The sequence below is a fragment of the Physcomitrium patens genome, chromosome 2 (genome assembly GCF_059467195.1).
Source record: "Physcomitrium patens ecotype Gransden chromosome 2, ASM5946719v1, whole genome shotgun sequence".
NCBI lineage: Eukaryota > Viridiplantae > Streptophyta > Bryopsida > Funariales > Funariaceae > Physcomitrium > Physcomitrium patens.
This window is the reverse complement of record NC_143411.1, coordinates 5,393,772-5,537,950: the sequence shown is the minus strand read 5'-3', so window position 1 is coordinate 5,537,950 and position 144,179 is coordinate 5,393,772. Positions and strand designations below refer to the sequence as shown.

Below are 144,179 nucleotides of genomic sequence, written 5' to 3'. Positions count from 1 at the left end.
TCTTTACGCCGTTATTTTTGTTTATCTTAAATGATCTGTTAATGTTGTTGTTGGGGCATTCGCTCTTCCAATGTCCCCTCTTTGTACATTTTCGGCACTTGGTTTTCTTCTTAAGTTCTGCAATCCTAACAAATAGGCTTTTGCTCTCTACTGCGCTTAGAGAGGAAAAATTGAAAGTATAATCAATTCCACCATTTCTTGATCATACCAAGTGGTTTACAACTTCCTTGGTTTATAACTTCCTTGGTTTGCCATCTTGAGGTTGAAAATAGAGGGGTGTGTAATTTGGAGTCCCAACTTTTGCATTGTGGATAAAGGCGTAGATAAAGGCATGATATTGACATTGCTACCATCATCTACAATAATACCCTATATGAATTTATCTGCAATCTCTACTTCTATTTCAAATACATCATAATTTTCTTCTAAATTAAGCAATTCTAGATTTTCTTCTTTAATCCTTCGAGACTCTCTAAACTTCTTAGATTGCCTTAGCACTATGGCATCTTCTTTCAATTGTTTCTGCAATGAAGGCATTAATTGGATGAACTATCCAAAAGATATATTTGTCTTTGCACAAGCTAGGTCTTTCCATAAATCAAAAGGATTTGCTCGATTGTTCACCTTAGATTTTTTTTATTTTAGTCTTTGATTTGAGGGGTACTTAGAAATCATTGTTATTCACAAATTAAAATTTATCATCATTGGATAGTTCCATCCCATATGCATCTCCTAATTGCACATCCTTAGCTATTTCTTTTGTAGTCTTATTGAATTCTTAGAAGTGATTCTTTTGATGAAAATGGAGATTCTAGGTTTTTCACTTCTTCATTTGATTCTAAGGGAGTAGTTCTAGTACCTCCTTGTATAACCACCAAAGTTGGTAAGTGCAATTTTGATAATAAATTCTCAATTTGCACTGCAATTACTAAATTGGCACCTTGTATTGGCAATTTTTGTGGCTCCATAGAACAATTATCTAGAGAGTTTTATCCATGTGACAAAGGAACCACACCTTGCAAAGTTTGCACAACTATTGGTGGATGATATATTTGTCTATTATTCTCTCTATCATAATATTGATTAGACAGCCTTTTTGGTTGCAATTCAGGCCTTAATTACCTTATATCGTGCAAATTTTTTGCCGCTTGCCTTACAAAATCTCTCCTTGGTAGTTGTAATGGAATGACCTTATTAGGTCTTGTATACCGGTCTAATGGATGAATTCCTCCACTATTAGAGCACTTAATCCCATTTTCTATCCAACATGTACTAAGAATATGGAATTTTTCATATATTCTACATAGTGGATATCTCTGTTTTTGTAGCTAAGAAGCCCTTTTGCCTTGGTGAAGATGTGGACGCCTACAAGGTTGTACTAATTAACTAACTTGCCTTACATCTTGAGATTGCCAAGCATAAGGACAATTTTGCATTGAATGACCTTATTGATTGCAACTTGGATATTATAATCCTATTATATGACCTCCCGATTCATATTGAAAAAGGTAGAGGGCTTCTTCCATCCTTCATCAAGTATGAAATCTACTTTCTTAGATTTTCTATGGCCTTAAGTATTCTATCTTCTCGTGCTTCCTTAGCCTTTTCAATATCTCATCTCTTTGAAATTACTATAAGATTGTAAGGAATAGACACTGAAAGAGGAGGTTCTTTTGAAGCCAAAGTTTGTACATAATTAAGTTGTGGCACCTGTGGATATGCATATTGGCCATATCTTGAATCTCTCATGGCATTTTGTGCATGGACTGGATGAGGATCATATCTTATTAGAAGGTAGCTAGAAATTGGATCTTTCCTTCGACCTTTAACCCTTTCATTTTTTTAATTTAATTTCTTCAATTAATAGGACAACTTGTATTACATGATCCAATGTTTGTGGCCTATGAATTCAAATCTCTTCAAATACTGAAGACCGATCTAATCCTTTGACAAAGTAATATCTTATGATAGTATTATGGAGCAAATTATCAATAATTCTACTACAAATTTCTTTAAAATACCTCACATATGCCAAAATCTCCTCTGTGGAATGCTGGCATGTCCTCGTTAGAGTAACAATTGCTTGTTGTTGTATCTTTTGAGGCTAAAATTAATCTAAAAATGAAATCAACAACTCATTCTACATCTTGAATATTTGTGCATTGTAAGACCTATACCATGCATCTGTACCTTCTTCCAATGTGGTAGAAAACCAAATCAAATAATAGCCATTATTGAATACCATGTAAGAGGTTATCATCTCTAAAAATCTTTCTATATGGGCTGTAGGATCTTCATCTCTAGAGCCTATGAATTGTGGTAAATTGAGAGGCATTGTCCTTTCAAGAGGTCTTCGAGGCACCACTATAGGTAGTCCTCAAGGTAGCATCATTGGTTGAGAAAGGTGAGATGGTATAGTAGTTGATATAGTGGGTAGAATAACTGAAGCTTGCTCCAAGTTAATTACCACATTCACTAGTAGAATTATAGATGTGTGTGATGGTTCAGCTTGTTGCATAAAAATTAGGATATGTAGTTGAGTACATATATGAGGCTGTACTTCTCTACTTGCCATTCTCGATGAATCTACTTTAAGTCCTTATTTCTAATTCCATTAAGTCTTGATTCTTTTATTGTAGAGTTACTATTCATCTAGTAAGTCTTCATATTGATCTTATTGCCGAAGTAGTTAGATTTATCTTTGGCATCTAAGGCCTTTAAGTTCATCAAGGTTGTACTTGGATGTATTGAAGTAAAATAGAAGATGGTAAAGATTAAGGCCTTGCTTAATCCTTAATGATAAACTACTTCAGAGGAAAAAGAAGGTCCAACCTTGTTCCATACGTAGTCACCTAAGCATTCTCCATTGCTTACTAGATAATGTCTAAAGAATAAAAGAAGATTGCCAAGGGATTTATATTAGCCCACTTGATGATGGAATAAATCACACTTTTTTTGATATATCCACTTTCATAGGCATAATAAAATGAAAAATTAACTTGGTAAGTTTTTTTTTAAAATTAATATAAAATAAAATCAAACAACTATAAAGGAATTAAACAAGAAGGGTTATTTGAAATGTACCCTCACAAAGATCAAAGACCACCATTTACTCCACTTCAATGCAACCTTGACAACACCAAGAATGCAACATAAGACATTCAATAGAAGTAGAATAAGAATAATTAAAACAACCATATAAGCTAATGTATATCACTCACAATAAGTCAAAACCAACAAATATCCACTTAAAGACAACTTTATACATAAAAATCAATCAACATCAAACAAATAAGATAAAAACAAACAATAATTGCCACCTCCCAGTAAATGCACCAAAATATGAGCCTAAAATCCACCACTCTATGGAATTAGTACTACACAACGAACTCAAGAGATAGAATGGAAGAACTCTCAATTATGAAATTGTTAAGTTAATTTAAATGACGGTGTTTGTAGTTCAATTAAAATTAATGCCTTTCAAGAAATGGTTACCAATATTAAATAAAAATAATAAATAAAATTCTCTATGAAAAAATGATAAAAATAATTCATTTATTTATTACTATTAATTTATAATAAGAATAAAAACTTAAGTTTAAGTTGAAATTAAAAGTTAAAAGTTAAATTAAAGAATTAAAGGTGAAAATTAAATTTAAAATTTCAAGTTAAAATTTCAAGTTAAAAGTTAAATTTTAAAAGTTAAAGTTAAAAATTAAATTTAAAAGTTTAAAATAAAGTTAAAAGTTAAAATTAAATATTAAAATTAAATGTTAAAATTAAATGTTAAAGTGAGAATATTAAAGGTTAAAACTTAAAACTTAAAATTTATTAGCCAAAAGTTGAAATGTGGAGATTACAAGTCATTGTGAAGATAAAAGTAAAAATAAAATAAGAGAGGTATAAGCAAAGGTACATTGACAACATCCAATGATTGAGGGCAGCAACCCTCTTCTACTCCAAAATTTACCAAAAATTTTAACTAGCTCCAAATTAAATGATATATAGTTTGTTGCAAGGTTAACTCAAAGACACTCTTGTTCCAACAAATTTCGTTGCAATCTAATAATCCAATCGTGAGAATTGCTCCTTTGAGATTGAGTGATCCAAACTGCTGTGGCGACCAACCCCCTTCACTTAGAAATTCGCTAAGAATCCAAATTGTCTTTAAATCTAGCAAAACTTATGCCTTTCAAAGCTTAGCTTATGAAGCTCAATGCTCCCAAAATTTCAATTGATTTCAATTATAAGGCACTGAGAAATGCCTTTCCAAACTTGATTAATCCAAACTGCAAAAAGTCGACTCCCTTGCACTCAAAATTTCACCAAAAATTCAATTCAACTCCAAATTGAGTGAGTCTTATCTTATTGGAAAGCTAATAGAAAAATATTCAATTAAAAAGAATTTTACATTGAAAAATAAAAAAATTAATGATTGATTGAGGAAAATCTTAGGCTCTTGAAACCCTCAAAATACTTACGAGGCCAAAGGAGCTATCTACCACAATGAAGCATGTTTTAAAATCCAATGACTATAATTCACAACTAAAAATCCATGCACACCCATCAAAAAAGTTCATAATGAGATTTTAAAATCTTAATGAAATTAAGATTAGGGTTTTTGGCCAAATTTTGGTATGGCTTTGCCCTTCACCAAAAGAGGAGAGAAAGAGGGCTTGGAAAACCAAGCCTATCTTATATAATTAAGTAGAAACTCATGGAAGGGTAGTTGCATCTCCACCTTTGATTTTTAAGATCTTTAATCTAGATCTACGGCCTTCATTCATCTAAAAGCTAATTTTGTTATCAAGGCTGATAGCTATTGTAAGTGGTCAAAAAAATAATTTTTAATAAATCTAACTTTTCATTGTATTCAAAATACCTTTTTATGCTAAGATTGACTACTTAGATGCCTCTATATATGTTTATTTGAAATTTTTATGAAAGTTTTTACTTCTAAAAATTTTAGAAATTATTGTAAAATCCTTCAAAAATAAAAGTTTCATTGCTCCACTTGTATGTTAGAGGAAAAGGTGCTGATCTTGTTTTTTTTTACTCCATGGGGTGATTCCAATGCCATTGTTGCATTTAAAAGCATCCAATAATTGAAAAAAACTACTTTTCTACTTGGATTTATTGAAATTGAAGAAAAAGCTTCAAAACCATCATCGACAAACTTCACTAAATCTTTGAGAAAGTTCTAATTTTAATTCACTCTAAATCATATGAAATGATTGTAGGTGAACTCATAGGCTTTCAATCAACCTTTAAAGCAATGACTAACGACCTCTAAATTATTAAAATTAATCAAATTCTTGTTTTAATTTTCTAATCTTTATCATTTTGGTCTTAATTAATCTAATTTAAGGAATCATGTTAGGATTTATACCATCAAAAGTTATAATCCTAATAATTTGATAAAACCAAATTCTACTTATATAAATTGTAATCTAGATGCTTAATTATCATAAAATAAGAAGAAATTAAAAAATAAAATTTTAGAGCATAAATAAGAGCTCACATGTGGTGCACCATCTATGGGTTATTTGCCACACAAATAGAACGGATCTATGATTTTCTTGCTAATGAGAATAGTGTCTTGTCCAAAGACACTCGATTAATATAAAATCTTAAAGAGAAGGCTCTTATAACAATAAAGTCATATTAAAGAACTCTTATATTAAATTCTAACTATTCTAATAGGAGTTGGTTGTTATTATAATTAAGAAGTATTGAAACCATCCTCCTTTTTCAATTGGTATTGGTTTAGAGTACTTATAAAAATAATTAGAATTTAAAAAATAAAGAATAAAAATAACCATGTCTTTTCTTGTTAGAGCTAGTTTTGACTTGTAGATAATAAATTATTTCAATTGTCCTTCCTCTTCTTTTAGAGTGGATTTGGATTAAAAGAGAGAAAGTAAAAACAAAAAAAGAATAATAGAATAAAAAGACATTAATTATTATATGAAAAGCAATGCCCTTTTCTTAGAGATTTGAACCTAACTTATCTAAAACCATCTAATATAAGTTAAGGAAGTGATATAAGATTGAATAGTGAAAGCAAAAGATGAAAATTACTCACTCAATGCTCTCTACACTTTGTCTGGGACCTAACACATGGAAGAATACTCATATTATATTTTATTTTTATGTACTTTTAATAAATATATGAATACCATATAAATCATACTATCATACTTAACTTTATAATATTAACATCCTTGTTTAAAAATAAGAAGAAAAAGAGAGGAAGAAAAGAAGAAGAAAATTTTGAGATATAACAAGAATATTATAAAGAGAGGTATTTAGTTGGTATTTCAACTTTGTGATTGCTATTAAATCTTCAATGAACCATCCTTGAGGGTTGATTAATGTTGACCTTCATAGCTCCCCTTTTTCTCTCCAATATACTATTTGACATTGATAAGATATGATCTATAGAAGAATTTTTTTTCAATGGTTATACTTTATATTTGTTACAACGTTTTCTTATTATTCATGTAGGAAATAATGAGACATCTAAGGTCTTCAATTTTAGAGAGTTTTTGGTGGAGACATCCACCACAATATAAAAGCCAATCCATAAGGCATCAAATTTTTTTGAGAATTCCATTTTTCTTGCATCTTGAAGCATGATCCACATATCAGGCTCCAATGCCTTCTTTATAATCTTTTTGTCAAAAGTTGCTTTCTTCTGCCATTGAATGGCCTCAACATTTTGGGTTGCCATTCTTCTAAATTTATCTAAAGCTTCCATTTGCTCTAATCTAACATTTACTAATCTAGAATAATTCAACCTCTCTTGGACTACACTTGAAATTTTCTTTAAGTGTAAAAAAGGTTGAATGTCTTCATCTTGTATTAGAGCTTACAACTCTTTCAATTCTTTACAATATATTTTAAATCGAAAGGCTTTTTTTTCTTCCACGTCCTCAATCAATATAGCCATATCTCAAAAAAAAAAAAAAAAAAAAAAAAAAAAAAAAAATCTGAAGGCTCTTCCATGATTGATATTGTTTCTAAAAAGTGTACATGTTGTTCATCTTCTAAATAGGGATTTTTTGCTAACCACTGTGCAAAAGTTCCATCATCCTTATAAGCATATAAGCTTAGTCCAATATACTTAATAAGTCCCAAGTTTGTGGAAGATCCCACTAACAAAGATTTAGAACTTTTTTGTATTACTATCTTTTTTTGGCATCATTTTACAAGCAATGTTGGCTTAATTAATATACTTATTTTATTTTCTTGAGGTCCATAAATGAAGTAAGGTATTTTTGATAACTAATTTATAATACCCCCACATTTCTTCAAAAACCTTTGGCCTAATAAGAGTAAATAATTGCCTTCTTCTTCTTTCAGCTTCACCACTTCAAAATTTAGAATATAATTAATTCTACTAGTCTTAATTCCTAAGTTCTTGATCATACCCAGTGATTTATAACTTCTATAAATGTTATCAATTCCAAAACAACCATGGTTTCCATTTCTATGGATTTTATCATGGAACTTCTAGTCTCAAGTTCATATGATTTCATATTTGTAATCGTAGATCATTTCACCAAATTGGCATATTTTTTACCATGTACAAAATCTATTTTAAGTGAAAAAATAGCTAAGCTTTTCATTGACAATATCTATTGCTATCATGGATTGCTAAAGGATATTTTATTAAATATGAGGACTAAATTTGTATCAAGATTTTAAAGAATCCTATTCAAGATTCCAAAGGTGGATATAAAGCTCTCTTCATCTTTTCATCCTCAAACTGATAAGCAAATGGAACGGATAAATCAAATTTTGGAGCAGTATTTGAGGTGTACCATTAACTATCATCAAGATAATTGGACAACTCTTTTGTAACTGGCAGAGTTTGCATACAATAATTTGGTACATTCTTCTACTTAATAAACACCTTTTTTTTCCAATTATGGTTATCATCCATGACTTGATACTTTTGACTTTTTAAAATTTGATAATCTTACTACAAAAGATTTAGCAAATCATTTATCAAAACTATATGCAACAATGAAGATACAATTAAAAGAAGCTCAAGGATGGCAAAAAACCAACAGAGATCCCTATCGCAAAGACCAACCAAAATTTAACATAGGTGATAAGATATGGCTACTTTGTCATAATATCAAGATTACTTGTCCTTGTGAAAAGTTGGACTATTGTAGGCTGGGACCTTTTTCTATTTGTAAACAAATCAATCATGTTGATTATCAATTACATCTATTAGAATCTATGAAGATCCACCATATTTTTCATGTTGTTATAATACATGAAGTCTTGCTTAAGAATGCTCCAAGCACCAGGCTGTGGAAGGAAGAATAGAAATTGCAATAAAAAACTCCTAATTCTAATAGAATACTAACAATGCTCTAATTAGACCATAATAATGCTAAGCAAGCTTAATCAAATTCAAAAAAACCTCAAAGAAATTTCAAACAAACAATAAGAAGTCTTAAAAAAATATTAGAAGGATCACAAATATCACTCAAATACATCTCAATTCAATCATAATTTAATTCTAGTTAAAATCCTATTGAACTTCATTCAAACTTTAGGCCAAAATTAATTAAATCTTAAATCCTAATAAAATCTTAAATCCTAAATCAAACCCTAAACAAATCTTAAATCAAATCCCAACCAAATCCTAAACCAAATCCTAACCAAACTCTAATCCAAATCCTAATCCAAATCCTAAATCCTAAATCAAATCCTAATCACATCCTAAACCCTAAATAAAATCCTAATTAAACCCTAAACCCTAAACCAAATTCTAATCCAAATCCTAAACCCTAAACTAAACCCTATCCAAATCCTAAATCCTAAATAAAATTCTAACCAAATCCTAAATCAAATCCTAGATCCTAAACCCTAAACCAAACCCTAATCCAAACCCTAAATCAAACTCTAAACCCTAAATAAATCCTAACCAAATCCTAAATTCTAATCCAAATCCTAAATCAAAATCTAACCGTAAACCAAATCCTAATCCTAAATCAAATCCTAAATAAATCCTAAACCCTAAACCAAACCCTAATCAAATCCTAAACCAAATCTTAATCCTAAACCAATTCCTATCCAAATCCTAGTAATTCCTACAACAGATTTAAACCTCAATAACTAAGAATTAAACCATTGATCTTAACTCAAATTTTGCATACTTCTTAAAAATTAAGTTAAAAACAATCACAAAAAATTTGAAGAGGATCGAAATTACAAAATAGACGATAACCTTAAAAACGTGCTCAGGTATTGGTCGACCTCCTTCTCCAACCTTGATGCTAATCTTCCAGAGCCAATTTCACTTCTTTGCACCATTCGATTGATCTCAAAATTTTCATATACATAGAAAAACAAGTCTAATATTCTCTCACATAAGTTTCATTCCAATACAACTAGCAGATTGCAAGAAATCTTAAAAACCCTCACTAGACCTAAAATTCTACTTTCTAAGACTTTGACCCACTTAAACCTCAATATTCCTCAATTCAACCATTAGATCAAGGTCAAATTCATAATAAATTTTAAACCCAACTATAACCATAAATCCACAAATTTTTACTTGTAGATCTATTACAAAACTCTTGAAATCACTCAAAATGTAAACCCTATTTTATTTCATAAAATCCAAGTCATCCAAAACAAACCTTGACTTTGCAAAGCTCTTACAAAGTCATAACAACTTCAAATCACCCAAAATCAATGCCTATAGAAACCTTATTCAATCTGCTATCAAATCCTATTCTTCAATTTGCCAAAGAGTCTTGGAGTCATCGTCAAGACTTGGTTTTGTGCCTTAGGGTCTGATTTCAACCCTAGTTCATAACCAGCCCTCTTTAGATATTAACATCTAGTTTTTTTTAAGTAATTTTTAATAGAATTTACTCTTAACTTCCTTGTAAAGATTTCTATATTATTTATATTTCCAATCTACCATATTTTGTCTTATTTTTGGCTCTACAAAGTAAGTAGAAGCTATTTTTTCTAAAACAGTAGCATTACTACTAAAAGTTATACTACCATCCTATCTTTTATCCATATTTTTCTACTTTTTCTTTTAACTTGGCTCTTCTATAATAAGATCCATATTATCATCTTTTACCTTATAGTTGTATTACAACACGACAATGTATTTGTTCTTAAGCTGTATTATATAATGAATATTTTGAGAAGAAGACAAATGCCACCTCCTCCTATAGAAGTAGATAATAATCAAGAATTCGAAGTGGAAGAAGTCTTAGACTATAGGCGGCGCTAAAATAAGTTGGAATATCTTGTTCATTGACATAGATATGATATTAATGAATGCATATAGGAGCCATCAAAGAATCTTACAAATGTAATATAGAAGATTGAGGCCTTTCATCAACAACATCTATTAAAATCAAGATGAAGAATTATAAAGATTCATGAAAGATGATGACTACTCCTCATGAAACTTATCCGTAGAAGGAAAGGTAATGTCATGGTTTCGGGATAGAAAGAATTTGCCTCAAGAAAGCACTGGGCTCTTTGTTGTCACTAATTACTCAATCAAGTCTTGAAATAAGAAAGATCAATTTTATATATAAAATTTCCCTTTTTGAGCAATTACACCAAATACATAAGCCTCAAGTAACCAACAACATCCAAAATATGATAAAATCCTCTAAAACCTTATATATCCTTATGTAGAAAATTTTCTAAACTTCAACACCTCATATTTTCTAATCTGTCCATCCAAACAAACTCAAATTTTACATGAGATACTAATATATTCTTATTAATTTTTTAATAAACTTTAACCATAAATTCATTGCAGATCTTGATATAACTTGAAAATTCTAATAGTTACTTTAAACCCTTTATTTTATACACTTGCGTGTAATTTTTTTTATATCTCACAAAATATAAGTTCAAATACCACGAATTTTATATATATAGCTTTTTAATACAAAATTTTACATTCTTCAAAAAGTTTGAGTCAAAAATTTGTCTAAAAACTCAATTTATGGCTCCATATATAACTAAAAATGAAACCATTCACTTACTACCTTTGATTTGGAAGTGTTGTATTCAACTCCCTATAATACCTTCATATGAACTCCAAAAGCAATAATTCTTTCATGAGAGATGTAGGCCTTGAAATTTTTGTTCTAGCCGTACCTTCTGATCTTCAAAAGTTGCCATAAAACTCCTCATATCTTCAAAAGAGTAATAATATGTCTTAAATTAATACCTTAACTTCAAATGGTTATATCTTCTTCACCTTAATTCCAAATCTTCTAATTTTTGTACAAAAATTATATTTCAAATCCTAAAATTTACAATCATGGCTTCTAATTCCCAAATGCCTTCTTTGAAGTTGCCGAAATCCTTATTAAGCCTCCTCAAAGCCCATTGGGTATGATATTTGACCAATAGGGATGAAGTTCTCCATTCCTTGCCTTCATCTGACCATGCCTTACTTTCATCCCTCCCAATTAGTCTCCTACTAGTTTAGATTTTCATCCTAAAGCTTCCACCTTCTCTCAAGGCTTCATACTAAACATTTAGATTTTATATTTTTTTTAATGCCAAAATCAAAAATAATAAAAAAAACAAAGTAAAGTTTCTTATACCAACTCCTTTTAATTTAATCTACTAACTACTCTAACACACATCTAGATTTATTATCATATAATATTTTTTAATTAATTTTTACATATTATAAGTATTTATAATATGATAACGATTATATACATTTATTCCAATATTTACTTATATGATAAAGTAGAAGTAAGTAAATATAGATTAATTTTATAAAGTCTTTTAGTAAAACTTCCTAGAGGCTTCATAGATGCGGTTTTGATTTTAGATGTATTTATAAGATAGCAATTTGGTTAACAAGTTAATCATATGTTAGTAGCTTGTGGAACAAGTTAACTACATGGCATATACATAGATAACTTACCTTATAAGTTTAGACATGTGGCTAGTAAAATCAATACATGTTAGAGGTCATATAGAATAGTGCTATGTAGCTCTTATTTAAAGAGTATATATGGAGGCAACAATGAAGCCTTCTTCACTCTTGTCGATGTCTTTTTAGTCCTTAGTCTTGTTCTAAGACTTTCTAATCTTCTTGTTTTTGGCAATAGCAATTCTAGTTTAATATCATATCATCTTTGAATGACTTTTTACTTCTTTTCAGTGGCACAAGAGTGTATTGAGGATTTCCTTTCTTCAAGATTCATATCCTTGATAGTTTTCCTACTCTATGAAGGATTTGAAATTTACCATATCAATTTGCATTGGTTTTGGCCTTGATCAAGAGATATGAATTTTTTAACTTTAGGATAAAAATATCTTTTGTAGGAAGAAAAAATTTTGAAAGGTTTTATTATATTTTGAACTTTTGTGCAAATAAAGGGATTTTTGGAAGCTAAAACATCATATAGAAGCCAAAGTTAAACTCTCTATGGCTAAATATCCTATATATTCTCAAATTATAAATCATGCCACATGACACTATGATATTTACCATAAAGATAAGAGCTTGGTCTTTGCTACTCTTTTTTTATCACTTTTCCAAATGTGAGCGTATACACTTTTAAGAATGAATTCAAATCATAAAAGAGTCATGAATCTTTTTCTATTAAAGATGCAAATCAAGAGAAATGACTTCTTGATAGAAGTGCACCTATGAATCCAACTTGAGTAAATCCATCGAGGAATTAGAAGCGATGCAACCTTAGATAGAGCTTGACTTGTTGAAGAAATCCTTGAAATTTTGATCTTATTCCATCAAACTTCTCAAGCACACTAATTCTTGTTCGCATCATACTTATAGAAGAAAAATTCTCTCGATTTGGTTGTGAGGTCAATCTACTTGCTTCCTTCAACTACACAATTTTTTGTTGTAGACTCTGAACTTCTTCCATAAGTGTAGGCATAATATCTCTATAATTCATGTTGGAAATATATGAAATTTTTATTCTTATAATATTGATAAGATCATGAAGATCTGTAATACTTGTAAATCTATTCTCAGCTCTTCTGAGTGTAGCATCCATAATCTTTCCTTTTTATAAATAACTTAAATAAATTTAAAATTTAAATTAAAAGAAGATAATTTACAACTTCTAATAATAAATAAAAATTTCTACAAGGATAATCTATTCTCTTCAAGAAAAATATTAGTATTAAAAAATAATATTTTTTATTTAAAGATGGATGATCTATAATCTTTAAAATACAACAATAGAAAAGGAGTAATCCATTTACTTCTAAAATTAGAAAAAAATAATAAGTTAGTAATTTTGTCAAATTATCAAGAATATAAATCTCACAGAAAGAAAATCCTTACTACGCTCTTGTGTTACTAAAGAGAACTAGAAAGTCATTCAAAGATGATATAATATTAAACTATAATGGCTATTGCCAAAAATAAGAAATTTAAAAAGTCTTGAAATCAGACTAAGGATTAGAAAGATATTGACAAAAATGAAGAAAGCTTCACTCTTATCTCCATATATAATCTTAACTAGGAACTATGTGGCAATGTCCTATAGGACTTCTAAAACGTATTGATTTTGGAAGACATGTATCTTAACTTGAAAGGCAAGTTTTCTAAATGTGCACCATATAATTAGCTTATTTTTCAAGCTACCAATACATAGTTAACTTGTTGACCAAGTTTGTAATGTATCAATCAACCTAATTTTATCTATTTTTACCTACTTCTATCTAATCATATAGGTATTTATTAGAATACCTATGTATATTTATGATAGATAAATAATAAAAAAGTAATATAAATTTTAATCTTAATACTACTTTTTGTAGAACAGAATTTTTTTTTGTTGAAGCATAAAAAATCCAAATCAAAGTAAATGAAATAAGAAGTTGATATAAGTATGTTTAAAAACTATTAATAATAAATTAAAATAAAAAATATATTTCAAATTACCAAAAATTGATATATAAAGAGGACCAATTATTAACTTGCGTCAAAATCATATCCCAAGGTACAAAACCATGCACCTATAATGACTGTAGGATTCTTTTATAAATTAGAGAATAGAATTTGAGATAAAATTTAAGGAAATATTTTAAAGAATTAATTTCATGCCATTTGGGTAAATATTGAGATTTTCAAAGATTTTCAAATTTAATAATATACTTGGTGGGTTTGGATTTTGAGAAATAAAAACAAGTTTATAAATTTCAAGATTTTGTGATTTTTGTAGTATGATTATAAGTAAAAATTAGGTAATTTTTTGTTGTATTTATTATAAATCTGTGAAAAATTTGAAGTCAATCAATTAGTTAGATTGAAGCGTATGAAGGTTTTTGAGGGTTATGGTCTCAAAAATTAGGATTTTAAAGACTGGTGAGGATTTCTAAGATATTTGTCAATCCATTAATTGGATAAAATACAATTTTTCTTTAAGAAAGCTAGCTTGATTTTCAAGAAAAATAAAAAGTTTAGAATGAATTGAATGGTGAAAGTAAGAGATCATAGCTTAAGAATATCAACATCAAGATTGGAAAAGGAGGCCAACTAACTCCCAAGCGAAGTTTTTGGATTATTATCTATTTGGTATATGTGATCTTCTTCAAATTTTTTCTACTTGTTTTTGATTTAGTTGTTGCAAGGTATACAAATTTTCATTCAAAATTAATAGTTCAATCATTAGTTATTGAATTTTTAATCTGCTATAGGATTTTTTAAGAATTTGTTTAAGATTTAAGATTTGATTGAAGATTTATTAGAATTGATTTAAGATCTAAGGTTTGATTAGAGAATATTTAGGATTTAATTAGAATTTAGGATTTTTCTAGGTTTGATAAAAATTTGACTAAGATTTGATAAAAATTTGACTAAGATTTGATAAAAATTTGACTAAGATTTGATAAAAAAAAATTTAGAATTTTATTAGGATTTCACTAAAATTTTATTAAAGTTGGTCTAAAGTTTAGGATTTCATTAGAATTTGATCTAAGATTTGATTGAAGTTTATTATAATTTTAATTAGAATTTTAAATAAAATTTGATCTAAGATTTGATTAAGATTTATTAAGATTTCAATTAGGACTAAATCAAGGTTTTATTAGGATTTATTTAAGATTTATTTAGAATTTTTTTAATATTTTAAAAGATTTTTTTTAAAAAAAAGTTTCAATTTTTTATGTTTTTTTAAGATTATTCATATTTCTTCAAAGATTTATTTTTATATTTCTTTAAAATTTCTTTGTTATTTTAAATATATATAGATATATATATATATATATATAAAATTTCTTTGTGTTTCTTTTATAACTTCTTTTAAATTTATTTTGGATTCATTAAAGTTTGATTAGGATTATTAAGGATTGCTTAAAGTATATTTAAAGCTCTATTAGACTTGATAGAATTATTATTGGATTTCTACTTATCTTCCACAAATAGATGCCCAAAGCATTTTCAAGCAAAAATACACATAATACAACACCACTATGCTTTCCGAGACCAATATCAAATTATCTTTTAAACCTACTTTTTTTATTATTCTATATATAGCTTTTACATTTGAAAGTAAATCCATATTTTTTGAAGTTTTTTTTATTTATTTATTTCTTCATCCTTCTTTTATCTATTAAATTTAAATCTTAATTTTTTTTAAATTCATAAAATCACTATCATTCAAATCCAAAAACCTATTATTCAAAATATTTATATTGGAATTGGCATAATTTTATTTTCATTCTTATGTCATTTAAAAAATTAAAAAAAAAATACTCTCTAAAAATCTAAAAATCTATTTTTGGATACTAAAAGAACTTTCTAGAATTGGTCTCAATGCTTCTTATGAATAGGCTTAATTATACAAAATTGTACTACCTTCTTTCTATCACAACTATAAATCTTACTATAATAACTACCATCATCTAAAACTTCAATTTTTATTCTTATAGCAATGATATAAGATTAATCCAATATTACTAAATATATAGCTAAATTTTCCATAAAAAAATTTTGCTCTACCTCTATATCTTTAATCATCAACTTTACTATTAGGCAAGCTTAAAAAAGATTTTTTTGTTGATTATTTGCTACTATAATTATCTATTCATGGTTCATGTCAATTGGCCACTTATCTTTTTCATATATCTTCTGCAACATGATGTTAATTTTCAACCTTTGATCAACCAAAGCAAATACTCAATTATTTAAATCACAAAGTTTCATTTGTGTCTCTGTAATTCCTCTAGTTCAATAAAAAATTTAATAGATCACTCATTTTTCATGATCATCATACTTGATATAAATTACAACTAAAACTTCTTGTGCTTGATGTACTTTCATAAGAATATTATTATTGATCAAAGTCTTGTCTTTCAAGTTTTCTTCCCTCTCCGCTCTTAATATTGCAAATTAGGCAAATACATGTCATATCACTTCTTTTTCATTTTAACTCATCTAAGTATCTAATACCTTAATCATAATAGCCTTGGTTGTCATTTACTTCTTTCTTTTTATTATATCAATAATAAATTCATGAAAATCTCTCTTTTTTATATCAAGAGCTTCTCTGAAGGTAAATTCAATTTTGGCATCCAAAATTTTTTCTTCCAAAATAATCTTTATACTAGTAGACATTTTGATATCAAATTAAAATTTATAGATCGAATTTTTACCTTTGCCTTCTTTAATGAATCTTTCTCATTCTCTTTTTTCTTTTTTAATACTCTCTTCTTGTTGAGAAGTTTAGTAGAATCTTCTTATTTATAAGCTCTACTTTGTTTTTTTTAAACCACAATACCACATGAATTAGCAACTTATTGATCTTTACTTAAGAAAGCTTTAATATTCATGGCATCAATTAGATTTTTCTATCTAATTATTTTTTTAATAGCCTTAGCTCCTCTCTTTTTGGCATCAATTTTTGATGAATCAAAAAATTTCACTTTTCTTTGCCCTACTTTAATGGCATGAGACCATGTTTCTCTTTCAGATATATTACTACTCTTATTGACTTATTCTTCTATCAATTTCTTTATACTTTCTTTTCCAAATTTGTTTCTTAAAGACTCATCAGAGCTTAAAAGTCTTATCTTTCCTTCTCTAAAATAAATAATACCATTTATAATTTTTGCTTTATAATTATCACATTTACCATACTTATGGCCTAAATTATTATATTATATATATCTTTTCACATATCTTTTAGATCCTTTTGAAACATCTGATACACTAGGCTTTTAAGATCTTTTCAATTTTGTTATTTCTACCTTCAAATTTTTTATGCTTTGGAATAATTCTTCTAATACTTCATCATGAATAATCTTATTCACTTTTTGAATTAATGATGATATTTGAATAATGGACATTAGATCTGATTGTGTCGGATAACCATGAGACTTGAGATTTTTTTTTCTTAGCTAAAAATCTAATTGCCTCTTTTATCTTGTTTTAATCATTAATGAAGTCATTTTTAGATGTCCTATCTATCAAATAAGAAAAATTACATATCATGCTACTACTAAAAGATATTCCTTGCTTTTGTCCATAGGCAATAAATGCCTTTGTCATCCGACATAATTCTCTAATGCAAATATTATAGAGTCAATTCTCTAGATATCTTCTATAAATAAATTAAATGTTTTTGAAAAAAATATATATATATATTTTTCTTTTCTTTTCTTTTCTTTTCTTTATATGCTACCATGGAATTTGAACCTAGAACCCCTTAGATACCATCCAAGTATCTTATCATCCATCTCTCTCTATAAGCCCTAAATTGTTGTTTAATTTCCTAAGCCTCAATTCTTCTTTCTATAAACTCATAATCTAATAACTTTATTTTATTTTTTAAATCTCAATTTCTTAAAAACTAAAAATTATTTTTCTACAAAAAAATTTACACCTATCTTTAAACCTATTAAAAATATATGCATCAAATTTCAAATTAAATAAATACTCTAATATTTAGTTATCCTAAATCATATAAACTTTCATCTATAAACTTATTTTTTTTAACAACTATGACATTTCTTACTAATAAGAATTACACAACCATATTTTTTTATATTCTAAATATATTATTATTAATCTTTATTCTAATCTATGATTAAATTAATTAGTTATTTATAATATCTAATTATTTTTTAAAATATTTTATTTAATTAAAAAATACAAACTAAATATTAATTTATTTCATAGTTATTATCTAGTTTTTATATATTGTGTATAAATATAATATGACAACATCTCTATATAGATCTAATAGCCATATTTAATAAATAAGTGGCTTTGGTGGCCAATGATATAAAAAGCTCAAACGTCAAGAATGTGCTATCATCAAAAATTGTATTTGCTTTCATATCAAGTTCTACTTGCAATTTAGCCATTACTTCCAAATTTTTATCCACAAATGGTTTGGCCATTGTTTGGTCTACATTAAAAGAAGATAAATCTATCTTATCTTTTAAACTTTCATCATTTTGAAAGTGAATGAAATTAATTTTAATGTAAAAAAAATATATGTTTACAATATCTAATAAGTTGATATATGTGTGGCATCTTTAAAAATTATACTTCTACCTGCTAAACTCAAAATTGAAGTATAATTTATAACAACCTCATTCAAATTAAAAAACAAATTTGGCTAATTTGACTTCGCTTGCATACAATTTACTTGTTCATCCACAATCAAATTTACCAATGTCCTATTATTGGCTCACATTTTTATATAAATAATAACTATTTTTATTAATTATTTATATTTATCATAAATATAAATATATAAAATTAAAATACTAATTTAATAACTAAAATATAATATAAATTAAATTTAGACTCTAAATATAGTAATTTAGTTAAATATATCATAATCTTAAATTTTTCTTAAAGAACAATCATCTTCGCTTTTAAAGACTTTTTTTCCTTAAGAGAGATGGCTTCTTTATTTGGAATTGAAAGTAATATTATTCATTATAGCTAAATTTTCTAAAATTTAATCATTATAGATGCTTCTTTTTAGCCATATATTCTTATATGTTTGATTTTTTTTTTAATCTTTCTTATTGGAATTATCAACATTTTATCTTTTTTCTTCATCTCTAAGTAATAAAATTTATTTTTTATATGACCTTTCCTATTATTATTACAACATACTACTAGTATTTTTTTTATGTCTTCATTAAGCTACTTGTAGCCATAGTAGTAGTTTTTTTAGACTTAGAAGCCACTACCATAAAGTCAATCATATTTGTGGCATCATATTTCTAAATAACTTTGTTACATCATTCTATTACTTTCAATACTCTCAATAGTATTATTATTCTATGATGGTTCAAAATAATGTGTGGAATAGACAACTTCAATAATTATTGGTAAAACTTAGATAGAAATAAACTTTACCAATTGACTATGAATAAAAAGTTTGCCAAACTTTAAAGCAAATTGTGCCAACTATGTATACATGGTATACAATGTTTTATTTTTTTGGAGCAAAAAATAATGAATATGTTTTATTTAATTATGTCTAATTCTCCCATATTTGGTATTCAAATAAAGTATGAGTGCTTGAAATTGATCAAATTAAAAAGGTAGATTTAAAGGTATCAATGCCACTTATATAGCTTACATTAATTGCAACAAAGGAAGAAACTAACCAACTATTGAAGAAAATCCAAGCATTCTTTCTATTAATTTTTTATTAGTAATGACTTCTTTTGGCTTATTATCTTATATCAAGGTTACTAAAGAAGTAATTGTCTATTTTTTAGAATAGAATCAAGTTCAATATAGATATTTTAATAATATTTTATATTATGAAGGCCATTACAATAGACTTCTATCTACTATTTATAGATTTAAAACATCTTATGTTCAAAATATCTTTCAAGGATAAGTATTACAAAAAACAATATATGTATATGTTTTTTTATTATATAAAAAAGTAGCATATACATCAAAGAAAAAAATTATATATATATATATATATATATATATATATATATAAGAAGAAATTAGAATAGTTGTTGCCAAAGATAAGAAGAGTAAAGACTCTTAAAACTAATTGCTTATAGTGATTAGTTTTAAGACCTATTTCACTCTAATCAATAAAACTAATTGATTAGAGTGAAATAGGTCTTACTCTTGTTTTTGTATATACTATCTAACTAAAGAGTTATATGACAATACTTTATAGGCAATATGTCACATGTCCAACTTGCAAGACATGTATCTAATTCATAGAACAAGTTTCCAACTTGTGCACCACATATTTGGTGCATATACAAGGATCTCACTAGCCATTTATTTAATCTCATTCTTAAAATTTCTTATTCAAAGTTAATATAAAATAGTCAATAATGTAACCAATAATAATAAATGCATAAGATCCCAATCAAAGAAGATATCAAGCAAGCCAATAATTTATAACTTATAACTTATTATGTACAATATGTAGCTAACTATTATAAAATTCTATTTATTAGCCTATTTAAATTATTGTAAATTCATCTAAATTATTCGCTTGAAGACTTAAAGCTGTTGAATCTATATGTTGCACTTATATTTGTGGTAGTATCTACATTTAATAACTAAGTAGTTATAGTTTATTAAGATTTATTATTATTATTATTATTATTATAAGATTTATTAATCTAAAAAAATAGTTTCTACCATCTTTTAGAATCTAGACCAATGCAAAATCCAACATCTACATTAGTTAGATTGTTGTTATCTTCTCTAAATATCACTTTAAGTTGTTTTATTAAAACAATACTTGTTATAGTGAACTTATTTGGTAGCTTCTAAAATATTATCCTACTTAGAATTTTAGCTAGATTTTTCTAAAAGCTTACAGTAAATAAATTACAATTTGAAATGCATTCTAATCTTATTAAAATTCTAAAATTGGTTTTGCATAGATTGAAAAGTTATAATTTTTTGGTAGTAGTTAGAGAACTTGTTTTGATCAAAACAATATCATATGCCTACTTTTCTTTTAACACTAAATGGCCTATCGTCCTCTTTAATTCAAAAAAATTACTCTTTTAATACTAGATTTGGTTGTTTTCTTCCAACAAAACTTTCATTTATAACAAAAAAAAAATCAAATGATATATTCTCTGCTTAACAATATAAAAGTTATTCTCAAGAACATAATTAGAATTTTATAACATTAAAACTTCAGAACTTTGTAAGAAGCCACCTAATAATATTTTGCCACAAAATATGATTAAACAAGTTGATAAGGTGTACATTAATGGTGATGATGGAATCAAGGAGTGGATCCTACCATTTGTGTTGTGTAAAGCCACTTACTATGTTTTTATTGCATATTTTTTGTACACACATCTCACCTATCAATTCTATGTTTTTACATAATATTAGTATGTATTTCTATTTAGTATATTATTGATGGTATATGAAAATATATATATATGTATATATATAATATTATGAACATTCTAAGATTACCTGCAATTTTGTAAAAACAGATATATATCTATATATATATATATATATATATATATATAAGTAAAAGACCTTCAATAAATTTCAATAAGTAAAAGACCTTCAATAAAAATAAACAAGTTGATCAAATAAATATCCAAAATTATCTATGTATAGCTTAAGAACCAATGGGTTCTGCAATTGTTTATTTTTATCTTTATTTTAATTATATATATATATATACATATATATACACATACACACACACACACACCAAAACATTCAAATTTAAAATAATAAAAAAAAAAAACCATACAGTACATTGGAATTGAAACTCATCTGTTTCTAGTCTTTAATATTCTTTACTGTGGAGACACATTCTCAAATACGTAACAGCAGTTTATCATATCCAGTGTGATAAGAGATGGACGTACCAGGTTTCAATTTGAGACTTTTCCAGGAATAAAGGAAAGTACAATGAAGTGTCTTGCAATGACAATTGTGACCAGGACTAGACTGTAGAGGATAGTTTTAGACAATGGATGAGTGTCAATCATAGATTAGTCGATTTCATTATAGACTAAAATGATACATTGGTTTTTACAAACGTTGTGGATACACCTTTTTTTCCATTTCGTAATTATTCATTTTACATTTAACACAAATAATGGAATTTTCATTCTAGTCATTTGCAGGAAATTATTTTTAATCTACTGTTATGTACAAGCAATTATTTGCAACTGGGCATGTGATTCAATTTTACAATTTACTTACTTACAAGTTTTGACCCCTCATGTAAAAACATCAACCCAAGTCCGTATAGCTAGAAGTACTCAAATTTGACCGAACAAAGATACTAGGGGTTTTAACAAGAACTTCTGGTATACTAATATGAACAGAATTTTCACCAGCTTCGGTAGAATTTCGCAGAACCATTGTCAAAATGAGAAGAAAAAAACTTGACCCACTGACGAGTTTAATCAAAGGTGAGTGTCACATGGACGCCTGCAATCAGGTTCTTTTATTCTTTTTGTTTATTATTGAAAGAATGTCTTGCATTGAAACACTCTAACTGATCTAGGCTGGAGCCAAGCTTCACTGGTCTTCCAGCTCGGTTATAAACCACAAGGGGAGCGGGGGAGTGAGGGGGAAAATTGAACAAGGGATAGTCAAACCCGGTGGCATCTTGCGGCAAACACTCAGACAGTCAAAGCGACCTCATTCTGTGGAGTCTCACAGTCGACCTCAACCGACCGACACAACTAATTCACACGGAGAAAAAACCCAACAATCACAGTCACATCATGCAGATTGTTTTAAACCAGCCTGTGGAATTGAGTTGAGTTGGTTTACTCCTTGCCATCAGCAGCTCTCAAAGAGCCCAGCTGCACTGGAGCTTGGGTACCGACCACCTTGGAAGATCCATACTTGGATGCAAGGTCTGCACCGGACTCCTTCTCCTTCTCAATCTGCTCCTTGATCCACTTGTAGGTGATGGCGAGTCCGTCCCTGAGTCGCATGGATGGAGCCCAGCCGAGCTTCTCCTTGATCAGAGTGTTATCAGAGTTTCGTCCCCGCACTCCCTCGGGTCCGGGAATGTGCTTGATCGGGAGCTGCTTGTTGTCGAAGCTGAGCACAATCTCGGCCATCTCGTTCATGCTCACCATCTCATCGCTACCGATATTTACAGGCTCTTGGAAGTCGGACTTCGTCAAGCGCAAGACGCCCTCTACACACTCGTCGATGAAGGTGAAGGAGCGAGTTTGCTTGCCATCGCCCCACATCTCGAAATGCTCGGTGGCTGTCAAGGCCTTTCTGCAGAAGGCGGCGGGTGCCTTCTCACGCCCACCTGTACAGGCAAGCTCAACAATGGTTACTCAGAACCCTCGAGAAAGAATCAAGGCAAAACACAAGTACATCTGACTACATTAATGATACTTCGATTTGAGATAAGTTTAAAGAGATTAAAAAAGTGAATAATGATGGGCGAATCTCTCCTGTACTTACCCTTCCAGGTTCCGTATGGGCCATAAATGTTGTGAAAGCGACCAATGCGGCACTCCATGCCAAAGTCCTTCGTGTAATGTTTGCACAACTCCTCGGTGGCCAACTTTTCAAGACCGTAAGCATCTTGGGGCTGCCAGAAAAGTAACTTATCAATGCCCAATCCAAAAAAATTATGTAAAGCAATGGATGTTCGCGGACACTGGTCACCACAGAGAACTGCGTGGCGACTGCTACGGAAATGCCACCTAAATAACAAGACTGCAAACCCACAGAGAGCGTCGCCGATCACTATTTCTCTCACTCGAATTTCCCGAACAACGCGAATCCCTCAAGGTCACCAAAGGAGTAGACTTTCAATCATAGACCACAAGTTCTTCCCACTAAGGGTAGAGAAACTATACCAGAGCGGGCCACGCATCAGACTCCTTCAAACTGCTCACATCAGTTTCGAGTTGCTTGAATTCAGGGTAAATGCACGCGCTTGAGGCATAGAAAAACCTGAAACATCCACTAAACCCACTCAGGCTACCACTCCATACTTGTGATATCAAAAAAGACATAAATCGACCCTACACACATCAGAACAACAAATTGCTCTGGTAAGAAACCCTTCCTTTCAAACGCAATTAGGAATAAAAGAAACAAAATTCCCACTAATGGCAGAGACGAAGTGAAAATCGAACTGGTAATGGCAAAGAAAGCACTGCGAGAGCGCGCACCGGGTAACACCGTTGATGCGAGCGGCTTCGAGCATGTTGAAACTGATCATGGTGTTGTTGTACATAATGACGGCGTGGTTAGACTGGATGAAGCCCATACCACCCATGTCGGCAGCCAAGTTGAACACATGATGAGCGCCCTTAGTGACCTTCATGCAATTGTCCATGACACGCAGATCCACGAGGTGAAACTCGTCGCAGAACATATCCTCACTCATGTGCTCATTCTTCTTCCAGTCGGAGGCGATTATGTAGTGCCCCTCGCTCTTCAATCGACGCGCGATGTGCGAGGCAATAAACCCACCAGCTCCCGTGATAGAAATTCTCAGCTTTTGGGAGGGCCAGTACTCTTCCCGGTCCAAGTTCGTGGCCGTGTAGTCACCGAAGCTGCCATTACTCGCCATCTCAAACAAACTACTCTCCTACAAGCAACAACACCAGATACGATCTTCCCGACTCCTCAATCGATCACTTCGAAAAACCTTCCGAAACCCAGACTCTCTTCACAGAGACAAATGGCAAAACTCCCAGGGAAAGTTTGAAGTTAAAGTAGCCGAAAAGGGGATAGCCAAAGAAGGGTCCAGATTGTTTGTTCCTCCGAACGCTATCTCGGAGGGGTTCTAATATACGTGGAGGAGCGCAGGGGCCTAAAGATTGAACGGAAGATCCCGTCGCTGTCTCCAATGTTTCGCAGGCTTTTGTGCGCTTTTTTAGGCAGCGACCGTAAAACTCAGACTTTTCCCCTTCCGGCCGAAAGTTGATGCTTCCGACCGATGGACGTATAATTAGTTAGGAGTCCCACGGTTAGAAATTCCTCGCAGTGAGGGACTGTTTGCGTATTACCCCTGCGTAATTTTCCCGATCCTGTCTTGATGCTTCTGGCTTAATTATTAGAACCTGACGTCATTTTAATAAAACTCAAATAAATAAATATAACATTTCCAACGCAATTTGTGAGCCGTGACTTGCATGTCTTCTGTCGCTGAGTTGAGCATTTTCCACTCGTGGGAATAGAAAACCATTACTACGCTGCTTCAATTAGTGTGGAGCATCATTTGAAAAAATAAAAATAACTTCTAAAAACTTTAACGAACGCTTCTGCAGCAACCTTAGAAGATAGCACAGTGGTTCAAGGCACTTCAAACGACGGTTAGTGTGGAGTTGCTACGTCTCCTTCGCACAAGTAAAAAAAAAGATCGTGAGAATTAAAGACGATCTCTCAAAACTTGCATCTCAAGTCCAATCAAAACAGCTGGACCACATAAAATTTCATAAGTTCCTAATCCACCGCATTCAATTTTATATCCAAGTGGGTTGAATGTGTGCACGAAGTCGCTTTAACGACCCAAAACACCGCCTGAAGAAACCGATTCCTCGTGTAACGAAGATGCTCTGCGGAATCTTCTCAGTCTCTCCCCTGCTAAGAAATCTCCAACGACGAAATGATCCCCACAAACGATGGAATGTGAGTCAGCCATGTGCAAAGCGGTGCAAACTGTGCTGTTCGTTAATGACCATCTCGGACTCCCTCTCTCTCTCTCTCCCACTTGAATCACCACGCAGTGTGGCATTACTTTTCTGTGTTTCTTTTCCTTTTTCCTCTTGATGTGGAATGTAGCTGACGGCCGAGGTGCTGGAAAGCACAAAAATATTCCACGAAATCATCATGCTTTTAAGAGCCCGCCTCACAGTATCCTTTTATTGGAACCTGTACCGCAACGAAGCAGATAATGACTCCTCATTCCTTCGATGTTTCACGTTAATTCCAAGGCAAAGAAAGCCACGAAAGCACGAGCTTGCACGAGACCACTACCCTGCAGAAGGAAGAAGAAGCTGTTTGTCTGGGCCTGGAAGGTTCGCAACAAAGTGGCGTGAGTCTGGATTTAGCACCACTCTCCATCCATGGTTGCCCCTGCAGCAGCAGCAGCAGCAGCAAACGAGAGGACGTCAATCCACCGTCACCACCACGAAGACTTGGGATTTGTCAACCAACCTGTTCCACTGTTCAAAACCGCACCCACCCATTGTTTTCTTGTGGGAACCCATTCTGATTGATTATTCCCCTAATTTGCATTGTTATTTTTGGATCCACTGCAGGGTGCCGCAAACGAGGCGCGTCTTGGCTAACAAAGACTAGTCCACATCATGGTGGTGTGGATTTGCATTGCAAGTGGCTTTTCTGTTGGATCCATTGTTTTGGTGTGGGATGAAAAAAGATTAGATCCCAAGCCTTGTGGTATTGTGGGTAAAATTGCTTCTTCTTTCTTTTTTCTTTTTTTTTTTTCTTTTTCTTGGAGGTCAAGATCCTAAACCCAAACCAGATTTCAAAAAATCGGTTACAGTTCCGAGACTTTTGTCCTTATGTTCACTTTTTTCTACTATCTTTTGTTCGTTTGTTTGTTTAGTAAAGTTTATTTCAACAGCTTATAATCCTGGCATACAGTTATGGACTTACATTATGCTTGTGTTATGAAAACTACTTTAGTAATAAGTGTGAGAAAACATTTGTTATTAACAAGGAATGTGAGTAGAAGTTTGTGTATGTTGAAATATACACAAATTTTTACATATTATAAGTATTTATGTGAGTAGAAGTTTGTGTATGTTGAAATATACACAAAGTTCTAATAATCAACAAGTAATATTATTATATATATATAAAGAGAGAGAAAAAAGATTAAAAAAAAAAAAAAAAAATGTTAAAGCCACATTCTCTTTGCCATCTCATGATTGATTTTGCTTATTTTTTTTTTCCATCCCTTGTTCTCAATGTTATTTCCATATTTCTCCTCAATTCAAATCCCTACTATCTCCATCTACATTCCCATTCCTTATTCATAATCTCATGTCATTGTTCTCTTCCTTCCTTCCTTCCCTATTCTGTGCCTAAATCTCCCCCTTCCTTTGTTTCCTCCTTCATTATCCTTATTCTCATCCCTTATTTCTTATATTGATTACTTGTTGTCTTCTTTGCATCTAAACTAACGTTTGTAGGAAGAATACTTGGATACTATTAGAATTGCATGAATAATTTTGGTATATATTACTTGAATCAATGATGAGTATAAATTAATTTTCAAGTAATATGACCCTCTAAAGATGTCTTGCAAAAGATCAGCAAGATTATATGGTGAGTTGGCTACCAAATTTTTGTAGTGAATAATTAGAATAAGAAATTATTTTTGTGCCAATATGCATAACATTACAATAAGTTCCAAAAACTACTAATCATTTTTAGTGGAAAGCATTGGCCTTTATATTGTCAAGCCAATCTCTTATTTTTTTGGAATAGAAAGTATAGAGAAGTGTTTGCTAAGGCTATCTAAGATCCATTTTATTAACCAATACTGTGATTGCTATTGCGCTTGATCTTGATTGCAAGTTCAAGTAAAATTCCTAATTAACTTGGAGAAGGTATAGGATGCGTTTGTAATGTGGATTAAGAAATCATAATATCTCAAGTTGGAATGTAAAAATAGAACTAATCAATATATTATGATATATGAGATTTAAAATAATCAAAGACAAAGTTTACTAGTTCATATTTAATGTTTGCAAAGAATATTGTGAAGGACATAAATCTCAAAGAAATAAAATCTAAATACATTTTTGTAACACTTAAAAAGACTAGAAAATCATTAGAGAGATGGTATAATATTCAATTAAAATGGCTATTCCCGAAGATATCAAGATTAGAAAGTCTTGAAATAAAACTAAAGACTAGAAAGGCATTGACAAGAGTGAAGAAGATTTCACTCTTGCCTCCATATATACTCTTAATGAGGAGCTATGTGGTAGTATCCTATAGAGAATCCAAAACATATTGACTTTGTAAGTCACATTTTAACTTGCAAGGCAAGTTTTTTTTATATGTGTGCCACATAGTTAACTTATTCCACAAGCTATTATCATGTAGTTAACTTGTTGACTAATTTTCTAACCTATCAATCAACTATAAATACATATAAAGTCAAAGTAGTGTCTAAGAAGCTTCTATCAAGCTTCTAAGATGTTTTTCTAAAAAATATTATGAAATAAATCTATTTTTACCTACTTCTTTTTAATCATATAAATAAATATTATAATAAATATGTATGCCTGTGATATTATTTCTTCTTCTAGAGACGAGTTCCACAAAGAGCGGTCATCATATGTTGAGAAAAATCAAGATGCAATGACTTATATTTTCTACATACTCTGATCTTTGTTCTCTTTGAAGATGGTAGATAGGTGCTCTCAACTATCAATAATGTCTCATATCAAGGTAGAAAAACCACCCTATTATTTGATCGTTGTTGGGGCCTTTATATCTTCTTTCAAATAAAACATTTAGAACACTGTCAAGAGTCGTTTTAACTTTCAATAAAATCATCAAATATTGCAAATCTCTTCCAAGGTCATGATATCAAACACATTATATCTCACCATCTATTTGAAAAAAGATGTGTTGTTTTTGAGGATCTCTATCTTAATTAGGTCATCTTGAAGGTTGTAATAATCACAATATTTCATCCAATAAGGCAACAAATAATAGCTCTTAATTTGAATCTGTTGGTTGTTGGTTTTCTATCTCCTTAGCGTCACAAATGCACAAAAGTACCAAATAAGAGTAGAAAATAGAATGTTATCTTCCTTGGATCTTGTTTCTTTTATAGCAAAAATTTACTATTTTTCATCTTGGTTTTGATAGATATCGTCAATGAAAAACCTCTTGTCCATGCATTCCCTGAACTCTGTCTTCTTCCTTCACCTAAACCTGCCCGTTCCCCCAAATTTTACCCCCTTCCCGTCGTTCTTCATGATTCCACCTCACCACATTCCCGGGTAACTAGGCGCCATGTAAGCACACGCGTGGTGACCCACGTACCAACCTACTAACCAACCAACCCACCCAATTTCCTGCACTGCTGACATGTCAGACCTGGTTCTGGCTTGGAGTGGAAAAGGGCGGAGCGGCATCGAACCGCAGGTTTGGGGCCAAGTTTGTGGCTCCTGTACCATCCATGACAGCGGAGAAGGGTAGGAAAGGGGAATTGTCGCACGGAGCTTGGACAGAGAAGGGCGGGAGGCGCGGGGATACAAGTCGGGCTCAGTCAGTCTGCTACAATATCCTATACATTCTGTGAACCCCTAATTCTCCGCCCTCCTCACATGGTACCTACTTGCCAGGGAGGAGGCTATACACTAGGCACACCCCCTTCATCCCGCGGCACCCTCGCCCCCCCCCCCGCCCCCGTGTTGCGACGGGGGTGTCGTCTGGATGAACGTCCCCATCCGACATTATTGTGTAGAGCGCGTTAATAACTCATACAAATACTTTGGTAGTGGCAAGTTATCACAAATACCAAACAATTGGTATTTAATCGGATGTTTAAGGTAAGACAAAAAAAAAAAAAAAGGTGAAAAAAAGTGATGAAATCATGTGAAATCACGCACGACCGTCAATCAGCACTGTGGATTATTCACTTGTCAGCAGAGATCTAGACTGTATACCTCATTACAACTGAACGGTTTAACTGTCCATCTTCACCCTAGTCCACCGATGACAATTTTTACCCAGATTGCAAATCTACAGTGAATGTTAGGAAACTGCCCTCACGCCACTTCGGGAAGTTCCTCCAAAGAAGATCCTCCCGGTGTGGGGTTAGGAGTCCTTGTCAAACGGCTTGCCAGGAGGGTGTGGCAGGCATGCAGGCAGGTAGCCAGGCAGGGACCCTTCCTCCATCCAGTTATCCATCCATCTATTTATTCATCCATCGTTCCATCTATCCTCTTGTCTGTCTTTTTGTCTAACTGTTAAGGTTCCGTTTCTTTAAGATTCAGCACATTTTACTTGTGAATGCCCCCCCCCTCAAGTCTTCCAACCCAGTTCAAGGTGGATGGGGAATATATTCCTTCCCTCATTGAACTTCGAGGGGGGTGGGGGTCTTCTGACAAGGGAGGGAGGCAGCATGATGGCTGATTTGAAGAAGGGTGCCTTGGTTTCAGTCCCATACAGCATCAACAGCATCAGCTCTGGATTCCAAGTACAAGCTGGCAGACTTGAGGCACGGACAGACTTCAGCTGCAGTGATGCAATCTCTCTCTCACTCTCTGTGTGTACTCCTTCCTTGACTCCTTTTTCAAGGCACCAAATGGGGGGGGGATGCATGAGATAAATGTGGCTAGTACCTCCCTCTTCTCAATTTGTTTTATTTTTAGGTTCAACCGCCAAGCAGGGAAAATGTGAGTAGGGTTGTCATTCTGTGGCACTCCCACACATACTAATTCAATTCTAAGCATCTTTGTAGGACACTCGTGACAAAGAAGCAGCAAAAAGTAGAATCTAGTGAAAGGTGGGGGGACGTACAAAAGGGAAAGAAAAACACAAAGGAAGAGATTTTTTTCAATATATATATATATATATATATATATTAATGGTTTCCTCTCCTTTCACTTCATAGTTTAAGTCTCTTCTTTCTGTTTCTCTTCTTTATACATTCCCCTCCTTTTGTGTTTTGTTAATTGTTCTTTTTTTACTTTTAAACTTCTTATCTATCTATTCTTCTGTGGTGTTGGGAATATTCCTTGGCAAGTGAATAAGTGCATGGAGAGCTCATACACTACAATCAAATTCTGTCCACTAATAGATGTGAAAAAGGAAAAAAATGATAAGGTGAGCAAGGTTTATAAACATGTAAGAGCTAATACCATGTTTATGTGCATATATTTGTATACATGTCTAGAGCATATTATAAACATAACTACATATAGATAATTTTAGGGTTATAATTTTATTAACTTTATGTAGAAATTAATTTATTGCAGTATTCTAATAAATATAATAAGCAAAAAAATAAGCATATTCATTTTTTTGACATATAATTGCAAATTTTATTTTTAATATATAATTAGGATAATGCACACACACACACACACACACACATATATATATATATATAGATATGTGTGTGTGTGTATGTAATCTACACAGTTGATTCTGTATAATAATAATATAATTTACTTTCAAAAGCTCAACTTCAATTTAGATTGAAAAAATAGATATGGCTTCTTTGAATACTACAGAAGTTAGACTGTTACAATTCAGATTCATTTACAATCATCTGAAAAAAAATTCAATCAATTTTTGTTTAAATTTTTTACTTGATCAAAGTATTATTTCCTTATTGTATTATTCAAATAAGAACTTCAGTTATAAAATTATTATAACATAATAGAATCTCACTCTTGCTTTGACATACATTATCTAAGTAAAGAGCTATGTGGCGACATTATATAAGTCATTTAATACTTATCCAACTTGCAAGATACATATCTTATTTGCAATACAAGTTTCTAATAGATGTGCCATTTTGCCAATTTGTATTACAAATGGCTAACTTGTAAAAAAAGTGGTCAAATTGTGCAACACGTGGCCAACTTATTGATTAAGTTTTTAACCTACTAATTACCTACAAATACTTAGAAACTCAAATTTGTATCTATAAAGCTACTTCACAAGATAATATCAAATTTATATATTCTATTTATTTTTATATAATTCTTCTTATTTTAATAATTACTAATGTTAATATGTATATCCATGACATTATCCCTTTTTAAGCACAAATTCTACAAACATCAATAATCTCATGTTGAAGAAGTCTAAAATATAGTCATTTGTAATTCGACATACTTTGATTTCTATTCTCTTTATAAGTAGTTAATAATATTTTATATCAAGCCTAGAAGACCACCTTGTTATATGATCATTATTGAGATCTTTATACTTTCATTCCAATAAAATAAATTCAACACAATTAAAAGTGGTTCCTACCTCCAATAATATTACCAAACATTGAAAGTCTCTTCCAAGATTGTAATATCAAACGAGTTGTATCTTTTGATCTATTTAAAGAAGAATATGAAAATTTTGAAGATTTGATCTATATTACATAATTTTAAAAGATGTGACAATTTCAATGATTTTTTTAATAATAATACAAAAAATAGGTCTTGAGTTAAATCTACTTGTTGATTTTTCATCTTTTTAATACCACAAATACAAAAAAAATCACAAATAAGGATAAAAGATAGAATATAATCTTCATTAAATTTATTTTGCTTCATAACAAATAATATTTCAATTCTTCATTTTAATTTTGATAGATGTTGGTAATAAAAAGTATCAAACTTCTTTACTATATTTTTAAGATTTTTAGATAGCTTTCATGTATATTTACTAATATTATATTAATATTTATGTATCAAATATTTTAATAGGTCAAAACAATGTCTTGAATTTAAGACCTCATTTATCACAAATTCTTAATTCTTATCCACTTCTATATATATATAAAAAAAGTGGCATTTATCTTCTTCCAAATATGTCTATTTTTTTATTTGATTTAAGAAGAGGTATACGTAATGCAAGATAGATCTTTATGTATTCTTATATGTATAATTAATATATAATTAGACTAATCTATTAACAAATAAAAAATAGTCTAAATCTATGTTAATCCAACTTATGACAATATTTAATAGTTTTGATATAATAACTTAGTAACCATATTTTCTTGCTAATATTAAATTGATATTGTTCTTTATAATATGCATTTGAATTAATCTTTTTTTGTTTTTGAGTTTTATTATATTAATTTCTTTATTGATGTATGTAGCTCTAATAAACAATTTGCTAAATCTTTGCTATAAGATTATTAACTTTTGAGAAGACAAAAGTATAAAATTATAGATGATAATTATAATTAATATATAAAAATGATTGTTAAGTAAAAGAATGTATTTTTTTATTATAGAAAACTTTTTTAATGGCAAAAGAATTGTCTAATCATCTTAATAGTAGATGATAATATATCTCAAATATTGATCTAATACATAATTTTATAATTTTTTTGTCCATCTATTTAAAAATAAAAGACTAAAAATAGTTTTATATCTACATTCAATATCTTAAAAAGATTTTTTTAAAATTGAGTTATAAATTAAGTCCATTTATCTAATACAATATTTCTTGACAATACATGATAGTAATAAATATTGTCAAAAAAAAGTCTAATTTTTTCTTCATTTGTGATAGTTTTGTGCATGGTACAAAATATACCATTTTGATGAAATAATATACTATCATAATTATAAAATCATAAGAACTTAAGATTAGAAATTCCATATTAAAATCTATAGAAAAATGAATGAATATAGTTATTTTGGTAAATGTAATAGTTGAAAAAAATTATAAAATTAATAATATTTAAATTTTGAAAATAATAAATATTACATAATTTTACAAAGTCTTTAATTACTTTCTACATTTTAAACTACTAAAAATCTCTTGAAATTAATTCTAATGTCTTGTTATATCTAAAATATCTTATGATTGAAATTTTGTTAAGAACTTAAAGAGTATATAGTTTTGTTTCATTTAAAAAAATACAAGTGTCATTTAAAATAGAGAAGATTTTCTATAAATTCAAATTTAGAAATATCATAAAATTTAGAAGAAATATTCTTAATATTATGCATATAAGGATTTGAAGACATATTTGATCAAACTTAATAAAAAAAATTTAAATGAATAATCATTATTGATTTTATTGCTTAAAAATGAAATTTCTTTAACTTTAAAAATAATGTTTTTTTATTAATTAAAAGCTATATTTCCTTCTTTTGATACAAGATAAAAATATTTTAAAAAAAATTGACAAAACTTGTTATTTTTTTTAATCTAAAAGTGATATTTAATACAAATTTAGATAATAACATGCTTTGACAAACTAGACAAAAATTCAAAATGCATGCTTATATTAAATATTTGAAGATTTTATAATTTGAATAAACAATCACTATACTAAAAGAACCTTTGAAATAATGAAGCTAATTTTGAAATAAATGTATAATTGTAAGAAGCTCTTTATTGTGGACATCATTTCTAAATCTTAGTTACTAAAATATTTTTTGAATGAAAAGCTATGAAATGAAGTTTTTCATTTATTCCCATTTGCTACAATACTATATCTAAACAAAGTCCAATGCATTTGTTTCCATAAAAACATCTTAAAAAAACAACAAAATATAAGATGAAGGTTGCAACAAAAGTTGACTTTAAAGCTTCAAATGTTGCTTTAGCTTCTTTATTCCACTCAAGTTTGTCTTACAAGTCAAACATATAAGTAGAATTGAAACTTAAGAAACATTTTTGATAAAAATTTGATAGTAATTAAAATATTTCAAAAAAATATTAAATATCTCTTATTATTCTTAAATATTTTTAATCTATAGCAATTTTTACTATCTTAGGATCTATTATAAGGTCATTATTTAAAATGATAAATTCAAAAGAATTAATTTAAATTATATATATATATATTTTTGTATCTTGGCATAAGATTCTAAAATCTTATTGTAATTTGAATTGAAATGATAAAGCCTTCATCAATCAATTTTAATTAAAAGATAATGTCAAAATATTATTATTGACACTACCAAAAGCATATTCATTAACATGATTTATTTGTCAAGCCATTACATGTAACAATTATTTTTTGAAAGATGCAATAAACAAAAATTTACTTGGAGAGAAATAAATCAAGTCACAATAATAACTCTTATATTTTAAAAAACTTCTTAATTAAGACTAAAATCTATACAAATTGATATTGAATATTTTAAATCTCTTAGTAAGCTGGAAAAGACTCAACTTTGTCAAAAAGATTTATACTTATATTGTAGAGAATCTAAAAATATTAATTAATATTTTCCTAAAAAATAAGGCAATCACAAAATAAAGAGCATGGTTGCCAAAGAAGATAATATATCAAAAAATGAGATTCTCCAACTACAATAGAGATAAAGCAGCTAGAATCTTATACAACACCTACTAAATATTATATTATTTCTTTAAATCCTTCACCTTGCTTTATAATAGATATTTTTTTAGGATAAAAAAATTACAAAGTCTTTGTTTTATTAGATTTAAGAGCCTCAATGTTTTTTTATAATCAAAGACTTTATAAAAAAATTAGAAAATATTTTTAGTCAATAGAATTAAGTCTATGCATGTAAAATTTATAGATGGTTATTTACTATCTTCTAAAGATATTATCTTTAAAACTATTTCTTTAGATGTAATAATTAATGGTTACAATAATTTATTAATATTTAATGTTATTAGATATTTTTTTAATCTAATTATTTTAGATGTATTATAATAAAAAAAATACAATCTCCAAGTAAATTGGATTTTTTGTAACCTTGATTTTTTTAATTCATAGTATAATTCATTTTTTTTTTATTTAAATAAAAGGTCATAAGTCTAATACAACCAAATCTTTATTAATAAGTACAAGAGCTTTCATCTTTTAGTATTAATGCCACATCCATTTTTAATAGTCAAAAGACTTTAAGTGGCATTTTAAGCAAATATCAAAATTATTAAGATATTTTTTAAAAGAATAATATAATTTTTTATTTAAAAAAATATATTGTTCTTATAATTGCTCAATTAATCTTCGAAAAGAAGCTCAACCACTATTTGAACTAATATATATGTTATTAAAGAATACATTGATTTCACTTAAGGAATACATTGAAAATAACTTAATTAAGAACTTTATACATCATTTCAAACTTATATGCCATTTCAAATTTCTAATGGAAGCCTCTATCTTATTTGTAAAAATAAATGTGATAGATCATTGCGGATGTGTATAGATTATTGAGGATTCAACCAAGTAATCATATAAAATAAGTACCATCGATCTTTGATATAAAAACTTCTTAATTAATTAAATCAAACAAAGATCTATAGAAAAATAAATTTATAAAGAATAAATATTTTAATATGCATTAAAAAAGAAAATAAATAAAAAATTATATTTTGAACTAAATATGGATATTTTGAATATTATGTCATATCTTTAAGATTAAAAAATTTACCAATTTCTTTTTAATATTTTATAAATAAATTTGAAAAAAAAATCTTAAATATTTTTTTAATTTTTTATCTAAACTAGATTTTAATTTATTCTAAAAATGTAAAAAAAGATGAACTTTATATTTTTTATATGTTACAAAAACTTAGAGATGCAAGACTATATACTAAGATGGAAAATTATGTATTTACACAAATTAAATTGAATTTTTAAAATAAATTATTTCAAATAATGATATTATAAAATATCCAAAAAAGAATCAATTTATTATGTCTAATATTTTTATATTTTTTAATTAATATTGAATATTTATCAAGGATATTTTAAAAGTTGTAGCTTTACTTACATATTTGACTTATAAAGACAAACTTGAGTGGAATAAAAAAGCAAATGCATCATTTGAAGCTTTAAAGGAAATTTTTATTTTTGCACCAATCTTATATTGTATTAACTTTTTTAAGGCCTTTTTAATAAAAAAAAAAATGTCAAACTTTGCTTTGAATGAATTTTTATAATAAATGGAAGCAAATGACAAGCTTCATCTAATAGCTTTTTATTTAAGAATATCAGCATATGTATTAAATTATCATGAAGTTTATTGGAACATGTCTTTATCAAGATTTGAATTTAAAATCACTTATCAATAAAATAAATATATAAAAAATAAGATTTGTCAGACTTTATTTTTAAGTAATCTTATCTTTTATTAAAAAAAGAGATTCTATTTTATTTTATCAAAAACAAATAATTCTTTTGAAGCTAGAGTAATTTCATCTTTGAATAGTAAAATCAATGTTGAATATTGATTCAACCTTTCTTAAGCAAGTTTAATGAAATATGTCTTCAAATCTTCTTGTTTATGATATTAAAAATAATCTAATTAAATCTCATGATACTCCTATGTTTGAATTCAAGAACAATCTACTCTATTTTGAAGAATGCTTACATGTTTCAGAAGATGAAATACAATTACATGCTCTTTAAGCTTGTCATGACCTTCTCACTCTAAGATATTTTAAATATAGTAAGACCTAAGAATTAATATCCAAATATTTTTTGTGGCCTCAAATATAAAATTTAGTTAAAAAATTTATAAAATTATGTGATGTTTGTCTAAGATTAAAAACTCCTTATTAATAACCTTATAGACTTCTTTAGCCATTATATCAAAACAACCATAATCTTTTATTTTTATAGATTTTATAATGAATCTTCTAATTTTAAGTTCTTATAATTCTATATTTGTCCTAGTAAATTTTTTTTTATTAAGATAGCATATTTTGTACAATGTAAAAAAAAACTATCACAAGTATAGAAATAATTAAGATTTTCATTAATAATATTTTTTGATATTATAGATTATCAAAGGATATTAAATTCAATAGAGGGATTCAATTTGTATCACTTTTAAGATATTAAAGGTAGATATAAAACTATATTTGACATTGGATCTTTAAATTGATGGATAAATAAAACAAATGGATTAAGTTTTAGAATAGTATTTAAGATGTATTATCAATTACTATTAAAATGATTGAATAATTTTTTTTCATTGATAGAGTTTATCTAATATAATATAATATATTCTTCTATTAAATTAACATTTTTTTATACAAATTATGATTATCATCTATAAATTGATACTTTTGACTTTTTAAAAGTAAATATTAAAACTATATAAAACAATAAAGATACAATTAAAGTAATTTCAAGAATAATAAAAAATCAACCTATATGCCTATTGTAATGAACAACCTAAGTTATTTTGTTGTAATATCGAGATTGGTCATTCTTATAATAAGTTAAATTGCCATAAACTTAGATCATTTCTTATTTGTAAATAAATCAATTTAATTGCTTATTGATTATACCTATTGGAGTATATGAAGATCCATTCCATATTGTATGTATCTTTATTTCAGCCATATAGGATAGAAGATATATTGAAAAGAATACAAATGTCACCTGCTCTAATAAAAGTGGATAATAATCAAGAGTTCAAGGTTGAAAGAATATTAGACTTAAGATAGCACAAAAATAGATTAGAATATCTTATACACTAACATAGATATAATATTAGTGAATGCACATGGGTGCCAATTAAAAATCTTGCAAATGCATCAAAGATGATTGATGCTTTTTATTGACAATATCCATCAAAATTGAAATAAAGAGTTAAGGAATTCTTTGTTTTAAAGCAAAACATGTTCATTGATGAGTATATTTTATATTTTATTTATATTTATATTTTCTTTGTGTTTGTAGTCCTAAAGAGATATAAAATCAAAAATCAACTCATTCAAATTAAAAACTATTTTTTGTTGAGTTATTAGACAAATCATTAAGACTATACACACTTGTGAAGTTAAAATGAATCTTAGATAGAATTTTTAGTGTGTTGATGCAAAAGTTGCAACAATGGATATGAATTGATTGCATTGCAAATCACATCATTTTTATCAAATTTCTTTCACTCACATGGAAAATCTTCTACATGCAAAATAAGCATGAACAAATTTGCATCTATGAAGTTTTTAAGAAGTTTTTTTTTAAGATATTCTCAAATCTATTCATATTTATTTTCTATCTAATATTTCTTATTTTGATAATTATATATGACTGTGGCAGTTTTACAAAAAACAATAATTACATATTCAAATAGTTTAAGATACAAAAAATTATATTTGCCATATACTTTGATCTTTAAGGTAGGTAATAGGTCTTCTCATCCACCAATGGTGTCTTATATGAAAGCAAGAAGATCACCTTTATATTTGATTATTATTAAGATCTTTAAAAGTTCTTTCAAATAAAATGTTTTGAATATCATTAAGGATTGTTTCTACTTCAAAATAATATCACCAAACATCAAAAGTCTCTTCTGTAATGATGACATTAAACATGTAATATTTCACCATTGATTTAAAAAAGAACATATCATTCTTAAGTATCTTTATCTATCTTATGTTGTCTTGAAGGTTTTGCAAATGTGACCGAAGTATCAATATCAGAATTAAGAAATGATTTGAATAAAAACATTTATATTATAATCAAAAGTTGATGTTCTAACTCTATTTGAACAATCCAATCATTAATTAATAATTTAACATAATATACACAAAAATCATATATTTGCATTATATTTGTAATAAGAACTTGAGAACATTAACCTTATGAATGTGACCATAAATGTTTTATAGCTAATAATTACAGATCAATTATCAATTCAAAAAGTGAGAAATGAATTGATATGTACATTAAAATGAATCTTAGATAGAATTTTTAGTCTGTTGATGCAAAAGTTGCAACAATGGATATGAATTGATTGCATTGCAAATCACATCATCGTTATCAAATTTCCTTCACTTGCATGGACAATCTTATACATGCAAAATAAGCACGGACAAAAAGGCCAATTACAAACATTTGAAAAAACAATGCTGCTGTTTCCATAAACGTGCTTCCAGCATAACAACAGATCTTGGTTGGAAAACCGTTAGCACATACAAGACACATTCCGATGCCAACAATCCATAGAATTTCACTTGGACAATATGAAATACTTGGAACTTATCACAGAAAGTTTTGGGATACACAAACTATCGACAAATAAATGTGTCTTACCAGAAATGATGGAGCAAGGAGCAAGACCTGCCATGAATCCTGAATTACCTGAATGGGTTTTCTACCACCAAAAAATTGAGAACAAAGCAGGAAGCAAAGTCCTGATCATGGTGCACATCCAGTTCTACCTGAAAAATCGAATTACTTAGTAATGAATATGTCGCTCACCGCTTTAAAGTTTTGTACTAACTGCCCTTGCATTGCCCGTGCTCACAACAAACATGCGCCTTTCGGCCAAGCAAAGGGACTAAGTTTTGCATACACCCTTATCCAAATCTGTGTTCTCAAATGCAGGTCAATGTTGGCTTTAGCATGATGAAGAAATGATAACGAGACCTGCATGCGCTTTGCACCTCTGATTATTGAAAGAGGTCCAGCTTCATCCTTCAGATTGTATACCAAATTTGCAAGTTTCCTGTCTATGCAGATTGGGGTATACGACACATAGAAATATCGATGCCGGCCACATCCATAGCATTACATACCCAGTCTGGAACATCACCTTTTGGAAACTGCACAACGATTGACAACTGTCAGAACCAATTGTTGATCACTATGAGAGTTCCAGAGAAGCACAAGCTAAATAAGTGAAAATCTTAAAGGTGACCTCTGTACATGTTTAGAATATTTGACGTTAAAATCGAGCCAACATGTAGTCACAAACAAAGAATGAAATACTGGTAAAAACAACCGCTGGTAAAATACTCGCTTGCAAACTCTTGCCACAACATAAGGTTGGGTATATGACTTCCATACATGCCCACACAATACATTCTAATCAAGTCAACGGATTCTTCAAACTACAATGCAGAACTGAAGTTTGCTATGTGTTATAATACTGGATTAGTTTCGTTCTCCAATGAAATGCAGACTGCTATAAGTAAGAATACTAAAGATTTCCTGACCTGTTTTTGCAAGAATGATTGAACAAATCTGTAATACCATCCCACACAAAATTATCATTAAACAGTAAAAATCAAACAAAATAAAGGTCGGATAAAACAACAGCGCACTGAATGCACGTAAGAGACAGATTAGAACCTTCAATTTAGGAAGGAATAATTCTACTGGTACTTCAAAGTATATATCTGCAATCAACGGCAACAATCTAGCTCCCGCCATGAATACTAATGAGGAGACACATAACATCCGTCAGGAATCCAGAAGTTGCTCGTCACTGATGCAACCTGCAATAATTCTCCTTAAGAGAGTAGGGTAAAATTCCTAACACCGAAGTGGATCTCATTGGAAGGAGCACTCAATTATGTAGCGTTACAGCAATCATCAAACAACAATGCATTACAAAAAGAACACAAAAGAGATTGAACTATCATGGACTTGCTGGATTGATCCATTCTCAACAATCAAAAAGTAGTATTAAAAACTATGAAAAAATTAACTTTATGAGGTTAAGATTCTTCGAAAACTCACTCTGGAAAGCGTCCTTCTAAGATTGAACTGTGTAGATTACGACTCAACTGCAACATCCAATTCAAGTTCGGGTTTGGGATTAACAGATAAGCAATATAGCCTGAGGTGCAGAAACCCTAGAGGGAGAAAACTTATCGGTGTGAACAAATCATCTACTTTACAGGGTTTTGAAAGAGGACTACGATATGACATGATATTGCATACAAAGACGGCTAATATGATTAAGTAAAATTCTCCCATTCAACCACAGAGAAATGCCAGGTTCATCAAAATAGAACGGCTGATGAGCATATATACTAAATTAGCATTCATTTGGACAAAGGAAGTATAAATCGGTAAAACAATTTATATCAGCATTTGTTCATAACTTTACACAAACCTGCATCATGTGGGAAATATTGTGGTAAGAAACCAGTTGAGAACCCATTGCTTCTTTTGTCACAAGTGTGTGCAAATACGCTCTTGTGTACCGCTTACAAACCTACGCCAGCAACGACGATGCAACAGTCACGCACAGTCCATCATCGAAGTTATAACCTACTCTTATTTATGTATAGATATATAATAAGCAACTTGTGGCACCAAGTGATGAAGAGGAAGCCTTGCGACCCAGATCCTTTAGTATTGTTTGTATAAGGATGGATGGACATCTCGAAAGAGTGTCAAAGAATAAAACTCGTCATTCCCACACGAGACCGCTAAGAGTAGCAGAATGAATAAAACCATACCATACAGGTGCAGGATGAATCAAGAGGTCGATAATCCGTGGCCATAGCTGCGTGTGTCAATCTCAGAACGCCCTGTATCCAAAGAATCAACGTAAGGCACTACTCTTCGCATTACACAGTAGGACAACACTAACTGCACATGAAAGAAATTGATAAGGAAGGAAACTATGCAAGTGTTTAATCGAAACCGGACCAGCTCGAAAGAGGAAGCAAAACCATTCAAACTGGCCAAATTTGAAAGGATTAATTTTAAGTGGCGGTTGGCCTACCTCAGATACAAGTGCGGAGCCAAAGCGAGCTGTACGAGTAGGATACACACAGTCATACATGTCGGCTCCAAGAGCAGTACAGACCACAATGTCCAGAGGAAATCCTATACCCTTCACACAGTCATAAATTTGAAGGATGAAGATTTTAGCAAAGCTTTCTCAGTTGTGCTAAAGTAGATTAGTACCATACACAAATTTAGATAATATTGATATATGCTAAAACCACTAAAACAATATAGCATACCAAGCAGATTGTAAACTTCATGGCAAGAAAGAAATTTGAAGCGCATGCTTTCTATGCAAACTGACGAATCAGTTATGAATATGATTGAATCGCGTTATTCACCTTATAAAACAATCTCACTGATGACTCCCCCAGTTTGACTAAATTCAAGTTTTATGGACCGAGGTCTTCGAATCTTCCCATTCAAGTTTTCAAAAAGGAGGTTGTGGAAGTTAATTGATGGATTTACCATTACATAACGAGGCTTATCTTCCGGAAGTCCTGCTGTACATTGTGCAACAACTCTCCAAAACGCATCCTTCCCCTCCCCGCCAGCTAACCCTCCAATTGCGTACCTGTGCAAGTAAGGGTATACTACTTTCAACCTGAGCATGAACGTAAGGATTTGAAAGAGCTAGAGGAAAGAAATTTACAAGAAATCATCCTAAACTGGCATCTCCTACTAAGGAATTTCTGAGGAAATTAGGCATGTGACATGTAATCTATTTCACATCAACCAACTTCCAAAAGTGGTTCACGTACCCAGGTAAGTTGCGTGCCACCAAACCTTCCAAACATATATCTCTGCATACACAACAAGGCATCAGCTCCAGAGTGGATACAGATTTACTCGACACAGCATAGTTTCATGTCCATGGCGCCATCTACTAAAGAAAGGACTCACCTAAGCTGTGGATCTAAGCCACCCTGTACTATCCCAAAAAGGTTCTGTTCATGTGGTCTTGAGTGCGCTGTTAATGCACAAAAAATATTAAACCACGACAACTTAGTCAGAATTACGAGAACATTGATACAGCTTTATATGTCGAGTTAAACTATAGTAAGGGTCAACAATTAAATGAATCATAAAAATATTGGATATACAAACATACTAGATATGGTGATTCCATACAATCAATGATATTGTATACCAAGCATCATTCCGCAATCGGTATATGACCCATCACTGTGTAAATCTACAGCTATTCATCTACCTTGAATAAAGATGATAGTAAAAAGTTTTGAAAAGAAAATTGCGTGTCAATTCAGAGGTAAAATAATACGGAATAGACCTGCAATACAGCGATCAATCCATCGCAGGGTTCGATACATAGCCTCCTCTACACGAGGGCCTGTAGTCGTAGTTTTCACCACATCATCCAAAGCCATAATGATGTCTGCACCTATTTTGTTCTGCAGGTAGAATATTCAAATATCTGAATCTTTAAGACATGCACGGTAGTACTCTTTTGCCTGTTTAGAATAACAACACTGTATCCAAAACACATATACATTGGCTGGACAATACTGTTTAAAATTCATAACGTAATGCACTGCACCACTAGGTCCCATCCATTGCAAGATTTTGACGAAGACATCACAAATTTATGGCAAGATGACAGAGCCTGGGATGTTTTTGGGACCACTAACCACCTATCGCTCCACGAAAAGCTTACAAGTTACAACCATTAAAGACCACATACTCATTCATTTTGTGTGTGTGTGTAAAGATGACAGGAGTCGAGCACATCAATCTTTTGAAAAAGTGCCATAATTTCGCAGTACAGTAAATATTACTGTAAAGAAGAAAAAAATACCTGTATCTGAATGGAATCTTCTGGTGTCAACAACATGGGTTTCCCATCAACTGGAGACTGCGAATAAAGCGTTACATATAACACATAATCCAATGATAGAGGTCACTTCGCACAATCTACGATACTCGTTCCTCAAGCAGATTGAGGGATACGCTAGATATTCCTAAGGTTGTACCAATAAAACTGAAAGCTGCAATTTGAAAAGGTCAATGTAGAAGAGAATCTAAATCTGTTCTGCAGAGTAGGCTTAAATCCTGAAAGCAACCTACTTCCAAACGCAGAATATCTCATACACAGTTTTTCATTTCGTACTCTGGTGATGCAGAAAGGATGAGTCGAATATACCTGAAAAGTAACTCCTTCTTCTGTTATGTCTGCTAAGTGAAGAAGTGATACCTAAACAAGAATCACTTCACGAGCATGAGAAATGAAAGCAAATCACTGTCAAAAGGTGAGTGTAAACTTCCGAAAGAACACCCAAATGTGCAAAGTAAGAGGTCATCGTCATTACAGTAAGAGAATATGTTTGAATTGTGAGTGCTAACAAGAAATACACAAAACAATAGACACTACAAGAAAATACCATTTGAAAGCCGCCAGAGTCAGTCAGAAGAGCACGAGGCCAGTTCATGAATTTGTGAAGCCCTCCAATTGTATCTAGCAAGTCGGCTCCGGGGCGCAATGCCAGGTGGTACGTATTTCCAAGAATAATCTGACAGTCCAAATCCTCCAACTGATCATTTGTAAGCCCTTTTATGGTGCCTGGAGACAAAATTAGCGCTATTGTAGTTAAGAGCTTGGAAACATCAATTGACGGCCACGAAAACTTTGCGACTCAATCAGCCCCTATGCCAGGAACAAACTTTAAGAATGAAGTCATGACACAAATTTGCCCCATAACACACTTCATACTTGGGCTGCCTCGAGGATTTAAAAACCCTGGCAGCGTATGTGAAATCAGAATCACAAAAATCATGCTGGCAAGGGGTTGACAGAAATGACATCCCTGTAAAATGAAGAGAACGTACTGTAGCGAACAGTTGCAACAGCACCTTCCTGCTTTACAAATCCTGAACAGAAGTGTAGAGGTCTAGAGAAAGACCTTGTGTACCGACAGGCATAAATAGTGGGGTAAGAGCCTCATAATGCGGCAGGGTAAGACGCGATGCACGGGCTCTGTTGTGACGAGCAAGCACCTGCCATCACATAGAGCCAGAATTTAAACAGAGATTGATTTTATATTACTAGTCGCGCCAACACCTCAAGTGCTCGATGCACAGGTCAGAGAACGATCAAGAAATAAAAATGTGGTGCTCTAACTTTCTGCAATTCACATAAATATATGAAAACAAACACAAGAACGTAAGGTGGTAGATGAGAGGGACCTCGAAGCGAAGCGCCATTGATGGAGAAATTCCCAGCATACCCGGGGCTATTTCGTTCTCAGAACCCGAACAAAGGAGAACGCGACGCTACTGATCCGATGGCATGCATGAATTGTCCCGCAGAAGAAACTTACGACTGTTATTTCTGTCACACATCTCAATCGCGCTCAGCAGCTCAACCCCGACTCTACATTGAACACAATAAAAGGCGTAAGAGGAAGCTCAAATATTCGCTGCGAAGTGAACTTGACATACAATTTCCAAATATTTAGTTCTTTCAACACTCTTCACAAACCTACTACAAACGTTCATCTCCAGCTAAGAAGCAGGCGCTGATCGTTCAAACACTTCAAAACATAAACACCTCGAAGATCTGACAACTCAGATGATGTGTGAAAGTCCTGTGGACACTCATGATCAGCCCGCCACAATATAATGTTCACAGGACAGATTAGGAGAATGTTACAACGAATTGTCGGGAAGCTCCTGCGCCGCTTACATGACGCCAAAGGCTGAGAACAACCCCTTGCGGATAGCCCCGTTGGTGTCGGCATTTAAATCACAGTCAAGCCTCGAATTTCGCAGCAAATCTTTAAAAATTATCAGAGTTCGGCGTCGCAGCCTCGGGCACTGAAATTAGGGTTTAAGGATTGAAATAACGGTTTACCTGGGGACATCCTTTGACACTGACGATGGATGTATGTTTTCATCCATTTACTGTGTATGGGTCAACTTTCATCCTTGACCCCGCCTGTGAGCGCTTGGGTTGGAGGTGTAACTCCATCTTGTCTAAAATAATACAATAAAATAATACAATAATAGAATACGATTCACCTATTTCATAGCATTATGCTACGACTGCAAAGACATAGTTAATAATCGATGAATCTCAACATGACTGTAAGAAAAAACTATCGCAAATAAATTAAGACTCTTGCTTTTCTGTCACCCTACTTTTGCTGCTGTCTCACCCCGACTACCTTGCAACCAAAGTCCAGCAGATATCCGGCCTGAAGGGCTTGGGAACTCTTTTCAAATTTTTAAGCACGCCTAATCTCGACTTACAAAAACAATGAGAGTCCTAGCAGAATGAATTCTCACAACCACGGATAAAACATCCTTTCCGGCCGCTGAGCACGCATGAGGGTCCAATTCTCCGCCTAAACCAATAAAACTTCAATGCTCGACCCTGCCTTCCCTTAACACAGGGCTTGTGAGCATTCTTTCACATCATGCACAGACTCAAGGTCTAGAAGAATGTTTGATCCTTCACGGTATGCAAGTTGTGACACAAACTCAAGCTTAAGGTGAAAATTTCATCCTTTGAGTGTTTTCATATAATTTTTGTTAAGCTAAAACTTAATCTTTAGCTGTAGAAAGTGTTCAATAGTAATGTGAGGATTGTCTACAAGCTTAGATTTGTCCATCACATAAACAAAGCTTGACAGAGTGTTGCCTTTCTCTCTTACGGGACATTTGTATTTGCAAAATTGGATGAATGTTGTTTTGTAACATGATATTAGAGCATGGATGAAGAATGGTCACAAAACTTAGTCCTACCCATTATTGATATTGTTGTTGAGAATAATTCCTATCAAGATTTTTGCTTCATCATAATTTGGTATTATTGTTCTTTTCTATTGTTGTTGGTACAACAATTGTTGATTGTTTTACTATTGTTGCTTTAAGATTTGTTGTTGTCAAATAATTTTGTTGCTTGTTGTTGCATTTATTGTCTTAACAATAATATTATCTTATACGGACCATCACATTGGTTGGTTCAATGAGAAGAATTATGGCACATGGACATTTGTCATGAAGCACTTGATACTTGTACATAAATTCTAAATATATGTAGATAAGATATTGTAATATTTTACAAGTACATATAAAAAATTGAAATGAGAGTCAAGCAAGGCAAAAGCATAAGTGTTGATCACTTTGAATAATATAAAAAACAAGAATAAAAAGGAATAACAAGAAAAATAGATTCATCTTGTAATATTTAGAGCACTAAGTCCTTTAAGTACATAGCTCTTCTACAAGGTGCCAAATTATATTCTTAGATTGTAAATTACCATAATTAAGATTTAAGGGCTAGAAAAAATAACTTTCTAATATCTCTTCATCACATGAGATGGCTTGTAAGTCTTTTAGTATATCAAGAGAGGTTTTGAGGTGTCTTCTATTGCTTATTATGTAGGTTTTGTGATGTAAACATTGTGAGTTGTCATGTCACATAACACATAGAGCTTTCAATATGGAAAAACTTTAAACAAGTGAAGAATTGTAGAGAGAGATTTTGACTTATTGTCTTGTTTAATGTAAGAGATTGTTATTGTGACTTATTTAAAGATTTTGAAGAACTTATCAATACAATTTTTCAATTGAAAGATAATTTTTTGAGTGATAGAATAGATGACATATGAAATGATGGAGATTTCTTAGGCTTGATTAGTCATGAGGTTGTAGTTTCTTTCTTTAATGGAATTCTAGAAAAAATCATTTTTTTATTTTATTTGGTTCCAAATTATTTAAAGTGTAGATATTGTTAAAATCCAAAAGATGATGTATTAGCAATGTGTTTGTAGATAATGGTATGATTGGATAGATCAAACTATCAATTGAAAGTATTTGATTTAACATGTATTGGAGGAAAGATTGTAGGGCAAATATGATAGAAGATGTGATAAATATAATAGATATGGCAATGATAGAGATTCAGCCAAATGGAACTTAGATGATTGACTCTACAACTTTGATAGAAGTTAGGGTATTGATTTGATATAGAAATGACTAAAAAAGAAAGATAAGAGTAGAAAATTTAGTGATTTTGGAATATGATATTTTTATATAGATTGTTTATTTTTTTTTCTTTATTGCCACATCTTTGTAATTATATATATTTATCATATTGTAATATTTTTCAAAAAGCCTTCTCTCAAGAGATTTTGTAAAGTTGTTTGTTATTTGTTCAATTGAAGGGGGTCAAAATTGAGGTTGATATCTCCTCTTTCTATTTTTTCTTTATTATAGTCGTAATAGATAGAAATGTGGTTTATATTCATATTGATGTTTGAATTTGTGGCCATCTTCATACTAGCTTTGTTGTCACAAAAAATTAGAAGAAGTTTTAAAATTTGTAAGATAAGGTGCCATATAAGTTTTTTTAATCACAATCCTTTTCTTATAGTTGTAGATAGGTCTATATATTTTATCTCTAATAAGAACAAAGCTATGATTGCTTATTTTTTGACAACTATATGATAGATTCATTATCAAGACTAAATACAAAATCTATTGTAGATATTTTTCCTTCTAAATTTCTAATCTAATTTTTGTCAATATAGCTAAAGATTTGAAGATTTTTTTTTTGGGTATAAGATTCCATTAACTTTTGTGCTAGCAATGTAGCAGAGGATTTTTTTGGCTCTTTGAAGCTTTGAAGTCAAGACATATATTTACTTATAATTCCAATTCCATAAGATATGTCAAGACAAGTGTAGACAAAGTAAATCAATATTCCAACCATTGTCATATAGTAGGAGGGATCTATTAGATCTTTATTTATATTTGTGAAGAATTTTAATTTAAGCATCATGGGAGTTTAGGCTGATTGGCATGATGTCAATCCAAAGATGTTAAGTATTAAAATAGCATAACTATATTAGATGATGAAGGTTCTATACAAAACTCTAACATATTTAGCCTTAAAATCAATGATTATATGCCCTTTACCAAATTCAAATATTTTAAATTATTATTTGAGTTGTATCTTGAATTAAATAATCTATTATAAGTAATTTCAAATAAATAATAAGTCATTAATATATTAGGTAAGGATATGAATTTTTTCAACATGATTCTTAATATACAAGTTGTAATCTCTTTCTCGTTTGAAGAAATCCTACTACTGCAAAAAAAGAGTCAATTTTGGTGTATCAAGCATTTGAGCTTAATATAATCTATAGAATGTCTTGTATAGTCAATACATAAGGTACTCTTTTCTTTTACTTTAAAACCTTTTAATTGTATTATTGACATTTTTTTCTTTGATTCTCTATGAAAAAAGTACTCTTCATATCCATGTAATATACTTTCTATTTTTATTATGTTGCTAGTACTAATAGGAGTTTGATTCTTCTTCATTTTATGATAAGTAAAAATGTGACTTTTTAGTCAATGTTCTTATACAGCTCAAAGCTTCTTACAACTAATTAAACCTTCTTTTATATGAAACTATCATCAACTTTAAATTTTATTTGAAAAATCTATTTTATGAATATAAATACATTTCTATGATATGAGGTTGTAAGTACATAGATGTTGCTTTTATAAATGGAAGTAATTTCATTCTCTATTGCATCATGCCATCTTTTATTTATAGGGGAATTTTTGAATATTGATGGTTTTATTGAAAGTTCACAAATACCAACATGATAATCGTGAAACCATTATGGCTTGATGCACATTGTTGTAAGATAACACAATTCTATGGAAAAAAATAAAAATATGGATGTTATTATAGAAAAGTCTAGCATAAAGATATGATGGAAAAATAAGGATAAATGATAAGAAGGTAATAAAAAATTTAGTCTTGCTATTGCTTTTTGTAGAAGGAACTTTTATTTATTTTGTAACAACATAAATGCTTTAAATGAAAGTAAATGAAATAAGTAAATCAAATAGATAAATTTAGAAAAAAAATAAAATATATTTAAGTAAAAATTACTTCAAATTATCAAAAATTGATATCTGGAGAGGATTAATTGTCAACTTGGATTGAAATCAGATCTCAAGGTACAAAAGTATATATTTATAGCAATTCCAAAGTTCTTTGGAAAATCAAAGAACTTGATTTAAAAGCAAACTAAAGAAAAGATTTTTAAAAATTTATTTTATGTCATTTAGATTAAAATTGAGGTTTTAAAAGATTTTCAAACTTAATGATGTATTTGGTGGATTTAGATTATAAGAAATAAAAATAAGTTTATAAATTTTAGGATTTTGTGAGTTTCATAGCATATTTGTAGATAAAAATTTGGAAATTTTTTGTTGTGGTTGTTGTAAACTTGTGTGAAAAAAATTGAGGTGAATTGAATAGTTAGATTGAAGCATATAAGAATTTTGTGGATTATAATCTTGAAATTAGAATTTAGAGGAATAATGAGGATTTCTAAGATATTTGTTAATCTAATACTTGGATTAAAATATAATTTGATTAAAGATAGTTAGATTGACATCTAAAAATTATGCAAAGTTAAAAATCAATAAAATAGTTAAATTAAGAGATCAAGGTTTGAAAATATCAACATCAACATTGAAAAAAGAGACTTACTAATATTATAATAGAATTTAGAGATTATCATCTATTTAGTATGTAGGATCTTTTTCAAAATTTTTGTAATTTTTTCTAACTTAATTGTTGTAAAGATTGTAAATTTTGAGTAAAAATCAATGGTTCAATCATTAATTATTGAATGTTCAATCTACTGTAGAATTTATTAAGAATTTATTTAAGATTTAAAATTTGATTAAAGATTGATTAAAATTAATTTAGGATCCAAGATTTTATTAGAATTATTTTCGGATTTCATTAATATTGATTTAGAATTTAAGATTTAATTAGGATTTAGGATTTTGCTAGGATTTGATTAGGATTTGATTGGAATTTAGGATTTTAATTTGGATTTCAATTAGAATTTAGTTAAAATTTTATCTAAGATTTGATTAAAGTTTATTGAAATTTCAATTACAATTTGATCTAAAGTTTGATTAAGATTTAATAACATTTTAATTATTATTAAATTAGGATTAAATTAAGATTTATTTAGGATTTATTTAGAATTTCTATTTTAATATTTCTTTAAAGATATTTTTATTTTTTAAGATTAATTTTTATATTTCTTTAGGATTTTTTTTATTTAAAAATAAATTAATTTATGACTTCTTTGTGATTCTTTTGTAACTTCTTTTAAATTTATTTTGAATTGGTTAAAGTTTGATTAAGGTTATTAAAGATTATTTAAATTTTATTTAAAATTTTAATAGACTTGACAAGATTTTTGTTATATTTTTACTTATCTTTCACAACTAGGTACCAAGTGCACTCTTAAGCAAGAATACACATAGTATGAAATCATTCTTCTATTTTTAAAAAAAAAACTAAGTTTACAATCTATCTCTTCTTGATATCAAAGTATTCTTTCTGTCAAGGACAAGAACTCGATGAAAGCTAAAGAGTAAGTGAGACTTTTCTCAAAAAAGAAATAGGACAAAATAGAAATATGTATATTAAGAAAGAAACTGGAATGGCTATTGCCAAAATACAAGAAAACTAGAGACCCTTGAAACTAGACTAGAAGCAAGAAAGGAGTTGACAAGAGTGAAGAGGGCTTCACTCTTGCCTCTATATATACTATCTAACTAGAAGCCACATGGCGATGTTCTATAAGACCTCCAATATATGTTGACTTTCTAGGCCACATGCCTTTGCTTGCAAGGCAAGTTTTCTATGGATGGACCACGTAGTTAGCTTGTTCTTTAAGCTTCCAACATGTGTGGCACATGACTAACTTGTTGACCAAGTTTCTAGCCTAAAAGTCAACTATAGACTCCTATAAAGTCAAAGCAGCGTCTATGGAGCTTCTAAGAAGCTTCTCTAGAAGATATTACACAATTAACCTACTTTTATCTACTTTTACATACTTTTATCTATTCATATAGGTAATTATATGTATGTCCGTGACATTACCCCCCCTTCTAGGGACGAGTTCCACGAGGAGCGGTGATTATATATTGAGAAAATCTAATATGCGGCAAATTGTATTTGCTACATACTCTGATCTTTGTTCTCTTCGAAGATAGTTGATGGGTCCTCTTAGCCATCGATAGTGTCCCATTCCAGGACGAGAAGACCACCCTGTTATTTGATCACTGTTGAGGCCTTCATAACTTCCTTCAAATAATACATTTAAAACACCATCAGAAGTCGTTCCTATCTCCAATAATATCACCAAACATCGAGAATCTCTTCCAAGGTCGTGATACCAAATGCGTTGTATCTCACCATCTATTCGAGGAAGAACATGTCGTTCTTGAGGATCTTCATCTCGGTTGCGTCGTCTTGAAGGTTGTGACAATCGCAATGTCTCATCCGGTAAGTCAGCAAACGAAGGTTCTTGAGTTGAATCCGCTGGTTGTTGGCTCTCCATCTAATTAGCATCACAAATGCAAAGAAGTTACAAACAAGGATAGGAAATTGAATGTTATCTTGCCTCAATCTTGTCTCTTTTATAAGAGAGGTTTTCATCTTGGTTTTGATGGATGTCGTTGATGAAAAACTTTGACTTTAGCTGATGTTGTTGCTAGATTCCTGGATGGCTCCCATGTGCGCTCACTAATATCATATCCGCGCCAATGAACAAGATATTCCAGCTTATTTCGGCGCCGTCTTGAGTCTAATATCTCTTCCACCTCAAATTCTTCATTATTATCTACTTCTATAGGAGGCGGTGGCATTTGTCTTCTTCCTTGTATATCCACTGTCTTATATGGTTCAAGAAGAGACACGTGGAATACAGGATGGATCTTCATTGATTCCGGTAGATGTAACCGATATGCAACTGGGTTGATCTGTTCAGAAACAGAAAAGGGGCCAAGCCTACGATAGTCCAATTTGTCACAAGGTCGAGTGGTCTTGATATTGCGACGAAGTAGCCATACCTTATCACCCACGTTGAGTTGTGGTTGCTCTTTACGATATACATCTGCATTTATCTTTTGCCGTTCTTGAGCTTTCTTCAACTGCGCCTTCATTATTGCATGTAACTCTGACAACCGATTTGCCATATCTTCTGCTGCAGGATTATCAACTTTTGAAAAATCAAAAGTATCAAGTCGTGGATGATAGCCATAATTGGCAAAGAAAGGTGTTTGTTGCGTGGAAGAATGTACTGTATTATTATAAGCAAACTCTGCCAATGGCAGAAGGATTGTCCAATCATCTTGTTGGTAGTTGATGGTACACCTTAAATACTGTTCCAAGACTTGGTTTACGCACTCTGTTTGTCCATCAGTTTGAGGATGGAAAGCTGAAGATAGCTTTATGTCCACTTTTAAAATCTTGAAAAGAGTCCTCCAGAATCTCGACACAAATTGAGTTCTCCTATCCAATATGATATCTTTAGGTAATCCATGATAGCGATAGATATTATCAATGAAAAGCTTAGCTGTTTCTTCACCTGTGATAGATTTTGTACATGGCATAAAATGTGCCATCTTGGTGAAACGATCTACTATCACAAATATAGAATCATAAGATCTTGAGTTTGGAAGATCTGTGATGAAATCCATAGAAACAGAAGACCATGGTTGTTCTGGTATAGGTAATGGCTGAAGAAGTCCGTAAGGTCGATGTCGAGGAATTTTTGATCTTGAACAAATATCACATGATTGTACAAAGTCTTTGACTGACTTCCACATTTGTGGCCACCAAAAATCTCTTGATATGAGTTCCAGAGTCTTATTATATCCAAAGTGCCCTGCTGCTGGAAAGTCATGACGTGCTTGAAGAACACGCAAACGTGCTTTTCCTTCTGGAACATATAGGCGTCCTTCAAAATATAATAGATTATTCTTGAACTCGAACTTAGAAGAATCATGAGACTTGGAAGAATTATTCTCGATATCATGAACAAGAGGGTCTGAGGACATACTGGACTGGATTTGCTTGAGAAAAGTTGAATCAACAGTCAGTGTTGATTTCACTGCTCAGAGATGAAATTGCTCCGGTTTCAAGAGGACCGTTCTTTGTTGCTCAAAAGCTGCATCTCCTTCTTTTGGTGCAAAATAAGAACGTCTAGACAGGGCATCGGACAAACCTTATTGTTTTCCTGGCCAATAAGTGATAATGAAATCGAATCTTGACAAAGACATACTCCAACGAGCTTGACGACGATTCAACACGCGTGCTGACATGAAATACTCGAGGTTCTTGTGATCTGTATACACAGTGACTGGACTAGAAGCACCTTCTAGATAATGACGCCATTCTTGAAAAGAATCCACGATTGGAAGAAGTTCTTTATCGTGGATCTCATAATTGATCTCGGCTGCTGAGAATTTTCTTGAATGAAAAGCTATCGGATGAAGTTTGTCATCTGTTCCCATTTGTGATAAAATTGCACCCAAGGCAAAATCCGATGCGTCTGTTTCCATAAAAAATACCTTGGAAAAGTCAACACGATATAAGACTGGTGCAGAGACAAACGATGTCTTCAAGGCTTCAAATGCTGCTTCCGCTTCTTGATTCCATTGGACTTTATCTTTACTAGTCAAGCGTGTAAGTGGAGCTGCAACTCGTGAGAAGTCTTTGATGAAGATCCAATAGTAATTGGCAAATCTCAAGAAACATTGGACATCTCTTACAGTCTTTGGAATCTTCCAATCCATGATTGTTTGGACTTTCTTAGAATCCATCATAAGACCATCATTTGAAATGATGTATCCTAAAAAGTCAACTTGAGTAGTGTGAAATACACACTTTTCTATCTTGGCGTACAATCCTGCATCTCTAAGTTTTTGTAATACTTGACGAACATGTATTTCATGTTCTTCAACATTCTTAGAATAAATCAGGATATCGTCTAGGTAGCAGACGACAAAATTGTCTAAGAATTCACGAAATACATCATTCATGAGATGTTGAAAAGCAGCTGGTGCATTCGTGAGTCCAAAAGGCATGACATTGTATTCAAAGTGTCCGTACCTGGTTCGAAACGCAGTCTTCCATTCATCTCCTTCTTTGATCCGTGCTAGATTATATGCTCCTCTTAGATCTATTTTTGTATAGATCTTAGCTTGATTTAACTGGTCAAGGAGTCCTGATATCAAAGGTAATGGATACCTGTTCTTGATTGTGATCTTATTGAGTCCTCGATAGTCAACACACATTCGTAAAGATCCATCTTTTTTCTTTACGAATAAAATTGGAGCTCCTGCTGGAGATTTTGAATGGCGTATGAAATTCTTCGCTAAATTCTCGTCAATATATGTCTTGAGTTCAGCCATCTCATCTTGCGATAAACTGTAAATTGGTCCAAATGGTGGCTGAGTTCCTTCCTTGAGATCGATTGAACAATCGTATGGGCGATGCTCAGGAAGAATATCTGCATTATTTTTCTCAAAAACGTCTTGATACTTCTGATATTGACTTGGAATGCCACTTGAAGTCTTTACGCTTTCAGAAATAGGTGCAGCATAAATAGCAAAAGTTGATCCTTCTTTTGCTGCGTGTATAAATGCTTTTGGACCTATAAGTGCGGGTTTTACTATACTAGACTCATGGTTTTTTACTTGATTAATAGAACTGTTACTAATGCTCCGAGGAAAATCAAGTTTACGAGAAATCCAATCTATTCGAGGATTATATTTTTCTAACCATGATAAGTCTAAAATTATTGGATTAGAGGGAGATCTAATTATATTAAAAATTACGCAACTACTATGACCATTTATTACTACATCTACAGGAAGTGTTTCGTGAGTTACATCTCCAGAAGACAACGGACGACCATCTATGACTTCTACGTGTACAGGTTTAGTTTGTTGTATTAATGATATTCTATGACATCTAGCAAATTCTTCATCTAAAAAACAAGCTGAGGCTCCTGAATCTATCAAGGCAGAGGCTTTGTAATTATTAGGTCCTAAACGCACATCTATTATAAAACAAGGAGATGGTTCTGAGGAGAGGATAGGACCTTCATTAGAAGTTGTACAAGATTCCAGCCGCACGGTCCCTATTGTAGCTGGACGTACTCGTTTTCCGACATACTGTCTTCTTTGACAGCCGTACTCCTCATTTTGTAGTTACGTCGCTTCTTTGGACAATGTTGAGCAGTGTGCTTAGGTTCTCCACAATATAAGCACAATCCTTCTTGTCAACGACGAGACTTTTCTTGCTTAGTAAGAGGTTTGAAACGTACCGCATCAATTTGCATATCCTCTACTTCTGAAGGTATGTGTTGAGGAGACGTCGGTGTTGCCATTGAATTGTAGTAACGTTGAGGCCTACTTGTGCGACTCTCGGATCAAAATTCAAAAAGTCGATTGTCGCACTTCACAGCAAAGTCAATTGCTTGATTCAATGTTTGAGGATCAGGTAAATTAAGCATCAATTTCTTTACCTCATATTCTAATCCGTAGAGAAATTGACTCACAAGTGCGGCATCATCCCACTTGATATCAGTTGCAAGTTGTCGAAATTGCGAAGCATATAATGTTACTGATCGATTGCCTTGTCGCAAAATACGGATCTTGTTGGTTGCAACACGAATTGCATCATGTTCTCCAAACATGGATCGAAACTCCGCCAAAAAAGCCTCCAGATTATCCAATATTGGATCTCGTCGTTCAAGAAAAGATGAAAACCATGACAATGCTGAACCTGAAAGAAGTGTACCAATGAATCTAACTTGTGGCCCTGGAGTTGGATAGCTCTGGGGTTGAAGTTCAATCACTAGTTGGACCTGATTGATGAATCCTCGAAACTTGGATCTAGTACCATCAAACTTCTCGGGCAAGGCAACTCTCGGTTCTCTAACACTCGAAGGGTGTTCCATTCTGGGAGAAGGGACATGGTTTGGTGCAGATGTTGGAGCAGCCCCAATCATCTCTATATCTTCACTTCCTACCATTCTTGTTGCTCCTTGTGGTGGTAAATTGAGTTGATGCATCGCAAGCATTAACTCCCTCAATTGTTCTTGCATCTGTGCCATTGTACTCTTCATTTCAACAAGCTCTGCCATAGTAGCACTTAGAAAAGAGAAGATGTCTAATAACGCTCAAAACAAATAGAAGAGAGGAATTGATAACAAAGAAAATACTAAGAACAATATCAGTTTAAAAGAGGGTAATCCGCAACTTCTAATGCGCTTATGTCTTATCAAGAAAAAGGGGTAATCCACTCTTAATCAAGAAAAGACAAAGCTCTGATATTGTAAGTGTACTCTTGTCAATCTGTCAAGGACAAGAACTCGATGAAAGCTAAAGAGTAAGTGAGACTTTTCTCAAAAAAGAAATAGGACAAAATAGAAATATGTATATTAAGAAAGAAACTGGAATGGCTATTGCCAAAATACAAGAAAACTAGAGACCCTTGAAACTAGACTAGAAGCAAGAAAGGAGTTGACAAGAGTGAAGAGGGCTTCACTCTTGCCTCTATATATACTATCTAACTAGAAGCCACATGGCGATGTTCTATAAGACCTCCAATATATGTTGACTTTCTAGGCCACATGCCTTTGCTTGCAAGGCAAGTTTTCTATGGATGGACCACGTAGTTAGCTTGTTCTTTAAGCTTCCAACATGTGTGGCACATGACTAACTTGTTGACCAAGTTTCTAGCCTAAAAGTCAACTATAGACTCCTATAAAGTCAAAGCAGCGTCTATGGAGCTTCTAAGAAGCTTCTCTAGAAGATATTACACAATTAACCTACTTTTATCTACTTTTACATACTTTTATCTATTCATATAGGTAATTATATGTATGTCCGTGACACTTTCATTGAAATGGCATGACTAAATTATACTATCCAATGTCTTGTAAAACAACTAAAAATTATTATGGACATTTAATAAGGATCACTCTTTCAAATCATACAATATGGATCATTTAAAAGAGTGATCCTTATTTCTTCATCTTGGCACAAGATAAAAATGTCTAAAAAGAAAATATGACAAACCTTGTTGTTTTTCAGTCAATAGTGATATTGAATACAAATCTTGACAAAAACATGCTCCAATAAACTTAGCAATGTTTCAAAATACATATTAACATAAAGTAATTGAAATCCTTAAGATTTGTATAAACTATCATTTGACTACAAGTGTCTTGTAAATAATGGCACTATTCTTTAAATAAATTCACAATTAGAAGAAGTTTTTATTATAGATATTGTAATTGATTTTGAGTGTTGAAAATTTTCTTATATAAAAATCTACATGATGAAGTTCATAATCAATTCTCATTTATGATAAAACCACACTCAAGGCTAATTCATGTCAAGAAAAGGGATAATTTGCTCTTCTTAAGAAAAGACAAACATTTGATATTATAAGTATATTCATATCAACCTATAAAAGATAAAAAATTGAAAAGTAAATATAACCAAATAATTTGTTTCTTGAATAGAAATAATAAAAAGAAGCCAAGTAAATATGTATATTCAAGAAGAAACTAAATAAAATATTTCCATACACTAAAAAATTAGAAATTCTTGAAAGTAGAGTAGAAATAAGAAAGAAATTAAAAAGAGTAATAAAAATCTTATCTTTGTTTATATATATATATATATATATATATATATATAGTCTAATTAAGAGCTTCATGGAATTATACTTATATATATATATATATATATATATATATATATATCATAGTTGTATTATTATTGTACTATCAATAATGGATGATAAAGTCTTATGTGACTTATTATAAAAAAAATGGAGATATATACCTTTTCTTTTGTAATTGTAAAGAGGTTACAATATCCATCCAATAATCTATCATCAAGCTTGGCAGAAAAATTCTAAAAAAATAAGAAAAAATAATAGTAAAAAATTGAATTGAAACAATAGTAAAAGAAAGTAGTAATAAGGAAGTTGATTGCCCACCACCACAACTTATGGCTTTAGAGAGGGCAAGAGCAACTCTTCCTTTAACTCTCTTCGAGTAAATAGATGAAAAATTAAACTCAATGATTGAGACCAACTAATGTCATGAAGTCTTGATGGCAGTACGTGATTGTAAGAAGATCATAATTTGAAAGGTATATAACCTATGTGGTAAACTTCCTAGATGAAATAAAGATTGGCATACATAAAACATTATTGGTGCTATAACCATAAGAAGAAGAAAAACCTGGTTGAAAAAGAATATAGTATAAGAATAAATACCTCCCTTCTCAACCAACCTAAAAAAAATAATGAACTCTTTCTTGAGGTAGAAACATGGAAGAAAATGAGTTGTAAAGCTAAATCTCCTTTTCCTCTAATTTGAAAAACAAGATAATTAAAGGAATGATTTTGCATCTTCTTTGTATGTATTAACCTTTTAATTATCATAATCAAAGAGATCTTACTTTTACAAGTATTAATAACTAGCTTAAAAAAAGAAGTATAAAATTTTAAAAATGCCTTATGCCAAACTAATTTTTAAAAATTAAAATTTTATATTTTAATAAAAAAAATTGATGTAATTACCTTCATTTAAAAATAATAATATCCATACTCTTTGACTTATAAAAGGATTCTACTTCTGTTTATTAAATTTTAAAACATCAAGTTACCATATTAATTATTGAATACAAAAAGAGATTAAACTTCCTCAACTACAACAAAAGTTGTATATTATAGTTTTTAGCCTTGCAACATGTGCTAAAAAAAACTTCACGTGCTAATAGTCAATCAGTACTATCTCTAAATAACAATCTAGGAATTTTTGAAATCAATATGAAATTTCCTAATGGAAATACAATATCAAAAGAAATATATATATATATATATATATATTGATATTCACACATATATAAGAAGAAATAAGCAAGAAATGCACGCAAGACTGTTCCGACACGTTGTCGTATTGTCAGATTTCTCCGTGACACGCACGGCAATGGGCACCTCAACGGGACAGGCATATTACGCTTCACAATGGACCGAGGCAACGGCTCCACTCAGCCGACGACGAACGGAAAAGACTGGGGAAGAGAGAGAGGGAGGGAGCACATTATGGGACGGAATGAATGCAGCGGGGCTGCCGAGGTGGAGCCAGGATGATGATTCATTCATTCATTCCAAGCCCCTTTCGAATTCCTCGAGCGCGTGAATTTTGTAGAGCAGCAGCACTCGGCGTCGATCCTGCAGGGGAGAGAGCGAGATAGGTGAGGACTGCCCCAGTTTGTTGGGGATCCTTCGCAGTACCGGGGCGTGGTGAAGGACCGGCCCCATCGAGCCTTCTTCCTAACCGCGTGGCTCACCCCCTCCCCGCCTTGCAACCCCTTTGGCTTCTCGCCTTCCGATTTCGATTCCAGCGCCTCGAGTTCTTCACTCTTCGCACCAGGTCCGTTTTTTTGTCGGAGATGGTGGCTTGCCTTCCCTTTTTTTCCCTTCATGCTGCCCATCGCATTTGTATACATTTCTTGTACGCACCTTCCACGACGGTATACGCTTCCGGAGCATTCCTTCCGTCTTTTTGCTAGTTTTTTTTTTTTTTTTTTTTTTTTTTTTTTTTCCCGCTCAGCCATATCCTGAAATGTTGGTTTTGGGCGTTTGTTGTGGTAGCTCTGCATGGTGTGTCAGGTTTTGACTGTACATCCAGGGCGTTGATTGTTAGGGCGGCATTCTTGGATGGTTACTCTGGTTTGAGTCTATTTGAAGTTTGGATGGTGCCCCATGGAAGAGTTTGAGTCTATTTGAAGTTTGGATGGTGCCCCATGGAAGAGTATGCTTGTCCAGTCAAGACCTTGTTAGTTGAACCTATTCTTTTGCAGATCGTGTTCGGTGGGTTTGGCATCTCACTCAAGGATTGCCGCTGGGTGTTCGTTGGGGGCTTGCTAGCTAGCGTTTTTGCGATCACTTTTCACGGGTGGGTTGCGGTTGGCGTTGGTGCGCCCCATATTTTTCATTGAGTTTGGAACTCGTGTGCAGATATTTGAACCTCGAAACTGAATTACTGGGGGAAGGGAGTCGTTGTGAAGGAGAACTCCTAGATTTTTGCTGCCTGTAAATCATGGCAAGACGTGCTCCTAGGAACCCTTTCGATGACGAGGAGACTTACTCGAAGTCTCGTCCTGATGGAAGTGCTGGGAGGAAGGGCGTGATTAAAACCCAAACTGCAGATGAGGATGAACTTTTCAGCTACAGTTCCTCGAAGCCCAAGCCTGGATACAACAACGGGGGTGGGGAGGACAGCGAGGAATTTGTCAATCAAGCGGTGTTGGATCTTGAGAAGCACGCTGTAAAGAAGTCGCAGGAGACGACATCAACGTTGAAAAACTGTCTTCGAGTTGCAGAGGATACCATGGGCATTGGCGCGCAGACCCTCATTAGCTTGCATGAGCAGGGTGTTCAAATTGAGCGTACCCACGAGAAGGCTGTTCATATTGACCAGCATTTGAGCAGGGTATGTTTTTGTTTCACGTGAAATTCTTGCATATAGCTTGCTTACATCTCAACTGCACATGGCTGTCAATTCGCTAGATGTAGAGATCATAGAATTCATCAGTATGTGATGGAACGAATTTTGTAGGTCAGTTTCGAAAATTTCAGTTGTGGTGCCAGGTAGCACGGCTGATTTTTGGGTTGTTTCTTGATAATGGGTGTAGGGTGAGAAGCTGCTGGGTAGTCTTGGAGGAGTGTTTTCCAAGTCTTGGAAACCCAAGAAGACAAAGAAGATCACGGGACCAATGGTTGGCCGTGGTAATTCTCAGATCATTTCACAATCACTAACTTGGTGTTATAAAGATCGTTTCCATGGCATTTGGAGTCAACTGTAGATTTTATTGAATGTTTCTGTTTGCCTGATGCTTGTCACCCATCCTGAGTATCTTCTTGTCTGGGTGGTAATGTTGGAAAGTGTTTCGACATGTTTTGCAGCTAACAATAATAATAATAATAAAGAGAGCGCCGAGGATCGTGAAGCCTTGGGATTAAATGGTAGTCAAGCGAAGAAGACATCCGGATCTGGATCTCAGCATGATAGAGAGACATTTCAGGGACAAATCGCTGTAAGTTTTTGTTTCAATCATTCTGGATAGATGTGTCATCTTCATGAATAGACTTTGCGGAGTCTCATTTTTTGTATTCGCAATTATCGATACCCTGTTGATTCTGTTTCAGTTTGGTTTCATTTGGTTCCTTTGGCCTTGGACCAGTTTTCTGATGGATTATATCTTGTGTTTGGTACAGGCTGAAAGGGAAACCCAGGATGACATGCTTGATGACTTAAGTAATGTACTTTCACAAATGAAGGAAATGTCAATGGATATGAACACAGAGATTGAAAGGTACTCTCCCTACCTCCTTTCAATCTATTTCACTCTTTGGTGATCACTCACTTACGATTTTCGGGTTACTGTTTATTAATTTATCTATGCAACTCATCACAGGCAAGCCCCTGGCATTGAGCATCTTCATGATGATATTCAAGAAGTAAATGCAAGAGTCAAGAGAGCCAATATTAGAGGACAAAGATTGCTTCGAAGATGAGCAATTTGAGTTGGAAATTGCCAACCAGTAACAAGGGATTGCTTCCTTTTGGGACTGCTGGCTAAACCCACCCAAGCTCAACCTTGATTTGTTGCTGCCTTATTTGTTTTTCTCTTATTTTTTTTATTTCTTTACTTTTCTTTCTGAGACCTGAGAAAATGTAGGAATGATCTCAGTTTCTGAATTTCCTTTGGCAAGTTTTAGAGGGCTTAAATATTATTCATCCCTCAGCGAGCGGTTTGTGATGTAGAATGTGGGTATTCGTTTGTAAGTGATTCATGGTAGTGATGTAGATGTTCTGAGCATATGAGCCTTCCGTGCTCTAATTTATAAGAAGCTACGTGAAGGCATCTTATCAGCCTTAATCACTCATCTCGACAGTGAATTGAACCTTTGGTAGTGAACGATTATGCACATGAGCCAACAGAGTCGCGTGACGAACAGAACCTTGTTCTTAGTAAATGCTTTTCGCCTTTTTCCTAGATCCCCCTTCTCTATTTCACGTGAAGCATTTATACTGGCTGTGTTGATCTAGTAGTTTGCATCCTAGCTTGACTTGGATTGTTTTAGGGGTGTTATAACTTCATGTAAATCCCTCTGAAGTACTCATGCAAGAGTTCAACGATGGGTTTACTACGTCTTTGCCAGGTTAATTCCTATCAGGGACAGTCTTGTGCGAAATGCACCGGGTCCGAAACCTGAAGCTCAATCTGTTCTTTCACTCTCAGGCCATTATGTCTGAAAGGATTTTTATTGTTCTTGAAGTCAAATTGTCCCAACTAGTGATGAAATTAGTGGTCATTAATTTAAAGTTGCCAAAGGTGAGTTTCACAATGTCCGGGTCCATTGCATTTGTAGTGGTGCCATGATGACGTGGGGAGATATTTTCACTTTCAGACCAGTTTGAAATGTTCAAGGTAGCTACTAAAAAGCCAAGCATTTAAACAAATTCCAAATCCAGCATTGGCTTATGAGTTATACTTCAGATAGTTTTTGAAACCTCAACTTATAACTTTGGCTATTAATGTAAGACCCAAATACTAAGGAAATATCTTCTATATTTAATCTTTTGATGAATAGAATACTGAATGTGATTACAAGACTCCTAAATTCCTCAACGTAAATGAAATATGTAGTTTGTCACATTAATTTAAGTGAAAATTAGTGAAAAATCAATTGTTCATGGTTTTTACATCATAGTATGGCATGTAGAATGTTTAAAATTAGTTGACCTTGTGCTGTTGTTACGGAAAGCCTGACCCCAAAGTAGCATTGTTTCAAAGACATGTTTGTGAGCATAAAAATATTTTTCACAATTTTTACAGAAAACAAAGAAACAAAATACACCATAGAACTTTCAACTACAAAAGAGGCTACTCCATGGTATAATTTGGTTGCTTCATCAAGGAATCACTTGCATTGACCCCTTAATCTTTCAAATTTTTGTTGTTCAATAGCTTTCATCTTGTTTAAAATGTTTGCAGTAGTAAGAGCAACCACTTTGAGCTCCCTTAGATGAGCTTGGAATTCCTCTCTTCAACTGTAGTAAAGTCACTTTAGTTGTTGCTCTATTCACTCTTATCTAGGTAAATCTCAAGAATGATATTCTCATTAGCTTTACAAATGTTTGTGGTCAATGCACTTACAGCTCAATCAAATAGGCCTTTGCCATGTTGCAACTCAGCAAGCTTTAGTTCTTGTTTGTAAATCTTCTCATCAATTTGCCCAAGCAGTGCAAGCCCTAGCTAAAGCTCAGCCTCAAGATTTGCCATCTCCACTATTGCTAAAACAAGTATAGTGTACTTGCTTTATGGAGCCATGTTGTGTGAGTGAGAACAACAAAACACATACATGCTTTCAAACACACTACACAAATCCTGTAATAACAAAGATGCACAACCACACATCACACTTCTACAGCGACCAGGTTCCTTTGCAACCCTAAACCTGATCCCAAATTACTACCTTTGAAATGAAATTTGTTTCAATAGTCCTATGATTGCATTATTTACTTTGTATTACATTATTTTTTCTGATTTTCTGATTATATTTTGTTTATTATAATAGTGCACTAAATTTCACATTGGCTGGTTAATTGAAAAATGATTCTCATTTGTATTGCATTGACTTTACTAATTTTGTTTTATACTACTACTGCATTTTGTGGTATTTCAGAGCACTATTTTTAAATATGTATATATTAAATGATATAGTTTTACAATCAAGAATTTAAAAAAAAAAATTATTATTCAGCGTAGGATTTGTTTTAAATATATATTAAATAATAACTAAAATTAAAATGATTCATAATACTACCCACTTTTTGTTGGATTTTTTTTTTTTTTTTTTTTTTTTTTTTCTTGTGATATTTGTTTTACCAAAATTTTACAATTATTATCAATGATCTTTTCTAAATTTTCAATAACAGACATTCCATAATATACCAAGTATACTGGTAATAATTAAAATTTTCAAATACTTTTACAAATTATTGCTGAACTGTCCACAAAAACTTATATATAACTTTTTAGTTTTCTTATTCAATTTAAAATACTCAATTCAAAGAACAATGAAAGTATTCATTAGTTAACAAGTTGATTTTGTTGCAAAAACTTGTTTAAGATTAAAAATCCACCTCTTTGCAACCATGATATCAAATATAAAAGAATTTATTAGAAGTAATGAAAATCAAAACAAGATATTGGATTTGTTCCAATTGCTTCTGATCAATTAGAAAATACTGGATGCTTGTTAATTTTTATTACTATTAAAAACATCAAGAATTATATTTAGACTCAAAGGACTAAAAAGAAAAAATGTATTCATTTTAATTGAGGTAGCAATTACAACAATAATAAATTCATTTCTATTCATCATGACTATCTCAATATATAATATGAATGTAGACAAAACTTACTGTATGGTGGTTTGGAGGCTAATGTCATTATTGACAAAAACTTTGTTAAAATAAAAATTTTCAACTCTTTTTCTACTTTGTGCAACCTAAGAAAAATAGACATGATGGTTGTGCAACTTTTCAAAATGGCAAAGGACTTCACCATCTATATCCATGATATTTTGTATATTTGTATCTTTCTGGTAGAGACAATTATTCTAAAAACTATAATGATTACTATATGGTTGGAAGATTTAAAATAAATTATAAGAAATGAAAAAAAAATGATTTATAAGTATATAACTTGTACAAATTATATATATAAATTGTGTATTTAAATAGATCTTACACAAACTTGTACAAACATGTAATATTAAAAAATAAGCTTAATTTGTTTAAAATAAATGAAGTATTATTGAGTGTACACATATACATAGAAACATATATACATATATTATTTATAAATTGTGAATAATAATTCAGCACTAAAATATTTTCGCCAAACACTTCAATTAATTAAATGAAAAATTTCCATGCACAAAAAATAAAATAAAATAAAAATATAATTAATTTGATTTTAAACATTATTTTGATGACTGAACCTAAATAATCCTTGAAAATTCAATGGAAATATATATATATATATATATATAGTAACACCATCACAAGCTTTATTTCTTTACATACATTAGTCTATTATGTTTGTTTTTTTTTAGATCAATACAAGAATATCTTGACACCTCAATCTTTTCATCTGCCATTGTAGAAATGATGCCAATTTTGGCAACTTTGGCATATATATAGGAAATTGTTGAAGTGGCCCAAACATTTATTAAATCAATCCATCCATCATCATTGGTTGAGGATCCAATCATTTTTTGATTGGTTTTTGACCAGAATTAAATGGTTAGGGTGGGTGGGTCATTTTAGTAAATATTTAGATCATTTTAAAAATTAAAAAAAAAAATATATATATATATATATCTTTGAATATTTTTACTCAAAGCATAATTTGATTCTCACATTATATAATTTGACAACTTATCATGTACTAAAAATCATAGTTTTATGATTTGTTGATATAATTTAATAATATTATAGTTATATTTTTTTATTGTATGCAGTTTTTTTAGTTACTAAGTTACATTCATCTCTCAAGTATGTTTTAGATTTTATACAAAGTTGAATATTTAAAATATAATCAATTAGTATAAATAAATTTCTATCTATGCCAAATTTGTTATATTTAAGTCTTAATACATAAATATATATATATATAAACTTTGCCACAATACTAATATTGTCACATCAGAATTATTTCTAGGATGAAAAAATATAATTTTTTATAACAAACATGACAATGATTTGAATCAACTGTGAAATTTTCTCATAATTTGTCTTTATCCATCAATAAATAAAAAGAAAAACTAAATTATCCCAAAAACCAACCAAGTGCATACTTGTCAAGTGAAATGTTAGTGGAGTTGAATTCGACATCTCATGCTTTTTGTGTGGAATTTTGTATACGTAGAAAGATTTTTTTTGTGAAAATGTTCGTCAAAAACCTTTCTCCCAAATTAAGAACATCAAAGTCAATGCACCAACTGGTATTCAACACAAATACGTACCAGTTAGGAGATCTTTTCCCATGAAAATGCCACGCATTCTATTATTGTCATTACAGTTCAACAACACAAGGTTCCACCAGAGTATATTTCGATATATATATATATATATATATATTCACTCAGAAACAAACACATGCTTTGTTTTTGTTTTTGTTTTTGCTTTTTTGTTCGACCTAATTTCTCATTTAAAAAATATTTGTTGCAGAAGAGACCCCAACAAAGGAGGTGACGAGTAGGTAGAAAGCAGACAACTCTCGACCGGTGATTAATACATAAAATACAAAGAGCAAATGTCCCTCCCTCCCTGCGGCGAATAAATTGCTGTGGACGTTGCAAAATCAGGGTCAGAGTCTCCCACATTATTGGGAGGAGGAAGAGTCAAAGACAGGGTCAGAGACAGAGGCAGCGAAGGGGTGCTGGTTTCAGTGCATCAATCTGGACTTGAAAGACTGTTATTTTATTATATTTTATTTATTTGTGTTTTTTCATGACTGGTATCGATGTTGTGAATATTCGTCTTCGTCGTCATCGTCGACGAAGTGCGTGGGTGTATGGCACCTGGATTGGATCCAGTAAGCTGCGATTGAATCCGTGGTGCATTATTGATAGCCACGCAGGGTGGTGCAATCTACCTGACGGATGAGTTTTGGTTCCGGTCCTGTTTAGATCGCGAACTCATCTGCGGGGTGTCCTCTGAGATTCAATGATCCATCCCTCTACTGCAGCATTGAATGAGCTGTGCTCTACAATGTCAAGTTCGTCCTCGAGGGACGTAACTTACGGTGGAAAAGCTAGGTAGTTGTACTTGGGAGATTTCCCGTCAAATCACCTCAGGACCACAGTCGGCGTGGAAGAGCTCGTTGGCCGTGTCGGAAGAATCGTATCGTCGATCAAAGCTGAGTTTCAAGAGCCACCGTGGGGCTCTCATTTGCGTGGCGTTGCTAAAGATACATCCAACTTGTTGGCTAAGATTTCAGAACGCGCGTCGCGCTGAATTGTACGAGGTTTCCCATCGCGAACGTGAAGTCGATTGTTTATATGGTTGTTGTTTGTGTGAGTGTGTGATTGTGTGTGTACACACTGATACTTGGATTTCGCATCACACTTTTCTTCGACCAGCACCATCGGTTTGGTGATGGAACAAACTTGCAAGTATTGTTTTCGATCTCCAGCCATAAAGGTTGACGCGAAGCCACCGAACATTCCAAAGTGACGAAATCCAGACGGCTCACTTCCCTTGCCATGCTCTTTACTGTTCACAAATTTATTATTAGTCTGGTCAACAGCACCTCCTAAATGCTCCCGATTCAGAGTGAAAGTAGGAAAGGCATAGTAATAAGAGACTGGCCATCAAGCAGGGCATCTGCTTGTGCCATTCCAGCTGCTGTATAATGTGGGATCCACAGTCGAATGGCACCTCCCTGCATGTCGAGGCTTTAGCAGGTGAAGGCCGGGCATGGTTCCTCATTCTGTCTGTCATGCCCTTGTCAATGGTTTTGGATCTTGACCCCCCTAATGAGCTGTGCTTCTCGAAGCGAACAATCTCCTCTGTTCACGTCATGCTTTGCCGTGGCAGGTTCTCACGTGCGTCTCACAGGCTACCACGCCATGGCCACCAGGGAAGGGGTTCGGGAGGCGCATCAACACCGAGGCTTAGCTTCATCGAGTGATGTGGCCTCAACGGTGACCGAACCTTTGGGTCAGGGATACCAGGATCTGGTCCTTTTGTTTTGTTTTATTGTTTCTGCCCCATTTGTAGAAGCGGCAAGTTCTCAGCACCTCCTTAAGTCGGCGTTGTTTCCCCTGTTATCGACTCGCGGCATGTTCCCTGTCCTTACCTCTGCACCACAACACAGTGTGGATGACCCAACTGCAATGGACGAAAGCTGCGTTTTTAACGAAGGATGAGATCAACAAACCGTTTCACATTATCTAATGAGCTTTGCGTTAGGGACACGCGCTTCAAAGCCATGTGACTGTATGTCTTCAAAGACAGCTAGAACTGTCAACTCCATTCTGAAACAAAGCAACAAGGTCATAAGCTCTCAGCCTTGATCGCATTAATGCATTTACAGGAGGATCAAAACTCAGCTTACTCGTCCAAACGCCACAAATGAAACTTCATGAACATGCTGTTGTTTGTTTTGATGCAAGGGTGGACGAGGGAGGGGGAAGCAAGGTGTTCGAGAGTAGCTTGTGCGATGGGCCAACAGGGGCCACAAGATTTCCATTCCAGGACTTATTCTACTTTTGTTTGTATTGTCTAATACTAATTCATAATTCTATTTTTTTCTGAATAATGTTGTGGCACGTTTAAAACCACGGACGTGTTGCTTACAATTTATGGTGGAAGGCAAATCTAAAAATCTAATAAATACTATTTTTCTTTTCATTCGTACACACACACACACACACACACACACATACATTAATGCATATGAAGTGGGGATGGTAGTTACACCAATTCATACATCTGAAATACAATGCATCTCAACATCTATTTTTAATTTCGAAAACTCAAACCACTTCATAACAATATTGACAACCACATCAGAGACTTCAAATCATAATGACCATGACCTAGCTTCAAGGATTAAGTCTCAAAGTTAGAATGTGACTTTTTGGGTTCTGAACTGCTACTCAGGAAACTTCAAATCCTGCAATAGGGCTCTCATTACTCCCCTATTAGCATTACATTATGAATAAGTGGACTTCAGGAAAATCAAGGGAGAAGAGTGACTTTGCCGAGAGAGGATGGGAGGCCTGAAATGAGAGGGGGGATGGCGGGAGAGGTGGCCCCCTTGGCATGGTCTTCGTCTTTGTGTATCTCCTCCGTGTGTCTTTCTGTGTGTCGCTCTCTTGTGGGGTTGGTTGCATGGTGGGTTCATGAGCTGTACTTAAAGTACTCTTGAGGGGCTGAAGCCTCGGTCGGCCATATGCATACAATCTCACACTTCCTGTTGCTGTTGCTTTTGCTGCTGCCATGCTCGCCCTGAAGTCTCCCGTTTCGTTGCTGCTGTCTTGTTGAGCACTTCAGGGAGGTTTGAGTGTGTGAGTGTGTGTGAATGTGATGGATGCGCTACAATAATGGACCAGACCTAGAGGTGGAGCCACGTACGATGGCATGCAACTGTAGGTAGCAGGAATTGCACGCTCTCGGGTGGATGTGTGTGTGTCTGCACGCGCGTGCGTGCGTGCGAGAGTTGAGAAACTCTTGGAGCCCGTTTGCAGAGTTCGGAGTCTCTTTTCAGGCTGTGGGGGCTTAGCATTGAGACTGGTATAGTTTGAGGTTGGGGTTTTTGAGAACGAGCCTGGCGTCTGCGCTCCGATTGTCACTGCAAGCTCGAATGCGCGTTGCAATTGCCAGGCCAATTCCCGTTCTGCGCTTCGATCACTGGTTCGAGGTACCACCTCACTCTCCGAAGGCTTTTTAGTGTTTGATTTTTAATTTTTTTTGGTACACTTTGAATAGGTTCAACCCTGAAGCTCGTTCCCATCTCTTCTCGATGTTACTTGAATACTGTTCCCTGGTTTACTGAAACAGGAATATGTGCTGAAAAGTCCATCTTGTTCGATATCACATTGTTCGGGAGTGGTGCATAGCTGAGGTAGGACCAATCCTCTTCTTTTTGAAGGGAAGTGGCAAGAGAGTGATGAACTCAAGTTTTGGTCAACCGCAGATCATTTTCAGACGGCAAAGGTTGCTTTTTAGGTGTCACATAGTTGAGAGGAATGACGAGATTTTCTTGCTCTATGGAGCCAGGCGAGTGATTTTCTAAAGCTGAATGGACGATACATCCGAGAGGTAAAATGAGCAGCTGACTTAGACAAGAAAGCTTTTAGATTGCTGAAATGGAGTAGTACTTCGACTGCCCAACTTTCCAATGCCAGTGTTACGATGCCGAATTTTGTCCCCCCTAGATTCCAAGCTTTTCCAGAGCAAAAAAAATTGGACAAGTCACCACCCGGAATATATTGGCGTTGAGAGTTACACAGTACATTTGTGTCTATGACTCGAGTTTTCAGGCCTCGCTCTGAAAATTGCTTGCAGTACAGATTGATTAGTGACCTAGAAATCAGGTCTATAATTCATCGATGGCCCTGGCAGGTAGGTAGGGAAGCAGGCAGACAGCTGCACATTAAGTATCTTCTGACAATTGGTTTGTCCTGTATTATGCCGCAGATACTTCGAAATTAGTGAATCGGAAACTGTGAGTCCAACAATGCAGTTGCATATGGCACGCAATGGAGCAACCAGCTTCTTTGTCAGGTTGGTGTATGGGTGAATTCAAACTCTAAGAGATAAATGATTATAGTCAAGGGGTTGATAGTTCTGGATGAGTAATAGCTTGCGGATATTCCTGGCACCATTTGAAGAGGCGAAAGCTCCGATCACCGAAGTATTGCACATATTTTTTGGTCGAGCATTTACATTTTATGTCATGCGGCATTTGTACAAGAACGAAGGATTCTTTTGTTGTTGAGATGCTCAGGCAATCCAAGTTTCGAGAAACTGAAGATCTCTCAATTCATCAACTCAAACTCGAGGCATGTGAGGGATAGCAATTTAAAATACTCAAGCGTTTGGCAGCATTCTAACATATCAACATGAAATCCCAGAAGAGCCTTGTAGAAAACATTCCAACATCGGGGTTGGGCTTCAATGCGGTGGTGGTGCTAGTTGTGATCAACTGCCTTCTCTTGGTTTTTCAAATCTCTTCCAGTGGTAGCTTGTACGAAAGAGCATGGTGGCCAACGGAAGCTCAACCAATGCCGTGTGCAAACATTACCATCGCCATGGACGAAAATCTCGACATGTCCTCAATCGATCTCTCGCGTGGGGAGGTTCGCAGCTTTCGTGCGCACGGTATTGCAACACGCTTGATTGTGGAAGTGGGCTCCTACAGAAACGGCCCGCGCACATTTTCATCCGTAGTGCTGACAAGTAAGCGCCTAAACAACCTCCATGATATTCTCTACGAGTGCGAGTGGGCGACCGCAGACAGCCCTACCCTGAAGGTGAAAGCGAGAGCAATTAAGCCTGACTGGAACATGGGAGAATTATATGGAACAATGGTGATTGTGTGCACATTTCCAAAAGATGTCGGCACAAAATCTGAGGGAGGGCGCTTGATTTTGACCGCACACTACCCAGGTGCCTTCCGGACTCCTGAGAGATTCATCGCCTTGACAGAAATGCAGGGCGAGTACAATGCGAGTCGCTTCCAACCTCCATACCCCTATGACATGACCTTCTGCGGCTCGCCCCTTTACGGTAACATCAGTCCCCAGCGAATTCGGGAGTGGATAGCGTACCATGCCTACTTCTTGGGCAATCGCACTCTCTTCATCTTCCAAGACGCCGGTGGCATCCACGATGATGTGTACCGGGTGCTGAAGCCATGGATTGACCTTGGTCAAGTGTTAGTGGAGAATCTGCGGCAGGCAGAGGTTTATGAGGGCTATTACCATCACCAATTCACCATGTTGAATGACTGCCTGCTACGCTCACAAACGCTCTCAAATTGGACCTTCTTCTTCGACGTTGATGAATTTCTCTTCAGTTCTGGAGATAAGAAACCAGTTGACCTACTTGCTGAGAATGCTCGCAACAACGTCACGCAGTTTCTGTTTAAGACAGTCAAAATGTCGGACGGTCTCTGCCTGAAGGAGAACAAAAGAGAGTCTGATAGCCACTTCATGGCCAAAATTTCGAGGTCAGTAAGCCAGACAAGAGGAATTGCTGCTTTTCTTGAACTTTTTTTTTTTCTTTTTTCTTTTGATATATTGTTTCATCTTGGAGCTATTGTTCCAGTCGAACTACGTTCATCGTGTACGTATTAAGAAATCACATCTGTGCTCGAGAAGAAACAGCATTCGAAGTGATTTATTCCGATCCTTCAAGCCTAGACAACTGGTCGACTTGTGCTTGAGAATGAAGGCTATGGTTGGCGAATCCTAGCAATTCTAGACGTGATGGTCGTGATGATAAGATTTGTTAGCTTGGAACTAGGCGAAGATTCAGGGTTTGGAGGGACTTGATAAAATCTTATAGCAACTAAGCTAATTGTGTGTTGCAAGAAATCGTAATCTTCAAATTTCCTGGTTGCGTAACCTAGTGAGGATCATCGCCTGTGAAGTCCCCAAACCTCCTTGAATCCTCGCAAATCCTGGAAGAATCATTGGGTTCCTAGTCCACGTTCTCCCCTAACTTCATGTCGGATATCCAAGTTGCTAAACTTGTGTATTTTTCAGCCACGGTGTTTGCTATGGAGTCAAGGCACTACTTTGGGAAGAATTAATTAACAAGCCTGGAATCATGAAAACAATGCGTCCCTTCTCTTTAGTTGGCAGTGATTTTATAATTCTCCTGGTCTGTGACAGATTTTCAGTATCATGTACCTCACAAGAATAAAATAGTGGTGGGGATGATTGCGGTGTGACAGAAAATGGGCATTTGAGAAGCTAGTATACGCCAAGTGCGACTACGGATGGACAACAGTGGAGTCACGGAAATATGCAGTGCAACCGCAAATGGTGTGGGCCACAGGGGTCCACTACTCGGAGCACATGAAGCAAGGGAAAAGGATAGACATGGACCCCGACGTCCTCCGCTCCTACCACTACCACAACACTGTCAACGGCCGCACAGAGCTTTGCAAGGAGTTCCCAAAAAACCCAAACGGCGAGCCTAACTCCCTCAAAGTGAAGAACTGCACAATTGATAAATCCATGGCCGACCTCGGCCCCGCCGTTCGGAGTTACGAATTTGCCATGGTCGGCGAGCAACCTTTCATCTTGTAGCATTTAATTACTATTGTCCAAATGAGAGCTTTACATTCAGATTACCATCCAACTTTGCCAGCTTAGACTTCCCGAATTAGACACAGCTATTATGATATTTTTCCATTGTACCCGCTACAGCATAGGTCTTTCAGAAGATAAGACATGAAACTGTTCACACTTGGGCAGGTTCATTCTCTGTGCACCGATGCCACCAGCAATAGCAGCAGCTTGTTGATGGTCAAGTTGAGGCAATCAAGAAACATAATCTTGACTTGTTTCACTTTTGTTGCGCGTAATGACGATGTGGAGAGGCTTGTGAGGTGCCCTAACACAGTCGGCTTGAGATTCGATTGTTTCCCTTTCGAGGACCGATTTGTCTGCAATATTCTGACTATTTGCTTCCCCAAAAGGAAATAGAAGGCTCACCTGATTCAAATATTTCCAAACTTAACGAGAGTCGCTTGATATTCTGCAGATCTGTGAGAATTTTCATCCACAGGCCATTGGAATCCTTGCGGCTGTTACCTTTACCAGTTTCCGAATTAAGGTTTAGTTAGGATTAGGATTAAGTGATTGTTTTTGTATGAACGTACGTTGCAAATTGTCAGGTGGCCATAATACCTTCAAGGTTGGTTATCGTGCATTGATTGTCACACATGAAGGGTCAGGGTGGAGTGAAGGTTGGTTTTGTCGTTGAATTTTTGCAGGCTATGGTTGTTGATTTGTTTGTGCTGTACGTCCATAAAAGTAGTTGCTAGTGGTAGTCAATAATCGGGACCCATATCCTTCTCGATTTGTATATTTATTTTGACTGAGTTTACGGGTAGAATAGCTGCCGGCCTAATCCGGATCGGGCTTAGAAGAAGCTCATTTCTTGGGTGTGTGACGAGGGTGAGTAAAAGCTTGCTTCGGTTGCGATTCAGAATGCAATTACGAAGCGGGAGTGTTCATCAACATGAGACGTATCCTCGAGAAATGAAGAATTTCACGAGCATTGTCAAGCAGCAGGTGAGATTAGTTGTTCCAGGGTTATTCCTTGGAAGCAGGGCTCAATATCCGCAATTTTGCTCATTAAATTTGGTGCGAGGGTGTTGTCATTTGAGTTCAATTGGTTTGAATAGTACCGTGGACTTCTCGAGGCTGCTGATTCTGAGATACCGTCGATGCGGAGCGGGATTCCTGACGCGCCTTAGTTCCGAAATGTTCAATTTTATGTCGGTCGAAAGAGTCGATATGCTAGTGCGGGAAGTAGTTGCAAAACGTTCGCTGTCGGTTCTACCCTCCTCCCCTGTACAGTCCAGAGAAGCGATGAAAACCGAGATGCCGCGTAGATTCTGCTCCCTCCATAGTTAATGTGAGTGTCACGCTTAATCTTCGGTAAATGTTTGTGTGCTTGTACCAAATTTTTACAAATTTCATATTTTAAGTGACTCCGCCAAGCTAACTCCTACTTCATCTGCTTTGTCTACCGCGTCGTGGAGGTTGGAGTTATTGCCCTGGTCATTCGTGCGGATTCGTTGGGTTTTAATTGTCGCGTACTTGCTGATTGCACTTCAGTGCGGTCTAGATCTACAGTTTCCGGCAGGATTCCTGTGACTTAAATCTTCACCCCAGTTCCTCTTCCCGCATCATGCCACTGATCCGAAATTAGTTTACATCAGCAGCAGTCACAGCAGTGGCGGTTACCCATTTCTTCAATACTGCAGGGTTTGTGTCGAAATTTTAGGTTCAGAACTCAATACTGAATAAATAGCAATCCCTTGTCTACCGACCTACACGGGTAAGCGTATAAGATGTCAGCGAAGGCACCTGAGTGTATAGTAGCAGCTGCCGCGTAGAGTATATTCTTTTCGTAAACGAGAGAAATTTATTCCTCAACTACCGAGTGCTGATGATTAAAGACTCCGTGATTTGTGAGTCCAGCTTGAAAATATGTAGTGATTAGGGGTTAAAGATTGTTAATGGAGTTGGGTCTCCTCCTGAGTTCTCTTGTTCGACCTAGTATCTAGCCGTGTGAAGTGAAGGGTTTCGAAGTTTAAATACATTATATTTCTCACTTACTTCACTTCATTCGGGTAATTAAATGCCAATCTGCAGAAAAATCTTTTCAATTCGATATTGTGTAATAGGTGGATGAGTTGCTGTTTTCAGGTGTAGATGTTATATTAGGCGAACCATTAGTAACAGTGTTCACAGGATCGGAGAGGATCGTCAAGCGGGTAATCTAGCTGATTTTGTGGTAGCCTGAGCATTTATCCTTGCTTTGTTATGTCTGCTTTTGTACTCTTGGTTTGGATTTGGATCTCAACAGGTGAAGGGGTGATTTCAAGCGGTGTGTACGTAAAATTTGCCTGAGGTTTTGTCTGAGATCTGTTTATTGGAGGGCATCGGTCAGCTGTGTTATTATCATGATGTAGTTGTGTGCTGTCCATCTGACGCGATCACATGGCCAATGACACGACTGTAATCTTTTGTTTCAAGCGGAGATTTCAGTATGCAACAGGTTGCTTATTAATATTGTAACATGAAACGCTAAGTTACGCATGCGACTTGGGTACTGCAATTCGCAGCTAATCGATTCCGTGGACTCCATGTTTGAGTCTCTCAGTTTGTGTGGACTTCAGGCTGCAGTCTCTCAGCTTCCGGAGGTATAATTCGGCGAGTAGTTATAGTCGATTAGGGTTTACTTCGATTAAATTGCATCTAGTTAATTTATCATCGACAACGTGCCTCATCATGAAGGGTAAAGAAATGAACTATTCATAATCTTTCTCTTCATATGCACATACTCGAAAATTCATATTGTTATTTTGACAGAGTTTGACACAATCTAGAAAGAGTTGGAAATTAAACAATCGAATTTCAGAGCACGTGTTCTAAATCTTAGTCAAATGTGGGTCTCATCAAACGAGTCCCTGACGTCTTTGTAGCTGGTGGTTGAATCTATAGCTATAACAATGCGGAGAAGTTACGTGCTCAGCAATGTAAACACATATACAATCTACACGCCAGAGTGTTATCTGTGAGACAAGTCAAATTGGTGAATGCGACCACGTATGTAACCTTTCAATTATTTTACATCAAGAGTCGAATCTGAAAGTGGAAAATCTGAGCATCTGTGTGATACCTGTTCTTTAAAATCAATTTAGGTTTTTTGTGTTTTGCCCTTTTTGATCTGGCTTGTACTGCCTGTTCACAACAGTGCTTTTTATGATCAATACGTTGATACATCAGTGGTTTCGAAATTTTCTCCTTGATTCTGCACTGGCTTGGGTGTATTGATGACTGGTGGAAGGTCACGGGAACTGTTTGATCAAAAGCACATCGCTGACACAGAAGTTTTGTAGTTTTGTGCAGAGAAAAAACTTCAGCTCACAGCAAGAAGGGTGTCTCGAGGGGCACATGGGCATTTGATCGCATTCACTGGGGAATGAAAGCAGACAAGATGAATCGATTACCAACTATGAAGTCGGAAAGCGCGGAGGCCCTGAAGATTGGCCTCACCATGGAACTTGAGCCACCAGTGTTCGATAGCGCTGGTAGCGCTGAGGATTGGCGCAAGGCGCTCAACAAGGTAGTACCTGCAGTGGTCGTGCTCCGCACTACCGCTACACGCGCGTTTGACACAGAAGTGGCGGGGGCCAGCTATTCCACCGGCTTTGTAGTTGACAAGAAGCGGGGAATACTTCTCACAAATCGCCATGTTGTTAAGCCTGGACCCATAGTGGCTGAAGCCATGTTCGTGAACCGAGAGGAAATTTCAGTGTATCCTCTTTACCGAGACCCAGTTCACGATTTTGGTTTCCTCTGGTTTGACCCAAGCTTGGTTCAGTTTTTAGATTACGAGGAAATTCCTCTTGCACCAGATGCGGCCCAGGTGGGGCTTGAGATCCGTGTCGTAGGTAATGACAGCGGGGAGAAGGTGTCAATACTCGCGGGGACACTTGCACGACTTGACCGCGACGCGCCACACTACAAGAAGGATGGATATAACGATTTCAACACATTCTATATGCAGGCCGCCTCAGGAACCAAGGGTGGTTCCAGCGGCTCCCCTGTTATTGACATCCATGGTCGGGCAGTTGCGCTTAACGCAGGAAGCAAATCTGCTTCTGCCTCTGCTTTTTTTCTTCCTCTGGAACGAGTAGTGCGGGCTCTTCATCTGTTGCAAGCGCAGAAAGATAAATCTCTCAAGGGATGGACACCCGCTGCAATTCCCCGCGGAACTTTTCAGTTGACTTTTTCTCACAAAGGATTCGACGAAATTCGTCGACTTGGCTTGAAGAGGGACACAGAGCAGATGGTTCGGAAGGCTTCACCTCCCTCCGAAACTGGTATGCTTGTGGTGGAGTCAGTGGTACCAGGAGGCCCTGCACACAAGCAGCTAGAGCCAGGGGATGTGCTTGTAAGAGCCGGTGGTGAAGTGTTAACCCAGTTTTTGAAGTACGAAACTTTACTGGACGATAATGTGGGTAAGTCCGTCATCTTGGAGCTGGAGCGAGGAGGAACAACTATCAATGTGACGATTGAAGTGCAGGATTTGCACTCCATCACTCCTAATATGTTCCTTGAAGTGAGCGGTGGAGTAATCCACGCGCTTTCCTACCAACAAGCTCGCAACCTGCACTTTGTCTGCGGTATTGTGTACGTCGCAGAGCCTGGATATATGCTGTCTCGCGCAGGGGTGCCCAAGCATGCCATAATTAAGAAGATGGCAGGAGAGGAAATTGTCAATCTTGACAGCTTTATCTCAGTTTTCTTTAAACTCTCGAAAGGGGCGCGTGTTCCGCTGGAGTTTGTGAGCCATGCCGACAGACATCGAAGCAAGTCGGTTATAGTCACAATTGACCGCCATGAGTGGTATGCACCCCCTCGGATTTACACCCGAAATGACGCCACTGGATTGTGGGATATTCGTCCTGCAGCCCCCAGCCCCGAGGTCCCTTCGGTAGCTCTCAAAGCCAACCATATGGAGGCAGACGGTGTCGCTGTCCATGTGGGTAACGGAGTCGTCAAGGAAGGAGATAATGGCGAAACTGTCGTTATTTATGAGCTGCAGGTAGAAGCTGTTACAAGGCGTCAAAAAGTCGACTCAGAGCTCCCTATTGATCTCCCTGTTCCCACCATCAAGGGTAAATTGGACGCCACATCTAGGCATGGGAGTGGCATCGCTCCAGAAACTAGCTCATCCATTGCAGAGCACGTCATTGAGCCCACTCTGGTCATGATGGAGGTTCACATCCCGCCCTCAGCCATGCTGGACGGTGTTCATGCGCAACATTCTTTCGGCACTGGAGTTATTGTGTACCACTCGAAAGACCTCGGGCTGGTGGCAGTGGACAAGAACACGGTGGCCATCTCAGTCTCAGATGTCATGTTGAACTTCGCCGCCTTCCCTATGGATATCCCTGGCGAAGTGGTCTTCTTGCATCCCGTACACAATTATTCGTTAGTGGCGTATAATCCCAGAGCTTTGGGTGAAGTGGGAATGGCTGCGGTGCAGGCAGCTGTCCTCTTACCAGATCCTCCATTGCGAAGAGGAGATTTTGTTTACCTTGTTGGGCTATCGAGGAGCTTGCAAGCAACATCACGGAAGTCCACAGTGACCAACCCTGGAGAAGCTCTCAATGTGGCAGCAGCCGATTGCCCCAGGTACCGTGCGCTGAACATGGAGGTTATTGAGCTAGACACCGACTTCGGTCACAACTTTTCTGGGGTCTTGGCCGATGAGGCTGGCCGAGTTCAAGCCCTCTGGGGTAGTTTCTCGAAGCAGGTGAAATATGGAGATAGCTCTCCTGAAGACCACCAGTTCGTGCGAGGAATACCAATCCATGCAATATCCGAGGTTTTGGACGTGATTGTGAGTGGGATGTCTGGAGGTCCTTCCTTGGTTATCAACGGCGTGAAGCGGTCCATGCCTCTCATGCGTATTCTCGAGGCGGAGCTTTACCCCACTTTATTGTCCAAGGCGCGAAGTTTTGGCCTCAGCGACAAATGGGTGCAGGCATTGGCGGACAAGGACACTATTCGACGGCAGGTGCTGCGTGTGAAGGGGTGTTTGGCGGGGTCACGAGCACACGGCGTTCTAGACCAGGGTGACATGTTGTTAGCAATCAGCGGGCAACCTGTGACGTGCTTCCGGGATGTTGAGATTGCCTGCGAGGCAACCAAGTCAGACATCTCCGGCACTGTTTCGCCAGGATCTTTGGATGTCACGTTGTTTAGACAGGGACGTGAGATTAACATACAGGTCGGGATTGACGACCGCGATGGGTTTGGGACGACCAGAATGATCAACTGGGCTGGATGTGTTTTGCAAGAGCCGCACTCTGCAGTCCGAGCGCTGGGATTTCTACCTCAGCAGGGTCACGGAGTCTATGTAGTAAGGTGGTGCCATGGTAGCCCCGTCCACAGATATGGTCTTTACGCGCTTCAATGGATTGTGGAGGTCAATGGTAAGCCCACTCCAAGCCTCCAAGATTTCGTGGATGTGACACAGGAGTTGGAGCATGGGGCTTTTGTGCGCGTCAAGACCGTGTACTTGAATGGGAAGCCTCGAGTGTTGACAGTGAAGCAGGATCTCCACTACTGGCCTACATGGGAGCTTCGCTTTGATCCCACAACTGCAATGTGGCGTCGTCATGTTATCAAATCACATTGAAACCAGGTAAAGTAACGAGTTTCTCTCACGGGGCAATTAAGTCTCGTCAAGAGTCTAGGAATACAAAGACTACCGACAGGATCAGAAGCTACTCATTCATCATTCCAATCAACCTTAATTTATTTGTAGGATATGCCACTCAAACGAGTTCCGAATTCGAAAGTAACTGGTTTCCTGGTGCACAGATTGTTGGATGCCGTTTGCACAACTGGCATCTGCCGTGGAAGCCCATCTCTCAGACATCCACATCAAAATAATCAACATCAAAAAAAGGCTGGATGTGTTTTGCATTAAGCGTATGAAGCAACCGCAACAAGGGAGGATTGTACAGTGGCATTGATAAGGTGATCTTCAAATCGGCCTTCCAACTTAGTGGCTGATAGTGTGTGGTATTATTATTATAATTGTTGCACGATGCCTAAGGTAGTAATTGATCCTAGTAACCGTAGACAGAATGGTTCGTTGGAAGTGGACGCACCTGGGCATATGTCTGTCACGAGCATTGCTCTCCCGAATTGGAGCGCATCTGAAATCCATTATTCTAGTGGGTCAACAGGACAGATGACCCTTCCCCATTGTGGTTTGTATCGTCTCCGAACACATTCACTACTGATTGCGTTGATTGGGCATTGTTAAGGATTCCGATCCTAGACCAACTTAGCAAAAGCTACAAGCAGTAGGCACCGCATGCACACACCACTAAACGTCGCACAAGAATGGAAGTGGGAGACGGGTTTAATAGTTTCGCATCCCAACTGCTGTCCACATCTTTTCGAGTCTTCCAATCTCCACGATCCATACCAACTTTTTTTACCCTCTTGCTTCTTCTTCTCCTCTTCGGGATTCGTTACAAATCTGTTGCTGAAACGGGACTCAGTTCAAGTCTCATGTTGATTTGCGTACTCTGTAGACGAGATTTTCGAGGTTATAACTGCTGAGATGGTTCTTCAGGTGAGCAAAGTTGGCCCTGGTTTAACTTACCATCGAATCGCAAGCTGACAGCGCTCCCGTCTTCAAGCTTTGTTTCCTTCAAGGTGCTGCGCCATTACTTCAGTTTCAATAAGAACAAAACATACAGAACCTGAAGGTCTCTTAACACACACTGGAAAGCGTCGGGAGCTTAGACAAACGGTGACGCACGTGCATGTGCCGCACAACCCAACTTTCCATTGCAGAATGCTTGTGCTCTCACAGACTGAACGCAAGCAAGTAAGCAAGCAAGCACAGAAATCAGTTACAGACTTCAGCCTAAATCTTTAGGTACCCAAGTGCATTTCATTTGAGATTCATTATGGAAGCCAAGAAGGTTCTCTTTTGCAGGATTTTGTTTCCACTTCATTGTTCATAATTAGATGGAAAATAGCATTATGGAGCTAGCATGATTTGTGGAGCAAAATGTGGTGGTGTGATTAGAATTGTTTCTATTTGTCACCTGAAAGTTTTTTGGTTATTTATATGTATGTGTGTCTGTGTGTGTATATATAGTAATGGCTTTAGATTTTATTGCAGTGGATTTATTCCATGTTTTTAGCATTGTTCTATTTCTTTTTTTAGAAATATTTTCTGAATGTTCTTAATTCTTTCTTTGTCATTTCATTCTTTTTCTTTTTCTATTTCAAAATTTGAAATATTAACGATTAATTGTTGTGGCTGATAGCTCTTTCCAACTTTTTTCAAATAAAAATCTTAGCAACCTGTCAGTTTTTCAATTAAAGAAAATCTGCTGACTTTGAAGAAATTTAAAAAAATAAGAAGAAAAAATGTGCCATACAAATTATTTATCTATAAACTTATCAAGCATGTGTCTTTTTTTTTTTTTTTTTTTTTTTTTCTTTCTAAGTTTTTTTTTACATTTCATATGTGTGTGTGTGTGTGTATGTGTATGAGAATATATGTGTTTATATTGTTTTAAAATTCCTGCACATTATTGCAGTTTGTTCTAGAATATATGAAACCATGGATCTGAGTGACATGTACAAAAAACGTTAAAAAGTAGCTTGTTTTGTGGCTTACAATTCAGGGCTTAGCAACTTTTACATACTTTATTATCGTTAACAATCAACATTTATAATTTCTTCTTACAACCAATTACTGAGAGTTCTTTTACTGAGTAATCAATTAATTTGAACAAAGAGCACAATACATCTCCAAAAATAAAGTACATTTAAAAACCTCTCACTTAATATAAATTTATTGCGATTTTTATGTGTCTAAGTTGTACATTTGATAAGCCACCAGAAGCAGTACACTTAGTTGAAATTTCAAAATATACACACTATCATTCTAATAATAGTAAAACGAATATAAAAATATTACATGTGAAAAGTAACTTAATTGCACTGTCAAGAATGCTTGAATGATTCTGTCTTTATCAAAACGTTAGAGAAAAAATATTTGAGTTTAAAACACAAGAATTGTTACTATGTTTGGAACAATACCAACAATACAAATTGTGTGGTTTGGTTTGGTTTGGTTTTTTTGTTTTTTTCACTCAATGAATGCATGCTTGCCAAGTGGCAAGCTAATTTGTTGCATAAAGAATAAGAAAATTAACTCACATTTTTCACACTGGACCACGTGTCAAACTCTCCAAGAATTTTAGGTGTCAAAAAAAAAAAGTTTTTTGGGCGTGGCCCATGCTGGGAAGCAATCCTTCCAGAGCCAACACCAACGATGCTCTATGGACTTGAAGATCCTTTTCGAATGAATGGAAACGGAGAGCGATGAACGATGTTAATTCTGTCATCCTAGCTGGCAGTGCCAACCACCCCTGGTGGAGGAAGACCATGGGTCCTGCTCGGACGACGAAGCCCCGGGGCCAGTCCCAGTCAGCATTTTTGTGTGTAGTAGGACCTTGCGATCTTCTCCCTCTTCTCGTTGCCTTCGCAATCGTGCTTAGTCCATGCTTGCACTCGCGCACAGCGACGGAAGCGCCGAAGCCTATCTGCTCTGGTCTGCTCTGGGAGTGCGTTTGATGCTAGGTATTGCGTTTTGCTCGAGACCCGTGTAGTTCAGGTTAGTGTGGGAGGCGGCGGATTATTCATTCGATTATTATTTATTTATTTATTTTTTTCTTTCTTTCTTTCTTTTCGAAAATAGATTCTGAGACGATTTTGTCTTTGATTCTGGTGCCCGTGGGAGAGGTTAGAGAGATCTTCGTTGCCGATGAGAGTTGCGAGGTTTTGGCGGAGTGAGCCGGGTGAGGTATCGCGAGGCCTTGGGGAGAGTGATCCTTTGGAGTTCCGTGAGCAGGGGAAACGTAAGTTGCAGATTTATTCGTTTATTTATTTATTTTGGCTCTTTCCTGATTTAGGGAAGGATCGGAGGTGGTGGCTTCTGCATTCCCTCGGGGCGGGCGTGTGTGCGTGGTAGTGCCGCAGAAACTCAATTGCAGAAATTATTGAGCTCGCGCCTTCTCCACGCAGCGTTGGTGCTCCAGAGTACGATTAGCCAGGGTCCGTTGTGGTCCGGATTTCTAGGTTTTACTGGGCTGTGATGGGTATGTAGGTCGCGATTTGGTCTTCCTGCGTCCTCCTTTCGCCTCTGACTATTGCAGTCGCCACATTGCCGATTAATCATTCAAATCGTGCAGAGCGCTTTACGAAGGGAAAAACCCAAGAGTTTTGGGGGGTATCAAGTGGTTATTTAGTCCCGTTATTTCCGTGATTTATTGCACATCATTGTAAATTTAGGAACGCCGGTTGATGTTCAAGAATACCATTTTTTAGGGGATATAAGATTAACATCTGTCCAAGGCTTTCGAGGTACATTTCCAGCAAAGATTTGGCTGTGCCATCAGTAGATCACCAGCAGTATTGATTCAATGCAATAGTTATTATCATATGGCTGCAAAATTCATGGCCTAGACGAGCAAAGGAGGGAACGTGAATGCTCCGACTAATTACGTGTTATGCTGTTGCCCCTGTCCTGACAGGCTGCAGCAGTTCATAGTTTAGGGTTTTGTGGAAGAAGTTTGATGCGAGTTCTAGAGCTATTGTTGTAAATCTGTTGAATTTTGGGGTATGTCCATTCGTGTCAATAAATGAGCACTTCAATTTTACATCCGCTCCCAAATACGATGTTTGAAGTATAGATTCTGTACCAGAAATCCAGCCCTATTGTGCACTGTGTGTGTTCATTATTGGGAGTCATTAGGTGTAGAGACCATTGTATATCGTTTCTCTGTAAATTCTTCGATGACCACTATTCTCGGTTACAGTTCCGTGTTGACAACAACTAGTTTCTAACGCAGCAAGCTCGTTGCAGAGCCATGTTTTTGTTATAAATTGATTCAGCGTATTTCAAAGTTTTTAATGTGACTTTGACAGTTTTGCAGTGTTTCTATATGAGCTCGAGACAATTTATCCCATCTCCATGTGATCGGATGAAATGCCAGATAGACAAAACAACAAATCTGAGGGTGACAAAATGACTACTAGAGACCCTCCCGACGATGCTGATGAGGACGACCCCGGATTTGTTGAAGTAGATCCAACCCGTCGCTATGGACGGGTACCCCTTCCTACATCAATTTAATTTCTTCATTCACTAATAACAGTGGATTTCGAAAAGGAGCACGTCAGTCCTTGATGACAGAACTTGTGGAACTGTTTAAATAGTAGATGAGTCTTACAATTGCAGATTTTCAAACGCAGAGTCAAGCAGTTGTTTCTATACAATTACAAGTAGTAACGAAAAAAAAACCATTTGCAATCACATCCTGAATATTCATAATCACACTAATCTTCTGTTTTCTGTGACAGTATGCGGAAGTATTGGGTAAAGGGGCCTTCAAGACAGTGTAAGTCCAGTCTTCTGAATCGAGCTGGTTCGAGGATGGTGTTGTTGATTGAAGGATAGAGCGTGTCTTGTTGTTTGCGAGCATGAAGTTGGCAGGCATCACTGTGCTTGAAGGCAACCAGTAAGTAGCATGTAGGTGGTGGGAAATGTTTGGATGGGTAGGTTTTGACGATGTCGCTGTTGTCGACTTTGTGTGGTGTCGTACAGATACCGGGCATTTGACGAGGTGGAGGGTATCGAGGTAGCTTGGAACCAGGTGAAAGTGCAAGATGTTCTGCAGAGCCCCGAGGACTTGGAGCGGCTGTACTCGGAGGTACATCTGCTGAAGACACTGAAGCACAGGAACATAATAAAGTTCTACAATTCGTGGGTGGACACGAAGACGAAGAACGTGAATTTCATCACAGAGATTTTCACTTCCGGCAATTTGAGGCAGTACGTGGCGGGGTTGAATGGGTTGGGTGTTAGTGTTGGCATTGTAGCGTAGGTCGTAGGAACGTGGAGCGATTGGATGTTTGACGGGAGCGGTGAGTTGGAGAGCAGGGGAGGGGGTTGGGATTGGGATGGTGCATGAATGTGGATGTGGTTGGTGAGTACTGAAAGTGGGTGTTGGCGGCAGATACCGGAAGAAGCACAAGCACGTGGACATCAAGGCGGTGAAGAATTGGTCACGGCAGATATTGCGGGGTCTGCTGTACCTGCATAGCCACGATCCGCCGATCATACATCGCGATCTGAAGTGCGACAACATATTTGTGAACGGCAATCAGGGAGAGGTGAAGATCGGGGATCTGGGTCTCGCAGCGATCCTTCGGCAGGCACATGCAGCGCACAGCGTGATCGGTGAGTAGGCTGATTGTGAGGGTTTGGGCTGTAGTGTAGCCACAGTGATGGGTGAATGTTGGAGTGTTTTGTGGGGTTGAAGTTGCTGGTGGGGGCGATGGTGCTCGGTAAAGCGTGGTCGTGGCGTACGTGTGGGAGTTTGAAAGAACTGGGAGAAGCTGTTGTGAAAGTGAGGAGCGACGGGCGAGGGGTATTATTTGGCGTTGATGTGGATTGTTGTGGAGGTGGCATTGGAAGCTTAGCCGGAGGGGGGCGGTCGTTTGGCAGGGACACCAGAGTTCATGGCTCCTGAGCTGTACGAAGAGGAATACAATGAGCTGGTGGATATATACTCGTTTGGGATGTGCCTGCTGGAGATGGTGACGTTCGAGTACCCGTACAGCGAATGCACAAACGCCGCGCAGATCTACAAGAAAGTGTCATCGGTAAGGGGTGGACTTGTTTGTTGTTTCGGGGGGGGATCATTGCAATGGTTGCGGGCGCAGAGCGGGGATCGTGGGGTGAATAGAAAGGACGGCATGAAACGGGTAACGAAGGCAGTGCGGTTGGTGTGTAAAGTGGTGCGCTAAGCTGATAGCGCAGCGGAGGGGTGTATGGTTTGGGGTTGGTGTGCGACGATGAGAAAGTTGTGGTTGTGTGGTGGGCGTTTCGAAAGACGAGCTGGAAAAGCAGTTGTTTGAGTTGGGTAGGGTGGCGTGGATAGGAAATAGGTTCCGGCGTGTTGGAGAGCACGCGAGTTTTGGTGTTCACAACTTGGAGGGGCGGGTATGGGAGAAAGACTGCAGTCCGTGGTTATGACAGCATCGCGTAGAGAGTGAAGTGGAGGTCGGTAAGGGGAGGATAGGAGTTGGCGGTGCGAGGTTTGTTGGGGAAGGAGGGGTTATCGAGAAACGATGGTGGGTGGCAAGGTTGATGGTGTGGGGTGTGTTGGTACGCATGTGTGCGCAGGGGAAGAAACCCGCAGCGCTGGATAAAGTGAAGGACCCGGAAGTGCGGGCTTTTGTGGAGAAATGTCTGGCCAAGGCATCTAAGAGGCTTCCCGCAAGGGATCTTCTGGTGGACCCGTTTCTGCAGTGCGAGGGGGATCGTGAAGCGGTGGAGGCTCTGCCGACAATTACTCTGTCAAAGACGCGGGCGGATGACTTCGAGGAGCTTGGGGTGATTTGCGAGGACAGCGCGTCGAAGCAGAAGGGCGGGGAGTTGAACAGTATGTATGAGGCGGACAACGAACGGGGTTACGGACAGGAGAGAAGAGGTGGTGGATCCGGCGACGACGAGAGGTCGGAGGGGCGCGGCTCTGGAAGGTTGGCAGCAGCGTCATCGGGAAGGCGTTCGGACGAGGAAGACGATCCTTCGGGGAGCACCCGGTATGGTAAAGACCGTGTGAGGAGGAGCAGCCGCGATTTCCGAGTGAAGGGGAAGCGGAAAGACGACGTCACAATATTCTTGAGAGTGCGAATTGCTGATCATGACGGTGGGTGGGCTTGGCGTTGGAAGGGATGAGATTGGGATGACGGAGGGTTGGTGGTAGCAGTGAGATTTGGGTGGACGGCATAGCGAGACGAGCGTGTATAGAGTAGAAAGTGGCGGGGTATGGAGTAGAGTTAGCGTGGGGAGTTTTGGCGAGGCAGGTGGTTTGTCGTGACGAGTCTTTGTGAAGAGAATGTGGGAAGCGCATTGTGCAGGTCACAGCCGCAACATCCACTTCCCTTTCGACATAGAGGGCGACACGGCAATGTGCGTTGCGAGCGAGATGGTGGAGGAGCTGGACCTGTCGAACCAGGATGTGACGACGATAGCGGAGATGATCGACGCAGAGATCTTGGCGCTGGTTCCGGAATGGCGACCTGGAGTCGCCGTGGATGAGGGCGGTGTGGAGGCAGACAGTGCGTACCCGACAGTTGTGGATGGGTCAGACGAGGTGGGATCAGGCGATTCTGTGGTGGAAGATCCGCCGAGTTCGAGTTGGAAGGGGCGAGCCGTGTCTCCAAGGTGTGTGGTGATGATGGTTACGTGGGCACGGTTGGGATGTAGTTGTGGTGGCGACCGCGGGGGGAGATTGTGGAGGGACAGTGGAGGCGGAGTGCACGACGGTGTGCGATGAGGTTGCTTGAATGTGGTATGAGGGCGTTGTGGTATTTTGAGTTGGAGCGGTGGAATAGATGGAGGGGCGGTTACTGTGGTGTGTGTGTGGGTGCGGCATGAGGTATAAGGTGGGTTGATGGATGTCGGATCGTGTGGTTGCAGGTTGTGTTCGGTGGGCGGGACGTCCCCTCCAAGGATGGTGGAGGGCACAATGCACGGGCGATTCGAGGAAGTAACGTATCCGGCGCGCGCGAGCAGTTCTCGACGTGGTTCAGAGCCGATCTTCACGAGCGAGTCGTCGGACGAACGGGACGAGTCGGGGGATCAGGGGTCGAAGTACGATGGGTCGCCGGAGAGAGGATCGGGTGCGTCGTGCTCGAAGCATGGTGGTGGGAGGGATTGGAGCGGGGGGTTCAACGAGTTGGTAGAGAGGCGGAGGAATGCGGGGACTGCTGCGTACTCTCACGAGCCGTGGGACGTGCTGCATCAGAACGAGGAGAGAGGGGACAGTAGCGTTGAGGAGGAGTTGGCGCTTTCAGGGGAGGATGAGGAAGACGATGAGGAGGCGATTTCACGGAAGCTGGAGCATCTAGCGCAGAAGCAGAGGGCGGAGTTGCGGGAAATGCACAGGAGGCACGAGCAAGCGATGTCGAGGCTTCGGAACAGGCGGAGGGGGAAGGGGGCGTCGTATGGGGAAGCAGGGCGATCGGTGTCACCTGGGTCTCAGCGGACGGATTCGTCGTGCGAGGCGTTCCATCAGGCGGAGGCGAGGAGGGCATTGGCGAGCGGGTCGATGTCGAACGCAGCGTGTGGGAGGCAGGTGGGTGTGGATGGTGGGAACGGCAAGTCGGTGGTGGAGGAGGGAGGCAGGAGGGGGTGTGCGGAGGGGAATGGAGGTGTCGGTCCTGCGGATTTTAGAGTTTTTGGCGCACCAAAAGCGTATGGGTTGGGGCACAACTTGCAAGGTCATGTTGTGATTGACAAGAGGTCAGGAGAGGGATCGGCATGGAGGTCGGATGCTGAGGGAAGCGATCAGGGGAAGTCGCATAGATGTGGGGAATCCGGTGCAATGAGTGGTGAGGGCGGCGGAGCGCGGTGAAATGAGCGAAGCGAGTCGTGAGGTGGGTGGTAGCGTGGTAGTGCAGATGCTTGTAGAGGTAGGATTTAATGCGTTCTTTTGGAGTGGAGTATAAATAGGAAGTAATTCGTTCTTGAGCCTGGATGAATTTCCAAGTTTTATTATCTTCATTTGGAGGGTTCCCCTCGCTTTATTGCCAATGTATCTTCTTCGTCGAAGTGATAGTTATGTAGCGGTCGTTGTGTTGATTTTTTTGGAAGTATTACAGCATTTTTTGCTGCGTAGGATTATGTGATGACACCGTCGAGTATGGATTCCTTGGGCGTTTTGATTTTAGTAATTTTCTACAGCATGTACTTTTCTGTAGTTTGAGTTTTGTAATGATACTTTATTGGGTGTGTACTGTGGCTGTTATCATTAGGTTCATTGAATAAACTTAATTCTAATTTGTTTTGTGTATTAAATTTGTCAACAATTTAATCATAAGAGGCTCATGGGAATATTATCTTTTAATTTGATTGTAAACCATCTTTTTGTTATTCAGATTGGATGTTGCTGAAGCTGTTTTGATTTGACAGGAAATTTTGTCCCATTAATTCGTCTGGTTTCAGTGTTTTAGCTAATAGAATCACTGTATTCTATGTTGTTTACAGGTTTCCTCCTTATTAACAAACAGATAGATTTATGTTAACGAGAAATATTATTAGTTGGGAATCACATAAACTTTTCGTGTTCAGAAATTCTAGTTTCATACTCCATTCATGTTCCACGACTCTCAAACAACTCTAATTATTTGAAAACGTTTGAGGGTGATGTTTCACTCGAAGGGCACGGTCGATTGGTGGGAGTACTACTGTGACGCATAAATTTATGAAATCTGTGGCGGCAGTGGATTGGGAAGTTGTCCTCATCCGTTCTAGTCTATATGGTTAGAATATTCGGCTCTTCATGGGACGCAGGAGCTAAGATACAAATTAACGATAATACACCATGGGATATACTCCGAGCTAGTCTTAACTGGAATATTTGGGTTCAAAAGTGTGAAGAGGAACTGAACGGCCATCCGTTTTCGCTCGGCAAAGTTTTGTTCTACTGGTGGAAAACAGTAATCCATGTCGGTGCAGAGGTATGGCGTAGGATTTTCAGACATAAACGCAGCCAAGACAAGATCACCGAGCTAACAACCCTTTTCAACACGGTCTGGACTCAGCAAGGAGTTTTTGCCACCCCTGGTAATACACCGTACTGGAAATCCACCGTATTGGAAATGGCTTCCACCATCCGCCTTTCTTCCACACGACCTAGCACAAGCTGTCCTTCAAATGCCATTAAGGCCAAGGCAAACGATCTCATCGGATGAGACAGCAAGCTCGAACTCTAGCAGAGAGTTATCCTTGGCTATAGATGATCTTTTTGGTGAGGTTGACAGAGGCATACACGAACAACAGATCAGGTTCTCTACTCCGACACAAACACCCTCCTCCTCTCGAATCGAGGACATCCTCGAACAAGCAGAGGCACTCGAAGCAATTCCGATGGAGATGGCCAGTAATCTACAGTCAACACAATTGACAATAACCTACATCAGACCCAACTTAACGAAGAAGAAATGGAAAGAGAGGTCGAAGAGATACTAACAAATATGGAATACTAACGACTCGATCAACCTCCAGACTCACCCCGAACGACTCAACGCCAACAAAGAATTAACGAAGCTAGACAGAGATGGTATGATGCAGTGCCATATGGACCAGAAGATCTCATCCACCTAGTAGACTCAGCCCGACGAAACCCATCGTTCCGAGGCAGCATTACTGCCCTAGAAATTTATGCAGCCACATGTCAGCACTTGCATGGCGACAACTTTCAAAGATGGATGGCAGACTGACGTCAGTACTTCGACCTAGGACCAAGACACCAAAGATGATAACACAAATATCTACAGCGTAAGGGTACTATTAAAATCTAGGGTGAGACCGTTTTCAATTAGTACCAGTTTATCAATCTTGACTTAAAGATATAAGAATAGGCATGCAACGGATCCAAATCCCAGGAATGGCACATGCCGACAACTACCAATAGTAGGACTATACGTGCCAAGGCACTTGTGTTATGCACTTCGGTGCTTGTTTTTAACCCCGGTGGGGATTTCACGGTTAGGATATTCGGCTCTCACCCGAGCTACCCGGGTTCGAATCCCGGCACCCGAATCCACCTATTGGATCAATTTCCCCTTTTCCAGATCTGCGATTCTCCCCGACGAGAACCAAAGCCCGCAGTAACTCCCGCAGATGGAAAAAGTGCCCTTGGAACCCACCCTATTCCCTGGACCATCACAACCTCACCCCACTTTGGCTCACCGATGCTCACGTCATAGAACGGAGTCCTTGACTCTGAATGAAACCCGACAGGCTTCCAAGCCTCTAAGGTGGTGTCCATTCCAAACTTGTTCACAAACCTAACACCTCCAAACCACCCATTCACAATACATAATGCATAACTCTCACTCAATTCCCTATTGGTGAATGTGTCTACATGATTCACCATCAAAGAGTCATCAATCTTTACAACCAACAATAGTAACCTACACTTTTATTATTCACCAATTTTAAATTTTATGTGTTTATGTTGCAATTTTGTCTTTCAAAATCTATTTTGGGTTGTCCTTCATGTCTTGGTTCTACGTTAATGATGATTGCCACAAAGAAGCCATTAAGTATTCTTTGGTATCTTCTCGATTAAGGCCATACTTCTTCTTGAAGTTGACAACATGAAATGCTTGCTTGAGATGGCTCAATTAACATAATATTGTCTTTTTGACTATCCATATTTAATTATGTCAATTAAACCATAGACATATTGCAATTTTAAGATAGAATAGGACTACTTTATAGTTTATAAATTTACATAATAATTGAATTTTTAAAATATATTGGAACTATTACTTCCCCTTCAATAAAAAAAAATTGTGAAGTCTAAAAGACATCATATTTGGATATACTAAAAAGAAGTATTATCTAATACTTGTTGTTATTTTAGGTCTAGAAGATTATTATTGATGAAATTCTTATACCTTTTGTGGCACATTCACTAAATTTGAAGTTGACTCCTATGTATACTTACTAATGATATTATCATGCCAATATACAAAATAATATGATTTTTCTTATTTTAGTCTTAAATTAAGTACTTCTATGTTAAATTCTTTGTAGTTATCAACTATAATACAAGGCAATGGTAGTTATATTCTTCTTAATATGCTTAATTTTTCATAAGATTCTAAAAAAAAGGTGTAAAAAATAGGATGTATCTTCATAGATGTTGGTAATTTCAATCAATATGTAATAGTTTTTTTTTTTTTTTTTTTTTTTGAATAAGAAATGGTAGTGATCTTTGGTAGTTCAACTTTTCATATTGAAAAATAGTCTTTTTATTATGCTTTGTTGCTAACTTGAAATAAAGGTTGTTTTTTTCTTTAATGCATCGACTGACTTTTTGGAGCATATGTGAGCTTCTTCCAATTGAAGCTTCAAAGTAGCTTAGATATGAACTTTTTGGCTTATAAAATCATATGTAGTTGGATTTTGGAACTACCAATGAATAATATATCTAATTTTAGATAATTATAATTGAAATAAAATAATTGATAATAAAGTGCTTTAACATCTTTGCTACATGAAACAATTTTAAGATTTGAGCAAGATTTAAAACTTTAGAAACATGTAAAATATAAATCTTATCTAAATTTGTCCTTTTGTAAAAGAAAGCACTATCTTTCATAAGGTATTGGAGAAGGTGTTATCTCATCCTTTAGCCTAGAGTCTTATTTAGGCCACAAGTAACTGAACTAGTCCAACAATCTTCTACAAATGCATTAAATAATACTACCTCTATAATAGATATTTATATTATACCTTGAGTAGCTTATCAATTTTGAAGATCAGATTAGGAATACATGAATTTGTAAGCTCTATTCTTAAAGACTCAAATAAGGTGTCATAATAATAGAGCTTGTTATATTTTAGTTATAATCTCAATAATTCATTGAAATTAGATATACAATGACTCAAAAAACTACTTCAATGTTGACATATTTTGGAAAGAATGGTGTATTATAAATGAATTGTAGTGAATAATGACACGTGGATTGTATAAAAAATAAAGTACTCTTTTATAGCTACCAAATAATCTCAAGTTAAAAAGAATCTATCAAGTAATTGTGGAACTATGACATATTTAATTTAAAATAGTATTAATTTTTTTTTTTGAATGTGGTATCCAATTACATATCAGTACTTTGTAGGACCTTCTTTGGCATTGATAATTGCTTCGAACTTCTTAGGCATACTTTCTATTAACTTTTGGCTCAAAATTACTTTAATATTATTCTATTCTGTAGCTATTCTTTTCTATAATTTCCTAACTTCATTGGTTTTATCTTCTAAGTGTTGAGTTGGTATTTGAGGTACTCTCAAAGATGTTCGATGGAATTAAGATCAGGAGATTGAGCATGTGTCACAGATGTATATCTACTATAGTTATTATCTAGATAATATAAATAGGTAGAATTAAGTAAAAGTAGATTAATTTCATAATACCTTTTACAAAAGCTTTTTAGAAGCTTCTTAGACGTTTTTTTGACTTTATATATATTTGTAGTTGATTTATAGGTTAAAAACTTGATCAACAAGCTATCTATATGCCACATGTATTGATAGCTTGTAGAACAAGCTAATTATGTGGCATCTATATAGAAAACTTGCCTTGCAAGTCCAAATATGTGTCATACAAAGTCAACACGGTTTTAAAGGTCATGTAGAACATTACTACATAGATCCTAGGTAGATAATATATATAGAAGCAAGAGTAAAACCTTCTTTATTTTTGCCAAAAAAAAATCTGATGCAATTTGTGTTGCAAATAATAAGATCCATATCTTATAACAATGCAATCAATTAGTGACATCATATACTTTATAATTTTGACAACTAATAATTGATGTCAAGTGGGATGATGTTGCCCTTATTAGCCATTTTTTCTATGGATTATAATATTTAGTAAAGAAATTAATGCTCAACTTACATGATCCTCAAACATTGAGTCAAGTAATTGACTTTACTGTGAAGTGTGACAATTGACTTTTTGAATTTCAATCTAAGAATTACACAAGAAAATCTCCACGTTATTACAATTCAATGACAATACCAATGACTTCTCAATCTAAACAATTGAAAGTAAAAGACATACAAATTGATATGGTACATTTTAAATCTCTTACTAAACAAGAAAAGACTTGTCATCATCAAAAAAGATTATATTTATATTGTAGAAAAGCTAAGTACATTGCTCAACATTGTTCAAAGAAATAACACAACTACAAAATGAGAAGTACAACTGTCAAAGATGAAAAAATGTTGGAAAATAAATTTGTCTAACTACAATAGGGATTATATGGCTAGAATCTTGCATAAATAAAGGTCTCATCTTCTCTTTAGAATCCTCTCTTTATTTTATAATAGATATATATTTGAGATTTAATAATCACAAAGCCTCTATTTTAATAGATTAAGGAGTTTTAACTTGTTTCTTAAATGAAGAGTTTGTTAAAAGCCATAGAATAATATTAGTACAAAAAACTAAACTTTTATATATAGAAGTCATAGATGGCCATCCATTATCTTCTGAAAATATTACTCATGAAACACTTCCTATAGATATAGTAATAAATAGTCATAATAGTTGCATAATTTTTAATATAAATAGGTCTCTCTCTAATCCAATCATTTTAGATTTATCGTGGCTAAAAAAATATAATTCTTTGATATATTAGATTTCTTGTAAAATTCATTTTTATTAAAGCATTATTAAGAGTTTTACAGAAAGCCATGAGTCTAATATAGCCAAATCTATACTTGTAGATGCAAAAGCTTTCTTGCATGGTACAAAAGAAGGATCATCTTTTGTTATTTATGCCACATCTATTTTTTGTTAAAGTAAATGGATGATAAGTTAGAAGGTAAAAGATATTATCTTAAATAATTTGCTAATGGTCAAAGGGCAACAAAAAGATGAAAGAAAGTTACCAAGATGGCGGCTAGGATTATAGGTGGCAGCTAGGGTTTAAAGTGGCAGCTAGGTTAAGAAGAATCTAGGATTTAATTGGATGAAAGTAAGATGAACGCTAGCCAAAATAGATGTAACCTCTACCTATAAGTAAAGGTGTTGGAAGTGAGAAGTATCTCATTCCACACTTTTCTTATATCTAACCTTTCTATTTTCTACTTACTTGTGTCTTACTTATTGTATTTTTTTAATATTTTTAATGATAGAAAGACTTCAAGTAGCATTCCAAATTAATATCTAGGTTTTTAAGATATTTTTGAAAAAAAAAAAAATATAGATATTAACTTAGAGCATCATCCATATGATTGTTCAATTGACCTTATGTCACGGACATATACATTTATTTCAATAATTACTTATATAATTAGGTAGAAGTAGGTAAATATAGATTAATTTCATAAAGTCTTTAGTAAAGCTTCTTAGAAGCTTCATAGACATGGTTTTGACTTTAGATGTATTTGTAGGTCAGAAACTTGACCAACAAGTTAATCACATGTTGGTAGCTTATAGAATAAGTTAACTCCACATAATAGCTTGTAGAATAAGCTAACTATGTGGTACATATATAGAAAACTTGTCTTGTAAGTTAAGACATGTGGCTAACAAAGTCAACATATTTTAGAGGTCCTAGAGGACATTGCCACATAGCTCCTAATTAAGAGTATATATAGAGGCAAGAGTATAGCCTTCTTCATTCTTATCAATGCTATTCTAGTCTTTAGTCTTGTTTCAAGACTTTCTAGTCTTCTTGTTTTTGACAATAGCCATTCTAGTTAATATAACATTACCTTTTGAGTGACTTTCAGTTCTCTTTAGTAATATAAGAGTGTATCAAGGATTCTCTTTCTTTGAGATTTATATCCTTGATAGTTTGACAAGAGTACTAACATACTATTTATAACATACTATTTTTGTCTTATTTTAGAAGTGAGTGAATTATTCCACTTCTACTATTGTATTTTGAAGGTTGCGGACTATCCACCTTTTAAACAAAAAAAATCTTATTTTTTAACACTGATCTTTCCTCAAAGAAAGATCTGCAATCTCTTTATGGAAATTTTTATTAGAGATTGCAGATTACTCTTAGAGTAGAAATCTCACATATTTCTAATGTAAATCATAGAGATACTATGCCTACACCTATATAAGAAGTTCAGAGTCTGCGGCAAGAAGTTGTGCAATTGAAGGAAGTCAGTAGATCGACCTTATAAGCAAATCTAAGGAGTTTTTCTTCTATAAGTATGATGGGAACAAGGATTAATACGCTTGAGAAGCTTGATGGAACAAGATCAAAATTTCAAGGATTTTTGCAATAAGTCAAGCTCTATCTAAGGTTGCATTCTTTTCAATATCTTCATGTATTTACTCAAGTTGGATTCATAAGGGCGCTTCTATTAAGAAGTGCTCTCTCTTAGTTTGTACTTTTAATGAAAAAAGATTTTCAATTCTTTTATGATTTGAATTCATTCCTAGAAGTGTTTAGAGTGACATTTAAAGAAAGTGATTGGAAATGAGTAGCAGAGACCAAATTCTTATCTTTACAACAAGGATCACAATCAGCCACCACATATGCTATTGAATTCCAAAACCTTGTTTGTAATGTGGACTGGAATGACAAAGCACTTATTAATCAATTTCAATATGGATTAAAAGATAGTGTCAAAGATTTGCTATTAACAATGTCAAAAACAAAATCTTTGGATCAATTTATTACTCAAGCCATTGCATGCAATAATCAATTATTTAAAAGACATCAAGAAAAAAGACTTGACTTGAGAAGAACAAATTAAGTAATGGCAGTAGCTTCTAAGTTTTTTGAAATATATTCATCAAGGCCAAAACTAATGCAAATTGATATAATATATTTTAAAACTCTCATAAAGCAGGAAAAGACTTGATGTCACTAAGAAGGTTTATCTTTATATTATAGAGAAGCTAAATACATTGCTCAACATTATCCAAAGAAGCAACACAATTACAAAATAAGGAGTACAATTACCAAAAAAGATAATGTGTTAGAAAACAAGTTTTTTCAGCTATAATAAGGGCTGTGTAACTGGAATCATTTACAACACCTAATAAAGGTCCTATTTTCTCTTCAAACCCTTCATCTTGTTTTACAATAGATGTGCGTTTATGACCTAAAAATTACAAAGTCCTTGCCTTATTAGATTCAGGAGCCTCAGCCTTTTTTTATAAAAAAAGATTTTGTCAAAAGTCAAAAAATACCTTTAGTCAAAAAAACTAAATCTGTACATATTGAAGTCATAGATGGTCATTTATTATCTTCTGAAAATATTATTTATGAGAGTATTTTTTTAGATGTAACAATTAAAGATCATAAAAGTATAGGAGTATTTAATATAATAAGATCTCCCTCCAATCTGATTATTTTAGGATTATCAAGGCTAGAAAAATATAATCCTCAAATAGATTAGATTTTTCATAACCTTAACTTTTCTGGTAGTATAATCCAAGTTCAAATTAGCAAAATAGAAGTATATAAGTCTAATACTTCCAAAACTTTATTGGTAGGTACAAGAGCTTTCATGCATGCTATAAAAGAAGGATCATCTTTTGCTATATATGCTATGCCCATTTCTAATGGTGAAAAAAATATCAAGTGGTATTTCTAGCCAATACAAAGAATTTCAAGAAGTTTTTGAAAAGAAAAATGAAGATATTCTTCCAGAGCATCAACCTTGTGATTGTTCAATTGATTTACAAGAACAAGTTCAATTACTATTCGAACCAATCTATAGCTTATTGTAGAATAAGTTGGCTGCACTAAAGGAGTACATTGATGAGAACTTGGTAAAGAACTTCATATGCTATTCTAAATCTCCAACTAGAGCTCCTATCTTATTTGTGAAGAAAAAAGACGGATCTCTGCGGATGTGTGTGAATTATTGAGGACTCAATAAGATCACCATAAAAAATAGGCATCCTTTGCCTTTAATTTTAGGACTTCTTGACCAACTCAATCAAGCAAAGATCTATATCAAAATAGATCTACGAGGAGCATACAACTTAATTTGTATCAAAGAAGGAGATGAATAGAAGATTGCTTTTTGAATTATGTATGGACATTTTGAATATAATGTCATGCCTTTTGGATTCATGAATGCACCAACTACTTTTTAACATCTTATGAATGATGTTTTTTGTGAGTTTTTAGATAATTTTATCGTTTGTTATTTAGACGATATTCTAATCTATTCTAAGAACACAGATAAACATGAACTTCATGTTTGTTGTGTGTTACAAAAACTTAGAGATATAAGATTATATGCCAAGTTGAAAAAGTGTGTATTCCACACTATTCAAGTTGACTTTTTAGGATACATCATTTCCAATGAAGGCCTTATGATAGATCCCAAGAAGGTCCAAACTATCATAGATTGGAAGATTCCAAGAACAATACAAAATGTATAATGTTTTTTAGGCTTTTCTAATTACTATCAAATCTTCATGAAGAATTTTTTTCAAATTGCAACTCTACTTATACATTTGACTTGTAAAGACAAACTTTAATAGAATAAAGAAGCAAAAGCATTATTTGATGCTTTAAAGAAGGAATTTACCTTTGTACCAATCTTGTATTGCGTCTACTTTTTTAAGGTATTTTTTTATGGAAACAGATGGATCAGACTTTGCTATAGATGTTGTGTTGTCACAAATGGGAAAAAATGATAGATTCCATTCAATAGCTTTTCATTCCAAGAAATTTTTAGTAGCTGAAATTAATTATGAGATCCATGATAAAGAGCTCCTTGTAATCGTGGATTTATTTCAAGAATGGCATCATTAGCTAGAAGACGCTTTAAGTCTACTTATCATATATATATATATATATATATAGATCATAAGAACCTCAAGTACTTCATATCAGCATGTGTTTTGAATCATTGTCAAGCCTATTGTCTTATTATGTATTGTCTTATTTAGGAATGCACTAGATACCTAGTTGTGTATTATATAAAATCCAAATCATCAATACAAACCTTGACTTTGAACAATAATTGCTAAGTTCTAAAAAATTCTAAAAAAACAATCTTAATACCTTTGGAAAGAGCTTAAAGCTAGCTCTCAAATCCTGACCTGTGATCTTCAAATAAAACCTTAATTTACCCTAGGTAGTCATTTTAATGACCAAAGGTCTGACTTCAACCCCGTCTCACAAACGATCGATCCTCGGGTATCAATCTAACCTGATTTTAACAATTTATGGCCTTTCTAAGGCAATAAAAAGTTTCTATATCCTAAAAGATAAAAATACTAACTAAGTTTTTATCTATTTGCTATTAAGACAAGAAAATAGATTAAGAGGCTTTCATAAAAGTCTTATTAAAATATTTTGAATTCTTGTTAAATTAATATAATAGAGTATTAATTAAAAAATCATTTTTAGTCATATTTTTACTATATAATCATGTCACAAAATGACACCGTTGGAGCATGTCTTTATCCAAATTCAATTTCAAGATACTTTATTGACTTGGAAAACAACAAGGTCTATTAGACACCCTTTTTAGATGTTCTTATCTTGCACCAAAAGAAGGAGATGCATCTTTTGATCAACAAAGAATAATTTTCTTGAAGCCTGAGTATTTTCATCATTGAGCAATAAAATCAACATTAACTGTTGATTCAACGTTTATCAAGAAAATCCAATTAAGTATGTCCGCTGATCCTCTTTTTCATGATATCAAGAATCTTTTTCTAAGTCTCACAATATTTCAAAGTTTGAGTTTAAAATAACCTTCTCTATTTCAAAAGACACCTATAAGTTCCTGAAAAAAAAACACATTTATGTATTCTTCAAGCACATCATGGTTTTTCAATAGTAGGATATTTTAAATATAATAAGAATTTAGAACTTATATCTAGAGATTTTTGGTGGCCGCAAATGTGAAAGATGATAAAAAGCTTTGTATAATCATATGATACTTATTAAAGATCCAAAACTCCTTGCCATAGACCTTATGGACTGCTTCAACCATTACCTATTCTAAAACAAAAATAGTCTTCTATTTCTATGGATTTTATCACGAATCTTCTAATCTCAAGTTCACATGATTTCATATTTGTAATTGTAGATTGCTTCACCAAAATAGCACATTTTGTACTATGTACAAAATCTATTTCAAGTGAAGAAATAACTAAGCTTTTTATTGACAATATCTATAGGTATCATAGATTATCAAAGGATATTATATTAGATAAGAGGACTCAATTTGTATCAAGATTTTGAAGAACCTTATTCAAGATTCTAAAGGAGATATAAAGCTTTTTTTGGCTTTTTATCCTCAAATTGATGGACAAACAGAACAAGTGAATCAAATTTTGGAATAGTATTTGAGGTGTATTATCAACTATCATCAAGTGATTGGACAACTCTTTTGCTGTTGGCAAAGATTACATATAATAATTCAATATATTTTTCTACTCAAAAAATATCTTTTTTTTACTAATTTTAGTTATCATCTACAATTTGATACTTTTGACTTTTCAAAAGTTTATAATCTTGCGGTAGAAGATTTAGTAAATCATTTGTTAGAGCTACATACAACAATGAAGATACAATTAAAAGAAGCTCAAAGATGGTAAAAGACCAACGTGTATGTCTATCATATGGAGCAACCACAATTCAACATAGGTGACAAGGTATAGTTACTTCATCGCAATATCAAGACTACTTGTCATTGTGATAAGTTGGACTATTTTAAGTTGGGACTTTTTTCTATTTGTCAAAAAAATCAATCATATTGCTTATTGATTACATCTATCAAAGTCTATAAATATCCACAATATATTTTACATATCCCTTCTTGAACCATATAAGATAATAAATATATTTGAAAGAAGACAAATGCCACTTCTTCTTATAGAAGTAAATAATAATCAAGAATTTGAAATGGAAGAAGTCTTAGACTCAAGGGAGCACCAAAATAGGTTGAAATATCTTGTTCATTGGCATAGATATGATATTAGTGAATGCACGTGGGAGCCATCAAAGAATCTTGTAAATGTAGCAAAGAGAGTTGAAGCTTTTCATCAACAAAATCCATCAAAATCAAGATGAATAATAGCAAATCTTTGCTATAAAAGAAACAAGATCAAAGGAAGATAATATTCTACCTTCTATCTTTTTTTGTAGCTTGTGTGTATTTGTGATACTAAAGAGATGGAAAACCAACAATGAGCATATTTAAATCAAGAGCTTTTATTTACGGATTTACTAGATGAGATACTGTAATTGTTACAATCTTCAAGACGATAAAAATTGAGATGAAGATCTTCAAGAACAACATGTCTTTTCTTGAATAGATAGTAAGATACAACGTGTTTGGTATCATGACCTTGGAAGAGACTCCCCCTATTTGGTGATTAAATTAAAGGTATGAACAACTCTTGACGGTGTTTCAAATATTTTATTTGAATGAAGTTACAAAGACCTCAACAACAACCAAATAATAGGGTGGTCTCTTGCTTTGTTATGAAACACTATTCATGGCTGAGAGGGCATATCAACCATCTTCGAAGAGAGGAAAGATTGAAGTATGTGGAAAATATAATTTGTTGCATCTTGAGTTTTCTCAATATATGAAGATTATTCCTTATGGAACTTGTTCCTAAAAGGAGGGAGTAACATCACGAACATATATATTTACTTCAATAATTACTTATATGATTAAGTAGAAGTAGATAAATATAGATTAATTTCATAAAGTCTTTAATAAAGCTTCTTAGAATCTTCATAGATGTGATTTTGACTTTAGATGTATTTGTAGGTCAGAAACTTGGCCAACAAGTTAATCACATGTTGGTAGCTTGTGGAACAAGTTAACTCTGCATAATAACTTGTAGATCAAGCTAATCATGTGGTACATATATAAATAACTTACTTTTCAAGTCAAGACATATGGCTAGCAAAGTCAAAATATTTTAGAGGTCCTATAAGATATTGTCATGTAGCTCCTAGTTAAGAGTATATATGGAGATAAGAGTGAAGCCTTCTTCACTCTTGTCAATACCGTTCTAGTGCTTAGTATAGTTTCCAATCTTTCTAATCTTGTTTTTGACAATAGCCATTCTAATTAATGTGACATTATCTTTTGAATGACTTTCTAGTTATCTTTAGTGACACAAGATTGTATTGACGATTCTCTTTCTTTGAGATTCATATCCTTAATACCTTAAAGATAGAAGTCAACTACCATTTGGTCCAATCTACAATTTATTATAAAATGAGTTGGCTGAACTCAAGAAATATATTGATAAGAACTTAGATAAAAATTTCATATACTTTTTGAAACCTCTTGCAGAAGCTCCTATGTTATTTGTGAAGAAAAAAGATGGATCATTCTTAATGTATATAGATTATTGAGGACTCAACAAGATTACCATCAAGAATATGTATCCTTTATCCTTGATATTTGAATTTCTTCATCAACTAAATTAGGTTAAGATCTATACAAAAATAGATCTACAAGGAGCATATAACTTGGTCCATATTAAAGAAGAAGATAAATGGAAGACTGCATTTTGAACAAGATATAGGTACTTTGAATATTATGTCATACTTTTTGGACTTATGAATGCACCAACTGCTTTTCAACATCTTATGAATGATATTTTTTGTGAGTTTTTAGATGATTTTGTTGTCTGTTACTTAAACGACATTTTAATCTATTCTAAGAGAACAAAAAGATATGAAATTCATATTTGTCACATGTTACAAAAACTTAGAGATGTGGGATTGTATACCAAGTTGAAAAAGTGTATATTCTATACTACTTAAGTTGATTTTTTAAGATATATCATTTTCAATGAAAGACTTATGATGGATCCGAAGAAGATTTAAATTATTATAGATTAGAAGATTTCAAAAATAATAAAAAATTTGTAATACTTTTTAAATTTTATCAATTACTATTATATCTCTATTAAGAATTTTTTTTAAGTTGTGGCTCCTCTTACATGTCTTACATACAAAGACAAACTTGATTGGAGCAAAGAAGTTGAAGCATCATTTGAAGCTTTGAAGTCAACATTTATTTTTACACCAATCTTGTATTGTCTTTTTGAAGGTATTTTTTATGGAAATAATTACATCAGATTTTGCTATAGGTGCTATTTTGTCATAAATAGGAAAAGATGACAAGCTCCATCTAGTCACTTTTCATTCCAAAAAATTGTCAATAGCCAAAATTAAGTATGAAATCCATGAAAAAAAACTTCTTGTAATCATAGATTCTTTTTAAGTATGGTGTTATTATATAGAAGGCACTTCTAGTCCAATCACCATATATATAAATCAGAAGAACCTCAAGTATTTTATATCAACATGTATATTGAATCATTGCTAGGCTTGTTGGAGCATGTCTTTGTCAAGATTCGAGTTTAATATTACTTAATGGCAAAAAAAACAACAAGATTTATCCGATGCCCTTTCTAGACATTTTTATTTTGCACCAAAAGAAGGAGATACAATTTTTGATCAATAAAAGATAATTTTATTGAAGCGACAATAATTTTATCTTTGAGTAGTAAAATCAACATTGACTATTGATTCAACTTTTTTTTAAGCAAATTCAATCAAGTATGTCCTTTGATTCTCTTGTTCATAGTATCAAGAATATTTCTTTTAAATCCCGTGATACTTCTAAGTTTGAATTTAAAAACAACCTACTACATTCCAAAGGATGCCTATATATTTTAAAAAGAAAAGCACATTTATATTTTCTTCAAGTACGTCATGACTTTCCAACAGTAGGATATTTTGGATACAATAAGACTTTGGAGCTAATATCTAAAGATTTTTAGTGGCCACAAATGTGAAAGGCTATAAAAGACTTTGTTCAAGGTCAAAAATTCTTCATCATTTATCTTATTTTAAAACAACCATGGTCTTCTATTTCTATGGATTTTATTATGGATCTTTTAATCTCAAAATTGTATGATTCTATATTTGTGATAGTAGATCATTTTTATCAAAATGGCACATTTTGTACCATGCACAAAATCTATCATAGGTAAAGAAATTGCCAAGTTTTTTCTTAGCAATATTTATTGGTAATATGGATTATCAATAGATATTATCATTTGTCAAAGCTATATGTAATAATGAAGGAAAAATTAAAAAAGGCTCAAGAACAATAATAGATCAACATGGATGCTTATCAAAATGAGCAACTACAATTCAATGTAGGTGATAAGATATGATTACTTTGTCAAGACTAATAATATCAAGACTACTTGTCTTTGTGATAAGTTGGACTATGGCAAACTTGGAGCTTTTTCTATTTGTGGACAAATTAATCTAGTTGCTTATTGATTATATCTATCAAAGTCAATGAAGATCCATCTTGTACTCTACGTATCTCTTTTTAACCAATAAAAGATTGTGAATATACCAAAAAGAAGACAAGTCCCACTTCTTCCTATGAAAGTTGACAATAATGAAGAATTTAAGGTAGAAGAAGTTTTAGATTCAAGGCGGAGCCAAAATAAGTTAAAATATCTTATTTATTGGTATAAATATGATATTAATAAATTCACATGAGAGCTAGAAAATAATCTTGTAAATATAGCAAAGATGTTAGAGACTTTTCATCAATGACATCCATCAAAATTAATATGAGGGATAGTAAACCTTTGCTATAAAAGAAATACAATTCAGAAAAGATTGCATTCCACCTTCTATTCTTATTTGTAATTTTTTTGTAATTGTGGCATTAAAGAAATCAAGAACCAACAGTTGACAAATTCAACTTAAGAGCTATCATTTGCTGACTTACCAAACAAGAAATTGTAATTATTACAACCTTTAAGATAATGTACTAGACATGAAGAACTTCAAAAATAATATGTTCTTCTTTGATTAGATAGCAAGATACAACAAATTTGATATCATAACCTGAAAAAAATCTCTCAATGTTTGGTGATTTTATTGGAGGAAGGTACAATTTTTGATGGTGTTACAAATGTTTTGTTTGAAAGAAATTATGAAAGTTTCAACAATGATCAAAACATATGATGGTCTTTCCACTATAAACTAGGACATTATTAATGATTGAGAGGATCTATTTTAATCTATTAATCAACTACAAATACACATATATATATATATATATATATATATATATATATATATATAAAGTCAAAACAAAGTCTAGGAGGTTTTAGGAAGCTTTTCTAGAAGGTAATATGAAATTAATCTACTTTTATCTAATTCTACATATTTATATTTCTTAGATAATAACTATAGTAGATATATATTTGTAACATTATACCCCTCTCTAGGAACAAGTTCCACAAGGAGTAGTAATCATATGTTGAGGAAGTCTAAGATGTGGCAAATTGTATTTTTCATGTACTTTGATCTTTGTTCGTTTCAAAGGTACTTCTTTATTTCTATTTTGTTATTTTTTTTTGACACAAATTTCTCAGGTTTATGCACCTTCTTTCAATTCATGTCCTTGATAACATACCAATCTATTATTTTAATTCCATGATAATCAAACGACTTCCATGTTAATTTTTAATTATGCTTGAGATTGTTTTCTTACTAAAAAATTACCTCTTCTTCAAAATTGCTAGATTCTTCAAGGCTAGGGAACATGTTTTTTCAAGAATTTCTACAAATTACTTGGCATTCATCTTTCCCTCAACCTGTGCCATCTTTCTAATTCTATAAAATTCCATATCATTATATTTCTACCTCCCATGCTTAGCTATTTCTTAGATCTTCTTGTCAAGTGAGAATTGATTCTTTTGTTTCCATACCCACTTTCTACCATCTGAACTAAATTTGTTGATTTTTATCCCATCTAACCAAATAATCTTCTTCCAATTCTCCGTAGTCTATTTCTTGTACTTCAAAGCAAAATCCAAGTATTATTTTTAATGGCAGATAGATAACAGTGGCTTTTTTTTCCTTCACTACAACTTCTATATTCTATTTTTTGGTCATCTAGATAATAAACATGTATATTTGTACTAGAGGTGGCTGTAAAAAAAAATAGCTATGAATTGCTTAGATTTCATATGCCAAAAAGGCATAAATTTTGAATATTGGAGGCATATAATTCGATATTGTAACATAGCCTCATGAGATGAAATCTGTTAACTCTAGCTTCTTGTATTATATTTAGGAATAGGAGTCTTATGAAGTATTGTAATACTATTTAGCACATGAATCACCTTCATCATAAGTAATTAATTTAATATAGTTGGTAAAGTACAATGAATATAAATCTACATTATTGCTATAATTATACTTTATATTATTCAAATATTCTCAAGTAAGATTGTACTTTTTTATTAGATGAATAACATTTAGTCAAATTATTATACTTGTATCTAAATGGATAGAGTTGAGCAGTTGTTATTTGGCCTTTTAGGATTATGAATATGCACGAGATAATATCCTATAGAATTAGACATAGTAGAGATACTAATATATATATATATATATATTAACTCAATTAGAATTACATAGCCTTTGGTTTTGTACTATTCTACTTCATGATGCTACTACTTGAGACTAATTTAATATTATATTAATTTTTAATTACTCCATTGTATTTCTCCCAAATTTTAAATATTCTTCTTCTTTGTTTCATCCTTATTAATTCTAGCAACACCATGATAAAATCTTATTTCTTTATTTATTATTTTTCTAATACCATACTGTTGGACTATTTCAGTAAGTATGATGTGCAAGGGAGTATAAACTTCTTAAACAAGTAATATATTTGTAAGTAGGTGTGATCACCTTAGGCATGTAATATTTAATCTTCTAAAGTATCTTACATCATATCTATAAGATATTTATAAGAGAAGAAATTTTTAGGTATTATTTTAGAAGAATGAAATCAAAAATTGCAAGGTGATTTTTTTCCATTGTATAAATTTTATATTGCAGTAGCAAATCCCTGATGCATATGATGGTGTTTGTTTCGGATCTTCAATGTATGTGAATAAATATCAAAAATTTATTTATTTATTAAATTCTTATAAAATAAAAAATCATTTATATTTTTTTTGTATCACATCATTTTTTAAGATATCGATGTTTTACAAAATATTTTAAGATTATGTTTGTTGCCTCTAATATATCCTTGGCAAGTTGGTAATCTATACATCTTCATTATTGAGTCTATAGTGAGTTACTTAAGCCCTAAGTTTTTACTTGTGCTATGCTATTGATGTTGATCAAAAGGTGCCATGAGTTTTTTGTACATCAAATTCAAAATTAGACACGTTGTCAGGGTAGAGAGAATTTGCCTCAAGAAAGCACTGGGCTCCTAGCTGCAACTAATTTTTCAATCAGGTCTTGAGATAAAAAAGACCAAGTTTCTTTTAGGAGCAATTACACCAAATATATGTCTTAAGTTTTCAAAAACATCCAAAATATGATAAAACTCTAAATCCTTATATATCCTTAAGGGATATTATTTTTGAACTTCAATAATTCATAATCCAATTGGACCGTTCAAACATACGTAAATTTTACATGAAATACTGATATACTTCTAACAACTACTACAACAAATTTCAACTCCAAATTTGTTGCGGATCTTAAGATATCACCAAAATCCTAATAGTAGCTTCAAATCCTAGTTTTTATACACATGTGTGTAATTTTCTTCATATCTCACAAATTAAGCACTCAAATACCACAAAATTTATATATATAACTTCTTAATATAATAATCTATCTTTTCTTAAAATTTTGAGCTAAAAATTCGTCTAAGAACTCAAGATATGTCTTCAACCATTACTATGAATAAAATCACTTAGTTATTGCCTTTGATTTGGATGCACTGACTTCAACTCTCTATAACTTCTTTATCTCAATTCTAAATTCATCAAATAGTATATGAAAAGTGTAGAAAAAAAAGTGCTCTCTCCAACCCTAGTTGCTGATCCTTTGTTGCTCTTTGTAAACGTATGTTATGCCCTAGAGAGTGACAGTAGATACAAAATTGACACCTTAACTTTCAGTGCCAATAATTCCTTCATAAAAACTCCAAATCATACAAAATTTGTATCCAATCTATATCCAAAAACCTAAACTTGTTGACTCTAGCCTCGAATGCTCAAGTGACCTTAAAAGAGAAACCTTAATCCTTAATAAGGCCTCAAACAGCCTCCTAGAGGCCTATTGGGTATGGCCTTCGACCAACAAGAATGAAGATCTCTATTCTTTACCTTCATCCGACCATGCCTTACTTTCATCCCTCTTAATAAGCCTCCTACTAGTTAAGATTTTAATCTTTAGGCTCTAATTTCCTCTCAAGGCTTCATAAAAAAATTATAGGACCTAAATCTTTAGGCTCTAATTTCCTCTCTAAGTCTTGGATGCTCATAGATGTTTAGAGGTAAAAGCTAAAGTAAACCTCTATTAGTTGGAAGTATATTCTAGTTCATAACAAGTGAATTAACTATGTGAATTTTTGAGAAGTTATAACTATTAATTAAATCCTAATCAATTCATTCATTATTCTTCTTAAATAATCCAAGCAATAAAGTTAAGACTATTACCAACTTACACTTCCAATTAATAAGTCACTTGAAAAATTCCATGCAATAAAAAAAAATCCTTATTAATATGATTATATTATATATATATATATATATATATATATATATAAATTATTTTAATTTCTATTTTAATTAAAATTCATCCTTAAATAACATTTCATCTACATACTTCATTTATGTTTAAAATTCTTCTTTGATTATTTTTCATCCAAATCTAACATTTCCATCCAAATCATAATTTACTTGAATCCTAACCTAACATCATCTTAAGCAAATTCGACACCTTCTAGTTCATTCCAAAGAAGAAGAGACTTCGAAGCTACTCGGATCCGTGATTGCAATCCGGCTAGGACTCCTCTTTTAACAGTGCTGTCCAACCTTATCTTCAAGCCAGCACCTTGTGCCAAGTTTTGTTGACACTGCTGGAAGCTGCGGCTCTACTGCCTAGCTCCACCGTCTTCCATGCTTATCCAGCCCAAAGATGATAAAAAACTAGTGCCAACAATACAATGAGGGCTTCTAAGCTTTAGTGTATTGAATTCAAAATGGAAAAAAATCAATACCTCGTGGATTTTCCACGACTTCCTACGCTGGCACCTACAACTAACACTAGCTTCCTTTGGTGCACTAAGTCTTAGGCTTCGGCTAGGCAACGCCCCCTGCAAATCATTCCGAGCTGGAACTTGATTTTTTTTCTTTCCAAAGCTGAAACTTGATTTATCCAAGTATAATAAAAATCAATACACGAGCCTAATGTTTAGCATCAACTGCCTAAATCAACTCCTCAATACGAATCTTTTACAGCATCCACAATGTAACCAGCCCCCACAATAACAAATGAAGGTGGAAATAACCATCGTAGATCACAACCAAGGAGAAAAACAAGAATAAGATGCTGTGAGAGGCAAAACGTGGCTACACTACAGCACCTTGATGAACAAGAACTGAAAACGTAACTTGCCATAAACACTAACCAGCCGTAGCACCGTTGTAGCTCACCGAGCCGCCAACTAGAAACAAAATCAAGTTTGGGCATCAAAGGGAACCAATACACAAACAAAGCAATGGTACTATCCGAAGCACACATGAGATTTTTTAGCTCGAGAATCAAGAAAATAGATTGAGAAAAGAGAGCGATAGAATAAACACAGCCAAGAAGAGTCGGCTACCAGCCAACATCAATGACATTTAGTGAAAGAGGCATTGATAGCAGCAACGTGCAAAAAATAAGAGAAGAATCAATTGAGCAACTGCTCAGCACACAAGGCACAGGGATTTGCCCCAATACAAGCGATGACACCGCACCACTAATAACACCATATCCTCCCAGAATCCACTGCTATTGACTTAGTTTAGCTCTGTCCAGTAACTTCAAGCCGAATTTCAATGCTCGCAATTGATCGAAAGCGATGAGTCAACGCCTCCAAGCCAAAAAATCGCCTCAACAAATTCTGGATTGAATTCAGGTGGATAGAAGTGATACTGCAGGTACGACATTTCAACAATCCTTTAGAAATTTGAGGAAAAAAGCTATTCCACTAGAATACAAATAAATCCTGGATAATGTCACAAGTCGCCGCAACTAACTAGCAGCTAGCCTTGTTTGTATGATTAGTACCAAGTTGCCGTCGGTCTTGAGCTCCACTAACCAGGCCAGTCTGCATTCATAACTTGAGTAGATTTCAATAGCTTGCCACGCTAACTCCGACTGCAGACGTCGAACAATATCATAATCGTGAAGTGATCGACTACCACCGCATTGCCGTAAGGATCTGAAACCATGCACTATAACCGCCAACTGCAAATGAGGTTGCAACAAGAAGAGCAACCAGCCGCAGAAAGACTGGCCATCGCAAGTAAAAGGGAAACAAGAGGAAATGTAGCCACCTTTGACAGTCCCTCCTCAATCCACCAAGCTGTTATGGGAAAAATTGAAAAACACACCCTAAGCAGAGAAAAATCTAGAAGAAAACCCCATGCCCTTCTGCAAATTTAAAAGCTCCAAAATCACACAAAAAAACAAAAAAGTAAGAAGTGCGATGCTGCAGCACTTCCACATTGCAAAATGCAAAGGAGACAGAAAAAAAAAAACCTTCCGAAGCGCCCGGAGCTCGTGAAAACGTGAAGAGTAAAAAAAAAAAAAAAAAAAAAAAAAAAAAAACCAAGAGAGAGGATCTGGGGCGACCCAGACCACTATCGGCGAAGAGGCTGCGAAAATTCGGGGGCAGCCTCTTGCCTTTCCTCTTCATCCTGCTCCATTTATTTATTTATTTATTTATTTATTTTTTCTTTCTCTCCTCTTTCTATTTTTCCGTTTGATTTTTCTTGTTTTTTCTTCTTTCTTTTGATTTCTTTTTCTTCTACTATTCTTTTCTGTTTTTGTTTTCTTATTCTCACTACTTTTTCTTCTATTCTATTGTTTCCCTTCTATTCTTCTTCTCCTCTTTTTCTCTTTATTTATTTTATTTTATTTTCTTTTTGTTCTTTTTCTTTTGGATTGACTTGGATCAAAGATCTCCCTTAGCTTATACTCTAATTAAAAAATTTATAATAATAAACTACTATTTAAAAAACATAATTTAGCTAGTTTATAGAAAAAATATTTGTTTTGGAAATTCTTCTCATAAATTCTACTAGAGCCTCTTCTTATAACTACCATTCTATTATTTTACTATTTATCTCAAAACTCCTATATTAATTCATTAAAATAATGACTTAAAGCACCATAAGTACATTTTTTGTACAAAAACATATTAGTTAGTCAATTCCATGATTCACTAGTAGGCATTTTGTAGATGGATTGATTCATGTTGCACTTATTTGAGTTGCTTTTGTAACACCATATTAAGTTCAAAATATTCTTAGATTATAGCCTAGGTATGGTTTTTACAACATTGTAATCTTGCTTTTTGTGCTTTATCTAGCATTATTAACTTGTGGATTTTTTATCCTCGGATTTTATATTACAACTATATATAACGGATTAATGCTTTATAATTCATTTTGTAGCATTAAGTCAAGAAAAATTGTGTTGACATCAATGTTAGCATGTGATTTCTTTTACTTAGGTTCATTGTCATGTTTCTTATATTGTCGCTTAAATTAAGCATCATTCTTAATTTTTATATAGATTTTTTTTTTTTTTATTGATAATCAATATGGTGGATGTCAGAACATTACAAACTATTGCTAACATTCATTGATATATTCCATGAGAAATAGACAGATGTGGATCTTATTGGAGGTACTATAATTTTTATATGAAGGTATTATGAATAGTCTTCTTTCAATTTATTTTATTGTCATCAATTGTCAAAAGATAAATATCCGTTGTAACCTCTAACATCATATTGACCTATTTGCAAAAGAATATAGAGGCAAGCACACCATAAACATGTATATATTTGTTGAAATTATAGAAGATCTTGATAATATTTGTGTTATATTGTTTGACTATATTAATCTTGATGTAAGCAAGGTTCTTGAGGTTATAATGTGTACATTTGTATTTGAGTCCATACCTTGTTATTTCTACGAATATAAACCTAAACATGATAAAAAGATATTTAATATTCTATGGGATGTTGTCACCTTTTATTGTGTTTATATATTGCTCCTTACTTGAATTGCAAAAAATCATATTCTATACATATTCTTTGCATCAATTCTTATTCATATAGGACAATAGATATCAATAATAATTTTCTAAGCCTACGCTATTGTATTACATATTTTCTTGTTTGAAAATGTACTAGGCATCTCATTAGAGAAGGTAAAGTTGTACTTTACAAATATCCAAGAAATCCTAATAGCTTCTATCCATATAAGAAAAATGCAATTCAAATTTTAATTCAAAAGTACTTAAAGCCAATACAAAGTGCTCAAAAACACTCTTCTTAGAAATCTGAATTATAGATAAAATCCAATTGCCTTATTACTTTTATAATTAGGTAATTTTGATTTTTTTTTGTAAGCCTTAATTATAGTCAAAGAGCTTTGGTGAACTGTAACTCCTAATGTGACTATCCACTTGATACAAAATCTTACACAAAAATACCACTATAAGTCTTGTATATGCTCAAAAAAAAATTAACTCAATCCAATTTAGAAATTATGGAAAAAAGCCAAAAACCATTGTCATTTAATAACATGACTATATGGTGAAAAATGAAAATATGGATATTGATATAGAAGAACCAATTAAAAAGATATAGTAAAAAAATAAAAATAAATGATAGGAAGGTAATAAAAGATTTAGTCTTAATGTTGTCTTTTAAAGAAGAAGCTTCTATTTATTTTGTAAGAATATAAATACCTCAAATAAAAGTAAATAAGATAAATAATTAATATAGAGATATTTAGAAAAAAGTTATCAATAGATTCAAGCAAAAATTACCTCAAATTACCATATATTGATACCTAGAAAAGACTAGTTGTTAACCTAGATTGAAATGAGATCCCTAGGCACAAATCTGTATACCTATAGCAACTTAGAGGTTCTAAGGGAGATTAAAGAACAAGATTTTATAGTAGGCTAGCAAAAAGATTTTTGAGCATTATTTTTTTTATCAATCAAGTTAATATTCAATTTTTTAGAGATTTTCAAAGTTAGTAATGTTCTTGGTTGGATTAGATTTTGAAAAATAAAATTATATTTACAAAATTGTGGGTTTCTTGAGTTTTGTAGTGTGTACACAAGTGAATTTTGGACAGTGTGTTGGTATTCTAGTTATTAGTATGTATGAAGATTTTGAGGTCATTCAAATAGTTAGATCAAAGCGTGTAAAGGTTTTTGTTGATTGAGGTCTCAGAAATTGGAATTTGAGGGTTAGTAAGTATTTTTAAGATCTTTAGTAATTTATTAATTGGATCGAAGTGAATTTTTTTGTGTACAGATTAGACTTGATTTTACATAATTTGAATGTATTTTGGATGCAATCCAATAGTTTAGAAAGAAGATATTTGCACTAGAAGTTCAACATTTAGATTGAAATAGGAGGTCGGCCAAAACTCGAGTGGAATTTAGGATTAATCTTTTGTTCAATAAGTTTGATTTTCTTCAAATTTTAAGTGCTTCTTACCAACTTAGTTGTTGAAAGGCGTGTAAAATCTTAAGCAAGATCAATGGTATAATTGATAGATATTGAAGTTCTAAATTTCCCTAGGATTAGGTTAATTTGATTAGGATTTAGTTTAGGATTTAGGAATTGGTTACGATATAGTATTTGTTTAGGATTTAGTTAGGATTTGACTTAGGATTTAAGTAAAGACTATTAGAATCTTAACTAGAATTAAAGTAAGATTTGGTTGAAATTTATTTAAGATATATTTTGGATTTTATTTTAATACTTCATTTGAATTTCATTAAGATTTTTTCATATTTTTTTCATAATTTCTTTGAATTTTCTTTAGATTGATTAAATCTTGATTAGCATTGTTAAGATTTAATTAGAATTATTTAAGATTATATTAAAATTATAATCTTATTGTTATAATATTCCTTCTACCTTCTATAGTCAGGTACTTGGTGCATTCTCAAGCAAGGCTTCATGCAATATGATACCACACTAATGTCACTTGGCGGCCAACTTAAAAATTATTGTAGATATTCTAGTAGTGATTTCTTCTCTTCCAACCATTAACTTTAACTCAAAATCAGTATTTAGCTTGATTTTGAAGTCTTCTACTACTATGCCAATTTTCACCTTGATCTAACTAGTAGATCTCCAAATATTGTAGAAATCCTATCTAACTCCAAATTGCCAACTTTTAATATCCTCTTGACAACTTTTAATAACTTTCTATAGCCTAAAAGATAAAATTACCAACCAATTTTTAATCTACTAGCTATTAAGATAAGAAAAATATTTTATATTTAAATAATGATGTAGTGATATATGAATTGTTTAAAATAGTTTATTTCCTTGTCTTAATAGCTATCAAGACAAGAAAATAAATCTACTAGCTTTTAAGACAAGAAAAATATAGCTTTTAGAAAAGCCACATTTAAATATCTTAAATTATTATTGTACCAAGATGATTAGATATTATTTATAAATTCATTTTTGATTAAATTATTATCATTTTCTTGTATTATAACATGACAATGCTATCAATATATGTGTGGTTCTTTAAATTGTATCATTTTTGGATTTTAAATATAAATTAGAAAGCATAAGAATAAGATGCAATTGTAATATAAAAAATAATTATGTAGAATTGAATATTAGATAAGATTGTAAGATAATATATAATTGGAATGTGGAAGAAGACAAAGATGCAATAGGATATGAATATGGAATGCTAAGATAAGTTGATTTTGAAATAGTGGATTGGTTGCATGGAATGTTTGAATAAAGAATTACACTAAAAGTTTTTAAATACTATCATCATAATCACTATTTTTTTTTATTGATGAGATAAGATGCTTGATAATTATTATATTTAAATAATGATGTGATGATATAAAAAACCACAATTTCAAAGAAATGTATTGGATTTAACTTTTGATTATAATTATATAATAATTTTGAGTTGTCATTTTTTTTGAAGATTTAATCGATGTCTTTGAAAGGAGTGGCCTATAGACATGTAGGAATTGAAGTTGTGTGGTTGTATAGGCAAAGCTTATTTGTATTTATAATAGTTGTGTGTATATCATAGTTGTCTTAATTAATTAGGAGGATTATATTATTAAATAATATAAGTTGTATTCTATACAATTTGTATCAGAGTATATTAAATTGAAAATTACAAATTTTTAGATCTTTGGAATATCAAATGGTTAAGTTTTCTCATTGAATTTGTAAGATTTAAACTTCTTTTGATATGCTATTCACATTATTTTTTAACAATGCTTAATGTTGGTAAAGGCCTAATGGATTTATTCTTCAATTTTCTTAAGATCCTTCATATAAGGTGTGAGTGCTTTGGTGACCTTATTTCACAAAGGCACAAATTTACGAAATGTAAGTACAATATATTTCATAGAAAATAAGGATTGTATACTAAACAAAAATTCAAAACATGAATGTGTAATTGTAATTTTATATGTAATGCAATATATCCGAAAATTAGCTAGTAAATATTCATACCAATTGATCTTATTATCATATATTAATTCTAAAATTATATTATTAATTATCTTATTAATAGTTTTAATAAGACTATTTTCTTAAAAATAATATATCATAGATGTATAATATTTGATTATGAAAGAATCTATGAATTGTTTAATTACATCATTTACAAAATCCATGATTTAATTAAAAGCTATGTTAAGTAGGTATTCAAAACATGTAATAACATTTTCATAAAACATCTTAGCACTAATTGAGGTTGTATTGGTTTTTAAACATACATATTTTATATCATATAGTAATATAATTTATTGCTAAAAATATATATTTACTATAATATTGAGTGAGTAATTTAATAGAACCTATGAAGTCTACCTTCAATGCATAAATAGATCAAGTACCTTCAATGCATAAATAGATCAAACCCTAAATAGATGATTTGAAAAGCATGGCATAAAAAAACATACTTGTGAAGATCTCTATAGAGCATAGGCTATCAATAATATATAGCAAGATTTTCTTAATGGTGGTGTCAATTGCTTAGTATCCTCCTATAGAGCCATTGTGTGATGTTTGAATCAACTTGTGTTGTTGGGCAGCGTTGATGCATATCCAATTAATACAATCCATTTCAAGCTTATATAGCTTGTCATTGATATAAATATATGATAATTATTTATATTCAAAATTGAGATGATGTAATTCCATAAATATTAGCAGGGTTTGTTTAGTACTAAGATATTTAATAATATCACATGTCCAATTGTTTTTTGAATGATGTTATATCTACAGCAATAATTCATATATATATATATATATATATGGATCTAAAAAAGATTTGTCAATACTTAAGTCTAATATAAGACTAGGTGTTCTTAAGAGATAATCTGCAATTATGTTTTATTTTTCATATTCTATAACTAACATTATTCATCTTATTATTTGTCTTATAATCACGAGTTTATTAATTAGACCAAATAATACGTGATAGTTGATTATAAACTAAATCCTATTTCTAAGTAAATAATGATTGTATTTCTTTACAACATAGATCATTGTAAGGACTTTGCATTTTATAGTAAAATAATTTTGCTCTCTTAACTTTAACATTTGGCTTATGTATGGTATAGATTGATCTATTTTTTTATGTGATTTTGTGCAAATATCACTTGGATAGTAATATTAGATGCATTAATGTATACTTAAAAATATAATTTTTAATTATATGTTAGTAATATTAAATAATTTTTTTATATATACATATATATATATATATATATATATATATATGTTTAATTTCTTCAAAGGTTTTAATACCTACTAAGTTCTAATATAACTTATTCTTATACTTAGATTTATTAAATTCTAATATGGAAGAGATAAGGTGATTTAATTTTTTAATAAATATCTTATTAAATTAAACAATCTTGAGTACACATTGTATTATTTTTTCATTGAGGGCTTCAACATGTTTTAGATTTGCTTAATTTTTCAAGATTGGATGACTTATTCAAGCAATAGATGATGTAGCCAAATTTGAGCCTAAAAAAAATAAAAAAACATGACTTATCTATGTTGAGATTTATGCCATATTTTTGACATACTTAAAATATTTGTCGTAAATGATGTACATGATCTTTCTTAAGTCTATAGATTGTGCCATCATTTAGATATATGCTAAAAAAACTCTTGAGCTACAACTTAAAAAATAATTCCATCATACATTAGAGCATCATTAGTATATTTTTTGTATCAAATGACATTTGCTCAAGTTGGAATAGCATCCATTCTATGGAGAAGGTAGTTTTTTTTCATTTATTTATTATTTTTTTTTCCTTCAATGCCATAGCTATTTGATAGTATCTTGAGAAGCAATCTATAAAGCTATACATCTTATAGCTAGCTACTTCATCAATGATCTTGTCTATATAAAAGAAATTAATGATTTTTTTTAAAGCCATATTTAACTTATAAAAAATTTACACAAATTTATAGAGCTCATGATTTTTTTGAAATAATCACTATAAATAAAAATCACATAGAAAAATCCAAAAATAAATTAAATTTGGCTTATAAGAATTTGTTTAATTTTTACTTTATAGTTTACTTGTAGTTGGAATTCATTTGATATTGCCCTTGTTGAATTGGAGTGGCATTCGGAAGAAGATTAATGTAATGCTCTATAATCTCTTTAGGTTTTTTTGTTAAATCTTCATAGAATCATACAAATATATCTTATTATTTATGAAAAATTAAGATTGCAATAGTTTTTAAGTCACTAAATACATCAACATTTATTTTTATGTGTTTGGATTTTGTAGGTATTCTTAGATTAATTAAATTTTTTTTCTTTTGAATTATGCAACCATATCTATAATTTTTTTTCTTCTAATTTGGAGTATGTTAATTATTCATTGATAATAAGATAGTCTTGAAGCTCTATAGTAAATTCTATGGATTTTTTTGATTATTTAATGTTCATTACTTCTTTAAGGTTCATTTTTGCTATAAGAACCAAGTATGGCTCTAAATCAAATACTAGTACTTCTTAATTGAGATTTAGTTTGGCAAACCAATTGTTGCTCATGATTTCATAAGTTATTGAGATTTTTTCTTGAATTATGAAAATTTTGATATAAATATGCATGTATTGATATTAGTGGTGTTGTGTTGTAACGACTATATAATGAAAGATGATAACATGGATCTTATTATAGAAGAGCCAAGTTAAAAGAAAAAAAGTAGAAAAATATAGATAAAAGATAAGAAAGTAGTAAAACTTTTAGTAGCAATGCTGCCTTTTTAGAAAGGTGACTTCTACTTACTTTGTAAGGCCATAAATAAGGCAAAACAAGGTAGATTGGAAAAATAAATAGTATAAACATCTTAAAGAAGAAATTAAGAGTAAATTCCAGTAAAAATTTCTTTGAAAAACTAAATATTGATACCCGGAGAGGGCCGGTTATGAACCAGCATTGAAATCAGACCCTAGGGCACAAAACTGAGTTTTGACAACAACTTCAGGACTCTTTGGCAGATTGGAGAGTGGGGTTTGATAAAAGATTGAATAGGGTTTCTGTGGGTGTTGATTTTGGGTGATTTGGATCTGTATTGACTTTGTAATAGCTTTGCAAAGTCAAGGTTTGTTTTGGATGATTATTAAATAAAATAGGGTTTATGTTTTGGGTGATTTTAAAAGTTTTGTAGTAGATCTACAAGTGGAATTTTGTGTGTTTATGGTTATAGTTGTGTGTAATATGAGTTGTAAATTTGAGCTCGATCTAATGGTTGAATTGAGGGATATTGAGATTTAAGTAGATCAAGGTCTCAGAAAGTAGAATTTTAGGTCCAATAGGGTTTTTTAAGATTTCGTGCAATTTACTAGTTGGATTGGAGTGAAACTTATGTGAAAGGATATTAGACTTGTTTTTCTATGTGTATGAGAATTTTGAGATGAATCGAACAGTGTAAAGGAGAGATATTGGCTCTGGAAGATTGGCATCAAGATTGGAGAAGGAGGCCAGCCAATACCTGAGCACATTTTTGAAGTTATCGTCAATTTGGTAACTCCGATTCTTTTCAATTTTTTTGTGCTTGTTTTGAACTTAGTTTTTAAGAAGTGTGAAAAATTTGAATTGAGTTCAACGGTTTATTAATTAGTTATTGAGGTTTAAATCTGTTGTAGGAATTACTAGGGTTTGGTTTAGGGTTTGGTTAGGGTTTGGTTTAGGATTTAGGATTTGGATTAGGGTTTGGTTTAGGATTTAGTTAGGGTTTTATTTAGGATTTAGGATTTAGTTTAGGATTTGGTTAGGAGTTGGTTTAAGATTTGGTTGGGGTTTGGTTTAAGATTTATTTAGGGTTTGATTTAGGATTTAGGATTTTATTAGGATTTAATATTCAATTAGTTTTGGCCTAAAGTTTTAATGAAGTTCAATAGGATTTTAACTAGAATTAAAATAATATTGAATTGAGATATATTTGAGTGATATTTGTGATCCTTCTAATATTTCTTTAAGAATTCTTATTGTTTGTTTGAAATTTCTTTGAGGTTTTTTTGAATTTGATTAAGCTTGCTTAGCATTATTATGGTCTAATTAGAGCATTGTTAGTATTCTATTAGAATTAGGATTTTGTTATTGCAATTTCCATTCTTCCTTCCATAGTTAGGTATCCGGATCATTCTCAAGCAAGACTTCACGTATTACGACAGCGGTGAATAGTGATTTTATTGTTAAACCAATTATGAGATGTTTATATCTTGTAAATACAATCTTTTCAAAAAAACCAAGAAGTGACTCTTGATAGGCATTTTAATTATTGAAGAAATATCAGATGCTCAAATTTCTTGAATTGTAATGATTTTATTTTATAATATTCCAAGAGATTTAATATAATTGTCATTTCTCATAAAAAATATAAATAAACTTACTTCAAGTTAAAAAAGTTGAAAAAACTTATATATATGATTTGTTATTATATTGATTCAAGATCCTCCATCCTTAAATATATTAATTAGTTGATATATTTTTATACAAATTTTAATAATTGTGACATTGGCATCAATTACTAGGGCATTTAAGTCTACAACAACTTATTGTGATGGTTTTAGATGGATCTTATTTTTTAAGTGAGTTACTATTTTGGAATTTAATTTGAGCTAATATCAATGATATAAGCTAATCATTGATATTATACTTAACGTGTACCATTGATATTATAGACAAATATAGCTCTTTGATATTTGTGATGATTATTGAGTTCAAACATAGGTTTTGTTGGCTTTATATTTTATTCATTGTTGTTGTGTATGAATATAATTATTGATTCTATCATTACCTCTACATTCAAAATACGAGTCTAGTTCTATTGGTTGATTGTTTAGTCATTTGTAGCATTGTAAATAAAAAAAAAATTGTATTCAATTTCTTTTTTTATTTTTATAATTTCTATACATGGCTTACCTCAAGTATTATTTAAATAATTATTTTGATTTTTTGGATTTGACCAATAGTTATTAGAGTGCATTTTGTAGCAGCATTTACCAATTAATAAAGTTTTAATTAGATTCTTTTATTTGGATTCTTATGTAAATGATAATACACATCTAATCTTAAGAGTGGCTTTAATTATTTCATATGTACTTTTGGAATGCATGTACATCATGTCATGCTTAATATTAGGTAATTTTTATTATTAGGAAATTATTATTATACATATTTATTCCAATATTTACCTATATGATTAGATAGAAGTAAATAAAAATAGATTAATTTTATAACATCTTCTAAAAAACTTCTTAGAAGCTTCATAGATGTAATTTTGACTTTACATATATTTGTAGTTGATTAGTAGGTTAGAAACTTGATCAAAAAGTTAACCATGTCTTATATGTATTGGTAGCTTGTAGAATAAGCTAATTATATAATATACATATAGAAAACTTACCTTGCAAGTTACAATATATATATTACAAAGTCAACATGTATTAGAGGTCCTATAGAATATTGTATATTATTTCTAGTTAAATAGTATATATAGAATTAAGAGTGAAGCCTTCACTTATATTGATACCATTTCAATCTTTAGCCTTGTTTCAAGTCTTTTTAGTTTTTTTGACTTTAGCAATAGCCATTATAGTTTAATATATTACCATCTTTGAGATTATCTAGTCTTTTTGAAAGATATAAGAGTATCTTGGTCTTTTAATTCTTCAAGATTCATTATTCGTCCAAGATCCTTCTAATCTAAGATCCTTCTAATCCACAACAACCTAAAGCCTCCTCACAAAATCGGACAAAACAAACCAAAATAAAATTAAATGAAACTAAACAAAATAGGTTATGAAAGACAAAATTGAGCAAAGAAAAACAAAATAAAGTAGATTTGAAGAGAAAGATGTAGAACCAAATTTTACTAAAAAAAAAGGTCCAAAGTCATACTTAATCAGATGTCTCAAAAAGCCCTAGCTAGTTCTATTTATATCTTATCCTATTACCTTAGACTTTCTAGAATGTTCTTAGGTGATGGATCCCACTTAAATAACCGCCTAAAATTTCTTTTCTAGAAGGTTCTATGATTGCTCCTATCTAAATAATTGCCTTAAATGTCACGGACATATACATTTACCTCAATAGTTACTTATATGATTAAATAGAAGTAGGTAAATATAGAATAATTTCATAATATCTTTTAGAAAAGCTTCTTAGAAGCTTTATAGATGCGATTTTGACTTTAGATGTGTTTGTAGGTTAGAAATTTGGCCAAAAAGCTAACCATATATTAATAGCTTGTGGAACAAGTTATCTCCATGTAATAGCTTGTGGAACAAGCTAACTACATGGTACATACATAGATAACTTACCTTGCAAGATAAGACATGTGGCTAATAAAGTCAACATATGTTTGAGGTCCTATAAGACATTGCCACATAGCTCTTAGTTAGATAGTATATATAGAGGCAAGAGTGAAGCCTTCTTCACTCTTGTCAACGTCTTTTTAGTCTTAGTCTTATTTTAAGACTTTTTAGTCTTCTTGTTTTTGGCAATAGCCATTCTAGTTAATATTACATCACCTTTTGAGTAACTTTCTACTTCTCTTCAATAATAGAAGAGTGTATTGAGGATTCTCTTTCTTCGAGATTCATGTCTTTGATACTAAATCTTTTCTAAAATATTCTATAGTGGATCCTACCTTGTCCACTAATCTAACTCCAATTTTAAAAACTTCCATGGTTCTAATTATCTATAGAATTATCTTATCTATACCTTGTTACAATTAATCCTCCTCGACTAATGCAGAACGTCTTTTTTTTGCTCTCAATGGTATCTTCGAATTATCTCTTGGCATTAGGTGAGGTTTTGTACAGGTTTCTATGTTGCATTGTGAATAGAACAACCTTTTCAAAGAACTTTGTATTGAAGTTATAGACATCCATTGCCACGAAAAAGATAACGATGCTCTAGAATGCTTTCCACTTCATATTCTTTTAGTCATCAATTACAACTGGTAGTCGTGGTGGTTGGTGTCGATTCGGAAAGTGCTTTGGCTCAGTATGAAATTCCTTCAATTGCAAAACATAAAAGATTAGATGGATCCAAATATGTGGCTGAAGCTTGAGGCGATATGCAACATCAGATATCACTACAAAAATATAAAAAAGTCCAAGCTATCGAGGTGTTAGTTTATGGATATGGGTTGATGTAACAAGTGGCAAGTTGGCATTGGAGAATAATACTTGATCACCCTTCCAGAAGATCTTGTATTGCCGATAGTTATTTGTATACTACTTCTGTCAATTTTGTATACTAAAGGAGTAGTGCCGTGCCTCTTATAAGGCTATTGTAAGTCATTGTATAAATTCCTCCATTGCCATATTGTTGATATTGATGGAATGATGGACAGTTGCTTCTAACATGTCATAGATAGCAAAATTGGCTGCAATAGTTCAAAAGACATTGCATTATTTGCTTTGCTATGTTGACATGACTTAGAAGAGTATAGAAAGGCTCAAACATAATGATCCAAACTTGCCTAAAATAATGTCTTTAAAATCTATTCTAGGATCTTTTTTCATTCCACATATTTTGATATTGGGTTATCATGTCCCTTCTAAAGTATGCATGTCTGGAGTTTAGCATTATCAAGTACATAAATTTTCTTCTTCAAATAGAGCAAGCCTTCATGAAGAGTGTAATTTTGATATTGTATAATCCACCTTCAATCGATCACTAACCATCTTAAAATAAGCATCCCGTTGCATAGCTTCCTTCCATTCTACCTCTTTGGTTAGATCTAAAATGATATTACTTATGGTAGAGACTTTTTGTTTGTTTTTTGTGAGCCATTAAATTGACTCACTTTGATATTTAGTATAAAAAATGCACTTATTGTGCTTAAATTATAAATTTTATGAATTAATATTAGAATTTTAGGAAAAATAAAAAATAGATTGTTAGTAGTAGACATACAATCTAAGATAGAGTTTAGTAAGAAGAAACTATAAAGACTATATTTTTTAATTTGCTAGTAGTAGAGGAATTACAAAGAGGTAGTCTTGGTGTCAAAAAAAAAAAAAAAAAAAAAAGAAAAATCTAATGAGGTTTAATTGTGATGGGTTTGAAGATTTTTTCCAAATTCAACAAATCTAAGCCGTAAAGTGATTCTTCAAATTTATGGAAGCCTTCAAATACAATGGAAGCATCAAATTTACCATATGGAGTGAAGAAAATAAGATCGGTACCCTTATCTTCAAAGTACAAGTAGAGAAATGAAATTCTCATTTTTTGAAGAATTTTACAAATATTGTCTAAATCCTTATAAGTAAAAAACTTCCATAAAAGTTGCAAAAGAGCATAGATTGATGCATGTGAGTAGTCAATCTTAGCATACAAAGATGTCTTAATTACAATGGTTAAGTTAGATTTATCAAAAAGTATTTTTTTTCCACTTACAAGAGCCATCAGCTTCATCACGAAATTAGCTCTTGGATGAAAGAAGGCCGTAGATCTACATTAGGGAACTTAGAGGACAAGGGTGGAGATGTGGCCGCCCTTCCACAAGCCACCACTCAATTGTATAAGAGTGGTTTGGTTTCCCAAGCCTCTCTCTCTCTTTCCTTTTTGATGAAGGCAAAGCCATGCCAAAGTGTGGTCTCAGCCCTAACCCTAATCTTAATTTTTTGCTTCTTTCTTGATCTTGGATCTCATTTTGAACTTTAGGAATATATGAACATTGATTTTTTATCAATGGTGGTGCTTGTTGTGGTTTAAAAGGAGCCATTTGCAATTAGTGGTCACTAACCATTTCCATATTTAAAAGGGTTTGAGGGGCCTCAGATTTTCCTCAATCGTTCTGTGGGTTTTTATTTTTTGCAAGTGAAATTTTTTTCACCACATAACCCTTGTTATTAGCTCTCCAACTAGCTAAGGCCTTCTCAATTTGGAGTTGAACGGAAATTTTGGTGAATTTTTGAGTGAAAGGAGGCGACTGCCTTGGCAGTTTCAATAACCCAACTTTGAAAAGGCATTCCTCAGTGCCAATTAATAGAATCATTTTGAAATTTTTAGAGTACAAGCACCTTTAAGCTAAGCTTCTACTGGAATAAATTTCAATAAATTTAAAGAAATTTTGAATTTTTGAAAAAGTTTTTAGTGAAGACTGCTGTGGTAGGCACAATAACCCAACTTTGAAGAAGCATTTCTCATAGCTCACATACTAGATTGTCACGAAACTTTTATAGCAAGAGCGCCTTGAATTTAAATTTCTAAAACAATAAAAATTACTAGATTTGGATCTAATATGAATTTTTGGAAAATTTTGGAGTAAAGGGGGTGCTTCCTTCAATTCCTGGGCATTGTCAAGGTACTTCCGCTTGGACCTTTTTTATTTCTTTTTTCTTTTATTTTATTTTATGTTATTTTTTTTTCAGTAACTTGTAACTTCTACATTCACTTTTGTCTTTAATTTTTAACTTTTAATCTTCTCTCTTTTACTTTTATTTTTTTATTTTTTAAACTTTATTTTATTTTTTCTTTTTACTTTATTTTTATTTTTTAAACTTTAATTTTACTTTTTAAACTTTATTTTTAAATTTTAAATTTTAATTTTTAACCAAACCTTAAAAAAATTTATAGTTATTATGGATTAAGGATAATAACTTAATTAATTACTTTTACCTTTACTTAATTATGAAGTAAAAATTTATACATTTTTTAAAAAATGATAAAATAATAAAATAATAATAATTAATAAAAATAAACTATTAAAAAAATAATGATAATAAATTAAATAAAAAATTAAATCAAATTATCTAATTAGAAGTAGAAGAAGGAACTGTTTTGTATGAAGATATGGAGTGAATTATTATTGTGAATGTGAGTAATGTTAGAGGATTTGATTAATAAATTGGTGTTTTAAGAAGGACAAGTAGTAAGTGGATTAGAATTTAAATAATAGCTTTATATTCAATTCATATAATTAATTCACTTATTATGAGTTAGAATAAAATTCCAATTAGTGGAGGCTTATTTTAGCTTACATCTTCTAATTTGTCCTTCAAGTCTTATCTTTGTGATAAATTATTTGGCAAAGTATGTTATTGCCCTTGTTTGTACTTAAGTTGGATATCAAAAAATTGCAAGTATTCTTCACAATGATGATGTCGCAATTTCATATTTTTTTGATGCAAAACATGTAGCAAGGATTGATGGTCCCAACAACCATTGGCTTCTCTAATAAATAGTGTTACCACACCTTTGTAGCATGTATAATCACTAATTGATCGTGATCATGTGTTGAATAATTGCGCTCTATCCTTCTCAGCTTGTGAGATTCATACACCTTAATTTAAAGGTCCCTACTAAAATCTTGTTGAAAGATCTCTCTAGTAGCAAAGTCGGAAGCATCAATGTTAAGAGTACAAGAGAGATTAAGATCATATGGTTGCAATATTAAAGCACTAATGAGTGCTTCCTTCAATTTATCAAAAGGTTTTTGCTGCTCTAGTTTCCATTCAAATGGAGTATCCTTCTCCAATAGGTTTTTCAATGAGACAACAATGTGAGCAAATAGTTGAACAAAACGGTGTTGGGATAGAGAGAGTTTGCCTCAAGAAAGCACTGGCCTTCTAGCTACCACTAAATACTCAATCAAGTCTAAGATATAAAAATACCAAGTTTATACATATAATATTTTTCTTTTTTAGGCAATTACATCAAAATATAAGCCCAAGTACCAAGAAAACAACCAAATGTATGATAAAGTATCTTAAAACCTTATATATCCTTATGAAAAATATTTTTGGAACTTCAATAGCTCATATCTCATGATCGGATTGTTTAAAAAATCATAAATTTTACATGAAGTACTCATATGCTTTCGAAAACTACTACAAAAAAATTCAAGTGCAAATTCGTTACGGATCTTAAGATATCGCCAAAATCCTAATAGTAGCTTTAAACCCTAGCTTACATACACCTGTGTGCTAATTTCTCCATATCTCACAAAATAAGTATTTAAATACCATGAAACTTTGATCTATAGCTTTTTAACTTAATAACTCACACTTATGGAAATTTTGAGCCAAAAATTCATCCAAGGACTTAAGATATGACTCCAACCATTACTATCAACAAAATGAATCACTTACTGCCTTCGAATTATATGTACTATCTTCAATGCCCTATAACTCCTTCATTTAGACTTAGAATTCATCAAAAAGTATATATAAAGTATAGCCAAAAAAGGGGTCTCTCCAATTCCAGTCGCCGATCTTTCATTGCTCTTTGTACGCATATGTTATGCTTCAAAGAGTGACAGTTGATTCAAATTTGATACCTTAACTTTGAACACCTATATCTCCTTCAAAAAAACTCGAAATCACACAAATTCTTCACCCAAATTATACCCAAAATCTTGAACTTGCTTAACCTAGCCTCCAAAGCTCAAATTAATTCGAAAGAGAAACCCTAATCCCTAATAAGGCCTCAAGCAGCCTCCTTGAAGCCCATTGGGCATGGCCTTCGACCAATAGGAATGAAGATCTCCATTCCTTGCCTTCATCCAACCATGCCTAGCTTTCATCCCTTCCAATAAGCCTCCTACTAGTTTAGATTTTCTTCTTTAGGCTCTAATCTCCTCTCAAGGCTTTATACTAAACATTTAGGTCTTACGATTTTTTTAAATGCTATAATCAAAAAAGATAAAACTTAAAATAAAGTTTCTTAAATCCACTCTCTTTAAATTAATCTATTAATCATTCTAACATACACCAAGACTTATGAGCATATTATATGTTCTAACTAATTTTTACATATTATAAACAATTATAGTATGACAATGGTGATAGTATCCAGCAAGACCTAAAAATGACACTTACAATAGGTATTGTCTAATATTTGCTCTTACATCCAATTTACTAAGGATAACTGCACCTTGAAGTTAGTCAAGAAAATCATCCACGTGTGGAAGTGGATATGCATTTTTAATGGTCTGCTTATTGAAATGTTGATAGTGGATGCAAAGGCAAAGTCTACCATCTTTCTTAAGTACAAAGAATATAGGTGCTTCCCTTGGTGATGTACTTTATTAAATAAGGCCTTTCTCCAAGAGTTTGTCTAATGTCTTTTGTAACTCTTTAAATTCTTTTGGTACTAGGTGATTAATTGATAGACTTATTAGTTTAACTTTAGGCAATAGTTTTATTTAAAAAATGGCAATTCGATCAGATATGAATTTTTTCGCTTGTTTTATTCCTTTGGATGTCTTTTCCACCATTGATGCAAGATTTTGAACTACTATATACACTGGTTGCTCATATTGTAGTTACTTTTTCATAAAGGTCGTTTCTACAAGTAAGTCTTTAATTATAGATTGTCTTTTTTCTTTACTTAATGTAGAAATATGAAGAGTCACCTTGCATCTTCAATCTTTAAAAGAGATTCTCCTTGCTTCTCAATCAACTTATTTATTTTCCATCTCCAACCATAGCATACCAAGGATGACATCATATCTTAGCTTTATTACCTTGAATCTTTCTCTTAAGAGATAGGTGTTCATCAATCTCAAGGTTTCTTCTTAATATGTTTCACACAATACATTCTTTTGATCATCTATAAGGTATAAACTTCTTCTCTTGATTTCTTTGGTTTTAATTCCAACTTGGTCAGTAATTTTAACTGAGATGTAATTTTTAATAGAGCAACAATCTATATAATATTTGACATGGTTGTCTATAAGTCTTGTTAGAAGTATCAGTTGACTCTTTTTATAGTTATTCAATGATATGCCATTTATCTCTGAGAGATAATAGCTACTTCTAGTATTGGCCGTTGGCACCTTTATTGGAGAGCCTCATTTTCCTACTCTATCTCATTATCAACTTGATGAGTTTTGAGACTGTGAACTTGCCTTGTCTTCCTAATACTTGTACTTTGACATTTTAAAAAACCTCCAATCTGATGGCTTGGCCCTTAACAATAGAAACACAATCCTTTTTGCATCAATATTTGTTATCTTTGTACTATCAATTATTCTTGTAAGGCATCAATCTCCATTGGTGTTGGTTGTTATGCTGTAATATTAGATGGTGGCATAGGACTTTATACTATAGATCGTGCTCTATGATTTCTGAAATCTATAGCATCAATCCTCTCTACAATCTAAATTGCTTCTTTGAATGTTTGTGGATCCTTTAGCTCAATCTCTTGATGTACTACGAATTTCAAACCTTGTAGGAATCAATCCAACATCTCCGCTTTTAAAACGTTACAAATTTGAAAATATAAAGACTTGAATCAGGTAATATAATCTTGCACCAACCTAGCTTGTATAAGATTTGCCAACTGATCACGTACTATCTTCTTCACATTGATGGACCAAAATTGATTCCTAAACTCTGTCTTAAACTCTTTTCAGTAACAAAATCTACCTTGAGCTCCGTAACTTTGAATTCAATGTTGCTACCAAGTGGTTGCCACATCTCTCAAATAGTTGGATATATATATGATTCCTTCAATGGTATTTGTCCTAGATAGTTGGAAGTATTGTCGCATGTTGAAGAGCCATTGACATACATCTTTTTGTCTTGAGATTCCAGAGTATGTACTAGGCTTACTCAATTTCAACCTAGCAAATGTCGACTCTCTTGTCCTTAAGGCTTTTATTTGCCCTTGGAAAGTAGCTATCTGGCCTATAAGGTATTGCATTTGAGCCTCCATCCTAGATTACTCTACCATATCTCTCATACTATAATTTATCTACTGGACTACTATTTATATCTTTTCCTACCATCCTAGATTTTTTAGAATGTTCTTAGGTGGTAGATCCTATTTAAATAACTATCTTAAATTTCTTTTCTAGAAGGTTCTATGATAGGCTCCTATCAAGGACATGAACTCCAAAAAAAGATAATCTCAATACACTCTTGTGTCACTCGAAAATACTTAAAAATCACTCAAAGGTGATAATATATTGAACTAGATTGGCTATTGCCAAAGACTAGAAAACATGACGACTCTTGAAACTAGACTAGAAATAAGAAAGGAGTTGACAAGAGTGAAGAAGGCTTCACTCTTGTCTCTTTATATACTATCTAACTAAGGGCTACGTGGCGACATTCTATAGGACTTCCAATATATGTTGACTTTATAGGACACTTGCCTTGACTTACAAGATAAGTTTTTCTACGTGTGGGCCATATAGTTAGCTTGGTCTTCAAACAAACAACATGTGTGGCACATGGCCAACTTATTGACCACGTTTCTAATCCAAAAAGTCAATTAAAGACACTTATGAAGTCAAAGCAGCATCTATGAAGCTTCTAGGAAGCTTTCATATCAAATACTATAGATATAACTTATTTTTATCTACTTTTATTTACTTCTACTTATTTATATATGTAATTACTAGCTTACATGAGTATGTCTGTGATATTATCCCCCCTTCTAGGCACCAGTTCTACTAGGAGCGATCATCATTTGTTGAAAAAATCTATGATGTGATGAATTATATTCGCCACATACTCTGATCTTTGTTCTCTTCGAAGATGATTGATAGGACCTCTCAACCATCGGTAGTCTCCTATACCAAGGCAGGAAGACCACCTAGTTATTTGGTCGTTGTTGAGGCCTTCATAACTTCTTTCGAATAAAATATTTGGAACACCATCAGGAGTTGTTCCTACCTCTAATAAAATTACCAAACATCGAGAGTCCCTTCCAAGGTCGTGATACCAAACGCATTGTATTTTGCCATCTATTTGAGGAAGAACATGTCATTCTTGAAGATCTTCATCTTGATTGCATCGTCTTGAAGGTTGTGACAATCATAATGTCTCATCCGGTGTCGTATTACGTGCTTTCCTGCTCGAGAACGCGTCGGGCGTCTGGCTGTAGAAGGTAGTATGGAGATCCACCGATAGTCAAGCAGTCTATCAGTTTTTACTGCTGGAATATAAATGACTGCAAGAATACACCGTAAATCTTTACTGATGCCCTTCGACTGCTTGTCGAAGTCCTTTTTTTGCCCCAGCCGGTAGGTCTCTAGATGTTACAGAGAACCCCGAATAACCCAAACTGTTAATCTTCAATACCCCTTTGTACTTACGATCTTGTATCCACTGACTGTCCTGTTAGATTAACCCAATAAATTTCATTCATTCCGCATACTCAATCCTATAGACACCCCTTTAATCCTTCAATCACAGACGTAACTCGATTTTACAAAATAGTCAAGAGTATTCAAACCCACTTCATTTAAAAATCCCGATTCACCATTACAACACTGACTTCAGCAGCGATTGCCTCAGTCGTCCCAAAACTCTACGAAGAAGAAAAATCCAAATTCTATGTCTTTCCTTCCCCGACCCGAAGCATGAAGCTCCTCTCTCTAATTCCCTTGATCTTCAAAACCCTCTAATGAAAACCGAACTAGTAACCTTGAAAAGAGCTTGAAGCTAGCTCCTTGATCCAAAAAAAACCCCCTGAAAAAAAAACCTCCCCCCTCAAAACTATATCCCCCCCTAACCTTATCCTCTGAATTTCTTCAATCTTCCGTCTTAGATCCGGAATTGGCTCCCACCTCAAGCTTGGATCCGAAATTGGCTCTCGCCGTCAAGCTTTCTCCTCCGTTTTTACCTTTAAGAAATCCATTTACCAAAAACAACGTTTCCTAAAACGGCACAGAGAACAGGACAGCCTGAAACAGAATCGAACCCTGTAATTGGGACCACATTGAGTCGCCCGACCAATTCAGGTCCTATATTGGGAAAGATGCCCGTAGTAACCTGGATGTTCCCGTAATTAGGTCAAATTGGTCCTCGCGTCAGATTGGCTAAGACCCATAGTAAGACCTGGATTTCTCGTAATTAGACTGCATTGGGTTGACCGGCCAATTCAGGTCTCATATTGGATAAGAGGACCCGAATTGGATTATCGAAATTGGATCCAATTGGCTCCTCGAACCCATCATGTGAATTGGTCCTTCTCTTCCTGCTGACTCCCGTTATTGGAATCGAACGGAGCATTTCAGTATGCCCCGGCTGACTGTAACGGAGTGATTGAACCTGACCACTCAGTATTTGTACTGGAGTTGGTCGAAGCTCCCAATATTCGAGGTAACTGAATATTAATAAAATTCCCTTTTCTTTTTATTTTCACTGTATACTCGTGTTACAACACGACATCCACCCCCTCTGAACCTGTGCATCCTCCGGTATGCACCAATTTACCCAATTGCTGTTTGATTCAGAATATATCCCCTACATCTTTGTCTAGTTCGTCTTCGTCACCTTCATTGTCCATATCACTTTCATCTTCTTGCTGCGGAATCTCTGTACCTTCATTAAGGTCTTCCATATTCATCTCTGCGTGTCTTCGTTTAAATATTTTTACTCGCTTCCCTGCAATTGGTATTTTCAATTTTGTACCATCTAACTCCCGTAATGAGTAAGTCGCATTATCATGAACAGTTGTTATAACATATGGTCCAAACCAACGTTTTGAAAATTTCCGCAAAGTACTATGTTGATTATCCAGACTATTGTCATAAACAAGTACCCAGTCACCTTCTTCGATTGCTTTTGGTCTCAATCGATGTTGCTTATCGAATCGCGCCTTGTTTTGTAACCTTGCTCTTTTTAACCTTTCCAATGCTATCTGGACATCTTCCGTTCTTTGCTCCAATTGTCGAATCCTAATAGCCAGAAATTCTTCTCTTGTCAATCCATCTTCCCATGGTAGCATACTCCAAGTAAGTACCTTTTCTTCAATCGGCATAATTGGTTTTTGACCTGTCATAAGTTCTACTAGCATATATCCAGTCACCGAACTATGTGTTGTTCGATCAGCCCATAATGCAAATGACAAAAGCCGTGGCCACTCTTTAACCTTCTCATTACAAGCTTTAACCAATGCTTTCACAATCGGCAGGTGACCGCGTTCGCTTTTTGCATTCCCTTCCGGATTATAAGCAGTAGTCAGTGATAGTTTAACTCCACATTTTTCAAAGAACTTACGAGCTTCTTGTGCATTTAATTCTCCACGATCTGCAGTGATTTTTCCTACGCACCCGTAACGGCAAATGACATCTTCAAGCAAAAACCTACAAATCCCCTCTGTAGATTTTGTCCTCAATGCTCTTCCTTCTACTAGATTTGATAAATCTTCACGAGCTAAAACCAAATATCTCATCTGCCATAACCCAACCGGCATAATAACCAAATCAACAACCCATTTAAAATGAATAGCCAGAGGATACGTAGGATGAAGACCATCTTGATGTCGGATATTAGAATACGATTGACAGATTTCACATGACTCTACAAATGAGAGCACATCTCGATACATATTTTTCCACCAATATCGTTCCTTGAGTTTAGCAAAAGTAGCCCAGATTCCTCTATGCCCTGCCCATAAACTATCATGAAACTCCTTTAATAATTTTAGTTTTTCTTCACTTTTGCCTATCACTCGTTGTGGCATCCCAATTCCTTTCTTCGGTCTCTTCCATAAGAATCCATCTCGAAGTAAAAATCCATATGCTTTTTTTCTTATTTATTTGAATTTTTTTGTAGACCAATTCCCCTGCTTAGACAAGGTATTCAAATAATGACCAATATCCAATAATTCTCCTTCATAAGATTCTTGAAGAAATAGCTTGTCTTCTCTGTTGGGATTCGATATTGAATAGAATTTCAATCCGACATCATCAATGTCTTCAACCATTTCGTCCTCCTTCTCGTATCTTGCTCGAGATAGCATGTCTGCTACTAAATTGTCCTTTCCAATGATATCCTTAAATTCTGGATTTAGTGACTTAATATAAGCAATCCATCTCAACATTGCAATATCTGGCATTGAACAGTTAATAATCATACTAAGCAATGGCAAGCAATCTGTTTCAATTATTACTAGTGCCCCAATCAAATAGTCCTTTTCAGCTTTCATAGCCGAAACGACTCCCCAAAGTTCTCTTTTGACTTGCAAATATGCACGCAGACGAATACTTAAAACTTTAGCCCCAAATCAAACTGCAAATCTACTCCCATTCGAATCATCTTGATCCACCGCCCATCCAACGGCAATTGGACTAGCGTCTACAGTAAGAATCACTGGTCTATTGCACTTATAATCAACCTTCCTCAATATTGGAGGTGACATCAATAATTTCTTCAATCTTTGCATTGCCTAAATATGCCTTTCTTTCCATTCAAATCGGTAACCCTTGCGTAACAGTTCATATAATGGATCCGCTATGTGAGCAAAATGAGGGATCCAGATTCGATAAAATACACATGCACCCAAAAACCTGCGAACCTCTGTTAAAGAACCACAATCCTCTTTCATCCTTCCAATTGCATCAACTTTAGTCGGATCTGGTTTTCTTCCGTAAGATCCGCATAAATGTCCAACAATTACAACCTCTCGCACTCCAAATACGGACTTCATACCCAATAATGTAAGATGAACTTCTCCAAGCCGAGTTAAAATCTTTTCACAATCTTGTATATGATCAACAACATATCTGCGACACCCCCTCGTATCTAAAGTTTCATCCTTGTCTCCTTCTCTACACCCTTTTATAGGAACATCATGCAGAAAAGGCATAGTCTTTTCTAGAATAAAATCTCTCAATACCTTATTCATTCCATTCATCATATGCGCAACTCAGTTGGTCGCGCCTTGAGGAAGAGTGCACATTCTAACCAATCCAAGCGGTGTCCTCATCGTTGTCATATCTCTACTTCCTTCGGCAAGTTGAAATTGATCATAACCTGAATACAAATCACCTATTGAATAGATCGCCCTTCCAGCAAACGCCTCAGCAAATTCATCCACAATAGGTCCAATTCCTGCATTCCTGACAGTTACAGCATTCACCGGCTGCATATCTTGAATAAACCGTAGTGACCCATTCTTCTTAGGTACCGTAAACCATCGACTAGAATACGGCGCAAATGAAGGTTCTAATATTTTCATCTTTATCTTTTCTTTCAATAGTTCGACCAATTTAGGTAAATGTGCCCTCGGTATTGGAATCGGTCTTAGATTCCAAGGTACATGCGGTACAGTGAAGATAACCATAGGTGTTATAATATTTGGATCCACACACCCAATTTCATGACATTCGAAGGCAAACGATCTACCTTGTTTAGCTAACATCTTTTTGAAGCAAGTAATTTCCTCCGGCAATAAAGAACCATCAGAACCAATCTTCAATTCTTCAAAAGTCTCTTCAATAAATTGATGTCCAATACTCATTGGATCTCTTAAACTTGCTTCTTTTGATGCTTCTCCCATTTGTTCTTTAGAATCCTCTGGTAATGGTCCGGCAACAGACTTTACCTTCTTATCTGCCGTTTTATATCTCGTCTCTACTGTGACTTCTGGTGCTTGAAAAGATTCAAGCATGGTATAAACCTCTCTCGAATGAATCTCAACAATCTTATCATTATCCCCTAACCCAATAGATGTAATCAATTCCAATGAATCTTCCAGCCCATTTTCTTCATAAACATCCAAAATCCTCTCATCATCTTGCAATGTACCTATCTTGCGTAATTGTCCTTCAATATCATATAATCTTTTTCTTTCTTTTCTTTTAAAATCATCAACTTTCTTATACATAATATTTCCATTCTCCAATATACCAATAAAACTCGCATCAAAGGCACCTTCATCTCGCGAGAGTACCTCCTCTTTTGTACCTCCATAATCTCGCTTTACAGTGGTACCTCCCCAAAATCCTTAAATCCTTCAACAATCTTTGGCAATGGTTTCTCCCTCAACCTATCTCGATTCCGTTCATGGTTAGGAGGTACTGTTAGAAATTGTACAGCTTTCCTCCCATCTTCGCTCCGTATCCTTGCATAAGCAGAACCTCGTCAAGTACCTTTGTTTCCATCCGTGTTGCCGTGATATAAGGTTGTCCTAAAATCAACGGATAAGACGTTGTATCTTGAACGAAGGAATGTTGCTCCGTCGCAACATCCCCAATCCAAATTTTGACATCTGGACAAGCTCCATATAATTTGCCTCGTGTGTTATTAGCTGCTCGTATTGCCCATCCATGTTCCATATCAATTGGCCATTTTTGCTTCTTATAAAGATCTTTAGACATGAGATTTATTTCAGAACCATGGTCCACCAAAGCAACTATTGGTTCTTCTATATCTCCTACCTTCACCAATACCTCAGTAGTTGCCCTTGCCCAATGCTTTCGAGTAAAATGACTCAAAGTTTCCATTTCCTTATCACTATAATCTTCGAAACGTACTCGCTGATTATACCCATTCTTTTCATTTATTGGTTGCTTGTAACCAATATCAACCTCTTCTTCATCTCTACATATTCTTGCATCAATAGCATGACTCATTCCAGTTTCGCTCATTAATTGCCTCTTTCGCTTAATGTTGTCAATGATAACATCATGAAACTCCTTCTTTGCAATTCCCAAGACTTCTTTCAATGTGAATTCCACCTTAGCGTTTAATATACGTTCTTCCAACACCCCTTTCAAATTTGTTGCCGCTTCAATATCAGAAAGTAGCTTATAAGCAATTGATTTGCCCTTATCTTTTGTCTCCGTTGTTTTTTCTCCCAATGATGCTGAGGTATCCTTTACAGGCAATTCTTGTGAAGCTGCCTCCCAAGCCTTGTCTCCTCGAGTTTGCCTCTTAAAAGAATTTCCTTCTCTAGTATCATCAAAATTTTCTCGTCTTTTTTCTTCCATCAAAGCTTCATGTTGGCTCTTAGCAATATATGCATGAACTGAAAGAGACTCAACAAGATCCTCCCAACCTGTTCTTCCTCGTATTGTAGCTGCAGTTCTCAATAACGCTTCTCGAGGTAATTTCCCTTCTTGCATTGTAGAAATGGCAGAAGCCCAAAACTCACTAGTTTCCGTACTTCCACCAATTTCATCATCTACTCTAGCACCATAACTTGCACTTTCTCGTACTACTGTTTCATGCTCTTTTAAGTAATCTTGAACCAATGCTCTCATTCTTCCCTTGCCAAAATTGGTTTGAAGAAGATCCTCCCTATCTTTCAATGCTATCTTCCCATCTTTCCAGCAAATAATTCCCTACCGTATCATATTATTAAATTCATTGCAATCTTTTCTAGTGTGTGAAGCATCATCACACCAAATGCAACTTTGTACATATCCTTGTTTTGAAACATTCTTCGAATTGTTTATAGAAGTATTCTCTTCAAGTCTTGCTAATTTGATTTGAAGATCTCGCATTCCTCGTATAATTTCTTCCATACCCATATCTGCTTTCTTTGACAAGGATGTCGAAGGTTGAACTGTAGGCATTGTCGGTGGTGTTGTACGTATTGGAGCTTTGGGTGCTTGTACTGTTTTCGGAATATTGCTCCTATCCTTCCTCCTTTCTTTTTTTGTAAGCAACCCCACCGCATCTTCAACGTTCTTCCACTTCGTTGTCAATCCTTCATCTTCTTCTTTGTCTTCAAGAAGGGATTCTAATTTCTCTTGCAATTCTCCATCAGCAGCTTGAAGAAATAGATCAACTTTGTTCGGCTCCAATGTCAATTTTTCTACCTTCGATAATTGAGAGTACTGCCTCTCAAATTCTCTTAGTAGCTCTATTGCTTGCAAATTCTTATTGGGCCATTCAATCCATCCCAGAAACAGCTTCTTAGTAACGCGATCAGCATCTTCCAAAAAATATTCGTCTTTCAATGCATGTGAAAAATCCTCCCATGAATTCCCACAACGATCCGTAATCGATGTAATGTGGTTCCTTATCTCTGGTATCGTGGCAAGTCCAAATAGTGCAACCATTTTCTTCTCAGAAACCCGATTTAATTCCATTTCACGAACATAACATCTTAAATACCTTGAAATATTCCTCCCATCAAATTGATCAATTTTATTGACCACTGCTTGCAATGCTTTGGTTGCCAAAGCTTCCTTTCGATCATTGCTTTGCTGTTGCTGCATTGACAATGAGAAGGCTTGAAACAAACTAGCAATAGACGGATCCATGTGCATACCTTGTCCTTTAGAAGACTCCCCACCAGAAATTTCTCCCAAAAATCCTTCAAAATTTTTATTTTCGTTTTTCATAAAAATAAAGATAAAATCAACCGAAATCCAATACCTTCTACCTCAAGCTTTCACGTCGGGTTCACCACTTATGTCGTATTACGTGCTTTCTTGCTCGAGAATGCGTCGGGCGTCTGGCTGTAGAAGGTAGTATGGAGATCCATCGATAGTCAAGCAGTCTATCAGTTTTTATTGCTGGAATATAAACGACTGCAAGAATACACCGTAAATCTTTATTGATGCCCTTGGACTGCTTGTCAAAGTCCTTTTTTTGCCCCAGCCGGTAGATCTCTAGACGTTACAGAGAACCCCGAACAACCCAAACTATTAATCTTCAATATCCCTTTGTACTTACGATCTTGTATCCACTGACTGTCTTGTTAGATTAACCCAATAAATTTCATTCACTCCGCATACTCAATCCTATAGACACCCTTTTAATCCTTCAATCACAGACGTAACTCGATTTCACAAAAAAGTCAAGAGTATTCAAACCCACTTCATTTAAAAATCCCGATTCACCATTACAACACTGACTTCAGCAGCGATTGCCTCAGTCGTCCCAAAACTCTACGAAGAAGAAAAATCCAAATTCTATGTCTTTCCTTTCCCGACCCGAAGCATGAAGCTCCTCTCTCTAATTCCCTTGATCTTCAAAACCCTCTAATGAAAACCGAACTAGTAACCTTGAAAAGAGCTTGAAGCTAGTTCCTTGATCCAAAAAAAACCCCCTGAAAAAAAAACCTCCCCCCTCAAAACTATATCCCCCCCTAACCTTATCCTCTGAATTTCTTCAATCTTCCATCTTAGATCCGGAATTGGCTCCCACCTCAAGCTTGGATCCGAAATTGGCTCTCGCCGTCAAGCTTTCTCCTCCGTTTTTACCTTTAAGAAATCCATTTACCAAAAACAACGTTCCCTGAAACAGCACAGAGAACAGGACAGCCTGAAACAGAATCGAACCCTGTAATCGGGACCACATTGAGTCGCCCGACCAATTCAGGTCCTATATTGGGAAAGATGCCCGTAGTAACCTGGATGTTCCCGTAATTGGGTCAAATTGGTCCTCGCGTCAGATTGGCTAAGACCCGTAGTAAGACCTGGATTTCCCGTAATTAGACTGCATTGGGTTGACCGGCCAATTCAGGTCTCATATTGGATAAGAGGACCCGAATTGGATTATCGAAATTGGATCCAATTGGCTCCTCGAACCCGTCGTGTGAATCGGTCCTTCTCTTCCTGCTGACTCCCGTTATTGGAATCGAACGGAGCATTTCAGTATGCCCCGGCTGACTGTAACGGAGTGACTGAATCTGACCACTCAGTATTTGTACTGGAGTTGGTCGAAGCTCCCAATATTCGAGGTAACTGAATATTAATAAAATTTCCCTTTCTTTTTATTTTCACTGTATACTCGTGTTACAACACGACACCGGTAGGTCATTAAATGAAGGCTCTTTAGTCGAATCTACTGGTTGTTGGTTCTCCATCTCTTTGACGTCACAACTACAAAGAAGCTACAAATAAAGATTGAAAGTAGAATGTTATCTTGTCTAGATCTTATTTCTTTTATAAAAAAGATTTTTATCTTGATTTTGATGGATGTCATCGATGAAAAGCCTCCACCGCTTTTGTTGCATTTACAAGATTCTTTATTGGCTCTCATGTGCGTTCACTAATATCATATCCATACCAATAGATAAGATATTCTAATTTATTTTGGCACCGCCTTGAATCAAAGACTTCTTCCACTTCTAACTCTTCATTATTGTCGACTTCTATAGGAGGAGGTGGAGCTTGTCTTCTTCTTGGTATGTCCACTATCTTGTATGGTTCAAAAAGAGATACATCGAATACTAGATGGATTTTCATTGACTCCGTTAGATATAAACGATATGCAACTGGATTGATTTGTACAGAAATAAAAAATGGTCCAAGCCTTCGATAGTCCAACTTGTCACAAGGACCAGTGGTCTTGATATTGCAACGAAGTAACCATACCTTATTGTCCATGTAAAATGGTGGTTGTTCCTTTTGATAGACATCCGCATTTATTTTTTGTCGTTCTTGAACTTCTTTTAATTGGGCCTTTATTGTTGCATATAACTCTGATTTGTCATATCTTCTGCCACAAGATTATCAACTTTTGAAAAATTAAACGTATCAAGTCGTAGATGATAACCATAATTGGCAAAGAAAGGTGTTTGTTTTGTAGAAGAATGCATCGTATTATTATAAGCAAAGTCTGCCAATAGCAGAAGAGTTGTCCAATCATCTTGTTGATAGTTGATGGTATATCTTAAGTATTGCTCCAAGACTTGGTTTATGCGCTTTGTCTGTCCGTGACTTTGAGGATGAAAAGCCGAAGATAGTTTTATATCTACTTGTAAAATCTTAAAAAAAGTTCTCCAAAATCTTGATACAAATTGAGTTCTCCTATCCGATATAATATCCTTTGATAATCCATGATAGCGATAGATATTGTCAATAAAAAATTTAGTTGTTTCTTCACCCATGATGGATTTTGTACATGGCATAAAGTGTGCCATTTTGGTGAAGCGATCTACTATCACAAATATAGAGTCATAAGAACTTGAGCTTGGAAGATCCGTGATGAAGTCCATAGAAACATAAGACCATGGTTGTTCTAGAATGGATAATGGCTGAAGAAGTCCAAAAGGTCAATGACGAGGAGTTTTTAATCTTGAGCAAACATCACATGATTGTATAAAATCTTTGACTGCCTTCTATATTTGAAGCCACCAAAAATCCCTAGATATCAGCTCCAAAGTCTTATTGTATCCAAAATGTCCTGCTATTGGAAAGTTGTGATAAGCTTGAAGAACACGTAAACGTACTTCTCCTTTTGGAACATATAGGCGTCTTTCGAAATAGAGTAGGTTGTTCTTAAACTCGAATTTAGAGGGATCATGAGATTTAAAAGAATTATTCTTGATATCATGAACAAGAGGGTTTGAAGACATATTTAATTAGACTTGCTTGAGAAAATTTAAATCAACAATCAATGTTGATTTTATTGCTCGAAGATGAAATTATTCTGGCTTCAAGAGAATCGTTCTTTGTTGCTCAAAAGTTGCATCTCCTTCTTTTAGTACAAGATAAGAACGTCTATGAAAGACATAAGCCCTCTTGATATCGTCGAGTCTTTTCTTGCTCCGTGAGGGATTTAAAATGTATTGTATCAATTTACATTGGCTCTGGCTTTGATGGAAAGGTTTCTAAAAACTTAGAAGGTATTGCCATGACTTAACTTGTTCCTCTCCAGCCATATCTTTGTTCTTCACGTCTTTCAAATAAATGATTATCACATACAATAGCTTCAACAATGAATTATTCTAAAGAATCTATTTTTAGTATTATCAATAATAAATCTTTGATATTATCTTTTAATCCATAGCAAAATTGATTGACAAGGGCTTTATCATTCTAGTCCACATCACAAGCAAGACTTTAGAATTCAGCGACATACATGGTGGCTGAATGCGATCCTTATCGTAGTGATATAAGTTTGGTCTCTGCTACCCTTTCTCGATCACTTTCTCCAAATGTAGCCATAAATACTTCCAAGAATGAGTTCAAATCATTGAGTAGTCGTGAATCTTTTTCTATCAAAGGTGCAAACCAAGAGAGAGCACTTCCAGATAGAAGTGTGCCTATGAATCCAACTTAAGTAAATCCATCAGAGTATTGGAAAAGATGCAACCTTAAGTAGAGTTTAACTTATTACAAAAAACCTCGAAATCTTGATCTTGTTCCATCAAACTTTTCAGGCATACTAATCTTTGCCTCCTTTAAGCTTGTAGAAGCAAAATTCTTGGAATTTGGTTGCAAGGCTAATCGACTTGTTTTCTTTAACTGCACAACTTTTTGGCATAGACTCTGAACTTCTTCCATAGTAGTAGGAATAATGCTTCCATAGTTGGTGTTGGTGATGCATGAAATTTCAGTCCTAAAAGTGTTAACAAGCTCATGAAGATTTGCAATAGTTGCAAATCTATTTTCACTTCCACCAAGTATAGCATCCATGATTTTTTGTTCCATATATAACTCAAACGAATTCAAAAGTCAAATAAGAGGAGGATAATCTGTAATCTCTAAAAATAAATTCTACAAAGAAGAGTAATCCACTCTCTTTAAGGAAAAGATCATTATTAGAAAACAAGATTTTTTGTTTAAAGGTGGATAGTCCGCAACCTTCAAAATACAATAATAGAAGTGGGATAATCCACTCACTTCTAGAACAAGACAGAAATAATATGTTAGTACTCTTGTCAAACTATCAAGGACATGAACTCCGAAAAAAGATAATCTCAATACACTCTTGTGTCACTCAAAAATACTTAAAAATCACTCAAAGGTGATAATATATTGAACTAAAATTGCTATTGCCAAAGATTAAAAAACATGACGACTCTTGAAACTAGAATGGAAATAAAAAAAGGAGTTGACAAGAGTGAAGAAGGCTTCACTCTTGTGTCTATATATACTATCTAACTAGGGGCTATGTGGCGACGTACTATATGACCTCCAATATGTGTTGACTTTGTAGGACACTTGCTATGACTTACAAGGCAAATTTTTCTACGTGTGGGCCACATAGTTAGCTTCGTCTTCAAACTAACAACATGTGTGGCACATGGCCAACTTATTGACCACGTTTCTAATCCAAAAAGTCAATTAAAGACACTTATGAAGTCAAAGCAGCATCTATAAAGCTTCAAGGAAGCTTCCATACTAAATACTATAGATATAACTTATTTTTATCTACTTTTACTTACTTCTACTTATTTATACATGTAATTACTAGCTTACATGAGTATGTCCATGACAGCTCCATCTAAATAACTGTCCTAAGCTTTCTTCTAGAAGGTTCTACGGTAGGTTCTACGTAAATAATTATCCTAAATCCTTTCTAGAATATTCTATAGTATATCCTACCTAGTCTACTAACCTAACATCAATTCTAGAAACTTCTATAGTTCTAATTATCTATATAATTATCTTATCTTTACCCTGTTATAGTTCAATTGATTTTAAAGGACCTCAATTATCGTTTGGATCAATCTACAGCTTATAGCAAAATAAATTGATTGCACTAAAAGAAAATATTAATGAAAACTTGATTAAGAACTTCATATATCATTTGAAATTTGTAGTAGGAGCTCGTCACTTATTTATTAAGAAAAAAGATAGATTTCTATAGATGAGCATAGACTATCAATGACTTAACAAGATTACTATAAAAAATAAGTATCTTCTATAACTAATTTAAGATTTTTTAATCAACTCAATTAAATAAAGATCTATATAAAAATAAATTTACAAGGAGTATACAACCTATTCACATCAAAGAAAGAAATGAATAGAAGACTGCTTTTCAAACTAAGTGGGGACATTTTGAACATAACGTCATTCTTTTTTAACTAAAAAATACACTAATTATTTTTTAAAATTTCATAAATGATATTTTTTGTGAATTTTTTGATATATATATATATTTTTTTAATTAGATAATATTCTAATTTGCACTAAGAACATAAAAGAACATGAACTTTATATTTGTCATATGTGAAGATAAATTTCATCCTTCAATCCAAATCATATGATAGCTTCAATTGAGAATTATTTATAATTGGTGGTGTGAAGTGAAAGAAGCAAGTAACAAGAACAAAAAAAAAAAAAAAAACAAACAAACAAACAAACAAACAAACAAAACAAATATAGAATAAATAAAATCAGACAATTATATAATCCAAAATTTGATCACAATTTATTCATTGAATTTTTACCTAATAAAAGATAAAAGTTAAAAACCTATTTTTACAAAGTTAATTTTCTTATTTTTTCAATGATATAAAAAATACATAAATCTGAGTTATTATGAATAAGTTATAAAATTTTAAAAATAATAAGTAAATAAATAAAAAAATTAAGTAAAAAT

General features: G+C 33.8%; 6 protein-coding genes and 1 long non-coding RNA gene across 42 annotated transcripts; 4 read left to right on the top strand and 3 right to left on the bottom strand.

Annotated features, from left to right (window-relative positions):
• Window positions 1-22,446: 22,446 nt before the first annotated feature.
• LOC112276157 (GDP-mannose 3,5-epimerase 2) lies at window positions 22,447-24,664 on the bottom strand. The gene is made up of 4 exons (XM_024507229.3): window positions 24,157-24,664; window positions 23,839-23,935; window positions 23,438-23,567; window positions 22,447-23,279 (listed from the first exon to the last, which is right to left on the bottom strand). The coding sequence occupies exons 1-4, from the start codon at window positions 24,558-24,560 to the stop codon at window positions 22,780-22,782; spliced, it is 1,131 nt and encodes a 376-aa protein (XP_024362997.1). The 5' UTR covers window positions 24,561-24,664; the 3' UTR covers window positions 22,447-22,779.
• A 14,967-nt stretch (window positions 24,665-39,631) lies between these two features.
• On the bottom strand, window positions 39,632-45,985 carry LOC112279168 (uncharacterized). 15 transcript variants are annotated; one of them, XR_002968903.3, is made up of 17 exons: window positions 45,811-45,975; window positions 45,345-45,531; window positions 45,062-45,155; window positions 44,543-44,721; window positions 44,305-44,355; window positions 43,960-44,016; window positions 43,435-43,555; window positions 43,047-43,113; window positions 42,905-42,946; window positions 42,612-42,717; window positions 42,139-42,249; window positions 41,870-41,941; window positions 41,521-41,622; window positions 41,142-41,188; window positions 40,616-40,643; window positions 40,047-40,222; window positions 39,632-39,838 (listed from the first exon to the last, which is right to left on the bottom strand). XR_002968903.3 is itself a non-coding variant. In XM_024513340.3 (16 exons), exons 2-16 carry the CDS (start codon window positions 45,381-45,383, stop codon window positions 40,130-40,132), a joined length of 1,209 nt encoding a protein of 402 aa, XP_024369108.1. In that variant the 5' UTR covers window positions 45,384-45,531; window positions 45,844-45,985; the 3' UTR covers window positions 39,632-40,129. The 15 variants fall into 15 exon arrangements, 11 of the variants coding, with proteins under 11 accessions (XP_024369108.1, XP_090100501.1, XP_024369106.1 ...); XR_002968908.3 differs by lacking the exon at window positions 39,632-39,838 and adding an exon at window positions 40,752-40,798 and having other exon boundaries at window positions 40,017-40,222; XR_016498357.1 differs by lacking the exon at window positions 39,632-39,838 and adding an exon at window positions 40,752-40,798 and having other exon boundaries at window positions 40,017-40,222; window positions 45,709-45,888.
• Window positions 45,986-60,322: 14,337 nt separating this feature from the next.
• Window positions 60,323-63,097, top strand: LOC112278995 (SNAP25 homologous protein SNAP33). 3 transcript variants are annotated; one of them, XM_024513003.3, is made up of 6 exons: window positions 60,323-60,466; window positions 61,054-61,528; window positions 61,731-61,824; window positions 62,002-62,132; window positions 62,314-62,411; window positions 62,514-63,097. In XM_024513003.3, exons 2-6 carry the CDS (start codon window positions 61,136-61,138, stop codon window positions 62,611-62,613), a joined length of 816 nt encoding a protein of 271 aa, XP_024368771.1. In that variant the 5' UTR covers window positions 60,323-60,466; window positions 61,054-61,135; the 3' UTR covers window positions 62,614-63,097. The 3 variants fall into 3 exon arrangements, with proteins under 3 accessions (XP_024368771.1, XP_024368774.1, XP_024368772.1); XM_024513006.3 differs by having other exon boundaries at window positions 60,323-60,547; XM_024513004.3 differs by having other exon boundaries at window positions 60,435-60,566.
• Window positions 63,098-69,779: 6,682 nt separating this feature from the next.
• LOC112273364 (galactan beta-1,4-galactosyltransferase GALS1) lies at window positions 69,780-74,361 on the top strand. Of its 2 annotated transcripts, XM_024502053.3 has the most exons (4): window positions 69,868-70,541; window positions 70,682-70,745; window positions 71,321-72,854; window positions 73,584-74,361. In XM_024502053.3, exons 3-4 carry the CDS (start codon window positions 71,746-71,748, stop codon window positions 73,939-73,941), a joined length of 1,467 nt encoding a protein of 488 aa, XP_024357821.1. In that variant the 5' UTR covers window positions 69,868-70,541; window positions 70,682-70,745; window positions 71,321-71,745; the 3' UTR covers window positions 73,942-74,361. The 2 variants fall into 2 exon arrangements, with proteins under 2 accessions (XP_024357812.1, XP_024357821.1); XM_024502044.3 differs by lacking the exon at window positions 70,682-70,745 and having other exon boundaries at window positions 69,780-70,541.
• A 430-nt stretch (window positions 74,362-74,791) lies between these two features.
• On the top strand, window positions 74,792-82,038 carry LOC112273336 (protease Do-like 7). 12 transcript variants are annotated; one of them, XR_016498310.1, is made up of 5 exons: window positions 76,177-76,571; window positions 76,873-76,977; window positions 77,281-80,590; window positions 80,770-80,928; window positions 81,536-82,038. XR_016498310.1 is itself a non-coding variant. In XM_090244326.1 (4 exons), exons 2-3 carry the CDS (start codon window positions 76,968-76,970, stop codon window positions 80,582-80,584), a joined length of 3,324 nt encoding a protein of 1,107 aa, XP_090100452.1. In that variant the 5' UTR covers window positions 75,731-76,666; window positions 76,873-76,967; the 3' UTR covers window positions 80,585-80,590; window positions 80,770-81,161. The 12 variants fall into 12 exon arrangements, 5 of the variants coding, with proteins under 5 accessions (XP_073388388.1, XP_073388387.1, XP_024357792.1 ...); XR_016498287.1 differs by having other exon boundaries at window positions 77,271-80,590; XR_016498293.1 differs by lacking the exons at window positions 76,177-76,571; window positions 76,873-76,977 and adding an exon at window positions 74,792-74,931.
• A 1,372-nt stretch (window positions 82,039-83,410) lies between these two features.
• LOC112278374 (putative serine/threonine-protein kinase WNK6) lies at window positions 83,411-89,792 on the top strand. 8 transcript variants are annotated; one of them, XM_090244347.1, is made up of 11 exons: window positions 83,448-83,599; window positions 83,898-84,348; window positions 84,519-84,604; window positions 84,921-85,096; window positions 85,348-85,385; window positions 85,592-85,819; window positions 86,004-86,227; window positions 86,495-86,652; window positions 87,176-87,701; window positions 87,913-88,219; window positions 88,475-89,792. In XM_090244347.1, the coding sequence occupies exons 4-11, from the start codon at window positions 84,974-84,976 to the stop codon at window positions 89,409-89,411; spliced, it is 2,541 nt and encodes an 846-aa protein (XP_090100473.1). In that variant the 5' UTR covers window positions 83,448-83,599; window positions 83,898-84,348; window positions 84,519-84,604; window positions 84,921-84,973; the 3' UTR covers window positions 89,412-89,792. The 8 variants fall into 8 exon arrangements, with proteins under 8 accessions (XP_024367514.1, XP_024367525.1, XP_024367504.1 ...); XM_024511746.1 differs by lacking the exons at window positions 83,898-84,348; window positions 84,519-84,604 and having other exon boundaries at window positions 83,411-83,565; XM_024511757.2 differs by lacking the exons at window positions 83,898-84,348; window positions 84,519-84,604 and having other exon boundaries at window positions 83,412-83,565; window positions 84,913-85,096.
• Window positions 89,793-110,270: 20,478 nt separating this feature from the next.
• On the bottom strand, window positions 110,271-111,084 carry LOC112274530 (uncharacterized). Its single transcript, XR_002967459.3, has 2 exons — window positions 110,686-111,084; window positions 110,271-110,549 (listed from the first exon to the last, which is right to left on the bottom strand). It is a non-coding gene; the product is annotated as an uncharacterized LOC112274530 (long non-coding RNA).
• Window positions 111,085-144,179: the final 33,095 nt, after the last annotated feature.

Coding starts and splice junctions, on each gene's coding strand:
- LOC112276157 (XM_024507229.3), bottom strand. CDS start 24,560: ATGGCGAGTAATGGCAGCTTCGGTGACTACACGGCCACGAACTTGGAC. Junction 23,936..24,156: donor CGCATCAACGGTGTTACCCG/GTGCGCGCTCTC, acceptor TGGATGTTTCAG/GTTTTTCTATGCCTCAAGCG. Junction 23,568..23,838: donor CTGATGCGTGGCCCGCTCTG/GTATAGTTTCTC, acceptor CTTTTCTGGCAG/CCCCAAGATGCTTACGGTCT.
- LOC112279168 (XM_024513340.3), bottom strand. CDS start 45,383: ATGCTGGGAATTTCTCCATCAATGGCGCTTCGCTTCGAG. Junction 44,356..44,542: donor ACTCTGGCGGCTTTCAAATG/GTATTTTCTTGT, acceptor ATTCTTGTTTAG/GTATCACTTCTTCACTTAGC. Junction 41,942..42,138: donor GCTCCGCACTTGTATCTGAG/GTAGGCCAACCG, acceptor CTTTGGATACAG/GGCGTTCTGAGATTGACACA.
- LOC112278995 (XM_024513003.3), top strand. CDS start 61,136: ATGGCAAGACGTGCTCCTAGGAACCCTTTCGATGACGAGGAGACTTAC. Junction 61,529..61,730: donor TTGACCAGCATTTGAGCAGG/GTATGTTTTTGT, acceptor TAATGGGTGTAG/GGTGAGAAGCTGCTGGGTAG. Junction 62,412..62,513: donor ATGAACACAGAGATTGAAAG/GTACTCTCCCTA, acceptor AACTCATCACAG/GCAAGCCCCTGGCATTGAGC.
- LOC112273364 (XM_024502044.3), top strand. CDS start 71,746: ATGAAATCCCAGAAGAGCCTTGTAGAAAACATTCCAACATCGGGGTTG. Junction 72,855..73,583: donor TTCATGGCCAAAATTTCGAG/GTCAGTAAGCCA, acceptor GCGGTGTGACAG/AAAATGGGCATTTGAGAAGC.
- LOC112278374 (XM_024511746.1), top strand. CDS start 84,974: ATGCCAGATAGACAAAACAACAAATCTGAGGGTGACAAAATGACTACT. Junction 85,386..85,591: donor AAAGGGGCCTTCAAGACAGT/GTAAGTCCAGTC, acceptor GGTGTCGTACAG/ATACCGGGCATTTGACGAGG. Junction 86,653..87,175: donor TCTACAAGAAAGTGTCATCG/GTAAGGGGTGGA, acceptor ATGTGTGCGCAG/GGGAAGAAACCCGCAGCGCT.